The sequence below is a fragment of the Antechinus flavipes genome, chromosome 2, assembly GCF_016432865.1.
Source record: "Antechinus flavipes isolate AdamAnt ecotype Samford, QLD, Australia chromosome 2, AdamAnt_v2, whole genome shotgun sequence".
Taxonomy (NCBI): domain Eukaryota; kingdom Metazoa; phylum Chordata; class Mammalia; order Dasyuromorphia; family Dasyuridae; genus Antechinus; species Antechinus flavipes.
In genome coordinates this window covers 681,434,480-681,578,658 of record NC_067399.1, presented here as the reverse complement: position 1 = coordinate 681,578,658, position 144,179 = coordinate 681,434,480, and the positions used below count along the sequence as shown (strand labels likewise).

Below are 144,179 nucleotides of genomic sequence, written 5' to 3'. Positions count from 1 at the left end.
ACCTAGGAACATTTAGAGTTACTTGAGATCACCCCAGTAAGGAGTGGAAGAAGGATTTGAACCTAGATCTTTTGACTTCTAAGCCAGAGATTCTTCCACTGTGAGTGAGTTAGGGCACATTTCCTAAATACCCACTATGTGCCAGGTACTGTGTTAAGCACTGTTTTGTGGCTAGGGAAAAGGTATGGCCAGACAGAGACAGTGAGTTTGAATTCTTAGCAGTCCCTCTTCAAGCAGAAGTCCCCCTTCAGAACTCTGGAAAGGAGAGTTTTCCTTGAGTGTTACATCAAGTAGGCCTGCAGATCCAAGAGGGATCTTGGAAGAGCCAGCTCCTCTTCAGGTGCTGAACAGTAACACTCTGGAAAGACATTAGAAGGGAGTAACCGCTCTTATACCCTTATCCCCAGCTTATCTTCTAAAGGCTTTGAGGAGCTTCTTCTTGGGTGAGATCTAAGACATTCCCTAGCTCATTCCCAAGAGGAGTTTTCCTTCATTGTGTATTATCTAGTACATATTACCCCTGTATAACTTCTCTGATTTCTGTTTTGCTATGATTTGGATAAAGGGGTTTCTTTAGTATTCTCTGTGTGTGCTCATTCTAGTACTGATATTAAATGGAAAATGGGCTAAGCCTTGGATATAGAATATGGGATTTCTTTTTCTCCCAAATGACAAAACAATTAAAAGTTAGATGGAACCAATTTTTCCCACTAGAATAATAATAATTAAGAGGAGCAGATAGGTATACACATTTCCCTTATTCAATTAATCTGAGGATCATCTGAGATCAGAGTGATAGCCGCCAATCTCAACTTTCTGCTTTTCCTCCTGAAAGGAATAAAGGTCACCCTAGAAGATGGATTGAGAAAGAAGAGAAATGAGATATCTATTTAAACCACACACAAAAACAGGATCTTACCTCTAGAGGTGGATCCCTCTATTCACGAGGCTCATTTCATTCCATATCACGACATAAGGGGATTCAATTATTCTGATGACAAAGGAGAAGAGAGACAAAGATTTACGGACAGAGAGACAGAGATAGACAGAGAAACAGAAAAAGAATCAGAGAGACAGAGAGAGACAGAGAGACTGACAGACAGATAGAGACAGAGAAAAAGAGAGATGGAGAAAGAGATGAATTTGAACAAGCAAATAGATATGGAAAATGACAAAACAACAACTATACATAGCATGCATGTAGCACACCTAACTTTGCAAATCAGGCTATTGACAATTCCTTACTTAATCATCAAAACATCCCTGAAATATATGTCCAGAAGATGTAATCATTCCCCTTTTACAGATGAAAAAATGAAGGCCCAGGAAGGATTAGCCACTTAGATCATGTGGTGGAAGGTGAAACTAGGGAAATGTGTTTTGACCCAGGCCGGATTAGTATGTCCAAACACTATGCTCTTTCTTTGAGGTTTATGATAAAGATGAATCAATGCTGCAGGATAAAATAGAATCATTAATTACCTAGTTACTGAATTGCCCCAACAATGCTCATTTCTGTGGCCCAGATGCCCTTGCTGCTTTCGTTTCTCTAGCATACATTAGCGCTCCAGTTGCCATAGCGGAATTTCAATATTGATTGACAAAATGATCCCTCAGAATGCTATAGCAAACATATCTTAAAGTATTATGCCTATTCTCCTCCAGTGGGATCAAAAAGACATATTTTTCTCCCAACAAAAAACAGAGGTGAAATGAAAGTGAAAATCAGGAAGCAAAATAACTTGTAATTTTAATGAGTTTTCCACTTTGAAACAAGTGTGAGACCTTTCCCTGCCCTAGAAGCAGCCTGTGCTGTTTGAAATCAGTTATGTGCTCAGAACATTGGGGGAGGATGATAGATAATCAGACTGTAGGCCCTTTTTTAACTGACAGGCTCCTTAGTGATTAGCACATGCACATCTCATTTTACCCCCTGTTCCAGATGAGTGGAAGCCAAGGGAGGGCAGGCTTAAATATTATAATATCAAGGAGTAATAGCATGAGTAACCACTAGAGTCACAACAGGTTTGTCTAATAACCAGACAAGATGGATTTAAATGCTCAGCTTTATAGTAATTCTGGCCTTGAGAATGCAGGCATGAAACATATGAATGACCCATGCTAAAGCCTCTGGTTAGAGGGGAAAGAGTTTATTCCCAAGAGGACTGGAGCATAGGGGGTTGAGCTTCCAGCCCTTGGCTTTTCTGTGTGACTCCCAAAGCCGTCATATCATAACATGGACAAGGGACAAGAAGAAATGAACAGGAGAGGGTCAACCACAAATTTGGTGGGAAATAAGATGAGGTCCATCAGAGGTTCTCTTTTTTGGATGGATTGGTTTAGAAAAGGGTGCCAATTGTATTCAACTTCATAAGATGAAGAAAGAGCACAAGGTTTAATGATTCCTATGTATCAGGTTTTGTTTTGTTTTGTTTTTATTTTTAATTTTCATTTAACTGTCAAGCCACTAAATAAAATAATAAAAAGAGACTCAAACCCTCCCACTTTGGTTTTTGCCTCTCTCGTCTCCCAGGAGAAAGCATAAGTGAAGTTACTGGGAGTGTTGGCACAGGGTCTCCTATTCATGTACTTGAGATGCTCTGTCATCTCTCTACATTCTCTCTCCTCTCTTAAGATAAGTCTTTCAGATTCCTTCAAGAGGGGAAAAATAAAAATATAATAACCATTAATCCCTTTTCAGGTTACTTTTTCCCTTCCCATTCAAGGAAGAAATTCAGCTTCTAGCACCTTAAATCTTCTTAGAAAATACCCAGTCCAAGCCATGCCTGAAGGACTGATACCCAGAAGAAAAGGTTTAGACTTGAAAGGTCAAATCCTAGCTCTTCCCCTTATTCACTCAGTGACTGTGAACAAGTCACTTAACCTTCCAATTATTCTGTTCTCTTGTCAGGAAAATACAACATTGGTAGAGGGAATCTTTGAAAACATTAAAGTACTATAGAAATATGAGCTATTTCTATAAATGATGATGTTATGTTGTGTCATAGAAACATAGGACTCACACAAACCAAATTCAATCTTGGGGGCATCTCAATATCTCCCATTCATATTCATTCCCCTCTTAAGCTTTTTCCAGAGAAACATAAGAAATGGCATAACTGGGGATTTAAGAAAAAGAAAAAAAAAACAAAGGAATGAACCAATAAATAAACAATAAGTGGAGAGAGAGAAATAATCTTTTATGCAAGCACACAGTGAGATAAAACAATATATTTAACTCCACCCCCCAAAAAAAAAGTCTTTCAAAGAACTTTTCTTATTCTTATTCTTTTCTCTCTGATGAGCTGCTGCCTGCTCTAATGGATTTTTGGTCCTTTAGATTGATCATATATAGAGAATCAGCAAAGAAAATATGTAGGAAAAAGCTGTATTACCCAGATTTTTTTCCCAACTACAACACAGACCTAAGGAGACTGCTACATCAGGACTTCTTAAACAACTTCCATTCACAACCCCTTTTTCCATAAGAAAATTTTGCATGACTCCATCTTTAGTCTGAGCCAAGGTTTTTCTGACAGTTTTTATGCATGCTCAGTACAAAGTGGGCAAACTTTGTATTCAGAGCCGAGGTTGAAGTGAAGTCACTTCATGCAACATGGGCAAATGCTACTAGAAATACATTGGATTCATCATGTGTTTGAGTTTGAATTAATATTCGATCATTTATGTTTAGAATCTATTTATTTTTGCCAAAATTTTCATATTCACTTGCCCCTTTCGGTTACAAGACCCCATATGGGGCACAACTCAAAATGGTGAAATCTAAGGCAAAAACTGCAATGGACCATTTTTGTATCCCCAAACTATAAATTTCACTTCTGGGCAAAAGAAAAAAAAGTGAAACAGAAGATGGATCGCTCTTTTTTCTGATTGTGAACTCAGAACATGTTTTGATCTATATAACATTTTTGTCCTATTTCTGTCTCTCTGTTTTTGTCTCTATCCATCAATTTATCTCTGTCTCTGTCTCTCTGTGTGTCTCTCTGTTTATGTCTCTTTCCCTCTGTGCCTCTGTCTCTGTCTGTCTGTCTCCTTTCCTCCCTCCATTCTTCCTTCAGTCTTTTTTTTTCTCTCTTTATATACAGCCTTCTTGCTAGCATACAATGGTTTGGACCAACAATCCTCTACTGGAGCTCCAGCCAGGGGTAAATCTGCAGTTATGTGTTTTTAAAACAAAACTAGTTTCTGTATTTTGGAAATTCCAGAGGTCAAAAGATCTGAAAGAAGTTTGTGACCACCTGGACAGAGCCATTCCTATGATTCTTGACTCAACATGCATTGACCAGAGAATTTAGTGTCAAGATCGTGGCCAATACAAACAAGGGCCAATCAAACCCCTAGCAATCCTTCCAGAAGGAAGATGACAATATGGGGACTTAGACTGAAAGAAAGAGTAATTTTTAAAGCAAGTTCCTGTAATGGGCTGAAGCTCGAGTTGATGCACTGAGGTCCCAAGCACATGAGGCTAAATAGTAATTGGACCATACTCTATTAATATATATGCTTGGAGAAAGAAGAGCCCCCACCCACTCTTTGTGCAAGTCCTCATGTGTTTTATAGGAAATGATGTAGGGACGATTTTGGTGAGTGGAGGTGGAGGGGCAGGAAGAGAGGGGAGAGAAATACTGCTGGCCAGGTTCTTGTCATGGCTTCTCACAGTCCTATTGCCATCCCCCTTCACCTCCACAAAGAACAAAGATCAAAGATTTTCCCTTAACCTGAATTCCTGACTCCAGCTGATTTTCAAATATTCAGTCATCACAAGTTCCCTTACACACACACAAAAGAGCCTTTTTTGGTAACAAGGATGCCCAACACTCAAACCCAGAAAGAGTGAATATTTCCCAAACATCTGTAAAATAAAATTCAAGGAAAAATATAGCTTGTTTACAAGGTCAATTAGAATTCCTGAAAGAAATAAAGTATAATTTAAAACATGAAGTGATAAATCCAAAAGGAGTGCTAAAGGAAAGAATTGAGGTTAGTTTGGGATTCAAGACCTGAAAGGAAAACTAACAGCTCAACCAAACAGGTTTAAAGTATCATTTAAGTCTCTTTAAAAAAATTAGTCTCTTTAAAATATAAATATATAAATATAAAATTTTTTTAAAAGTCTCTTTAAAAATTAGAACAAATGAACCAGAAATTACTCAATGAACAAAGAAAAAAATATTAAAACAAATTCAAAGATTAAAACACAGAAGAAAACTTAAGGTATATCATCTTATTTTTATTATACTACTTGAATATGCTTGCCCTCTCCACCAAGATTATCTTCAGGAGCCTATAAAGAGCATATATAACAAGAAGAAAAGTAACCAAACCAAGAGTGGTGACTAGTGTTAAAGTCCAGAAAATCCACATTTCTTAACTTGCACAGTTCTAATAAGGTAGCAATTCTTTATGGTAACAATAAAGGACAAAGTGTTGGTCTGATCATCTTCTAGTCCTTTGAATTCATTGACTACTGATTCTGACTTTGCAACAATGAGAAAAAAAATTTTTTTGACTTGTCCTAGAATTTTTACATTATTCTTTAGCTATAGACTCATATTGCTGTGGTTTTCTGCTTAAGGTAGCAACTCCTCATCATTCCACAATTGTTTTCTTCCCTAGCAATCTCTGACCCAGGGTTTTTATACAAAATTGCTCTGTGTGCAAAGAAAAAGAAAAAGGAAGAGAGGGAGGAACACAATCTATCTGTAGAATACCCTTTAACTTTACTTTTTTATATGAAATTTTAATGAAGAGAATGAAGAATATGAGTAAGACAGCAGGGATAGATCATATGGAAAGAATTTTAGATACCTTTGCAGCAGAAAATATTTAAAATTCCCTTCAGATAGCTTCCATCTGCTACCTTCTATTTAACTAATCAAGGAAATTTTTTTTAAGCTGGAAAACACTGGGGCATTGAAGCAAAGGAATTGTATGATGTTCTGAAAAAATCTTAGTAAATTTAGGAGACAATCTCTTTGGTACAATGCAGCCTCCATAGTGTTTTATAACAGGTAGTTGGACTAGATGACTATTTTATATCTCTCTCTTCCTGATCTTTGATTTGAATGCTTAAGAATGACATGTCTAAAGTATTTTAGGATTTGTCTTTCTTTATATCAGCTCTTTGAAGTAGTTAGCTCAAGAAATGATTTCCCCACTTTGCATATGACAAAACTGAGGCTCAGAGAGATCACCAGACTTGCCTAGGGCCTCACATCTTATAAAGGGTATAACCTCTGCCATAAAGAAGCATCATTTTTTTTTTAAATGGAAATAAATTTTCTAGCAAACTCATTTTCTTTAACTTGGTAAATCATAAAATTCCATCTGTTTGAAGTCCATCTTAAAATTGAATATTTTCTTGAATTATAAGATTTAGAACTAAAAGGAACCTGTAAAACCATATTATCCAAATCCCCTCATTTAATAGAAGAGGAAACAGCCCCAGAGTAGTTTAGTCCCTCTTCAAGGAAATTCAGGTAGTAAGAAAAAGAACCAAGTGTGTTCTCCATTAAACTGGAATGGATTCTGGAGATTTTGCAAAGAGAGGACAGGTTCTCAAGCCTCGTGGGACAATCCAGATGGATGCAGTTGAGAAGGCAACCTCAGTGCTCGTTTGGAAGAATTATTTTGAGTTTATTTTTTTGAGTTGTATTTTGAGTTCAGACAGCCAGTGAACAGGCTGAAACTACCTTTCAATTAGAAATAGCACTCCAGCACTTGGCTAGATATTTGTCAGTGAGTGCTCACCAAGCACTGGCTGTACCTAACCCCAACAATTTTAATGAGATGGCAGATCTAAGAAATACTTGAAAATGTATGTACATGGTAAGTTTGGATGTTTTAAAATTTTATTCATTTTTTTATATTGCATATTTACAGATTATTCTCATTTCATAAAATATCTTTTAAAACACAGTAAAACTAATGATGTAGGGTTCCTGAAAGTGTTTGTAACATTTCACACCTATACTTACTCCCATCCATTCTCTATTTTTTAATTAACAGAAATCTATTTTCTCTTCCTTCTATCCTATTCTTATTTTTTTAAATAGTCATTTTCTTAAAACAAATATACATAGTTAAGCAAAACAAATTCCTTCAATAAATGTATATAATATACATATATACAAATGTATATAATATATACATAGACATACACATACATAAATGTATGTGACATATATGTGTGTGTATATATATATATATATATATATATATATATATATATATATATATATATATATATATATATATATATATATATTTCATTCTGCACTCTAAATCCTCTGTCAAGGACAGCATGTTTGATTATTGGTACTCTGAAGCCATAAATGGTCTGTGCATTGATCATAGTTCTTAGAGCTTTCAAAATTGTTTGTTTTTGCTGTTTTGCTACTATTATGTAAATTATTGAGGTAACTGTCACATAGCACTCTCAGCTGTGGCTCCTCTGACTAAAATCCAGAATGTCATTTTCTCATGCAATCCTGGGTAGAATGGAAGAGTCTATCAATGTTCTTCTTTGAGTTTCATGATTAGGTTTCTATTTGGTGGCTTAAATCATTTGTTGGTTTACTATATGAAAATTGGGCTTCTCGTAGATTATTCCTTGTTTCCTTCTAGCTAGAAATCCCAAAGACACTTGTTTTCCCTATATTTTTTTTCAAATTGTCAAAGTTCTGTGAGTCATGGAACATTCCTACTTGTAGAAAAAGTGAAATCAAGAACACCCAAAGATTAAATGGACAGCTAAGGAGTACAATAAATAGAATGCCAGGCCTGGAGCCAGGAAGACTCTTTTTCCTGAGTTCCAATCTGGCCTCAGATATAAAAAGTCAGACACTTACTAGTTTTATGATCCTGGCTAAGTCACTTCACTCATTTAATATATCTACTTTTCTGCTTGCGGTTGTAGGTTTTTATACACTAATAGATGGTCAATTTTTGTGAAGGTTCCATGTCCAGCAGAAAAAAAAAAAAGCATCCTTTATTTTTTTCTATTTCTGTTCAATTTTTTCCAGAGGTCTAGCATAGCTAATTTTTCTAAAATTCTATTCACCACCTAAATTTTTTTCTTATTTATTTTTGGTTAGATTTGTCAAATTCTGAAAGGGAAAACTTAAGGTCCCACATTAGGATATTTTTATTGATTATTTCCTCTTGTAACTCATCTAATTATTCCTTTAAGAATTTATCTGCTATGCTATTTTTGCATATGTGTATAGTGTTCATCCCATTCACACTCATAGTTATTATTACTAAGTGTGTAAGTGTGTATTTTCCAATGTTTCCATTTTTCTCTTTGTGTGTGTGTGTGTGTGTGTGTGTGTGTGTCTGTCTCTCTCTGTCTCTGTCCCTTTCTGTGTGTGTGTCTGTCTCTGTCTCTGTCTCTCCCTGTCTCTCTCTCTCTTTCTCTCTCTCTCTCTCTCTCTCCTGAAAAAATTTATTTATCTCCTTACTTCTCCCTCTCCCAATTAGCCCTCTCTTCTATCATTCTATCATTCCCCCTTTTTTTTTCTTCCCTGCTAATAGCTCTCTTCTATACCAAACTTAGTATGGCTGTTATTCATACTTTGGGCCAATTCTAATAGAAGTACATTTTAAAAATTGCCCAGAACTCCCTATTTTCTTCACCAAAGTAAATATTTTTCTTGAAATGCCTCTTTTATGTAAGACTTTTTTTCCTCATTTTCCCATTCCCTTCCATTTTTCTATGCTACCCCTTAATATTTTTTGAAATCATTCCATTACACTCCACTTATACACATGTCCTCTGTCTGTATATACTTTCTTTATCTGCCCCAATAATTGTAGTGTTCTTAGGAATTACAAGTATAGAAATATAAAAATATAAACAGTTTAAAATGTTGGGTCCTTTATGCTTTCTCTTTCTCATTTATCTTTCTATGCTTCCTTCAAATCTTATATTTGAAAGTCAAGTTTTCTATTCAACTCTAATCTATTCATTAGAAATTCTTTAAATTTCATTAAATATCCATTTTTAATTATAGCTTTTTTATTTACGAGTTACATGCATAGGTAATTTTACAGCATTGATAATTGCAAAACCTTTTGTTCCAATTTTTCCCCTCCTTCTGCCCTTCCCCCACATGGCAGGTTGACCAATACATGTTAAATATGTTAAAGTATAAATTAAATACAATATTAGTTAAATATCCATTTTTAACACTGAAGGATTTTATTCAGTTTTGCTAGGTAGGTTATACTTGGTTGTAATTCTAGTTATCTCTTCTCAATCTATTTCCCAGATCAATTGTTTTTTCTGCTGAGATAATTTCATATTTTCTTTTATTTTTTTCATTAAAAAAATTTGGAGAAAGCTAAGATGGTGGAATAAAGACAGAGACTCACCAAGCTTCCCCAAAGCCCTCCAAATTTCTTTATATAATGACTCTAAATAAATTTTAGCATGCCATAACTCACAAAAAATGGAGCAGAACAATTTTCCAGTCAAAGACAATTAGGAGAAAAGGAGAAGCGGTCTGTTATACCAGGCTGGGACAGTGCATCCTTGCATAGGTCATGCCAGCATAACCCCACCCCAGTCCCAGCCCTAGTCACCAGCAAACCAGAAGCAGGCATTAGGGTCTCTAACTCAATAGTGGTAGTGGTGTTTTCCAGGACTCCCAGCCCAGAGATATCAAGTATTATTTGGAAACCTGCCAACTGGCAGAAAATATTGGTCAGTGAAGTGAGAGGGCAAATCAGCAAACCAGCAGTGGTTATTGGCAGTGGTGGCAGTGGCAGTTTCCAGAACCCTCAGCACAAAGGAGATGTCTTTACTAACACTAAGGAAGGACTATGTTGCTTTAGCACACTAGAATTTACAGCCACAGTGAAGCAGGTAACTTCCTCACAGATACAGAGCAGAAAAGAGTGCTTGTGGCCAAGTTTCTAGAATGATTTCTGAAAACAGTTGTACAAAACTTCTGAAACTTGTGTCTTTACTCCCTCCACCCTGAAAAGAGAGCCCGTTTTTAACAAAGAAGTAAAATTCAAGTATAGATTGGAAAAATTAGCAAAAAAAAAAAAAAAAAAAAAAAACAGAAAAAGATTCCGACCATAGAAAATTAGTATGGTGGCAAGGAAGTTCAAAACACACACTCAGAAATATATAAGAGAATCAAAGCTCCTACATCTAAAACCTCCAAGAAAATAAGATTGCTCTCAGGCTATGACAGTAGAGATAGAGATAGAGGAAAAAATTAGGAAAAGAAATGAGTGATTCAAAAGGTAATACAAAAGGCTAATGAGAAGAATGTCTTTAAAAAGTAAAATTGGTGAGATGGGAAAGTAGATACAAAAGCTCACTGAGGAAAATAATTCCTTAAAAATAAGAATTGAGTAAATAAAAGCTAATAATTTTATGAGAAATCAACAAACAATGAAACAAATCCAAATGAATGGAAAAAAAAAATAAAAAGTATTGTGAAACATCTCACTGGAAAAACAACTGGCCTAGGAAATAAATCCAGGAGATATAATTTGAAGATCATTGGTCTACCTGAAAGCCATAATTAAAAAAAAATCATAAACATCATCTTTCAAGAAATTATCAAGAAAAACTGTCCTGATATTCTAGAACCAGAAAGTGAAATAGAAATTCATAGAATCCACAAATCATCTCCTAAAAAGAAATCCCAAGATGAAAACTCTCAAGAAAATTACAGCCAAATTCTGGAACTTCATGGTCAAGAAGAAAATATTGCAAGCACCCAGAAAGACACAATTCAACTATGATGGAACCAGAGATTTAACAGATCAATACAAGATTTTTCATTAACGGATCAAAGGACTTGGAATGTTTTTATTTTTTTGTATTGCTATTTTCAGAGCTAGATCTTGGAGTTAATAAGTTTTTAGTGTTTCCAAGGTTGTATGGTCCAAGGAGAGAGCTGGTTCCTGCCTTTCTCATCTGTGCTCAGGTCTTTACCCAGGACATAAGTTTGTCCCACTCTCCAAATGACAAAGTAGTGTTACGATAATCTCCACTGAGTATCACTATGGTGCCATAGATTTTGTGTATGTTGTTCCTATGTTCCTAAATTGTCTTGGGCTGCAAAAAAATATCTCATACAGACTTTTCTTTGGTTTTTCCTCTCCAGAACTCAATTTGAGGTGCTATTTTAGAGATGTTTGGATGGGAATATTGGTAGACTTTTGTAATGGGCCATAATTCTGGAGATGTGTACTTGAAACAAGGATTCTTACAAGGTGTTAACTCAGTGGGATTGATAAGACAATGGTTATCTAGTTTAGCATGTGAGTTCTCTAGTTCAGTATGATTGATTTAATCTTACAACAAACAATGGTCCCCTAGTGACATAATGATTGGCTTATACTCAATATACTGTAATGATGTAATTGTAATAGAGCACATAAACTGGGACAAATTCAGCCAGAGACAGACTCAGGAAAGACAGAAAACTGGAGAGTGGAGCTCAAGCTCTTTGACACAGAGACATATTCCATCTCCCAACTTCATGGTGGTTGGCCTGTCCTCTTTCATTTCTCCACTGAGACCAAGGCCCACCTGAAGGCCCTCCAGAAAGCTAGTTGGGTCCAAGATGAAGGAGACAATAAAGACTTTGGACTTTATCCCTGACTGTTCTTATGGTGATTATTCTGCTGAAACTAAGGCTGGTCATAAGACTTCCAGAAAGCTAACCAGAATATTACAGAGTTTAGCTGAGTTGCTACCTGTACTCCATCTTGGCTCTCAATTTCCATGAGTATCTGTTCTTAATATTAAATTATTCTCCTCTTTTCCTGATATGTTCTTTGGCTAATGTCTATCTTCCTAGAACATTTGGATGAGATCTAAATTACGACACATTGTAATTTTTGTCTACTGTCTCTGTTCACTCCAATTTTCATACATTGTCTTCTTTAAGAATGTTTGATCTACCATCTAATTAAGCCTTAATTAATCTCCTACATTAATTGCTACTCCTGAAAATTCACTGACATGAATGCACTATTCATTTTCCAAGGTAAACTCAGTGAACCACTGCCTCTGAAAGCTGACACTAATATTGGGAAGACTTTTGATTTGGGCTGAATGATGTCCACTATCTATGTTAACTTAAGAACAGGCTGGAAGACTGATGAGCCAACTACCACCAAATTGACTGCTAAATGAAGCCTCTTTCTTTTTTCCTTTTTTCTACTACTTTTTTACTTTTATATTTCTTTTCTATTCTACTTCTTACAGGACATCTACTAGGTTTGGGGGAAAGGCATGCTCCCGTGTTGCTTTAATGTGCTTGCATGAGTTAGCTTAAGACATTAAAAGAAGATTTCTTAGTACCTTATATAGTTTCTTTGAATATTTTGGTTTGGATGGGTGGTAGGGTCAGACTTGAGGATGTCACTAGTGAGAAATTTCCTAAATAAGCAACAGCAAAAAAGTCATCTCTCTCTATTAATGCAAATCAGTAAATGTCTGCAACTTATGCCATTAGAGAGTAGGAGGTTGGAAGATCAGCAGCTTCTTCAAGGTCACAGAGCCAGGATATAATAGATGCAAGATTTGAATGCAGCTATTCTTGACTCCATGACTGAGCCCCTAGCTTTTATGACAGCATGTAATTTTCCCTCCTTGAGCATAGTAGGTATTTAATAAATGTGTTCAATTTTATTGGATTGAAAAATGAAAATATATTTCAGGCAGTGTCAGCACTGAGAGTAATACATCACTAAAAAATATTGACTAATCTGATGGAAGTCAATTTAATTTCATACCTTGTTTTCACTCAGACATGAAATGGGGTATTTTAAATTGGGGGCCATCATGAGGTTTCTCATTTTAATCTTTGAGAAAATGGTATTTCATGATCGCACATGATTTGCAGAGGCCACAATCACATAAAGGAAAGTCTTCATTAGAAGAAGTGTGGCGATAGTTAACAATAAAAGCAGAATCACTGAAAATAACAAGAGCCCTCAAAAGGCATGTTTTTGTTCATGTCCCCAAACCTGGCTTCCTGATAGACATTTTAGTGCGGGTGCTGATGAGCTAGAAAATCAGAGTCTAACTCTCTGACCTGCATCTGGAACAAGCATAAACATGAGTAACGATGACTGGGTTGTTCATCTATACTCCATTTTAATTGAAAATTATGTCTGAAATTCCTGCCGATCCAGGCTGTGCCTGTCTCTCCTTTCCCATTGCTTGGATTTATGCACTTCCTCATACTTAAGGACTGGCCATTTCCCATAAATATGAACAGATTTCTATTTGTGCATTCAATAAATACTATAAAGATCACAAGGAAATTAACATGGTGCCTGAAGCTGTCTGTCTTTGGTGATATATGACATATGAATCATGTCCTAAGCACTATTATCCCCAAACACCATGATTCTTATATAAATAATTTGCTTCTTACAAGTTCTGAATTATTTGGAGAAACACTATTCTAATGGATTTCAGGTTTATCAGTTAGTTTCAGCAGTTGTAGATGGATATTGTCCATCCTCTACCATATTCATTCAAAAACAATTGACTGCAGCACAATTGCATGGTCTATTTATTTTGGGAAACAGAAACAGTAAATATCATTCATATGATTTCTTGTCTTTTTTAAAAGGAGAAACAAAATTTGCATGATCATGAGTATACCTATTCTTATGAGGTTTTAGAGGCATTCTGAAGGTAAAAACCATATGTTTTAATTAACTAGACAGTCTCCCTAAAGATTGAGGGTCCATACATTTAAATATGCAAGTGTAAAACTGGTTCACATTAAAAAGTCAATGCACTTGGAGTAAAAATATCACTCAGGGTTTGGTTTCTGGAAGAAGGGATTACAGTTGATTGTTGTCCTTCAATCTTGAAGAGAACCAAAATGGTATCACCATGGTAGAGTCAAGTTGTAACTTGCACCCAACTGTGTTTGGCAGATCAATACAAGCTCAGAATACTCCACCATAGGTCGGACACAAATAGCCCACGTTACTACTTGGAGTGGATTCTCTTAATTTGTCTATTTTGTGTTTCTTTTGAGCTATTTCAATTCTGCTTTACTCACAGAGCACGTCATCTTAGCTGAGGGGGAACATATCAGGCTAGGTGGTTCCATGCCAGTGTCTCCCATAGTTATACAATCAAACCAAAAGTTCTTAAGATAGACATTGAGAATATCTTCATATCTCTTTTTTTCTGAACTTGTCCTGTATCAGTCATCCACAAAATAGTTTTTTAGCAAACATATGTTTGACATCTACACCACATGTTTAGCCCATAAGAATCATGTTCTCTACAGTAGAGTTGTAATGCTTGGTAGTGTAGTTCAAGACACATCATTGTTGGGTATCTTATTATGCCAAGTGGTCTTCAGAATCTTCCTGAGACACTTCAAATGGAATCAATTCAGTCTCCTGGCATGGTGTTGAAAGACTTTCCATGTTTCACAGGTGTGCAATAATGATGTCAACACAATGATCCTGTAGACATTCAATTTGGTAGTCAGTCTAATACCTTTTCTTTTCCCACACTCTCCTTCAGAGCCTCTCAAATACTGAGCCAGGTCTGTCAATATGTATGTCAACCTCATTATCAATGATTACATCCTGTAAAATATACTGCCAAAATAAGTGAATTTATCCACACTGTTCAAAACTTCAACTTTGGTTGTAGCTGTAATGACCACGTATTTAAAATCAGCTGGAGTCAGGAATTCAGGTTAAGGGAAAAATCTTCAATCTTTATTGAAGTAAAGAGGTGAAAAAGGATTGCAATAGCAATATGGGCAAGAAAGATTGTGATAGCACTATGGGCAGCTGCGACAGGAAGCCAGCTAGCAGAGGGGGATTGGAGATGAAGAGCCATCTCAATGGCAATGTGAGCAGCTGTGTCAAAATGCCAGCCAGCACCACTTCCCTTCCCACTCCCCTGCCTCCACACACCAAAAACATCATTTCCTATACAACACATCAGGACTTGCACAAAGAGTGGGTGGGGGCCATTCTTTCTCCAAGCATATATATTAATAGAGTATGGTCCAATTACTATTTAACCTCACGTGCTTGGGACCTCAGTGCATCAACTCAAGCCTCAGCCCATTACATTAAACCATTGGTTCCACATATGGATGGTGTGGGGTTGGCTGAAGGAATATTTGTGTTTTTTGGGTATTAATTGTTAGATCAAAATTAACACAAACAACAAAGAATTGATCCATATTTTGTTGCATTCCAGATTCAGAGGTTGCATTGTGTGTACAATCATCTGTAAACAAAAAGTCATGCAACAATTCTCCTTCTACTTTAGCCATGGCTTATGGAATTGTCAAATTGTAACTGACCTTGACACTATGTTCATTTTCTTTGAAGGCATTTGACAATATGACTGAAAATATCTTGCTTAAAAGCATGGAAGCAAGGACATAACCTTTTTATTCCATTGATGACCAGGAAAGTGCTAGAGTATTGTCTATTATCCAGACTCTGGGCAAGCATGCCATTTTGAATTTGACATACAATATCAATGAACTTCTCTGAGCAACAAAACATTGATATAATTTTTCATAAGCTCTGATGACTGACTGTACTAAAGGCCTTGGTCGAATCTACAAATTTATGTTCAGACCTCTCTTCTGCTCCTGGCATTTCTCTTAGAGTTGCTGGGCAACAAACACCACATAGACAATTTCTTGGCCCTTTCTAAAGCCACACTGGATCTCAGGTAGATGATCATTCTTCAGTTGAAGTAACAGTTCATTAAGTAGGATGTTAGCAAGAACCAGCAATGACTAAGAAATATAGATCTTGCCCCTCCACCGTCATTATTACAGAACAATATATTTTTGTTATCTTTGTAGAGATGAACATCGTGGGTGTTCTTGAACTCTTGGGAGATATCTTCTATTGTCATATAATCCAGAAAATTTCAGTCAGCTTTTATATCATCAATGGACCTCCCATATTATAAATCTCAATAGGAATAGAATGAGCACCAGATGTTTTGCCACATTAAAGAAACCTAATGTATTCAAAACCTCTGGTTCAGTTGGAACTTCAATTAGGGAGGAATTGACCTCAACATGAGGTAAAACAAATGACTTCAGCATTGATTAGTGATGGTCTGATGAGAAGACAATAGTCATGTTCAGCAATCCCTCTAGGATCATGTTCTTATCACTAATCAATATGCCTATATCATTGCTGAGTAGTTGAGATGAACAAATACCCCATAAATAGACTTCAGAGCACCATAAAAGTGCTTTGGATTGTTATGTTCAGCATAAAACTGAATTTCATATGTCTTTCTCCTGAATCAAGAATCCTGCACCTCTCTAAGCTTCACTTGTATTTTACTTTTGATGGGATTAAATTCTGTTTTCTTATGGATGGATGAACTATCCTGCTGCTACAACCTGTGGAGTTCTTCATTTTTATTTAGCAGCTTTTGAATTCCCCCATCATTTTTCTCAAAGCAGTCTTGATGTTTATGAGTTTTCTGATCCAAATGAGCAAATGCAATCCTGTATACCAAATCTCTAAAAGCTGGCCAGATCTTTTCTTCTCCATTGTCCCCACTTTTGTGTTGACCCAACTTTCTTTCAAGTCAACAATAAAATGTTCCCAAAGAAACATTCTAATTTGTTGGTATTATTCTTGTGATATTTTGCTTTAGGGCTACCACTTTTGTTGAGTGGAAAGATTTAGCTTGGAGAGGATAACTATGATCAATCCATCAATCTGTGCTACATATTGTCTTCATCAGTTTCACATCCTATTCTTATAATAACATTTCATTAAATGACAAAGGTTTATGTTGATGTGGATCCACAAAGTTTTATTGCATTTACTTATTATTAGTGATGAGAAGGTCATGAGATACACAAGTCTTCAATAGTAAGTGACCACTGTTGTCTCTGTTTCCTACTCCATTTCTTCCAAAGAATCATCACCATGTCTGTTAGTCTGAAACTACTCTAGCATGAAAGACATCCAGAGTTATAAGCTTTTCCTCTACAGCACCTTGATGGTAATGGTTCCTCTAATTCATTGAGAGGTTTGAGACCGCTTGGTTATTCTCAATCTGATTTAGTCCATCTGCCAATACAGATTATCAGGATATGGTCACTGCTCATGATATACAACTTCTTAGAGCCACAGAGAAGAAGTAGGTGGAATAGATATACACCAAAGATGGAAAGCAGTTTTGAAAATGTCCTTGCAGCCCTCATAGCAGGGATACTTATCTTTCCTGAACACACCCTATACCTCTTTCTTAGGCAAACTGGGTTAAGTGATTTGCCCAAGGTGACTAGTAAGCATTTGAAGTTGGATTTGAACTCAGGAACATAAATCTTCCTGACTTTAGGTCTAGCACTCTATCAATTGTACCATTTACCTGCCCTAAAACTTGTTTCATATTACAAACAATTCACATGAAATAGGAATATCCCTCAGGGATTTGTATCTGGGAAGAAAGATGACAGCAGAAAATATAAGTGATATAAAACCAAAATAAATGAATGAAATATGTTTCAAATTCTTCAAATTTAAGAAAAAAAAATTCTGATATGTAACCTTGCAAAGAAGTGTTACTACCATTTGACATTAATACATCATTTTGTTTAAGAAACAGAATAATGTTGTAAAAGTCAGTCTATTCTCCTTCCTCAGGGGAGATTGCCTTCATGTTTTTCTTTAAGGTTTCATGGAACATCTGTTCTTCACTCACTAATTAGGAGTACAGAGCAGTTTCACATTGCCTCTCCTCCCCACCCCCCACTCAAGTAATAAATGGCAACTTGGAAAGAGTCAGGTATCAGCTTCTCATTTTATCCAGCAGAAGTGCAACTACAAAGTTTGGTACTAAAGAGAAAGTAAAGATGACATTTTCAAAGTAGCCATAAGGGAATACAGACAGAAGTGATTGCAAATAAATATACCTTTTACTATCCTTTTGTTTCTCTCCATGATTTTTCTGTATTTCATTCAATAAATAAATTTTTAAAATTTTGTTTATTTTAACCCCATATTCACACACTGAGCTATCTAAATCCATGGTATGCCTCCCTTCTAACAAAGAGAAATACTGACAAAAATGAGTTAGGAGTGACTGTATCCAACCATATATAAAATGTTTTACACCCATAGTTGCTTTACCTCTCTAACAAGAGGAAGAAGATGTGATTCATTTTCTATTCTTTAAAGTCAAGTGTTTTTATATAAGCAAAAGATGTAGAATTAGGAGCATCACACTATCAATCTATTCCAACCCAGACCTTTGCACTAATAGATCATCTAAATCCTCATTTATACCTCTTCTCAAAGAACTGCAGTTAAGGAGAAGTCACCAAAGCCCCAAATATCCCATTTTACTTTGGGACACTTTGTTTTTTCATGACATTCAGCCCAAATCTGCCTCTTTCTCTCATCCTATTTATTGCTCCTGATTCTTTCCTCTAGAGATAATCAGTTTTAGCCTAATAATTCTTCCACAGAACAATTCTTCAAATGCTTGAATATGAGCCTCTTCTTGTTGAGTCTTATCTTCTCTAGGTTAATCATCCTGAGTTGATTCAATTACCCATTCCACTTAATATAAATTTGACTTCCTGTACAGTTTCTTCAATTCTCCTAATATTTTTAAACAAGGAAGAATATGTGGTAAATATATCTAATTTTATCCATAAATTTTTCACATTCTAATAGGGAAGATGACAGGTAAACAAAATACAAACAAAGTATATACAGGATGAGTAGGAAAGAAAATTTATTAAGAGTGGTTCAGAAAAGTTTCCTCTATAAAAGATAACATTTTGGTTGGGAAGAGAAATAAAGGCTTTTAAGAAAGCCAGAGAAGGCAGGTGGCAGACATAATAGGGAAAAGCATTCCAAACATGGGGGCCAGAAAAAGAAAATGTCCAGAGCTTAGAAATGAAATGTCTTGCTTGTGGAACAAGGTAGGAGGCCAGTGTCACTGCATTGAAGAATATGTGATAGGGAGTAAGATGTAAGAAAAATGGAAACATAGGAGAAGGTTAGGTTTTGAAAGGCTTTGAAATCACTCAAAGCAGAAGATTTGGGTTTTAATTCTGTAAGTGATAGAGAGCCTTTGAAGTTTATTAAATAGAAAAGGTAACAAGATTAGACTTGCACTTTATAGGAAAATTATTTTGGTGACTGAATGAAGGGTAGACTGGAATGGGAAGAGACTTGAGGCTTGCAGTCCCATAAACAGCTATTGCAATAGTTCATGTGTGAGATATGAGGATAATCACTGGGGATGTAGGAGTGCTGTGTCAGAAGAACAAAGGAAGAATATTTGATAGATGTTACAAAGGTGAAATTTACCTTTAATAAAAAAAAATTGGAAATGAAGGGTAGGGAAGTATAAAGAGGTAAAGATATCATCTTGACTGTTAGCCTGAATTACCGATAAGATGGTTTTGCTTTTTATTGTAATAATGAAGCAGTATGGGTAGAGGGTTGAGGAGAAAAGATAATCTATCTGGCTTATAAAGAGTATTAATGCCAAATATATGATTTTAATTATTGTGGTGAAATAAATTTGCTATAGTAAATTGAGTAGGGGGATTATCTGGTCAGATCTGCACTTCAGGCAGATTACTTTGCTGATTGGAAGGTAAATTGGATTGCGTTGGAGGTGGGATGATTTGAGGAAGGGAAATCAACCAGAAGACTACTATAATTGTCTTTGCCTGAAGTAATGAAGGAAAAGGATAGGATATTAGCAGTGTCAAAGAAGAGAAGGGAACATATATGTGACAGATGTCATGGAGGTAAAATTGTCAAGAGTAGGCAACAGATTTGAGCATTGAGGAAGTAGAGGGATAAGAGTGTCAGGAGTCAAAGATGATACCCAAATTCTGAGGCTTAGGACCAAGATGATAGTTATATCCATGAGAGTAAGAGGAAAGTCAGAAAAAAGGCTAAGACTTAGAAAAAAAAAATGAGTTCAGATTTAAAAATGTTGAGTTAAAGATGTCTCCAGGATATCTGGTTTGAGATGTTTAAATGAAATTGTAAGTGAATGTCTCTAAATCCAAGAATAGATGAAAAGTTGACACTGGATAAATAGATCCAAGTACCATCAACTAACATATAAAAATTGAATCCATAAAATTGGTGTTATCATGAATGAATTATTACAGAGGAAGGAGAAAAGACTCTATGACATGCTTTAAAATAGCAGCATTGAGCAGGTCTAAAGTATAGTAATGGAGACTGAAAAGGAATGATCAGGATAGGAGAACTAGGATAGAGCTGTGTCACAGAAACACAGAAAGAAGAAAAAAAACAAGTTGAAGAAGTTGTTGTTGTCCAAAGCTACATAGATGTCAAAAAAGAACAAGAATTGAGAAAAGCCTGGATTTGAATTTCTTCATCATCAAGGTCTTACTTATCTTGCCAGTTGTCCTATACTTTATAGTTCTACATTTGCTCTCTGGCATGTTGATTTCTTTGTCTTTCCTCACACACAGTAGCACTCTCACCTATATTGAAGCCTTTTTTCTGACTGGCATCTATTCTTAGAGAATTACGTGGATCAGTATTTTTAAAGTCTTCAAAATGACATTACAGTGTTGTTAATATTTAAGATTTTCTTTTTGTCTTATTCATTTTGTTCATCATTATTATAAAATTTATTTAAAATGTTCATATTTAGAATATTGATATAATAAAATATTATTTTCATTCTGCTTATTTCATGTTGCATCAGATCATATGAAATTTTCCATATCTTTTTTTTTAATCTATTTCCTTATTTCTTACAATAAAAGAGAATTTCATTACATCCATATGATATCATTGTCAGACATTACTCAATTGATGGGTATCCCCTTAAGCTTCCATGTTTTGCCACCACTAAAAGGACTGCTATAAATATTTTTGTACATTTGCAGATAGCTGGAGATAATGTGGGAACTCTGGGTAAAGTATAAGACCCTTCAGCCCAGAGTGAATCTGCTAACAATATCTGGTTTGGTTTCCCACCTCCCTTTGGTGCTCTCACCCTTCCTGAGAAGTCAAGGAGGGTGTGACCACCTATGTTCCACTTGAAGCAAAGGACACTTACAGTAAAGAGAGACATTTATATATCAATAACAAGGTGCTTATAGTTAGCACTTGAGCAATGTGCTGTGGTGATATAATCTTACTAAGGTATTTAAAGCCTGAGAGGACTTGAAATAAACAGATTCCATCTTTGACCATCATCATGGGGCTTCTGCTTTCTTCATTCCTCCACTAAGACCAAGGACTTGGGCTGGTCCCGAGATCCTCCAGAGAGCTAGTCTAGATGGTATATTTTGGCACCCCAGTGCAGGGGCTCTAGAAACCATAGCATATTTTGGCACTCCAATTTGGAAGCTCTAGAAAGCACACTACATTTGCAATAAATACCCTTTTCCTATTTCTTTGATCCCTTTGCGGTATAAGTCTAGCAGTGATATAGCTGGTTAAAAGGGCATATACACTTCAAAAAGTTTTTTTCATTTATAATTGCAATTTGAATTTCAGAATTCATTCCTTTCTAGATTCATTCACACATTCACAAAAAAGTGCGCCTTTTTAACCACAAACCTTTCAATAATTTTCATCTTTTTTTAACCTAGTTGTTGATGTTTTTGTGTTTATCAAATCCTAGCGTACTAAATATAGTAACTTCTTATATTTTATAGCTAATCTCATTCACCCATTAGTTTCTCTTTTGTAAACTTTCAAAATATTTTAAGCATGACTTTATAGTATAGTTTTAGATATGGTGCTGCAAGCCCTCTTTCATTCCACTTATAATAATAATAATAATATTTGTCATAATCTACATATTATTTCTATTTTACAGAATAATTATTAAAGCTCTGATTGATTGTCAGAATACAGTAGGGAGAATTCATCTGCCAAAGGATGATGGTGACAGAATGGGCATATGAAATGTAATCATGTGTCTTATCTGCAGTCACTAGAAAATATTCTTCTTTCTGATCACCAAATATGATAAAACCTGAGAATGTTATATACATTAATATAAAAGGTGATACTTTATAATTAAGTCTTGTTTGTGACACGTCCTTTTTAAATAGTGTTTAGATATCAAATGTAAAATTATATTATAAAGCAGCAGTAATCAAAATCATTTGGTACTGGCTAAGAAATAGCATGGTAGATTAGTGGAATAGATTAATTACGCACAGCACAATATTCAAGGCCTATAGCAATTTAGTATTTGATAAATTCCCAAACTCTGACCTATGGAATAAGAACTCACTATTTAAGAAAAATTTCTGGGAAAACTGGAAAATAATATTTCAGAAACTCAGCATAGACATACATCTCACACACTGTACCAAAATAAGGTCAAAATAGATATATTATTTGAACATAAAATATGATACCATAAACAAATTAGAGGAACAAGAGATAGTTCCTATAAGATCTTTGGAAAAGGGAAGAATTTATGAACAAAAAAGAATTAGAGAAAATGATGAAAGGCAAAATAGACAATGATTGGTGTATTTCATCAAAAGCACTCATGGATATAATTATATGATTTTTGCTAATTTTCTTATTAATATGGATAGTTGTTTAACATTTTCGTAATATTCAACCAACTCTGCATATTTAATATAACTTGGACTTGGGTGTGTCTAATCTTTGTGATATGTTGCTAAAGCAAATCTTTGTTCTTTATTAATGTTTAATTGTTTTACTCTTACTATCAATACCAATGTTAATCTATATTTTCTTTTGGGGGAGCTTTTAATTCTTCCTGGTCTTGTATTAAGACAATATTTGTGTTATAGATATAATTTAGTAGGATTGCTACTTTTACCATTTAAAAAAAAATTTCTGTAATATTTAGTGGAGTGAACAGAACCAGGAGAATGTTGTACACAATGTCAGCAACATTTTCCCATGAGAACTACGAATGACTTAACTATTCTCAGCAATGCAATGATCCAAGACAATCTCAAAGAAATAATGATGAAGCATACTGTGTGCCTTCAGAGAAAAAAATTGATATTGATTGAATACAGATTGAAGCATGCCATTTTTCACTTTTTTCTTTCTTTTTCTTTTATTTGAGTCTTCATGTACAAAATGGCTTATATGGAAATGTTTTATGTAATTACACCAGTATAACCTGTATCTGCTTTCTATCTCAGGAAGTGGGGAGGGGAGCGAGAGAGGAAGGGATATAATTTATCTCTTAAACTCTTAAAATTTAAATTAATTTTTTAATTGGGAAAAAAGGAAACAAATCTACTTAAACCATAAAAATGTTCTTTGGAACGATCTTGGATCAGAGTAATCAAGTCTTTGACAGTTGATGGCCATTACAAAATTACTGCTACTGTATGCAAAGATCACATTTTTTTTCTTATTTCATTTGCATCAGTTCATAAAGCTATTGCCATGGTTTTTCAGAAACCATTCCCTTCATCACTTCCTACAGCACAGTAGGACATCATAATTAGGTAATTATTAAATACCTTTTTTGTGATTCTCCAATTGATGAGCATCCCCTAGAATTCCAATGCTTTGTTACCACAAAGGAGCTGCTATAAATATTTTTATACACATAAGTCCTTTTCTTTATTCTCTTTGGGCTATATAACTAGTCATGGTATTGCAGATTCAAATGTTATATACAGTTTTCCAGCATTTTGTGTATAGCTGCAAATTGTTTTCTAAAATTATTGGACTAGTTCACAATTCTACCAACAGTTCATTAGTATATCTCTTTTCCCACATCCATTATAGCATTTGACATTTCTCATAGGAATAAGGTGGCACCTCAGAGTTGTTTTAATTTGTCCTTTTCCAATCAATTAGAGGATTTTATCCTATAACTATAGATAGTTTTTGTCCTTCAGAAGGTCTGTTCATATTAGTCAACCATTTATCAATGGAAGAATAGCTCTTTTTCAATAAAATTGACAGTTTTTTGCTCATATATTTGAGAATGGAGGTCTTTATGAGAGAATGTTGCTACATTTTTCTACATAACTTCATTGTTTTTGATGTCTTTTAGAATAATATAGTTTCCTTGATTATCTCTTTTAATTTAACCTAATTTTGTTTTTGCTTGAACTGAAATCATGATTGTGAGCTCCCTTGTCTTTCTTTTTACTTCAGATGTAGTATACTAGATTCTGTTCCAGTTTAGTTTAATACTATGTGTTTTTGTTCCATGCATGTATATTAAAAAAAAAAAAAAAAGCATATTGTTAGATACCTGCTCTTATCCATTTTGCTGTCTCTTCCAATTTATGGGTGAGATGATCCCCATTCATATTCACATTTATGATTAATAACTATATATTTCCCTTTATCCCCTTATCTTCTGGTCATTCCTCTTTTGCTTTTTATTCTATTTCTCTTCAAAAGTCTATTTTGCTTCTAGTCACGGTCTCTTAGTCTTCCCTCCTCTTTTTCATCATTTCTTCCTTTCTCTCATTTACTTCCATTCCTATTTACCTATTGGGCAAGTTACATTTCTATACAAAACTGAGAGTGGTTGTGGGGTATGACTGTTCTTTCCTTTATGGAACCAATTGAGTTGTGATTGGAATTCAAGGATTAGCTGCCACCAACATCTCAGTTTCCCCCTCCCCCCCATAATGAAAGTTCTTTCTTATACATCTACTTTATGTGAGAAAAATGTCCCTATTCTATCTCTTCCTCCCTTTCCCCCTTCACCCTATGCATTTCTTTCTCTCACCCTCATTTTTTAGGCTATTTCAGATAATTGATTTATACCCATGGTCTTTGTTCATGTAAACTCTTTTTAACTGTCCTGAAAATTATAAAAAACCTTAGGAGCCACATCTATCATCTTCCATATGCAAATGTAAATCTTTTTATTTTATTGAGTCCCTTATGACTAATATTTCATGTTTACCTCTTTATACTTCTCTTGAGTCTTGTATCTGGTCTTTTCATCTGGAATATTTGAAGTTCCTTATTTCATTAAATATCTATTTTTCCCAAAGGACTGCACTCAATTTTACTGGCTAGGTGATTCTACGTTGTAATATTAGTTACTTTGCACTGTTAAGTAAGTGTGAACCAAAACATAGTATTCCCACTCTCTCTGTTATTGTTTACTTGCATTTTTGTTTTTTCTTCTCAGATTATTTTTTTTTTACTTTTTTTCTAAATCTGATCTTTCTTGTACAGCAAAATATATAAATATGTATACATATATTGTATTTAACATATACTTTTAACATATTTAACATATATGGAACTACCTGCCATCTAGGGGAGAGGTGGAAGGAAGCAGGGGAAAAGTTGAAACAGAAGTTTTTGCAAGGATCATTGTTGAAAAATTACCCAGGCATATGTTTTGTATATAAAAAGCTATAATAAAAAAATACTAGTTACTTTGTCTTCAGAATATCATTTTTCAAACTCTCCACTCCTTTATTATAGAGGCTGCTAAATCTTGTGTCATTATTATAGTGGTCCCATGGCATTTAGATTTATTTTGGGATGCCTGAAGTATTTACTCCTTGAATTGACAGTTCTAATATTTATCTATTATATGTCCAAGATTTTTCAATTTTGAATTCTTTTAAAGGAGGTTACTGGCAGATCATTTCAATTTCCATTTTACTTTTTGGAATCTAAGATATTGGGACAGTTTTTCTTGAAAAAAATTCTTGAAATATGATGTGTAGGTTCTTTGATATGGCTTTTAATAGTCAAATAGTCCTTAATTAGTCTCTTGATCTGTTTTCCAGGAGAGCTATTTTTTGATGATGTTTCAGAGTTATTTAATCTGTTTTTTAATTCTTTTAACTGTTTTTGTTCCTTCATATTTCATAGTCATTAGCTCTAATTTGCCCAATTTTAATTTTTAAGGAATTATTTTTCTTCAGTGAGATTTTATAACTCTTTTTTTCTGTTTAGTCAATTCTAGAGGCAGAGCCAAGATGGTGGAGCAAAGGGAGGAACTCGCCTAACTTCTCCAAATTCCTTAAAATAATGACTCTAAACAAATTTTATAGCATCAGGGGTGGAGCCAAAATGGCAGAGAAGAGACATGTCTTTTTCTGCTCTCCCTATGACCCTAAAACCAATGGCAAATCCAGCCTCCAAACTAATTTTGGAGTGACAGAATCCACAAATATTGGAAGTGTAACAAATTACCAGCAGAAGATCATTTCAAAGATCTCATGAAAAGGTATCTTTCAATTGGGCATGGGGGGAGGTGGGTCATGAATGGGCAGGCTGAGCACAGACACTGACTGCAGACAGTTCACAGTTCCAAGGTGGTGTGGGCTCCATGCTTGAGAATCTATTAGAAGTAATTTACAACACTGGGAGATGAATATAAACTGCTTGCATTTTTGTTTTTCTTCCCAGATTATTTATACCTTCTGAATTCAATTCTCCCTGTGCAACAAGAAAACTGTTTGGTTCTGCACACATATATTGTATCCAGGATATACTGTAACCTATTCAACATGTAAAGAATTGCTTGCCATCTGGGGGAGGGGGTGGAGGGAGGGAGGGAAAAATCGGAACAGAAGTGAATGCAAGGGATAATGCTGTAAAAAATTACTCTGGCATGAGTTCTATCAATAAAAAGTTATTAAAAAAAAAAAAAGAAGTAACCTACAGCAGTGTTGTCTACTCTGTCCTGTTTGCAAACCAGTAGATCAGCAGACTAATTATAAGGCATCCAACACAAATACAAAAGGCAAATAGTGGGCCCCCTAAATACCAGAATTTCACAGGACCTGGCCACGCCCATCCAGCACCAGAAGTTAGTCAGCACTAACTCAGGGCAACCATTGCTACTTGTAGAAGAAGCTTGACAATTTCCCCTTTGCCCTAAAAGTAGACCTCAACTTTTTAAAAGAAAAATGAACAAAAAGGCAAAAAAGAACTCTGACCATAGATAGCTTTTATCTATGAAAGATATAAAGTGTAAAAGTGTGAAAGAATAAAACAGATTTCAAACCCTAAAGTCACTATGAAGCTCCAAAGGGTGATATAAATTGGTCCCCATCTCACAAGGCTCTCTTAGAAGAAATTAAAAAGAATCTTAAAAGAGATCTAGAAGAAAGATAGAGAAAGGAAATGAGAACATCACAAGAGGGTTTGGGAAAGGAAATGTAGAAATTATCCGAAGAAAATTCCTTACAAAATTTTATAGCAGCAGAACAACCAAAAAGATAGAGTTGAACATTTTCCATCTGAAGGCATCTAAGAAGATCACAAAAAAGATCTGTGACATCAGGATGGGAATCCAGCATGGAGTCCAATGTGCTGTCCAGGTGCTGCTTGGCCCAGCACAGCTGGGCCCAGTCCTAGCTCAACTTCTGAATCAGTAGCAGTGCTGGTGGCTTCCAGACCTCTCAGTCCAGAGAAATCAGAGGACTTCTAAGCTCATCAGAAAAGGTCAGGTGGGAGCCCAATATGCAATTCCAGAGCAGGTCAAATCAGCACAGCCACAGCCACAGCCCTGGCATCAGTAGAGTAAAACTCTTTTGCTTTAGGACACTAGCTCTTAAAGCTCCAGTAGGGCATGAACACTGTTAATAGCTTCAGGGCAGAAAAAAAAGTGCTTATGGTCAGTTTCCTAGAAGGGTCTCTAAAACTAGCTGAACAAAACTCCTGATGCTTGGGAAAGTACACTTTCCACCCTAGAAGCAGAGTCCTACTTTAATAAAGGGTTGAAAGCTGAATGATATGCTAGGGAAATGAGCAGACAACAAAGTTTCTAACCATTGAAAGTTATTATGGTAACAAGGAAAATCAAAATACATACTCAGAATATGATAACAAAATCAAAACTTCTACATTCAAAGCCTCCAAGAAAAATAAGAATTAAACTCAGACCATGCAAGGGCTCAAAAAGGATTTTTAAAATCAAGTGAGAGAAATAAAGGAAAAATTAGGAAAAGAACTGGAAGTTATGAAAAAGGAAATACAAAAGCCTGATTAGGAGAATGCCTTAAAAAGCAAAATTGGCCATTTGGGAAAGGAGGTACAAAAGCTCACTGAGGAAAATAATTCTTTAAAAAATAGAATTAAGCAAATGGAAGCTAATGAATTTATGAGAAATCAAAATTTAACAAAGCAAAATAAAAAAAAATGTATCAAAAATATGTGGAATATCTCCTTGGCAAAACAACTGACCAGGAAAATAAATCTAGGAGAGATAATTATTGGTTTACCTGAAAGTCATGATAAAAACAAAACAAACAAACAAACAAAAACCCTGGACATCATCTTTCAAGAACTTATTAAGGAAAACTGTCCTGATATTCTAGAACCAGAAAGCAAAGTAAAAATTGAAACAATTCACTAATCGCCTTTTGAAAGATATTCCAAAATGAAAACTCTGAGAAATATTATAGGTAAATTCCAGACCACTCAAGTCAAAGAGAAAATATTACAAGCATCCAGAAAGAAACAACTGAAATATGATGGAGCTGCAGTAATGATAACACAAAATTTAGTGGCTTTAATATTAAAGGATCAATGGGCTTGGGATATGATATTCCATTGGAGCTAGAATTACAACCAAGAATCATCTACTCAGCAAAACTGAACAAAAAACTTCAAGGGAAGCTGGTCATTCAATGAAATAGAGGATTTTCAAGAATCCATGATGAAAAAAGCATAGCTGAATGGAAATTTTGATTTTCAAATACAAGACTCTAAAAAAGCATAAGAAGGTCTTCAGGAAAGTGATACCATAAGAGATTTAATATGGTATATTTGTTTACATCCCTATATGGCAAAATGATACTTGTAACTCATGATAATTTTCTCAGTATTATGACAGTTAGAAGTAGTGTTGAATATGAAGGTATAATTATTTATTTTAAAATGATCAAACTAAGGCTTGAGAGAGCAATATTCCAGGAGAGATGAAAAAGGAAAAATAGAATGACAAAATTTGTCTGCTGTGAAAAAGAGAACGAACTTTTGCAGTGCATGAGAAGAGGGGGGAAGAGAGGGAGAGTGAATGAGCTTTAATCTCCTTAGAATTGGTATAAAGAGGAAATAATATACATTTGCAATATGAATATAGAAATCTATTTTACCCTGAAGGAAAATAGGAGGGGAATAGAAGACAAAAAGGGGGGAGGGTGATAAAAGAAAAAAAACATATCAGGGGAAAGAGTAGTAAATAGCAAAACACTTTTTAGGAGGGATAGTGTAAAAAGAGAGATAATAGTATAAATGGGAAGAAATATAGTTAGCAGTAGTAATTGTAAAAATAATTTTGAAGTCATTTTCTCTAATAAGGAGTCATTTCTCAGACATAGAGGGAACTGAGTCAAATTTATAAAAAAAAAAGTGCCATTCCCTAATTCATAAATGATCAAAAGACATGATCTATGCCCAAAGGATTATAAATGCATGCATATCCTTTGACCTAACAACATCATTATTAGGCATTAATGCCAAAAAAGATTCAAAAAATGAAAGGAAAATGACCTATATGTACAAAAAAATATTCATAGCAGCTCTCTTCTCAGGCAAAAAAAAAAAAAAAAAACAAATAAATTAGAAATTGAGGGGACACCAATCAACTGGAGACTGGCTCAATAAAATTTAGTATATGTGTCTGTTGAAAAAAAACCCACCTGATCATAGTATATTTTCCTAGTGCTAGATTTCTGAAGTCTTTATGGTAATATTTTCTTTAAAATTTTGCTTCACATGTAAAATCTATTTTGGATTACTTGCTCTCCAGGGGAGGGAGTAAATGAGATGGGTGAAAGAAAATTTTGGAACATAAGATTTTGCAAGAGTAGATGTTGAAAACTATCTTTGTGTGTATTTCAAAAAATAAAAGCTATTATTATTAAAATAAAAAATTTAAAGAGTCCTTCAATGACTTTTTGTGCCTCTTTTACCATTAAGCAAGTTGGTTTTTAAGGTGTTATTTTCTTTAGTATCTTTTTTGCTTCTTTTACTGAACTTTGAATTGGCTTTTCATAATTCTCTGTCTTTTTGTCTCTTTCTCTTTCTCTTTCTCTCTCTCTCTTCCTCCATCTCTCTCTCTCTTTCTCTCCCTCTCTCTTTCTCCCTGCTCTCTCTAAATTCTTATTTAGTTTGGTTCCAATGCACATTTTATTTTTAAGGCTCTTTTGTAGATATTATTACATTATTATCTTCTTCTGACTTTATGTCTTGGCCTTTCCTGCCATCATTGTAGCCTTTTATGGTTAAACTGTTTTGTTGTAGCAGTGTTTATTCAGTTTTCAAATCTATTTCTTGATTTTGAACTTTATGTTAAAATTGGGTTTATGGAGGCACTATACCAAAATTCAGAATTTTTGCATGTGCTGCTGTCTTTAGAGTTAGTTCTGGGGCTCTACAAGCTTTTGATGTTTCCAAAAGTGGTAGGATCCTAGGGGAGGTATGGTCACTGGTCTCCTATTCTGTAATCTAGTCTTTACCAAAGAAGGACCCCTGGACCTCTGCAGCTACATAGCCTTGTGTTCCCCTCCACCACTGAACTGTGTCACAGAACTTTGTATGGGCAGTAGAGTTGTCAATTAGTTCCACCTGTACCAAATGCCAATTAAAGTGTCCCTTATAATCTCTTTCTCAGCAGTTGTCTGATTTTTTCACCATGTCTTGGCTGAGATATACTAGAACTGCTGCAGCTATAGCTACTTGGCTATAGGATCCAAAGAAGCTTTCACCAGACCTTCACCCAAGACTTATAGACTGCTTCTGTCTAACTATTAAGTTTTCTTAGGCCAGAAAAATGTCTCATCAAAAATTTTTATTGGACTTCCCACTATAAAAGTTAATTTGAGATATTTCTTTAAGTTGTTTGGAGAGATATTTTGGGAAAATTCAGCTGTGTGGCTGCCTATAGCCTACCATTTTGATTTTGCTCCACCCCCTTTTGTTCATTTTTTCATAATAGCAATTTAGTTTTTGTCTTCTTTTTATTCAGATTAATTTATGGTTTATATTTTTTAAAAAACACCTAATTGTATTTATTAATTCAATATGTTTTATTGTGGTGTTCATCTTTGTTCAACTCTTCTTTAATGTTCTAGGTTTTTATTTTGTCATTTTTTTTTAATTTCTTGGGTTTTCTGGTTGTGTCTGAATACAGATTGAAGCATATTCTTTTTTTTTTTTTTTTTTTGCTTTATTTTTCTTCAGTGCTTTTTTTGGGGGGAGTAGATCTAAGTTTTCTTTCACAACATGACATTTCTGGAAATGTTTTACATAACTTCACATGGTGGAGAGGTAGTGGAGGTGGGGAGAAAGAGAGAGAATCTGGAACTCAAAGTTTTAAAAAGAAATATAACAAATTATTATACATGTAAGTAGGAAAAATACAAATATTAAATATTTTAATATTCCCTAGTTTTGCTGCATCCCAAGACTCTTATTATCATTCTTGTTATTATTATTAATGAAGTTTTCAATTATTTATATTTGTTCTTTGAACAACTTATTTAAGTTTTATTTTTTATAGTTATGTTTTTTTTTTATTTAGGATAAAGTTATTTTGTCTCTAGTTGGTTTTAATATTGCTTTTCTGTATCTGTTTTTGAGGTTTTCATACCACATCATAATTGGTTTTTCAATTAGTGCCATGAATAACTTAGGAATATATAATACACACATATCTATGTCTACTAAAAGTCTATTGTTAGTTAGATTTACCTAGGACTCATATCAATAAATTAAGGTCCCTTACTGTTGTTGTTTTACTGTATATTTTTCCTTAGAATTAATTTAGCTTTTCCTTAAAGTATTTAGAAGGCATATCATTAAGATATCTTTCTTAAGCATAGAAATCAATTTATTGTTTTATGTTATCTTTTGGCAAAATGTATTTTATCTGTATTTATTTATATGTATATATTTTAATCATATTTATCTTTTTGAAATGAAAATTGTTACCAGAATAAATTTTGTTGCACCCTTTATTTTAACTTTATGTTTTAAGTGTTTTTGTTTCTTTATTAACAGATATCTTGCATCCTACAACAGGCCACAGACAACTGAATTTGAAATTAGGAACACAAGTTCAAATCCAGACTGAGAAACTTACTAGCTCTGTAACCCTGAGTAAGTCAATTTATATTTGTTCTCCTCATCAATTGCATCCTACCTCCCAAAGTGTGAGATGGTATTTGTAAAATGTTTTGAAATATTAAAGCAGTTTTTGAATGTTAATTGTTAAACATGGTGACAGAATAGAAAGAAATAATGCAGGCCAACAAGATCCGAGGACTTAAAAAGAAAGGAAGGAAGGAAGGAAGGAAGGAAGGAAGGAAGGAAGGAAGGAAGGAAGAAGGAAGGAAGGAAGGAAGAAAGAAAGAAAGAAAGAAAGAAAGAAAGAAAGAAAGAAAGTTCTAAAAGAGAAAGTAAAAATATTTGGAATCAAAAGTTTTGCATACATGGGGGAAAAAAATCCCCTGAAGAACTAAACAGAATATGAAAGAATGGAGTGCTAAAGAGTGTGGCTGTGAAGAAAGAGTCTTCAATGTGAATTAAAAAGTTATCGTATAAGTTTTTTTTTCTTTTAAAAGATGTGGGTTAAAAAAAATGAAATGGGTAAAAAAAGGTAGACCTTGGTTTGTGATGGAAGAAAAATCCTCAATGAAGTAAGGTAAATGAAAATGGGGCAGCTAGATGACAGACTGAGGAAACTTCTGGTCTCAGGCACTTACTAGCCATGTGACCCTGAACAAGTCACTCGATCCTATTTGATTTAATTTCCCCATCTGTAAAATGAACTGAAGAAGGAAAAAACAAATATCTTTGCCAAGAAAACCCCAAATGATATTGAAGAGGTAAATATGAAATAGATTTCAGAGAACAATAGATTATAAAAGAAGAGTATATGAAAATAGTGTAATGGTGATTCAGTTGCAGTTCAGTCACAATCAACTCAATGAAATCAAATCAGCCATTCATCACAGGTTATAAAGATTGGTATTTATTATATGAATTAATAAAGGGGAAGAGAAGTTCCCTAGTGGAACTTAAAATTAATCAGGAGGAATTAAAGAGATGCCATTAAAGAGAAGATGTCATGAGGTGGAGAGAGTGTGGGCTACTCCTGAAAAGGAATAGTAAGGGTCTACATTTCGAACAGATCTTTTATAGGAGAAATATAACCTTGGAGATTTCACACCATTAACGTTGAAAATCTCAGAGGAAGAGGGGAAATAAAGGATGAGAATCAGGATGTGTATTGATATGTTTGGACTATCTTGAAGATGCTAACAAGACAATCTGGGAAAGCCTGAATTTCTATCATAGTTATCTTAAGATGTTAACAAGGCAGCCTGGGCATAATATGGCTGCCTCAACTATGGTAAGCAGACAGTCCAGGAGGCTAAATTCCTATTAAGATTTTACTAACAAGGCAGTTTTGGAAAACTGACCTAATCAGAGTTGACAAAGAAACAGGATGGGATTCATATTAGAGTCACTAAGAGAAGAACATGACTGAACAGCAAAAAAATGAGTCTTTAAGTGAAATTTTAAAAGGCTCTTCAAGTATTCTAATATCACAGGTTATCATACTGGTAGTCAAGTGAGATAAAAGATGAAGTTTTTATTTTTTTAAGTGCTTTAAGGGAGATACATGGAGAGAAAATGAGTGGAAAGAGATGAGGACTTTTAATACACATAATTGGATTATCCAAGCAGAGCTATAGGCAGACTTAGAGGAAATAGTCATCACTAGAATTTTACTTTCATCTAAAATGGTCAAAAGATTTCAGAGTCCAAGAACACATGCATGCATGTGTACACACATGCATGTACACACAAACACATGCATATACACACATGCATGGATTAGCTCAACAGTGAACTTGGGAAGGGAGGAGGAGGAGGAGGAGGAGGAGGAGGAGAGAGAGAGAGAGAGAGAGAGAGAGAGAGAAGAAAACTCACCATAGCTGAGAGAGGAAGAAGAAGAGGGAAAGGAAGAGAAAAAGCACAACTCCATTGGACTAGCCATATTATTTGAAAACTTAATGCATGCTTGTCAAAAATACTATTTTATGGCAAACTCACACAGGGTAAGTTCTCATAAGGTGATCAGAAAAACTTCAACAAGACCTTGACAGTGTCTCTCTCTTAAGAACTTTAGAAGTCACATGTATCACATAGGAGATACTGACACAGGACTGCTCAGTAAGGCATGCCCTCATCAGAGAAGGGGCTGTCCTCTATGAACAAAGCAGAAATGAAATAGCTCAGAATAAATGCAAGATGTGTGATGGGAGAGAATCCATCCTAAATGTTCTTAGAGACTATTTGTGCCTGATCTGTGGCAGAACATTTCAAGTTCATGTTGGTCTGCTCAATCATAGTTGGACACACTGTAACTCGATTCTTACATAGTAGCATCATTTGGATCCTCTTTGAGAATGAAGACAATAACCAACCAACCAACCCACTCAACAGGGATATAGGTATAAACAAGAAAAGACAAGAAATAAGGATGGTAGATTTAGGGAGGGATTAGTCTAAAGCTAAACAAACCATACGTTTGAGGAGAGGATAGTAAAGAAAAGATTAAAAGGAAAAAGAAAAAAGAAAATAAAACCAAAATCTGTGGTTAGCACTATACAGAAGAAAAATAAGAAAAATGGGCAAAGGGAAGTAATTAATTATATAAAGATGAGTATGAGTGAGATGCACTCACCTATGAAACAGAAGATGTAAGAAATCAATATTATACACACATATACATACATTTATTTATATATGCATACATATGAATATATTTATTTATATATGAATGCATATGCATATATATATATATATATATATATTTAAACATATAAAAAATAAATAATTTGCTTATTCTTTAGTAAGAGACTCCAAGGCCAAGACAATTGATTGTCAAGTCTTTGTTCTACTATCTTCTGCATAAGCCTGAGGATAGCATTTAACTTCTCTGTTCTATAGGTAGTTCTCTAAGAACAGAAATTGAATCCAAGGTCTCAATCAGCATCATGAAAGTGAATACACTCACCTTGGAACTCCCAATTGCAGTGAAATAACTGTTTTCTCATCTGATCTCATCTCAACTGATGTTTCTCATCCTATGCCTAGAACATGTGCTTAACAATGTTTATTGATTGATTAGAGATGGAGTCAACAGGACCTCAGTTTGAATCCTTTCCAAATTTAAAATTCTTGAATTCAGGGAATCATTTATGGGCTATATGGCCATGAGCCGGTCACATAATCACTTAATTGATAAATGGATATAATACCACCTGTAGGTAGGACTCACCTCACAGGTTTAATGTGAGACACAAACAAGATAATATCTATGATATACTTTTGAAAACTTTAAAGTATTGTATACATTTCCATTCTGGATACATAAGAAATATATAATGAAAGTCACATTATAATTAGTCTGTTAAATGTCAACTGTTTGTAAATATTTAGGAATTTCTAACTGTTGTTAGGGAAGGAAAGTTATTCTTTTTTATCCTAAATAAGGACGTATTCCCTGACTCTGCCTTACCCTGTTAGCACTAAGATCTGTGTGTGTGTGTGTGTGTGTGCACACATATATTCATGCATGCACATCTGGATATGTCTTCAAATGTCTGTTTATGGGGGTTCTGTTTCCTTGTGAACTCTACTGGTCTAGCCTGAATGAGATATCACTGTTTTGTGCTTTCCTAAAGCTGAGCCAAGTTGCAGAGCTTATTTTCAAGGCATCTGCTGACAATCAAAGGGTGATCTTAATGCTATTTATTAGTTGGCAAGATGGTTTCCTGAACCTTTCAGGTAGAACATAGTACTTGCAGTGGATGGTATCATGACAGTATCTGGTGTGTCTTTAGCTCTGACACAGCAGGTGTGAAATAGCAGTTAGTGGTCAATTGTATTGATGCTCACTCAGCAGCAGGTAGTAATGGCCCACAATTGGTACTGTGAGCTTAAATGATTGTTCGTACCTCTGCAAGAGGGATTTTCCTCATACACATTAAGGTGCTGTCAATAGCCAATGAAGCAATCTTCGTCAGATTCGGGAGAGCTTCAGGAGAAACAATTATAAAACTACTTGAAAAGCTGCACATTTTTCTGAAAAAAAAAAAAAAAAGCCCTGGATTTAGTCAGGAAGCCCTGGGTACCAGTTCCATCGCAGAAACAGTCAATATGTGACTATAGACAAAGTAGTCCATGAAACAGGAACTTAGTTTCTTCCTCTTCAGAGTGAGGACAGTGATACTTATATCACTGGCTTATACACTTATAAATGAGTGGTGCTATTGTCAAGGAAATCTCTATTTTTTTATTATAGTTTTTTTATTGACAAAACATATGCATTAATTTTTCAACATTGACCCTTGCAAAACCTTCTGTTCCAACTTTTCCCCTCTTTCCCTTCATCCCCTCCCCTAGATGGCAGGTAGTCCCAGACATGTTAAATATGTTAAAATATATTTTGAATACAATGTATGTATACATATTTATACAATTATCTTGTTGCACAAGAAAAATCGGGAAATCTTTAAATCTTAAAAGACTTTAACTATTAGGGAGTGGTCTTGTACACTGAGGCCAGGGTGATAACTTCTTTATGCTCTCACTGTTTTGAGTTTCAGCCCTAATTACCCTCTTGGTAAGCAAGTGAGACTTTCATTTTTGTTCCTGTTCACTTGCTATCAAATTGATAGGGAGAAGATTAAAAAAAAAAAAAAAAAAACCTGTCCTTGCCAGATCTGCTGCAAATATGTTTATAATCTTATTTGGGTCCTCCCTGCTATAAGAAAATTCTTTATACCTCTCTGGTGGACTTATTCCAGTCATCACAGCAGCTTTTCCATATCCTTTTATCTCTCCTCCCAGATCCAGGGGTTCTCATCCCCTTCTCTCTTCAGCTGAAAACCTGGACTTATATTTTATCGAAAAAAATTAAGGTAATTTACCTAGAATTTGCTTCCTCTTCCCCCTTCTCCTCAATTTGCTTTTCCTATATGTCTTCTGCCACTGTTACCACCTTGTTTCCTTTTTCCTATGAGGGAATCCTTCTCTTTCCAAAGGAAAACCCTTCTATATATGCAAATTACCCTATTTCCTACCATGTCTCCATGAGATTGACCTATCATCCCCACACACTTATTTTCATTCTCTCCATATTTATTGCCTCTAGCCCCTTACCTTTATTCTGTGTGTCTTTCTATTTCAAATACATTTTTATTAACAATATATTGTAGATTCTCTCAGCTTTCAATTTTTGGGAAAGTTCATCCCATTCACATTCAGTTATGATTACTATGTGTATCTCTCTCTTCTATTTTTCCTTTCTTTTCTCTCTCTCCTTTCACCCTTTTCTTTTTAAACAGTGTTTTCCTTCTGTCCACTACCTCCCACAGTCTGCCCTCTCTTCTGTCAGTCCCCCACAACACACTCACATTTTAGTTAATTTTACTGCCCTCCTGCATTTTTGTCAAATAAGATAGATTTCTATATTCAATCAGTTGTTATTCCCTCTTTGAGCCAATACTGATAAGAGTGAGGCTGAAGTGATGTCCATTGCCCAGCCTACCACCTTTTCCTCCACTGTAATTTCACATGAAATAATATATCCATTCTACCTCTCTCTTCCTTCTGCAGCCAGTGTAATCCTCTTTCTCATCCATTAATTGTTTTTTAATGTCATTCCCTTAAATTCACCTCAAACCTACACTCTCTACCTATGTATATTCCTTCTAACTGTACTATTAGTGGTATAATTTTCAAGTATTACAATTATCATCTTTCCATGTAGGAAAGAATTCTGCTCCACTGAATCCCTTATGTTTCATTCTCCCTTTTACTCTTTTATATTTCTTTTGGGTTGATATTGGAGATAATTTTTGTTCAATTCTCTTCTTTTTATGAAAGCTTGAAATTCTTCCATTTCTTTGATGATTTCTGTCTTTGATGTATTATACTTAATATGTAGGTGATTCTAGCTCCATTGTCTTCTAGATCATGTTCCTCCATTCCTATGTAGTTGCTAAATCCTGGTCCATCCTGATTGTGAGTCCCCAAAATTTCAATTCCACCTAACCATTGGCAATATTTTTTTCTTTATTTGATATTTATGTAATTTGACTATAATGCTTCTTAGATCGTTTTTGAGGGAATTTCTATTTCCTGAGGTGATCGGTAGGTTCTCTCAGTAACTATTTGCTCTCTTCTTCCAAGATATCAGGGTAGCTTTCCTAAAACTTTCTTGAAATATGCTGTCTAGGTCCTTCTTTTGATTCAGATTTTCAGTTAGTCCAATCATTCTGACATTGTCTTTCCTGGATATATATTGCAGGTCAGTTTTTCCAATGAGTTATTTTCCATTTTCTTTTTATTTTTGTCATTCTTTTGAATTTGCTTGATAGATTCTTGATATCTCATAGAATTACTAGTTTCTTCTTGCCTAATTTTTAGGAAGTTGCTTTCCTCAGTTGGTTTTTGTATTTCTTTTTCCATTTGTTCAATTGCACTTTATAAAGAGTTGCTTTATTTTTTTCCAAACTATTGATTCTTTTTTTTAAATGTAATTTTCTTTTATCACTTTCATTTCTTTTCCCAGTTTTTTTTTTACCTTCTCCATATGATTTCCAAGCATCCTTTTTAACTCTTTCATGAATTCTTTCTGAGACTGATATCATTCACCATTTTTCTTCAAATTTTACCAATAGATGCTGACATTGTTGTATTCTTGAATTAATGTCTTGATCTTCCCTCTCACTATTTATGCCAGATTGTTTTGCTCATCTATTTTGGCCTTTTTCATTTCTTTCAAATTTGGGCTCTGCTTCTAGAGTAAAAAGAGCACTGTCTCAAGCTTCTTGTGCCAGGGAATATAAGCTCTGGTTATTTACCTGGTGTTGTACTTATGTTGCCCCTGAGGCCCATAGAGGACTTTCATATTTGGTGCTGCATTGAGGGAGTGGGATGAGGGTTTTTAGTATTGCTGGTAGATGTAGGGGGGAGGTAATAGCTTACCACATGCTGAGCTGGGGTCCTAGTAATGGTGCCTGGCATGTGCTAAGGAGTTCTGGCTCTTGGATGCTGCCTATTGCCCCGGGTTATTCTGAAGCATGGGCATGCCATGTGGGGGAGAAGAGCTCTGCAGAATGGCTGCCATTCTGCTTAGATATTTGTAAGGTTGGAGTCTGCTTGTTTGCCTGGGGCTTTACTAAAGCATGTGAGGTTCTCTAAACTAGAGTCTATCCATCCCCGTAATTATGCTGAGACATGTAAAAAGTCCTGGTGTTGGTACTTGCCTATTCCATTCCATGGGAGTTTAGGATATCCAGCTGGTTTGCTGAGGTAGGGTTTACTATTGCCTTTCTGGGATGCTTCCTTTCTTGGAGTGCACTCTATTTTTATATGAGTGAGACAGAGCTTTCTTGTCAATCTTCCAAATTTGCTGGATTAAAAGATAATTTCATTCCATCTTTTTTGCTTGTTCTGCAGCACCAGGATTTGTTTGGGGGCACTATTTTATGGTTATTTGGAAGTGACTATGGGAGAGTTATTACAATTTACTGCTCATTCAACTATCTTGGCTATTGGAAAATATTTTTATTTTTATGATCCCAGAATTCTCTGTTTCCTCTTCACTGCCTCCTGATTTCTCTCAGTTTTTGAAGAAAGCCTCATCTTTGAAGGGTAGCCTTTCCTTGCCCCCTCTCTTTACTTTTAATCCTTTTCCTTTGTTGATTATCTCTAAATTATTCCACTCATGGCTTATTTGTACAAAGTTGCTTATATAATGTTTCCCCATTAGCCTGTGAGTTTTTTTTGAGAAGAAGAATATGTGCCTTTTTTTTTTTTTTCTTTTATATCTCCAATGTATAAGACAGTGCCTGACACATAGAGGGCACTTAATCTTTATTGACAGACTGCCTTAACAGAGCAAGGTTCTGTCCTTGGTGCTGAGAAGCCCATTACTGAAATAAACAATCCTGAATCTTTGAGGCAATTATATTCTTCAGGAAAGAAACAAGTGGGCATTTGAATGTCTGCATGACATCAACCCAGCCAGATGTTCCACCTCATAGAGGCCTAAAGAAATCTACCTTTCACCTCTTCCTTTTCTATGTGTTTCCATGTGCCATGTAGACCCATAATGGGCTTGCATAACCTGAGTTTGTTGACTAATGTGCTTGGTTTGCAATCAGCCCCATTCTGTGTCTGTGGGGCCTCATTACCACCTGCAGAGCCATGGGCCTCAGCACTTATGCTTTCAGCCCCTTTTCACACACATTCAGAGATTTGTGTTAAGAACAGCTAATTTCTTCTAATGCTTTTCCCAAGTTGCCTGTCTCTACCAAGCTTCCTGCTGGGCCCATAGCACTTAGCAATGATGCTGTCTGCTCCCACCCGCCTGTGCTGCACTCCGGAGACTCAGACAAGTATTGTCAACAAGAGGCCTTGGTGAATCGGTAATGTCAAACATTTTAATGTAGCAGGAAATAAAGGAATGTAAAGGAAAACAAGATAGAAAGTCAACCAGTATCCCAGATAGGCAACAGAGCATGGGTCCATGCAATTAGAGAGAGCATTCTGTATTATCCAGGAATGCTAGTAAATAGTAAAATATAACCGGCCACGTTCTAATAATCCTGGGTGTGCTGAATAGATGGATGGTGGGGAATAAATACACTGGGATGTGTCTCTTAAACACAACATTGAGAGCAGTGTGGCCTAAGTTGTTCCAAAGTTTTTTAACATCCCTATAGAAAAAAAGAAACTAGATATCATATAGAAGTAGTTTGTGTTTCAATTTCCTCTTACCTTGGGGGAAGGAGGTGTGATTGCCATGTTTACATATTCTTTGCACTTTTATAATTGCATTCATAATAGAATTATGCTTATTTCAGCTTAATAGAAATAGCAAAAGAAACCTACTGAGAGAAAATGATGGGCTCTTTTGATAGATCAAGTTTGTCATGGCAGCATGCATATAAACAGAACAGGGAGACCCAAGAATAAAAAGGAAAAGGGGTCAGATTTGCAACCACACCATGGTGAAACCATCTTAACGTTCACCTAAATCAGAGTGAAAGGAGTCAATTGGCCTCAAACCTGTTGGTGAGATTGGAGAATGTTTACACTGGGCTTGTGAAGACTTCTTCCAGTAGAATAGAAAAATGACAATATTTTCCCCCAACTGCCATGAAGGCAGTTTAAATAGGTGCAGGAGCTTGGTTACACATCAAAAATGCAAGATCACCCATTGCATCCTGGGCTCTCACCAGTCATCTGGACTTTGTCTAGTTACTGGATTTCAATGACATTGGTCCACTTAAATGTATTTCATTTGCAAGTCAAGATATACTCCCATGATGTCCTTGGTCCTCTTCAAAAATGAAAGACCCATGACAACAATAAACAGTAACAGTTCATTGAGGGTGAGAATGATTCTGGGAGTTTCTTTTCTTATTATTGGGTGTGAATGGGTCAGTTTTTACTTCTGTGGTCCAGAACCTTTAGATTTTGTATATCAAAGGACATCTTTAATGGCTGGAGATGGGAATCTTTCCCTTTCCAGAAGAAAGATGATAAGAAGACTGAAGATCCAAAAGCAGAGTAAACTGGATGCCAGGTATACATACACCATCCTCCCCAGAAACCCCTAAATAATGTCACATGGCAGATATACCAAGCAGAGGTCAAAAAGGCATTAAGAAACAGAGCTAGAATCTGGCTACCAAAAAATACTTTTCCTCCCTCTCTTCCTTCTTTTCTTCCTTCCTTCCTTCCTTCCTTTTTTCCTTTTCCTCTTTCTATCTTCTCCTCCTTCCTTTTATTTCTTTCTTTTTTAACCTGGCATTTCTTTTGTTGCAATGAATTAATTCTACCTAGAGGATTGGTCATAATAAAATTATATGACAACTGCATCCAAAGACAAACATATATAAATAAAACTCAGATTATGCTTGGTTGTGAGTGGAGATATACCCTAATTCTATTGTGGTTCTGTGGCTATGTTGGGGAAGAAAAGAAAAATGGGGGAAAGAATCAAGCCAATAATCCTCATTCTAAGCACTCACAACCAAACATAAAGAAGAAAAATATAGCTCCTAAAATGCCCTATCACAGGCCTGGGACACAGGCTCAGTTTATACGCTGTTATGTATGTGAGAAATAATGATAGATGGGAATAAAACTAATAGAAGAGCTGAGTTTTGCGTCATTCCTCACCTGGCTATGTCTGTACTTACAACTTGTTCTTGACCTATTCCTGTCCTATCATTGACAAGTTTCTTTGTATATTTGGACCTAAGGCATGATCTGTACCCTCCCCAGCAGTTCCTTTTTGTAATACCTGGGCTAGCTTTCCAAAGTCTTTATCGTCTCCTTCATAGTCTGTGAATGTCATAGTCTGATCCAGTCTCAGTCTGAGCCAGTCTCCTCCAACAGTTGGACAATTTCAGCCAGTCTCCCTCTGAGTCTGACTTTGTCCCCAGTTTAAATACCCTATTACAATTATATCATTACACTATAATGAGTATGTGTGAACTAGCCAACCATTACATCACCATGCTAAATACTAAGTATTTATGGGAACTAGAGAACCACCATCTCATCAATTCCACTGAGTTAACACCTTGTTTCAAGTATACTTCTCCAAAGTTCTGGCCCTCTATACCCTCTAGTCTTTTTTTTCTTTCTTTTTTTTTTTTTTTTTTGCTGCTGCTGCTGCTGCTGCTCTAAGATATATATGTATGAAATTATGAAGACATGGGAATATCCTCTCCTAATTTCTCTCTCAAACAACTTTTCTTCTTTCATACACATTAATCTTCCTTGGCCTACCCCTTGCTGCATTCAAAACATATTCTTGCATGAAAGACACAGCTATATTTCAATAGTTCTGCTGTTGCTGCCATTAATGGGGAATAATCATTTTGGGGATAAATACATTATTAAGTTTCTTTTACGAAGAAGAAAAATGAAGCCCCCAAAGTATATGTCACTGTGCCTCTTGATGCAATGTAGGTTTTAGGGAAGATTTTTGAGGCTTTCAAAGTATCAGTATACAGGCAGCATTGTTGGTTAGCTGAGGGACTAATCAGAGCAGCTAAGTCTCAGAGTGGACATAGTCAACCTGGAAAATATAAAAGTTACCACCATTGGAAGACTAAAAAGGATATTTAGGACAACTTGCAGATGAAAGAAGTATAAAAAGGCCTCCTCTCGAAAGAGTAATATTGGAGACTAAATCGCCACACACTATGATTTATAATTGTTAAGCTAGTCAGTGGTTGGTTGCTCACTTCATTATAATTAAGGGCAATTTGAAATCAAATAAAATATAGCATAATAAGAAATTATTGTCATAAAGGAAATGAGAAAAGGAAGGGGAAAAGGAAGAAAAGGAGGAGGAAGTGAGGGAGAAAAAGAGGAAGAGGAAAAGGAAGATGAAGGAGAAAGTTAAAGTGAAGTGAATTATTGAGAACAAAAGCTCCCTGAATAGGATAAGGAAGCATAGGACACATTAAATCATACATAGATTATCTTTAACAAGGAGAAAAGCCATGTTTTCATTAGAGTCTAAAACAAAGGAATAGAGATGAGGACTTGATAGAAAGAAGTTTTGAGATATGGGAAAAATCAAAAGGGGGAAATCAAATAAGTGATATTTTCTAAATTATTTAGGAAGCAAAGTCTTCAACTGAGAGGGCAGAATAAGAGGGAGTGAGTAAGAGGTTCCTTAGTTCTTAAGTCTGAAATGTCTTTTTCCTCATAGCCCTGCCATCTAAAATGCTTTCTTTCCTGCAGGATTCTACTTAAATGTCACTTTTTTCATTAATCTTTTCTTCAAGAAATAGTTCCTTCCTTCTTCAGATTTTCATAGCAATTCATCCTCAGGCAATACTTATATGGGGTGTTAAAGAAAGACTAGCAGCTCTGGCGGGAAGAATAACAAGCTCTTTTCAGTGTTCCTCTTTCATGTCTGGTGACCACCTGATTCACTAACTCTCACCTGTGGCTCCAAGAAGCTGTAGCATGTATAGTGGTCACAGTCAAGTAAAACTAACTGCCTTGATAGATGGACTAAATCATATTGAGACTAACTAATAGTTCTTAAGCACATCAGAGAGTTAGAGAGATATTTACTTCTACCATGTGAAGACATTCCCCCAGAAGAATGGGAAGATGAGAACAATTTGTCCAATGACCATGAAGGTGACTGAAGCAGGAACTGTGCAACATTTAGAGCTTGGTCAAACAGCAAAGGTGCTAAAAATGTCCACTGCTTCCCAGGCCACTGCCAGTCATCCTGACTTTTGTCTTAAAGTTGAACTTCAATGACGCTAGTAGAGAGAATAATGTGGATGACTTTGTGAAGCTCTGCTTCATTTAAATCGATAATTCAAGGCATTATTCCATCATGTCATGGGTTCTCTCAGAAATTGAAAAAACATCAACATTCTTGTATCGTAGTTTCTTTGGATTTACAGCAATTTATATAAATATCTCAGCTCCCAAGAAAATTACAGATTCTTTGATGACAGGGATCATGGGAAATCTATCTTTCCCTTAGCAGCTAGCATGGTTTTTCCACATGCTAGTTGTGCAATGAAGCTTGGTAGATTTTTCTCTTTTTTCATAGATTTGTGAAAATAATGTGCAATTGAAGCAAAATTTAAAGAACTAAAAGTAACAATAGATGTCGAATTTGTGAACTTTAAACTGTTTATAGCCATTGCTTAGTTTATATTGAGATTTTTTTACATTTAGTAAAGATTTTCATCTTAACCCTTCCTTGGATTAATTTTCAAGTGTATAGAATGGTTCAGAATTTACAACAGCATGCTATCAAAAGCCTTTATGGCTATGCTTCTCTTCCCATTAACTATCTCTTCCTATGGGTAGAACTGTTTACCTGACTAAAATTTCTTCATAATATATCCCAAAGAGATCCTTGAATAAATGTTCCCTTTTTAATATTAAAAGCAAAGAGAAAAGAAAATACCCTATGAAATGGTACATGTATGAAAAGGTTCTGAAGAATTGTTGACAAAGGAAGTCACCCATAAAGAAGTGGTCAAGGGCCATTCCCCTGCTTTTAAGTAACCTGTTACTGTTCATTATCTTACCTATAATAATGGAGGAGAATAAAGTGTGTATTAAATATTAGGATAAGTGTGAATTTCTAAAGTTAATTGGGGGATAGTGGTTGTTAAATGCAATCATCCAAGGTAAGTTATCAAGAAGAATATGAAAGCAATTTCAAAACAGCAATTCTGTGTCCCTATTAGATATGCTTAGAGTTAACCATTAAGACAAGAGGAGTCTTTGAGACATAGCACTTTCCCCAGGACGCTGGTCTAATATTATTAGACTAATATTTTGTTGAATCACATATGTGGCGGAGTATAAGAAAAAAATTCTAATAATATAATGCTGAATGCCTCTATATCCCTCATGCACATTTCTTGCCCCCCCATTTCCTCTCCTTTACAAGAGTTGTACTCCATATCTGAACATTCTCCATTTGTCATCTCCATGCAATAATATCCCTAGCTTCCTTGAAAACATATCTCCATTGACAGTCCCTATAAGAGACTTCCTGATTCCTTCCCTTTTCCCCCTCTTCTTGTCATTTTCTTCATCTTAAAATTGTTTTGGATTTATTCCATTTGTGTTTCACATATACTTAGAATTAACTAGGAGATGCAGTGAATAAAGTGTTGAAATTGGAATCAGAAAGGTAGGGATTAGAATCTTGCTTCCCAGCTAGGTGACTCTGAACAAATCATTTACTCTCTTTAGCCTGTTTTCTTGTATATAAAATAGGAAAACCAATAAAAAACATCCCAAGGTTGTTGTAAGGCTCAAATGAGAACACATATGTACATAAACACTTTGCTACATTTAAAATGTGACAGAGAAGTACAAGTGTGAAAAATCAAACCTATTAAGGTGTATATTCTTTCTCCTATGGAGAATCAATTCTCTTAAGAGCAAGGCACTGTTCCCCTTTTTGTCTTTGTATCCCCAGTACCTGACAATGTGCCTGGTACAACATACTTTCCAGAAATGCTTCTTGAATTGGCATCTTAAAAGTTATATATGGAAAGCAGTCTTAACACAAAACATACAGAAAAGAGAAAGGATTTTTGAGCCCACGTTAATTTCTAACTAAAAGTTACCTCCTATGCCCCCTCCCAATTTTTCTCTTGAAACCAATGCCCATTCTGTATATATAGAACAATAAAGTGTTCAGGGTAGCACTTAAAATGATTTTCCTTTGTTCTGGCTCTGAAACCTTTCTATTCCTCTCCCAAGCATCGACCGAAGAAATTCTCCCCAAAAGTCATTTTTAAATCGGTTTTGATTGCCACTTCTATCTGAAACCCATTTTCTTTCAGCTCGTAGAAGAAAACTAACCTTTAAAAAAGAAAAGACAAAAAAAAGAATCTGTGTCGGGCTGTGGTGGGGGTTCTGTTGGCAGAGCCCTGTCTCTTTTTTTATTTATTAGATGTCTTATAAACTGATCAAAATAAATGAATCAATCATTCAATCAATATAATTTCCCCATTTTCCTTCGAATTCCCTCTTAAGCCACAGGAATTTATGATAGCAAAGGAGAGAAGAAATATAAAAACTTTCAATTTTCATCTCAATCATTTTGTTTCTGTCTTTCAGATACCCTCACAGCTATAGCAGGGAAGTTTTTTTCTCAGAACATTATTTTTGAAATCAACTCTTATTTCTGAAGGCAACATCAGCTCATCTCTCAAATTTTCTGTCTTCCATGAACTTAGGCTGTGGTTCTGGTCATTGATGATGGGACATTTGTGGACTTAATGACTCCAGTTCCATCACATGCAAAGTGGAGGCCATAGGAAAACGGAGTCCTAGTGAAAGCAAGTAGATGGTAGAGATCCTGAAACTTGAATGATTAAGATAATTAATGGTTTCCCTGGTCTGAGACTCCTCAGGTTTGGATGTAAGAATTTATTACCTCTCATTTTTAGGACACTGGCACCTTATAGAGCCTGACTTGAAGCTTGTCATTCATTTTCAATCAGACGCCTTGTGGTACTGGAGATTTGCAGATTTCTGGAATCACCTAGTCAGTCAGTTCAGAATACAAACTTTCCTATGACAGTGAAGTGCCTCATCTGCTCTTCCTTTGGCTTCAAAGTTTCTCTCTTCCTAAGCTGGATTGATTTTTTAGAAGGAGCACAAACTGAAAATGAGAGAAGGCTGGCTTTGAATTGTGGCTCTGATGCTAACTAACTAGGCAACCTTGAACAAATCACTTAGTTTCTCTCACTGAATTTTTCCTTCTATAAAATGAGAACAATAATATCTATTCCTTACCTCACAAAGTTGCTAGAATCAAAGAAAACAATGAAAATAAATTATTTTACAGACTCCAAAGAACTACAAAAGCATATACATCTATGTAATATATGTGTGTGTGTATGTATATACATATATACATATATATACACACACACATATATTACATAGATGCAAAATTATTCTGATATCAATGCTATAAAGTAGGCAGCTAAAGACAGGATGTTAAAATCCATTTGGCAACTTCAATCAAGTATCTCTGACTTTTTTAACTGCCTTAAATAATCAAAAGACAATGTACCATCCCATTGTTTTAGATTTTTGGTCATACCCCATAACAATAATAACTAAAAGTTATAGTGTATTTAATGGGTTAAGTATTGTACGTATTTTTTTTGTTATTCTGACAACATTTTGAAATAGACACTTTTGTATAATTCCCATTTTGCAAATGGAGAAACTCAATCTCACATAGAACTTCTCTAAGCTCTCATAGCTACTAAGTGTTTGAAACAGGATTCAAACTCACTCAGCAAACTTTCTATCTACTATCCAGCTTCATTATCTATAACCAAAAGCCCAATAAACAGCACTTATGAAAGCTCTTGAAAATTTCTAGACCACAGATATACACTGATTGGCAATTGTCAATGTGTTGTACACATGAATGTAATGGAATATTCTCTTCTCTAAGAAACAAGAAAGGTGATGGATACAGAGAAGCCTGGGAAGGTTTCTATGGATGGATGAGGAGTGATGTAAACAAACCTGGAAAACAATGTCCATGATAAATGTGACAATATTAATGATTAGAAGAGAAACAATAACAACAATCCAAACTGAATAGTATATAACTGGAGTGACCAAGTTTGGCCTTAAATCAAAGATAATAAAAGGGATCGTTCCCCCGTATATGTGTGTAAGTGGTGGATTATGGGAATAAAACAATATATATAATGCCAGATTTGATGGATGTTTTGGTTGCTTTGATTAAACTGATTTTTTGGCTTCTTTAATACTTTGTTATAAAGGATGTCTCTCTTTGAGGGGAGGAGGTTTTTATTGGGAAAGTAAATAATATGGAAACAAAAATCATTCATCAAGATTATTTAAAAAAAATAATATCCTGCTGTATTCCTCCCTCTCAGAATTAGCCCTTAAAGCAATATATCCCAAGCAGTATCCAGAAACCTATAGGGATTCTCCTTGATTGTTGTCCCAGACAATATGTTGTTCTTGGTGTAGATGAGTAAATATAATGTAACTGAGCTTAAAAGGGGAAACAGGGGCAAACTCTCTGCCTGAATTGTAGGTAACCTTCCTAGTCTATTTTCTCTCATAGTGTAACCTGACCCCAGTTGTGTTTTGGCTAGAATTGAAATGTAATTTGCTGTTTGTTTCCAGTATGTTGAAAATGATGGGTTTTCAGAATCTAAAAGATTCCCAATCATAGGGCTTGATCATTGATTTCCTCTTAAACACTACAGAAAATTGGTATCTACAGACTGGGTGGACCACATGGGCCCTTCAGTGAATCACTGGGAGAGATATGAGGGTGTCTCAGTGAGACTCTTACTCAGAGAAAGGAAGAATGCAAGGATAGAGGACTATGTACTCCAAATAACTTTACTACTGGAAATAAATCAAGTTTTCAGTCTTGATTGTTGCTAAGAAAAAAATAGATCCTTTACTATAGAAGCTAAGATTTTGTCCATTCAGTCTTCATGTAGGGAGATGACACTCTAGCCTCCCCTCATAGCATGAGCCTAGATTTTCTTTTGAGTAGAAGTAGTTTTTGGCTGTTCCATCCACTTGTGTGGCCCTTAGAACACTAAGGCACAGGACAAAAAGTATGTATAGGGAAGGGGAGAGTAAAATATCTTGTCTGGAAAATTAAGTATATTATAGGGTATGTAATCAGCTAAAAAGATGAGGACACTAAGGGTCTCTTAGACATCCATCAGACTCTGGGACAGTTGCTCTGCCTCAAAGTTGCAGTTAAACCAGATCCCCTTAATATCCCATTTTGGGAAGACTGCTATACAGATTGGAATCGAACAGATTAGAATCTCTCCTTTTAAATATATGCCCAGTGTCTCATTGAGGTAAGATGGAATTTCAGATTATGATAGGAACCAAGGAACACCCAGTTACAATTCCAAGAGCCACATTTGTGGTATGTGACAGAAAAAAAAATTTTTTTCATGGTTATTGTACCACACGTGGCTAAGATCATCAATAGGAGTAAACAGAATTACTCCTGAAGGGATTCACATCGAACAGAGAAACCTAATCTTTTCTTCAGACATTCTCTCTTTCCTTTCTTCTCTTTTTTATCTCTATAATTACTTTTTTTCTCAAACTCTTTTATTAAGCTAACATTCCTCTTGTGCCAATAAGTGTAACTAAACCCTCTTTCCTCCTTTTCTTTCTTTTCCTCTCCTCTCCTTTATTTTCTTCTCCTCTCAACTCCTCTTTTCTCTTCCACTCTCTTCCCTTTTCTTCTCTTTGCTTTCTCCCTTGTTGATCTCATTAGGTGTAATCCAAAGGATTCAATTTTAGTCATTATGAAGATGGCACCTAAATTTACATATATAGCCATGTTCTACCTTTTGTGATTTTCTCCGGGATGATGTATTTAACTTCTCAAATTCAAACTGCCCCAAGCAAAGTTCATTATAGCAATCTTAAGTCTACCCTCAACTTTGAGCTTTCATATTTTTATTGAAGGTATGACAAATCAAACAGACTAAACCCAAAATTCTAGAGGTTTTGTTATATTCCTGCAAACACTAGCTGTGGGACTTGGATGAGTTATTTAACTCCAGTTATCTTGGAGAAGATAATATTGTGACAAACAGCCATGAGTCAATAGGTGTTCCTTAAATAACTGCAAGAAATTAGAGTAATAATTTCTATTTTATTAGCTCTTAATACTTTATTAAATTCCTTTTGAGTCTTCAGTGAGGTAGGTAATATGGATTTATTTATTTTACTCAGGATAAAACTGCAGCCTAGAAAAGTGGAGGAATTTCTCCTGAGTCACACAGATAAAGACTTTCAGAGCCAGTATCTGGATCCTAGCATCTTGACCCAAAACAAGTGATCCTCCCACAGCCAGTAGAGTTGTATACCAACTTATTTAACCCTAATCACTTTGTGCTCACTAAATTTATTTCAGTTAGCTTATCATTGAGGGATATAAAGGGGATGCGATTTAAGTTTCTGCCCTGAATAAAAGCTTTATAAAAAATAAATAAAATGAACAGCAACAATAGATTATGTAGTGTTTCTTTTGTTGTCCTTTAGTCATATTCAACCCTTGATGATGACCCCATTTGGGGTTTTCTTGGCAAAGATATTGGAGTGATTTACCATCTCCTTCTTCAGCTCATTTTATATATAGGAACTGAGGCAAAGAGAGTTAAGTGACATGTCTGAGGTCAGATTTGAACTCATGTCTTCTTGATTTCAGACCAGGTGCTCTATCTATTGTGCCACCTAACTGGCTCTAATTCTAGGTCTTCCTTTAAGGAAGAGTAAATGATTTATAACATTCAGAATTAAACAAGATCCTAGAGTCCAGTTCAGTGACACCAAGATATGATTTCTCAATGATTGGTTGATGAATAAAGATGGCTGCAAATGAATTCCTTTCTGAGATACTTTTCCATAGATGAGCGCTAAGTAAACTCTTCAGCTTTCTGCTGAAGAATGAAAGTAATCCAAAGAATGTATATGAGGCAGGCACTGAGAAACTGAGCTCAAATCCCCATTCTGGTAATGAATAGTTATAGGATTCTGGACAAATCTCCTCCTTCCTCTGGCATAGATCTTCCTTGATACATAGGAGTATATGCATATATTGAGAGATGGGGTAGAAGAATTTCTAAATTTCCTTCCAGATCGCAAATATTACACGTCATTGGAATTACACTTAAGTTTTGTCTTTGTCACTAACATGCTCCACTGAAAAATTAGAAGGTTGGATGAAACCATTTCCAAATCTCCTTCTAGTCATTATTCACATGTGATCCCAGTGCCTGAGTTAGATGAAGAATACTCCAGCCAAATAGCTTCATTTCTTCCCACCTGGTTTTACAACAGGAGGTGCCATTTTATCCAAACGACAGCAATAACCTTAATATAAACTTGACATTGAATGGTTTGCTTTTCTAACATCAAGAAAAGATTTGGAGAGTCAGTTTCCTCACTTATAAAATAAGAAGGTTGGACTAGATGATTAATTTCAAAAACAAATCTTATCGCTTAACCTTGGGGACATCAACTGTCCATTCCCAGATTAATATTCTGATGTCCCCAAAACATTTAGAAGAAGATTAGAAGAGCCATTGGCTTTTCCAAGGTTCAAAAATCCTCAAACAACAAAATTTGCCTTTGTCTTCTCATGCATGATTCATTGGGCTCCTTCTATACTCCAGTCATGTTTGAAGAGACTTTATGTGTGAGTGTAAAAGCTAATTGATTTTATATTTTGAGAAACCGGCATGGCTCTGATGGGCTTGAAAGAGAGGATAGTAATGACCGTGTCCGTGCCAAGTTCAAATGCCCATTTTCCTTGAAAATCCAAAGCATGAATTTCTGAGCATCCGCCTGTCAGAACTGAGAGGAAGAGCCAAGTGAATATTTACATCTCCCTTGGTGAGATCATTTGTATATTTATTGCTGGAACTCAAACCCATGTCGGCTGTTTTGTAAGTGTTTGAAACTTGAAAAGTCAACTGTTTTCCACAGATTTCCTTTTATTGTTTGTAGAAGTAAAGTGTGTCCTTAGAGATAACGGAAGTTCTGAAGAGCAACACGCTACCATATGTCAGCTTCCTCCCTGAGAATCCTGAAGCCAAGTGAGCTTTGTTTATGAGCTGTCCAGAAATGCAGTGAGCTTCCTGCTGACACACCACGGGGATGAACTGCCTTTGTTTAAGGATCCAAATCCAAATATCATTTGAGGAGAAACTTCAGAAGTTGCCAACAGAAATGAAAAGAAGATGGAGGGTAGTGGCCAAGCCTAGACAGCTAGCTTAGGGATACTAGGGAGGAAGGGCCCTCTCTGGGGCTGTTGTTGGGGAAGCATCCAACTCTAACTCAAACACTGCTACAGGCTTTCCCTTCACAGTGCCTTGGGCTGAGTAGGACAACTAGCCTTATTGTGCAGAGACGTACACTTCTTTTCCTCCCAGCAAAATAGAATTCCAAGCAGGTGCTTTCAAACAGCATGACAGGGGTATTTCTAGGAACAGAAAGCCATTCGAATGCCCTGTAGATTTAAAAGCAGATGTAGTTTTCCTTTTGAGACTCAGTTTTGTTCTAGCCACGTAAAGGTGAATGAGCAGCTGCTGGGAGAAATGAGGTGGTTTGGGAGACAGAAGCCAGCCAATCATCCCAGGCCTTTCACTGCCAATGAGATGACTGCCCCTTACCGCACTGGCTACAGTAGAAAGAATATGGGCTTCATTCCTCTCTCTTATGCTTACTGTCTGAGGGAACTGAAGTCGATTCACCTCCTTGGACCTCAGTTTATGCATCTTTCAAATAAGGAAGATGAAGCTAGATGGTATTCAGGGCCTAATCACTTCTAGGTTTGAGACCCTATGAGACCTCCCTCTTTGTGAATGGGGACAAATGACTGTTAGAGGGTCATGATAAAGCACCAAGCACTTTAGAAAATTAGTCTCCATCCAGTCTTATTTCACCCTGCTGCCTGGGCTTTCCTGCCCTGCATTGCCAGGTGTTTCCTAATCTCCTAAATCCCTGTTCTTTCACAGGTCCTCTCCCATGCCTGCAATCCATTACCATCTGCTCTTTGCTTGAATTAAACATTCTGGGTCAACTAAAAATACGTTTTTCTTTTCCTTGAAGGCCCAGAACAGATAAGGTCTTCTTCAGGATCCTTTACTAATCCATTAGCATTCTTTCCCTTTTCAGATTGCTCTAGAACCCTGTCTGGATTTCTCCTTTACCCTGTAACATCTAACTTTGCATTATATATCCTGCACACAGAAGACAATCCTTCCCCCACCGTGGACTGTAACCTCTCTGAGATCAGGATCTTGGTCCCAGTATAGAGCAGAAAAGAACATTTAGGAAATGTTGGCTGAAATCACAACCAGTTTATTTAAACTCCCTAAGAGTGAGCTCAGGTTTCCCAGCGTCTTGCACTCAGATCACATATGAATTTGAACATCCTTGCTAAAGCATGACACAGCTTGGGCTCAATTCAACAAGAATAATACCAATAATTTTTGCTTTTGCATTTCCACCTAGAGTTATGTGTACAAAGATCAAGTTATGGCACAGATTATGTCTTTAAAACTGTGTAAAGGAAAGAGCTTTCAAGCCAACAATTTTCATCAGGTGGAGAGAAATCTTTATCCCTACTTCAAATACAGTGAAAGCAAAAACAAAATGAAGCAGCAGCAGCAGCAGCAGCAGCAACAAAATTCATTTTTTTGTTTTTAAATTTTCTAGGGACTTTTGGGAGGTAGAATAAAAATTGTTGCTTCGAGGAAGAATTAGCACCCCCATAGTTGACCATATGGAGACTAATGACAAGATATTGGTCTATCTTGGCAAAAGAATGGCTAAGCAATAGTTATTAGGGTCTCCTAGGGACCAAGTGGGATTTAGGAATTATACTGAAATAAGAAGATTGCCACCATGCCTTTAAAACAATACTAATACTAATAATAAAGATTCCTAGAAGCCCATAAATAAGCAAGGCAGTTTTTTTGTCTCCCTCCAATTGAATTTTGTGAGGGGCCCTTCTAACCCTCCCCCAGGTATCTAATAGACTCCCAGACTTGTGGTGCCATCTGGTGGGGCAACCTGCCCAGGAGAGTCAGTGCACTTGATTGATTGACTATAGAGAGGCATCCTCACACTCAGTTGAGCTAGCTACTTTTCCTTAGATAGTCAGAGTCATCAGATTTAATATGAAATCCTGAAATTTGGAGTTCCCTGAAAATTATTATACTTTTAAAAATACACTTTGTAATAAAAAGATTCAATTCTCTTCCCAGTCTAAAGCTTCAGATTCTACACATTAGTAAGGATGATGGCAGGCTCGAAGTTTGCTCATGCTCATCATGGTTCAGTCCCTTGATATACCTTTAGCTCTGGGACCTCCTTTTTCTATGGAAAGCTGGGACCCAAACAGCATTGTCCAGGACAGATCTCTAGTCATCAAAGCGGTCTGTCATCATAATGCCACAAGGCAGTGAAGAAGAGAAGTTGTCTCCTCATGCAACTGAGTCAGGACACCAACCTTCAGGTACCTCCAACGCAGTTCAGGTATTATGTTTGGTCTCTAGGGGTTTCAGTTATCACTGCTCAGTGATTCCTTCTCCAAGAAAGGAGACGTGTTCTCCAACATCTTGGTATTACTCATCAAATCTGTGAGAAATGAATAGTCTTCCTTTAGAAAAAAAAAAAGAACTCTCCTTTCTCTATCATTCCCAGATCCCTAGGATCCTGGGGAATATTATTGTTGTTTTGGTTTGGTTTGTTTTTCTTTGTTTTTAAGAGACAGTATTGCAGGGCAAATAGGGAGGATAAGCTTAAAAACAAGGAAAATCCACATTTCAATCCAGTTACTAGCTCTGCTCACAGCTTAGAATGGCAAGTTTTCAAAATTTCTGTAAAGAAGGGTTCAAGCTGTTCAAAACCCACCTGGCATCTTATGAGTATGGATCAAGGGGATGGCAACTCATCGACGTGATAATTTGGGGATACTCCTGAACTTTGCTATAATTGGCTGGTTGGTGAATGATAAAAGATTAAGCCTAGAAGAGATATTAAAGGTCAAATTGAAACCAGATTGTCAATTGCTGGAGTGTGTATGTGGTGTGGTGGTGGTGGTGGTGTGTGTGTGAGTGTGAGTGTGAGTGTGTGTGTGTATGTGTATGAGTGTGTGTGAGTGTGTGTGTGTGACTGAGTGTGTGTGTGTTTTTGAGTGTTTGAGTGTGTGTGTGTGTGTGAGTGAGTGTGTGTATGTGTATGAGTGTGTGTGAGTGTGTGTGTGTGTGATGTGTGACTGAGTGTGTGTGTTTTTGAGTGTTTGAGTGTGTGTGTGTGTGAGTGTGTGTGTGTGTGTGTGTGTGTGTGTGTTGGGGGAGTATTTCCTTTTCCTTCTCTTTTCTTCCAACCAGTGCTCTATATAGAGCTCAGCACTAGTATATCTTTGCTAAATATTTATTGATTTGAATCTCAGCACAAATCCCACATTTTAAAGATGAAGAAAGTGACACAAGAAACAGGGAAATGGCAGCCCCAATCCTGGAGCTAGAAGCAGAGACAGAACTCGACCCCAGCTCTTCTGATGCACTGCCTAGCATTCTTTCCACTCTATTGTGGACAAGTGGGTAAAGGATTATGTAGCCAATACATATAACTACATAATATGCTAATTTGGAATATCTAGAAGGGCCTCAGAGAGAATAGATTTTAATTTCCCTATTATAGATATGGGAAGTAAGATGCAACTTAGGAAAGTAATTAATCTGTGGTTAGAGAAAAGTAGTTTGAGAACTATGACTTTGACTCAGATCTCCTAGCCAAGTCCTTCACTCTATTTAGCCATTTTAACACCTAGGTTTGAAGTATATCCCATTCTATTAGATAAGGTTCATCAGTTGAGTTTCTCTAGTTAGGACTTAGCCATTATTCTCCTTGTCACCAGGAACAGGCCACAAGCCCTAAGTCAGGAAACTGAATTTAAATACTTAATAGCTGTGAGACTCTAGACAAATAATTTAATTTTTGTCTACCTTAGTTTGCCTAGAAGGGAAACTTCTTCCCTTTTCTTCTGTCCTCTGCTCTTTTGAAATGAGTCTTTAAAAGAATCCAGAATAATTACTAGGCCACGTTCACTATATTTAAGGTGAGAACTTTGGCAAAAAACAAAGAGAAGTGGGAGAAATAAGCTCCCCGAGCTTACTAATTTATAGCCCTATGTAGCACATTTTAAAATTCAATAAATATTTAATCAGAGACTTTATTCTATTGCAGCGATGATTGATACATTACACTGTAAAATAGAGGACAAAGCCATAAATACTATGTTTAATCTATTGGTTTGTAAGCTATGAAGCAAGCCAAAATGGGATAAATAGAATAATCTCTTGGACAATAAAGCAGAGGGCATCTGGGTAAACCTTTCAAATATCACTAAGATGAAAATACAAGAATTCAGAAAGGTGGTTTATAAACCAACTTGTTGGTGGATTCCCTAAGTCATCCCATATAATAATATCATTGCTGTAGGTAACTGGGAGGTCATCCTCCCATCCCACCTCACTAGTGAAACCTCTAAATGTAGATGACCCTAAAGTCATCTGATGGCAAAACGGCCAGAGAGCATTGTAGAGAAGCTATTATTCAGATGTGAGAGCTAAGAGGAAGTTGCAGTAGACAATGATAAGACCATGGTGGAGGGGATGAAAAGAGGGATAAGTATCGATTAAGTAACTACTTATGATAAGTCACCATGATAAGCCTTTTATAGACATTATCTCATTCAGTCTTCCCAACAACCCTGTGAAGTATGGGCTGTTATTACCTCCACTTTACAGAGGAGGAAACTGAAGTAGAAAGAGTTCAAATGATTTGTCTAGAGTAACCTAGCTATTGTGTTTGAGGTTGAATTTAAATTCAAGTCTTCTTAATGAATACGCCTACATCTATGTCATGGAACTGAACTTCAGATAAGAAGTCTACTGAATTTTGTGCCAAATGCTGTTTACTTGAAGAACTGAATATGCAAAGATCAATAAAGTAAACTGTGCTTTTTTCCTTCCATGGAATTCATGGATTTGCTGTATAGCCTTTTTACCATTAAAGTTGACCTTGGTCTAGGATAATCTCGGGGTATGTCAAATTTTCTAGGATGTATTTCTTCTTTTTGTTGATTCAATGCAAAACAAACAAATTGTTATATGGTACTGAACATACTTATCTGAAAGATGCATTATATTGACATCAATATTATCTGGTTTGGAGTGGCTTTGGTAGCTGGGGGCTCAGAGCTATTCTGATTGTATAAATCTATCATCACCATGCCACTCAGATGAATAATATAGACAGCACCAGAGAGGTGGAGATGAGGAATAGAAAATGTCCTACTGTCTGAAAATCATAGCAAGTTTAGCATTCACAGTGGCAAATTACATAATTGCCAAGGGAAGCATGGAACTTTCTGGTACAAAGTGAGGTCATTGAATAGAAACAACTTGTGTTTGTATAAAATAAGTATGTCACTCAATTAGAGAAATGAAGGCCCTCCAAATATTCTATACAGTGACAAATGTGATTCTGCATACGTGGGTTTTTAATGAGTGCCTCTCAATTATGTGGTTGATGTGACAGATACCATCCAAGAGCTCAGCATTTTCTGTCACTTCTGCTGTCACCAGCCACAGGAAAGATCTGTTCATAAGTGCAGGAAAACACTCCCATTTTGTCCATCTTTTGCTTCCATACTCCTTCTCTATAATATCACTGAGCCAAAAGCATTCTCATGGGCTACCTGTTTTGAGATCAAAAATCATCTTACCTTTGGAGTGATGATTGATCAGGAACTCTCAATACTGGATTATGATTGCAGGAGCAATGATTTCATAGAGTCTGGGTATATCCATCTTAATGAAGCTATTCCTATACTATCCCTTATATTTCCATGTCAATGGGAATATCATTGGGTCTTGGGACCCAATGTCAATGGGTCTTGGGACAGCAGGACTTTCCTGGCAATCCTAAGGAAGAGTTCTGTCTATACTTTAAGATGGCACTGCCTAGAATAGCTGTTCAAAATGTCACATTCTAGGTCAGATTATTTGGAAAGTTAAGTAAAATCATTTTTATCCAGTTCTTGTTCTCATGGTGGTGTTTATCACCCTGAATATCCCCACAAATCTCATTCTCCACTCTGTAGCCGCTGATATCATCAGATGCTGGTTACCTGAATTCTCTAATAAACAGATCTCCTGACATGACTCTTATTGATGGATGAATGTTCAACAAATGGGTAATCAGAGTTGCATGGCAGATAGAGCTCCATGAACAGCACTTTTAGGGCCAGGTAGAATCTTGTTAAAGAGCCACTGATAGGTTCATTAAGTCATGTTTTTCTCCAAATAACCATATAATCACATCAATCTTAATGCATCAAAGCTGGGCAGAATGTTAAAAAGAATCGATGCTTATGACATTTGGGAAGTTGGCCCTTTCAAGAGTTAAAAAAGCCCTGATACTGAATGCTCATGCCCATGCCCATGTCTGTCTGTCTGTCTCTGACTCTGTCTGTCTCTCTCTCTCCCTATGCTTTTTATAACATGTCTGCTATTGTTATTTAAAGAGACAGAACAGCTGTTTATCCACAGACAGATACAAGGTAGGTTACATGTTAGGATAGAAATGTAGTCCTCCTCAAATAAATTAATTTATTATAGGAGGAAGAAAAATAGCATTGCTGACAATTTAGCACAAAAGTACCCATTAAGTCTTATTGGGGCTGAGGGTGTCCCCTCTAGCAAGCAGATGTTATTAGTTTGACAAATGTCAAGTGCTAATCTAGAACTAATGGGATTTAATTTTATGAATTGTTTTCATAAATATTCCAAAATGTCTGGAGAAAGACATACTGTATTCCATATTCTGACACTTGGGAGTGCATTCAAAAATACTGTTCTTGCATATGAATAATTCATCAGCATCATTTTATTTACATAGTGAAATGATGCTTGATTTCCTTGGATGATCTTAAGCCATTGGATCTGCTAAAGGAGAGCAGCAAAGAGTTCAGGCTTGTGGGAGGTGGCATTTGGAATCAATGGAGACCCAGCTTCCCATCTCCTGGAATTCCTTTGATACTTCAGAATATATGATTGATTGTTTGATCTGGGGTCTCTTCTTCCAAAATATCTTAACTTGGCAAAGCTGCTTTCATAACTGTTTTCAAACTGCATTTCCCCTGTAATTGCAGCTTTCATTTTATTTATGAGAAACCTCAAAAACTTATCTATTTTTCATTTTCCTCCTATTCTTCTTCATTCCATCAGAGATGGTGAGAAAGAATGCCAAGTTAAAAATATGACTAGAAAAATATTTTCTGCCTCTAACATAGATTTTGAGAATCCCCCAAACTTTTGGTTTTTTCATAGACTTCTACCCCTCTTTCCCTGATGACCTCTCTGGTGATAGGTAAAGAAAAGATGGGGACATTCAGTGACAAATATGCTTTTCCACTCAACCTAATCATTATTTTATTCATTATATTAAAAAGAAAATGATTTTTCAAAAACTTTGATGTCTAATGGTTGCTCTTCATGCCCATGGATTTGAAGAAGTATCCTTATGACTCTGAAGAAACGCACAAATTCTCTGTCAGTAAGACTTCCAATAGCTTTCAGCTCCTGTGACTTTACTTGGAGGCATCATACTAAGAGCTGATCATCATCAAGCAGTAAGAGTCAATCTGCCATGATCATTGTGCGTGAATGTAGAGATTTTCTACAAGTAGTGGTTTGAAGAGGAGATGACAGTTTGAGGAATAATGCAGCTTTTCCAGATTTCATTGTGATATATGGCCTTGAGCCTTAAATAATTACCAAGAAATCCGAATTCTGGATGCATTGAATTTATCACTAAGAAAACACACACGCACGCATGCACACACACCACACACACACACACACACACACCTTCAGAATAGAGGCCTAGATGTCCAAATGTGGCCAATGGGATCATACTTATCATACTTATATGCTCTGAATACTTTGGAATCTCTGCTTCTGATACAAAAGATATCTGTTAGATTGTTCTTCACTTTATTCCCTTTCCTCATAATAAACTCTAAAAGAGACCAGTCATATCACCTGAGATTGTCAAAATGTCTAACTCAAACAGTCTGGCTGTGTTAATAAATATCATATCCAATATAGAATGTGTAACTTTTGACTCCTCGAAGTTTTGAAGATTGAACTAAGCATTAATTTATTTTTTTTAATTATTAGCTTCTCTGCTTTTTAAAGATGGTGATTGATAGTCATATTTGAATAATTAAAGTTGTCCATCCCTGCTTATTCATACTTCTGGGCTTGATCTATTAGTTATTTTTTGAAAATTCTTCCACTTCTTTTTTTCTGTCCAGGGGTTCTAAAATATTCTTGGAAAACATAATTTGCTTCTCTTCCTCTCTTGTTTGATCTTCAACAACATTCTTCACTGTGTTTTCCTTTTCTGGATCTTATTTATTTTCCCTCACATGAATATATCTTCTCAGTACACAATTCTTTTTCCACCCCACCGCTTTGTTCTTTCTTCTGACAGGTACTATTTGGTGGAATTCTACCCAGGAAAGTCATGTAAGTCACAGAGACTGCAGAGATTTCAGAGGATTGAGGTGAGAAAAGGATGCTCATTGGTTTGTAATACTACTCTTCATGAACTATGTGATTATTTTCTATTGCAAATACAATTATTTGTATCTGGGCCTTTTTGAGGCAATGTCTGTGACATTGAGAACTAGTGACAATCCTGTTCTTAGGACAATCTACTCAAGTTCTCCAATCATCTAGATGGGAACAATGAGCAAAATAATTAAACAAAGGACCACCATCACCCCAACATCTTTCTGTGTGCTTTGTGTCTCAAAGAGAACTTTAGTCACAAAAGTATCAGAAACTGACTTCTACAACCCAAGATAGTAATAATTTCAATAGATTTGTTCAGACAGAAGTAATACTATAAGAGTCAAGAAGGGAAATGGACATGAACAGGTGGAGACATAAGATAATGGTTATATTGTCAAATTTGGCAGTAACTGATTAGACAGAAGCATATTGGATAGAAGGATATTGGGATGAGGTAAATAGAAAATAAGAGGACTGTTTAACTTTATGATCTTATTTTTAGATAGATAAGGAAAGAAGAGATTGGAAACATTAAAGAAAGGAAACTACTACCAGCACAGGGGCCTGGAAGAACTAGAAAGAGATGATTTCAAGGACACAGGTAGAATGATCTGTCTTATTGAAGAACAGAAAAAACTTACAAAACATAGATGAGGAGGAAAAATTGATGACTATGGTTAAAAAAATATTGAGAAATAGAGAAGAGAAGATAAAGGAACCTTAAAACTTTTCAATGCAATAGCAGACCAAATAATCTGCTATTAATCTTTGCTATGGGATTTCACTGGTGTCTGAGAAGAGACAAAATGTTTAAGACAAAATCTATGAAAGGAATTTGCTCCACCTTTTCTTGGAGTCTCACTGTATCTAGTTAGGGTTAAGATTTCGGGGAGACTCAATGATTTTTTTTTCATTTTATTAGATATAAAAATGACTTTTTCTAAGGAGATTTCAAGAAAATATCAAATCAAATTATTATAAATTTTGAGGTAGAAGAGAAATGAAAGGCCATCTAAATCAGTGTTTGAACTTTATAAATGGGAAGCTGAATCTCAGAAGTGAAATGACTTGTCCCTGATCACAGAGTGAACTAGTACATAGCTAGTTCATAGAGTCTCTTACTCCAAAACCATTGTGCTGTTCTTGGCACTATGTTCTTTGTTGTTCTCATTCTTCACTTTAATTGCATTTGACTTCAAAACACATCAAGCCATTGTATTCGTCATTATTTCTTAATGTCTTTCCAAGTATTTCATACTACAATGTGAGAGCACCTAATCAGAAAGCACTTAATTGACTATAGAGTCATCAAGAAATCTATGTTTTAAGAGCTTTTTAAAGAATGATGTTCATTAGAGTCACCATCACCATCACCATTATTATCATTTTTTTTTCAAATATGGATCATTTCCTTAAATGTCACACACATATACACACACATACAAATGGTCATTCTGATTGATATGTAGTCCAATTTCGGTTTTATTCAACTCAACATTAATTTTGAACCAATAATGGATGAGGTTCAATACCCACCAATAGAGGCATATTAGGAGTCCTGGTCATATAATTTTGGCTCACTACAGAATGGTAGCTATGCTATATCAATTGATGATATCCTCAAGAAATGTGGCAGATTTGGGGGGAAAGAGTTAATTTTGACAAAGGGAACCAACAGTTAAATGGAGACAAGTTCCTCCTGACAAATTTCTGCAACTTTCTATGACTTTGAGTTCATTCAGGCTCTAAATCTCTGATCCCTGTCTGCAAAACCAGATGTTTTCTACTCGAGTCACTTCTAGTTGATGTCACAGAAACCATCAGGCATCTGCAAAAATATTTTGAAGTCTTTGACAGGAAAAGCCCTCTGGGAAAACACAGTGTGGTTATAATCCTCTCCCTAGGAGGATCCAGGATGGTTTTTCTCCCAAGCCACTCAGATGAAAATGAGCTTCCAACAAGATAGTTTTTCTCCTCAGACTCTCAGATGAAAATGAGTTACCAACAGTATCATAATCATTACAGTAATCTAATAACCAGGCTTCCATCCATCCCAGGGGAGAGACCACTCCAATGGCAAATGTTGTCATATTTTTCCCTCAGGAAATCAAGTCAGGAAAAGATGAGCAAATAATTATAGAAAAAAGGAAGTAGTAAAAAAAAAAATGTGCCTCTACTATGTTTAAAAATCCAGCTAGCTTTTAATGAAAATGACTATGTCAGCTCCAGGAGATGTGAAATACTTCTCCCTTCTCTTTTAATACATGAAACCCTTATGCTTTCAAAGAGTAGCCTTGATAAAGACTGAAATGGTTGCGCACTCCTGCAGCTAGAGATATTGTTTCTGCCTATCACAGGAGAAGCCTGTCCAACAGAATTTCTTCTCTGTCAAATAGATGGTGGCTCAAATTGATCAGGGATGTACTGGCTATTGGCCTCTGAGGAAAAGGGAGAGCATTCACACTGGGAAATGATTTGTTTAGATTGTTGGCTTTTAATGACAAGCGTAAAGCATCATCACCTTCAGAGTAAGCCTGAAATAAATCTCCAGCATTACACAGCCCCCTCAGGAAGCAATCAAGGCTGCAATTATGTAATAGCAGGATATGTGTCCCAAAAAAGGGAGGCGATGCCATTTGTTTGTAACTACAAATATATCAATGCCCCAGTACTCTCCCTAACTCTAAAGGCAACCAGGTTGCTAAAGAAACATCTTTTTTTCTTATCTGGGGAATTTATCACAACAAAAATCTTTCTCTCCAAGTAGTTATATCGTATAAACAATAGGGATATTTCATTAGCAAGAGTAGAAGGTGGTCTTCAAAAATTATCTACTCCAAAATTCTCATTTTCAGAAAAAAATAAAATTCAGAGAGGGAAAAATAACTTATTTGAGGTCTTATGATGATATATTTTAGATTAATTTGAAATAGAAATTGATGTGTATGAATGTGTATGTGTGGTGTGTGTGTGTGTGTGTGTTTGTGTGTGTGTGTGTGTGTGTGTGTGTGTGTGTGTGTGCATAATAAAGATAATCAACCAACCATAAATGCACTGAGCTTTTGGGATAACTACATTTTTATAGTCCACTGTTTGCACATGTAAGTACTTTTCATTTTTAATAGATTCCTTGGTATATAGACCTAATGGTTGGATTTCTGGGTATTTGTAGTTTGAGTGTGTGACCTTTGAGCATAGTTCCAAAATGCTCTCCAAAATGGTGGGATCAGTTCATACCTCCACCAACAATGCATTACTATCTCAATTTTCCCAGAGGCAGTTGTTTTTTAATAACAACAAAAAGCTATCTTAAAAGTAGATTTTCCAATTTCTCTTAAAACATGTCAAAATGATGATTTGAAAGTTGTAACAACAAAGACAATGAACTCTCTCTTGGATATTTCATATTTGAGATAGCTAAATGTATTTCAAGAAGTTTTAGAAGTAGGTTGTGGTTAAAGATTAAGAGATAAATTGGGGAAGCTAGGTGGTGCAGTGGATAGAGCACCCGCCCTGAAGTCAGTAGTACCTGAGTTCAAATCTGGTTTCAGACACTTCACACTTCCTAGTTATGTGACCCTGGGCAAGTCACTTAACCCCAATTGCCTCAGCTTAAAAAAAAAAAAGAGAGAGAGAGAGAGAGATAAATTAAGGTTAGATATATCCAGCTAAGAAATATTAGCCCATAGATAATAATTGGATCTAAGGGAGCTCTACCCATCTTGTAGGAAGATCCATCAATAGACACTTAGAAAGAGTAATAAGAAGGATAGAAGAACCAGAAGAGAGTACTATCAAAAACACCCAAAAAGAGAACACTGGAGAAGAGAGTGATTGATAAGGTCAAAGGCAATATCAGAGATGAGGACTCAATAGACAATTAAAATGCTTTAAATTATTATTGATTGGAAACATGCACATTAAAGCAACTTAGTGATATTTCACACTTACCAGATTGGTTATGTTGAGGAGAATTGTTTAAGAGAATACCTTGCTACACTGAAGGCCTGATTGGTATTATACAATATATTTCAGTGGATTCCATCAGCAAAATTACCTGATTTTCCACAACCCCTTTCAGGAGCAAAGATATGAGTTACTAGAGTAACTCATGATATCTTTGACAAGGTTTTATTAACACTAGGACAAAGAGTCAAAGAATTAGTATAGCCTTTGGTTATATAATTGAATTGATTCCTTAACAGGTCAGATGGGGAATAGTCTAGGAGAGAACTAAGAAGTGGAGGAACAAGAAGTCATGGTAAGGATGAAGACCAAGATTAGCTGATGTTATGCAGAAGTAAAACTAAAATGAAATTTTTTATTTCATCATGATCTGAAAAATATGCATTTACTATTTCTGCCTTTCTGCATTTGGTTTTGAGGTTTTTATGCCCTAATACGTAGTCATTTTTTTTATAGGTTCCATGAACCACCAAGAAAAAAAAAAAGTATACTCCTTTCTGTCTCCATTTACTTTTCTCCAAAAATTTATCATACATAACTTTTCTAACATTCTGTTTACCTCTGTATTTTGCTTCTGATCATCACCTCCCTCAAACAGCCCTCCCCTTTTAAAACCCCTTCCCCTTTCTTACACCGTTCCTCTTCTACTTCTGTTTTCCCTTCTATTAGCCTTCCCCTTTCTTTTCCCCTTTCCCCTCCCACTTTCCTATAAGGTGAAATAAAAATTTTTGTGAAACCAAATATGTCTGATATTCTGTAGCCAAATCTGATGAGAGTAAAATTCCTTTCTTTCCCTCAAGATCTATTATAATTGATACATACAACTCTCTGTGAGTTGTAATTTCCCTTATTTTATCTTCTTTTTCCAATATATTCCCCTTTCTACCTATAATTCCTTTTTCATATTATCATAATAAAATCAAATTATATCAGCACTATCTAAGTATACCCATAACAAAAATATAGTTCTTGTGAGTTCTTTCCTATTTATCTTTTTTACTTCTCGAGTTCTGTAGTTGGAGATCAAATTTTTTGTTGTTGTTGTTCAACTCTGGTCTTTTCATCAGAAATAGGTGAAATTCTCCTTTCATAATATCAGATTCCAGGCCCTTGGATCCTTTAAGATAGAAGCTGCTAAAGCCTGGGTAATCCTGATTGTGGCTCTCCAATTAAACTTTTAAATGAATTGTTTTGTTCATTGGATTTTATTTTCCATTTCACCAATTCTGTTTTTTGAAGAAGTCATTTTCTTCAGTGAATGTGTGTGTGTGTGTGTGTGTGTGTGTGTATGTACATATAGATTTGCTTTTTCACCAACTGTGTTTTTTAAGACATTCTTTTCTTCAGACAATTTCTGTTTCCTTTTCCAAACTGTCCTGCAATTCTGTCATTTCTTTTTCCCATTTTTCTTCTAACTCTCTTTTAATATTTTTTTTGAAATCTTTCAAAAGATTCTTTTGAATCATCACCTTTTGAAGCTTCACCTCATCAGGTTTTCCCTGTCTCCATAATAGCCATCTATGATCTGATTCTTTTAGATTGATTTTGCTCATTGTTAAAGGTTGAGGTCAAACAGGATGATTTCAAAAGGCCTGGAGAGACTTACATGAACTGATGTTGAGTGAAATGAGCAGGACCAGAAGATCATTATATATTTCAACAACAATACTATATAATGATCAATTCTGATGGATGTGACCCTCTTCAACAATGACATGAACCAAATCAGTTCCAATAGAGCAGTAATGAACTGAACCAGCTACATTCGGAAAGAACTCTGGGAGATGACTATGAACCACTACATAGAATTCCTAATCCCTCTATTTTTATCTGCCTGTATTTTTTATTTCCTTCATAGGCTAATTGTACACTATTTCAAAGTCTGACTCTTTTTTGTACAGCAAAATAACTGTTTGGGCATGTATACATATATTGTATTTAACTTACTTTTAAACATATTTAACATGAATTGGTCAACCTACCGTCTCAGGGAAGGGATGGGGGGAAGGAGGGAAAAAGTTGGAACAAAAGGATTTGCAACTGTCAATGCTGAAAAATTACCTATGCATATGTCTTGTAAATAAAACGTTATAATGAAAAAAAAGTTGATTAAAAAAAAGGTTGAATTCAGCTCCTAGGACACAGGGAACATTGTCCCAAACTTCCTTTATAGAGTAACAGGGATTTTACACTGCCCTGGGGCTGGTACTACTGGCTTCCTTCTCATGTTGGATGGGCATGGCCAAGTTAGGCTGGGGTTTAGGAGCTGGCTATTTGCCTTCTGTAGCCATGTTGGAAGTCTCACAGCTAGTCTACTGATCTACTGGCTTTGAAACCAGGACAGAGTAGCCAATGATGATTTATTTTGGCTAATAGCCTGTCAGTAGAATTCCAGTTCATGGCACCTCTTCACCCTGGGTTTTCCTGCACTGCACCTGTACTAGGCTACATCCTTCCACCCCCTGCCTGATTGAAGTCCTTTCCAGATCTTTCCTGAAGTTCTTCCAAAGTGTCTTCTGCTGAAAATTCTTACACTTCAAATATTTGTGGGTTCTGTTCCTTCAAGCCAGTTCAGAGGCTTGATTTGATTTTGATTCTGAAGGAAGTCAGGAAGCCTTCAGACAAAGACCTGTCTACTCTCTACCATCTTGGCTCCACCTGCTTATTTGATTTTTAAAAAGAAGAAAACCAAATTACCAGTATCAAAAATGAAAAGGATTAATTCACCACCAATTAAGATGAAATGATAAAAATTATTAGGGACTATTTTATCAATTATAAGCCAATAAATTTGGCTAAATGAAATAGATGAATATTTACAAAAATATAAACTGCCTAGCTTAACAGGAGAAGAAATAGAATACTCAAATACCTCTATCTTGAGAAAAAATTGAATAAATTATCAATCATCTTCCTAAGAAAAAATTCTAAGGATTAGATGGATTCACAAGTGAATTCTACCAAAACACTTAAAGAACAATTAATTCCAAGAATATAAAATGTTGGAAAAGAAAATTGTGACACTAATACATTGTTTTGGTTGAGCTGTGAATTGATTCATCCATTCTGAAGAACAATTTAAAATTGTGCCCAAAGAGCTATCAGATTTTGCATACCCTTTGATTCAGATCTACTAGTTTTGTATTCTAAATAAATCATAAAAGAGGGGAAAGCACCCACATATACAAAAATATTTATAGCAGATTTTTTTGTGGTTGCAAAGAATTTGAAATTGAGGGACTGTCCATCAATTTGGGTAACGGCTGAACAAGTTGCATATAAATGTAATGGAATGATATCATTCTATAAAAAATGATGAGTAGGCAGATTTCAGAAAAATCTGGAAAAATTTATATGAACTGATGCTGAGTGAAGTATAGAGAACTAGAAGAACATCATACACCATGCAGCAACATTGTCCAATGATCAACTATGACAGATTTATCTCATCTCAGCGATGCACTCACCCACGACAATTGTAAAAGTCTCATAGCACAAAGTACTATCCACATTTAGAGAAAGAACTATGGAGTTTGAAAGCAGATCAAAGCATAACATTTTTATGGTTTTTAGCTTTTGGGGGCTCTTCCTTTTTGTTCCATTTCTACCTTCATAACATGACTAATGTTGAAAAAGGTTTACATGATTGCATGTATAAACTATATCAGATCACTTGCTATTGTGGAGAGAATGGAAGAAAGAAAACATTTGGAACTTAAAATTTTATTTAAAAATGAATGTTGAAAATTATCTTTAAATGAGATTATAAATAAATTAGAAGAACATAGAATAGTTTATCTCTCAGACTTGTGGAGGAGAAAGAAATTTGTGACCAAAGATGAACTAGAGACCATTACTGATCACAGAATAGAAAATTTCGATTACATCAAATTAAAAAGCCTTTGTACAAATAAAACTAATGCAAACAAGATTAGAAGGGAAGCAACAAACTGGGAAAACATTTTCACAGTTAAAGGTTCTGATAAAGGCCTCATTTCCAAAATATATAGAGAACTGACTCAAATTTATAAGAAATCAAGCCATTCTCCAATTGATAAATGGTCAAAGGATATGAACAGACAATTTTCAGAGGATGAGATTGAAACTATTACCACTCATATGAAAGAGTGTTCCAAATCATTATTGATCAGAGAAATGCAAATTAAGACAACTCTGAGATACCACTACACACCTGTCAGATTGGCTAAGATGACAGGAAAAAATAATGATGAATGTTGGAGGGGATGCGGGAAAACTGGGACACTAATGCATTGTTGGTGGAGTTGTGAACGAATCCAACCATTCTGGAGAGCAATCTGGAATTATGCCCAAAAAATTATCAAATTGTGCATACCCTTTGATCCAGCAGTGTTTCTATTGGGCTTATATCCCAAAGAAATACTAAAGAAGGGAAAGGGACCTGTATGTGCCAAAATGTTTGTAGCAGCCCTGTTTGTAGTGGCTAGAAGCTGGAAAATGAATGGATGCCCATCAATTGGAGAATGGCTGGGTAAATTGTGGTATATGAATGTTATGGAATATTATTGTTCTGTAAGAAATGACCAACAGGATGAATACAGAGAGGACTGGCGAGACTTACATGAACTGATGCTAAGTGAAATGAGCAGAACCAGGAGATCATTATACACTTTGACAACGATATTGTATGAGGACATATTTTGATGGAAGTGGATTTCTTTGACAAAGAGACCTGAGTTTCAATTGATAAATGATGGACAAAAGCAGCTACACCCAAAGAAAGAACACTGGGAAACGAATGTAAACTATCTGCATTTTTGTTTTTCTTCCCGGATTATTTATACCTTCTGAATCCAATTCTCCCTACGCAACAAGAGAACTGTTCGGTTCTGCAAACATATATTGTATCTAGGATATACTGCAACATATCCAACATATAAAGGACTGCTTGCCATCTAGGGGAGGGGGTGGAGGGAGGGAGGGGGAAAAAAATCGGAACAGAAACGAGTGTCAATATAATGTAATTGTTAAATAAAAAATTAAAAAAAAAATAAAATAAAATAAAATTCCTGTCCCAGAAAAAAAAATATATAGAGACTTTAAAAAAAAAAAAGAAAATTATCTTTATATATAATTAGAAAATCAAATTTATAAAATAACAAAAAAATCACAAAAACATTTTTACAAGAAAAAAATGAAATAGAATCTGAAATGGAAGATATAATTTCATCTTAGTTCCAGGTTGGACACTCTGTTCTGCTAGGCCCTAGGTGTATGACCATGGGGAAAAAATTACCTCACTGCCCTTGGTTTTAATTTCATCCTTTATAAAATGAGAATATCAATATTCATAGTTTCTAGTTCTTGGGTCAATATGAGGGTCAAATGTAAGGATGTATGGCAACTTGAAAGTTATCTAAATAATCCAGGTGGAAATGACTGTGGTGATTATATAAGGGGTAACTGCACAGAGGCAAGAGCATGGACCTCTAAGCCAGAAAGTCCCACTCTTGACACATGCTAATTGTGTGATCCAGAGCAAATAACTTACCCTCTTATTGCTCTAGGCATTTACATAAAAGCAAGATTAGTTACAGGGAAAGTGTCAACCTGCACTGATGGAAGAACTCCTCATTTAGGGGTGCCATCCCCTACTGAATCACAGGTCCAATCTCTGTAACAATCCTTGTAGTAGTAGTGGCAGCAGCAGCAGTATTCATGTTTTCACCCAACTCTGTTATTGCCAGATTTTTCATGGGCTTAGATGCTGCTTACCTAGTCATTGCCTTCAGACCTGTAGCTCTCCAGACTTCTGCTTCAAGCATACAGAGGATCTTAATCTCTAGCACATCAACTCCCTATTCCCAATGAATCAAAATTATCCTTTTAGCTCAAGTCCCCCCTCCTTACCAGAGGTACTACAGTTATATACATATATATATATATATATATATGTATATATATATATATATATATATATATTATATATATATATATATATATACATATACACACACACACACATACACATGAATGTGTATACTTGCTTGTGCATCCACATGTAGGCCCAGCTCTCTGTTATTTAAGACTGTATCTTCTCTCTCTAGGTTTTTGTCAACCTGTTGAACATAGAAAGAGCTTGTGCCATCAATCAAGGGTCATTGTATGCACATTTGGGTAAATTTATTTGAAATACTAATAGGCTACAATCATCTCCATTTAATCATTAAATTAAATTGATATGATTTCAGAAATAATTCCAATGTCCTTTTCTGTTGGTTTCTGTTTGACAGCTGTACAATTCTCCTCCTGCATTAGGTGACCCGCTGGCTGATGAGGTGGAAGTAAGGCCACAGCTGCCAGGCTCTGATGGATGCAAATTTTGAATCAGAATAGTGTTGGGTTTTTTTTATTATTATTTATACATGATAGTCCCTGGATGTCATGCAAAATATATCTGGCAAATTTCCCAACTGATGGCAGGTGGGAAGAAAACTTTCAAACCACACATTGGATAGGACTTGGAAGTACAGACTGAATCATGGATGATAACTCAATGTGTCTATGCTCACATATTTTTGGTCTTTCTCTTATGTTTCTTTAAGCAAATAAACATTTTAGAAGTCCCTGCTTTTTGTGACTTTCAGGAGGGCTTGCATTCACAACACAAAGGTATAAAATTCTCAAAAATGGAGTGAAATGGGCCTATGGTGCAATGTATTCAATAACAATCCAAGATCAGACATCTTCAGAATTCCTCTGAAATCCTGGCTTCCTTTCTTCAGTCTTTATATGTGTTGACGATAGTTAACTATCGAAGAAGATGGCTTATACATTGAGGGAAGAGGTGAAGAAAATCTCATTTATATTTATGCAAAGATGGACAAAGTTATTTTCATGACTTTGTTATATAATCCTGTCTCAGTTTTGAAGGCCGGATATTACAGCACAAGGAAAGGAACTGAGGACCAGAGAAGTGAAGGCAGTGTAAATGAATGAAAGGAGTAGCAGCCTTGCATTCAGAAAATCCATGAATTAAATTATTGGTTCCAAATTTATTAACTGTCTGATATCCCATCCTCTATGAACTGTTTTCCTCAATTATAAGATTTTGGGTAGGTAAAAGTACATGACCTATGAAAATACTGCTTCCAAAGTTCATCATGATGTAAAGGCAATTATGGAAACTTTGATGAAAATGCCAACAAAAAATATAAGGTTTGGCAGGTCTGAAATTCTTGACAATCTTTCAGTCTGAATCTCTAGGCAGTTCCTCAAAAGTCAATATGATTGATAGATTTTCAATGTGTGAGAGAGAAGGGAGAGCTCTTCTGTTTGCTTCTTAGGATCTCTTGTCTCAAGAATCAGGCCAAATGGATCTTATTCTGATTCCCCAAGATTCCCCAAGAGATGGCAAGGCCCTGTTCACACTCAAATTGCATGTAGATATTTCTCATATCTTTTTGTATGTAATGATCAAGCCAAATCCCCCATCACAACCTTCATTTTGACATTCACTTAACTGAGTTAATAGGCTTTAAGCTAAATGAAAACAGTCTCTTTTAACTGGAGTGATATTGCACAAAATTGTATTTATATAGAAAGGAGAAGTTTGATGACACCTTAGTGATCACCTATGAATTATCAATTAAATTAGAAATGGATCATTTTATGGCTGAATAAGTTATGGTATGTGAATGTTATGGAAGATTATTGTTCTGTAAGAAACAACCAACGGGATAATTTCAGAGAGGACTGGAGAGCCCTACATGAAGTGATGTAAAGTGAGATGAGCAGAACCAGGAGATCATTGTACACAGCAACAGCAAGATTATACGATGATGAATTCTGATGGACCTGGCTCTCTTCAACAATGAGATGATTCAGGCCAGTTCCAATAGATCTGTGAAAGAGAGAGCTATCTACAGCCAGAGAGAAGATTGTGAGAACTGAGGGTGGATGATAACTGTATTTTCACTCTTTTTGTTGTGGTTTGTTTGAATTTTATTTCCTTTGTCATTTTTTTTTATTTTTTGATCTTATTTTTCTTATGCAGCAAGACAAGTGTCTAAATATGTAAGCCTATATTGGATTTAACATTTTTTTTTACATTCAACATATATTGGATTATATCTCATCTAGGGGAGGGGGTGAGGGGAAGGAAGGAAAATAGGAAACAGTTTAAAAGATTGAAGTCATCGTAGTACTTAAATAACACACACACACACACACACACACACACACACACACACACACACACTTTAGTCAAAGAAGGACCTTTTAGTGTTTTAGTGGGTTGAGAGAATTGTGGACTTTCCTAGACTAGCTGATGATAATGTAAACTTCAGGAGAGAAGGATAGATGGACAGAGATTTACTGTGCTCAAGAAGAACTTCTTAAGCTCAGCATAACTGGAAGACAGGGACTTTTGAAACCATGATTTGTGTTTTATCCCTTTGGTGCATGTGCTTTCTAGGTCTAGAGGTGCCTGTGGAAGAGTATGTCTCAGACAACTGGGAGAATATTTCATATCAAAATTTTTCCTTGAACTTTATTAAATAAACTATAATCTAATAGAGCCTCAAAATTGACTGACAAAATGATTATACAAGAGGGAAAGAATACCAATGGGGTTTCAAGAAAATGACATTAGAAAACGATCTCTGAATCTGCAGGAATACTTGCAGAATCCTGAGAGAGATGCAGATTGTTCTCTTAAAAGTTGTTCACTGTAGGTGTAGACCATGTCAAAGCTTTCCCCCTCTTCAATGTGCTAAGGCTCTTTGCAAGGAATTCTCCTTTAAACTTAGTACTGTGTTTTGTATCTGCATTTTGGGAAAGTAAAGGAGAGGAAGCTTTGACATTCTCCCAATTAAAATGAAAAATTCTTGACTCAGTATCAAGAGATTTGCATGAACTGTTGCAGAGTGGAGTTAACAGAATACAGAAAACAACTCATTCATGTGACTGGAAATAACTTTGCAAGACTTTAGAATGTTGACTAAATCAAAGACCATTTATGCCTTCAAAAGGCTAAAGGTGAAAGAGACCTGGTCTCTTTTGGCCAAAAAGTGTAGAAAAAGCATGTGTGCATTTTCCCATAAGGCCAAAATATGGATTTACTTTGCTGAGTGCATATCGACATGGGTCAAGGCTGAAATGTAACTTTATATCCCAAGAGGCTGCAGGAAGTCTTCCCATTTGGGGCACCTGATTAAATTAAATAGAATTGATTGATTGCATGATGTAGTAAAAAGAAGGCAGTCACGGTATCAAAGGAACAACGAGTAGAATTTGGTAGATTGTCTATTCTACTTATTTTTATTTTATTTTTTATTTTTTTACAAATTAGAAGACTGAGACCTAGGGAACTTTGGGTGCCATTAAAGTATTTTGGATTTAGAATTGTAAGATCTAGGTTCAAGTCCTCACCCTACAACTTGTGGAATCATGGCAAATTGCCATCTCTGGTGTCCTCAGTTTCTTCATCAATAAAATGAGAGAGTTGAACAAATCAAACCTTCTCAAAGATTTCTTTCAGCTGTAAATCCTACTTGTAAAGGTTATAGTTTTTGTTGTGTATTGTTTTGTTTTTTAAAGCATCAGGATGTTTACACTCTTCCTGGTTTTCTAAAATTAAGCATTTTATTAAAAAATGCATCAATACCCCTTCAATTTGTTTGAAAAACATTTACATTGATTGAATTAATTTCAAAGAATAAACTATCATAACTTTTATCTACCCCATTTCTAAGTATATTACTATCTATAAAAGCACAGTCTTTAGCCACAACAATGTGCAACTAGTAAAACAAATCATCATCTTGTTGTTGTTATTTTTTACATTTCTGGGTCAAAAGTGGACAAATCTGTGTCAATCTTTTGAAGTCCTAGCTAGTCAATGATTCAATCAATTTTCTGAGGCCCGAGTTATTTCCTCACAATATAGTTGTATTCATTACGTAAATCATTCTTCTCATTCTGTTCACTTCATTCTATCAATTTTTGTAAGTCTCTCTGTATTTACTTGAAACTGTCAGAGTCCTCATTTCTAATGGTACAATAAAATCACCTTACATTCTAATACCACACACTGATCAGTCAATCTCCCAGCTGATAGAAACCAATTTAGTATCTATCTCTTCACTACAAGAAAAAAACGGCACTGCTGATAAAAATATTTAGATATATGCAAACGTTTTCTCTCTGTTCTTGACATCATTGGGGCCCATAGATAACAGTATTATTACTAGGTCAAAGGACATATGACATTCAGTAACTTGGGGGATTAAAATTATTTCCCTGAATTATTGAACAAATAATTAGCTCTCCCAATTGAGCACTCATCCTTCCACATCCACTGCAAAGGATACCTTTTTGGCAAGTGTGGTAATTATGAGATGAGAGCTCAAAGCACTTGTTTTTAATATGACTTTGGATCTTGAGGGGTTTTTTATTTGTTTGTTTGTTGGTTGGTTGGTTTGTTGGTTTTTTGGTTTGTTTGTTTGTTTTAGAATTTCCTGCTCATATCCTTTGGCCACTTCTTTTCTGTGAAATCTCAGGCAGGCAGTTACCAGGTATGTATTTAGGATCAGGTCTGTGCCAGATACTGTGCTAAATATAGTTATAGTTCTACTTCTCTGTCTCTATCAAGTCTTTATAAATCTTAAACAGTAGACCATTATAAGAGAAATCTCCTGTGAAGATTCTTTCCCTACAAACTAATGGTTTCTCATGTAAAAATAATGGCATTAATTTTTCTCATGCAGATTTTTAAAATGTTATATCATTGAAATTCTTCATTTTGACTTTTATAATCATCTTTCACCCATATGTAGGTTAGAATTCTCCTCCAGTTGGAAAACATCCTATGTCCACTAATTTTACATTGGCTTTTTGGATTCAGATGATAGATTCATTATTGTGTCATATAGGGCAAATTGTTGGTCTTTGCACTGCACCACAGTGGTTTTCATTTATCCCAGCAGTTTCTAATTGCTTTTATTGTTTTTTGGGAGAGAAAGTAACATAGGCAGTCTTTACTCCAATACTTATTGTCAAGTTCATAGCACATAATACTACAGCCACATTCAATTATTTCAGTCTTGTGGGGGTTTTTTAAATATTGTTCATTGATCGACTTGTTGATTTTTTTAAATTATTACTGAATGATTTTGATGACTATTGAGTTATAATATAGTTTGAAGTCTGTTATCATTAGTAACTAATTCTTCCTTTTTTATTATTTTTAAAAAGAGTTCCTCCTAGTAAATTGTTTTTTTTTCTTTTATTTAGAATTGTAAAATAATCCATTGCAATATGGTGGCTATAAACAAAATAGGTAAATTAATTTAGGTAATAGTGATCTTTTTGTATATTGCCATAGTTAATCATAAACAATTAATGGATATGTAGCTGTCATCATTTTCAGCAACAAAAGGTATTTTTATAGTTAATATATACACATCAGTCTAGAGTGTCTCAGTAGATGAATTATAGAAACCTATTTTACATTCTGTAGTTATTTTGACAACTTTTGTCTTTTTGGGGTGGATTTTGTAGTAAATCTGATGAATTATTTTATTCTACTTTTTTTCAACTTACTCCATTTAGCATTCTTAGATAATAAGTAAGAATAGAGAATATGGAGGTATCTCAAGGGTGAGATTTCACAATGTATGAATGAATAGCAATGAAGGAGAAAGAAATTAAAAGGTGATAGACAATAAACAATTGAGCTATCCAGACATAGGGTCATGTTATTTACATAAAAATCTTTCAGTAAAAAAAATCTGGAAAATTGATCATTTTTCTTCTTCTTTGCTTATACTTATATCTTCATTTTTTCTCATCGGATTGATATAACTAGTATATATGGAGCAAAATAAAATAAAATAGCCGTAGTGACAGTGGCTAATCTTGCTTTACCATTTATCTTTTTATAAAAGCTTCCAATTTTTCCACATTAATGACAATGCCGATTGTGGTGTTGTTGTTTTTGGTAGATACCATTTACTATCTTTAAGAAAAGTCTTTATTATTGATATGCTTTCTCCTGTTGTTTTAAACACCAATGATTGCTATATTTTGTCAAAAGATTTTTGTTTTCATCTATTGACACCAACAGGTAATTTTATGTTATTGTTATTAATAGGATATATTATATTTATATCATCCTAATTTTGAATTATCCCTGAAATTCTCTTTTAAATCCAATGTAATTACAGCACATAATTTTTCCAACTTATTTTCACTACACATTCCATCTTTCTTTGTGTGGTTTGTGATTTAATACTTTATATATACACATATATTTAAAATAAATACAAAATAAGAAAAAAAAAAACAAAGTGGAAAGACAAAGACATAAAAAGGAAGAAATACAAAAACACTGCCATGTCTTTAGCATAATATAAAAAAAAATTCAAAATATGTACCAATAAATTTCCATTTCAAGAAACTATAAATAAATGAAGACACTATATTCTTTGCTTTGCTTCTTTGTAGGTTTTCTTTTGTTCTCTGCTGTGTACTTTTTACTTCATTTTTTTTTCTCCTTTCACTCCTCCTCACTTCTCCCAAACAGACTACAGTTAAGCACAGGTTTATTTATATATTCTTACATACATATGCACATTTATACACAAACAAATATATACATAATGCAAACATACACACATATACATGATCATATAAACATACATAGACATACAAGTAAAATAACGTAAGATGTTGACTGAAAGACAATATAGATTTTTCTCTTGATTTAATCTTTAAATTTGACTTTGGCTGAGATCAATTACCACCTCAACTTCTTTCCTAATAAATTCTACTCTTGATCATTGTTTGTATTTGTGTATACCTTATTTCCTCTCCCTGCCAACTCTAACTACTCTTTAATTTGCTTTGCTCTTACTAAACCTCCCCCACTGGACCTCCTTTATCTTTTCTCCCTACCTTTTTTCTCCCTCTTTTTCTCTTTCTCATTTGCTCTACCCACCTTGTCCCACTACCATAAATCCACATATGCTGCTATACCCTACTTTATTCTATTTAATCTACCTTTATTTCTTTATAGATTTTAAAGGGTGCTATACCCTTTTTGGTGCATACACACAGATATAGAGATAGAAATAGATAAGTTTATATGTGTGCATATAAATGTATATGCATGTGCATATACACATACATGTATACATGAGATAAGAATGTACATAAGTATATATACATTGTATATGAATATATGTATATACATGTGAATGTGTTATGTGCATATATATTTGTAAGTGAGTATGTACAGTTGGTATGTGGATATATATAAGCATATATAATACATATATGTGTGTATGTGTGTAATTGTATCATTCCCTATTTAACCCATTCTTGATATAAGTAGATTTTCAAAACTGTGAGACCTCCTCCCCCAACTAATTCCACTGTGTCAGTTCTTCCTTTGCACATCATTTGTACAGCATAATTATTATTTTTATCTTTTACTAGAAAGTTTTGTTTTTCAGAATTAGATCATTCTCAGCTCTTCTTAATCTTTCTTTTGGACTATTTAATTACTAATGTCAACCTTGGACATATGTTTTACATTTCCACACATAAAATATAAACAGCTTATCTTCATTAAATCCCTTGAAATTAGTCTTTAATAATGACTATTATATATTAAATTTTCTCTTGAACTCAGGTTTGTTAAATACAAAATCCTGAAAATCTGAGTGTTTGTTGAATGTCCATTTTTTTCAATATTTTACTTAATTTTGTTGAATATATTTCTGGTCATAGGCCAAGTTGTTTAAATTGTCATTATATGATATTCCAGGACCTGTGTTCCATTATTGTAGCTACTTAGAAATCCTATGCAATTCTGATTGTAGCTCAAATATTTTAATTGGATTTTTTGTTTCTTTGTTTCTTATAATTTTTTTTTCTTTGAGATACTGATTGGTGGACATTTTTTCTATTTTTATTTTCCCATCACTTCAGTAAAATTTTCTTTGATTGTCCCTTGTCAATAAAAGGTCATTTACTTATTTGTTTATTTTTTGTCATAGCTTTGAGGTAGTCCAATTATTCATTTCCTCTTCTTGATCTGTTTTCCAGATCTGTTGTTTTTCTTATAAGATGTTTTACATTTGCTTTTTAAATTCTCTTTCTCTCTCTCTCTTTCTCTCTCTCCCCACCTCTGTAAATACACACACACACACACACACTCACACACTCACACACACACACATTTTTTTTTCCTTGTGTAGTTCTTTTTTTTTTTTCCCAATATCCCTCATCTGATTTTAAAGTCCTTTTAAAGTTCTATAAATTCTTTCTGGGCAGGTAGTCATTTAACATTAAACATTAACATTAGCCTTTGGGTTAGGAGAGGGTCTCTTCTCTGTAAATGTCTTCCCTATTGCCTTAGAAAGTTCCTATGGTTGGGTTTTTCTTCCTTGCCTGCTCTTTTTTTTTTTTTTTCTTAATGAGAACTTATTAACATAACTACATCTATTACTGGGGGAGAGGGAGGTAGAAGGAAAAGGATGGTGTCTCCAGCTTCACTTCAGCTCTCCCCTCTGCTCTGGAACCCTTAATCAAAAGTTCCTCAAATACACATGTGCCCACAGCCATCAGCATCCATACTTCGCTGCTCCTACAGTCCCCTAATATGCTAGTTACTTCTCACTCAGGAAATTATCTTAATAGCACAGCTGGTTTTGGTGTTCCTTATCAGCTGAGATTCTCTTCATCTTCTTAGATTCACACCTGATTTCTCCATGCTGATCTGGATGTGAAAGTTCCTGTAGTTTAGGGTACTCCGCCCCTCCCCCAACACCAGACTGGTTATTTATTTATTTATTTATTTTTGGAATTTACCTGGACGTATTTACACTTCAAATTGGTTAAACTTTGATCCTGGGATTTTTCTTCATGTCTCCTAGAATTGTCCCAGTAGGATCCCTTTTCTGCCCCAAAACTTATTTTTATTCACCACTCTATATTCAGAGGTACAATTTGGTTTTGTTTGTGAGGAAAATCTGGAGAAGTTGGAATTTTCTGACCTATTCCTTCTTCCCCTTAGCAAATAATTTTAATATGTTACTATAGTACTATAATCTCTTTGATTATGTTGTATTCTATTTTTTAACATTATTCATGGCTACAGTTTTTTAAAAGACATTTCTCTCCAGTTAAATGATTTGGATCACTTTGTTTTGTAAAAGGAATTTTACATTTTTTTTAAGTTTTCACTTTTATTGACATATAATTGGACAAAATGGTTTCAAACAACTTCCTATCATCTTTATTTGTTGTGACTTTTTCTTTTTATATTGCTTATACTTCTTAAATTATGTTTCCTTACACTGTTTTCTAGATTAGTGGAGACTTAATTTATATATCACTTCATTTTTTTTGTCTTTTGCCTTTTTTCCATGTCACATTGTCTCATTGGATTCTTGAGTTCTTTCAGATCTATTTACTTTCAGTATGTCAACTGCTTGGAAAAGGTTTTCCACTTTTGGCTCTGGACTATTATTATCATTCCATGTTTTCTCATTTATTTTTTCCTCATGCTAAAGCTGTTCCCTTATGTCTTCTACCCATTCTGGGAGTCCTTATGAACAGGTCATTTTTTTTTCTAATTCTTTTCTTGTAGTTATTACAGAATTAGCTTCATTTTTCTTGAGCTTCTCTTATTTATTTATTTATTTATTTTTTTGTTATGTGGGAGTTGTCTGCTTTTTCTATTTGCTTGTATTGATAACTTGAATTCTTGAAATAAAAAGTTATGCCACGGCTATGTTCTGACTTTTACTGCCATTATGAATTCAGGAGAGGGCCTGGTTTTTTGTTTTTTTTTTTTTTTTTTTTTTTTTCAGTTATAGTACGATGAGGTTGCACATGGGCTGGATCCCTCCTCTGCTACAGACACAAAATTGTGGCTCTGGAGTTTCAGGGGTAGAGTAAAAAGGCTGCCTGGGTGAAGTCTAAAAGTTATAACCCATGGGTTACCAAGCTCTTTTCCCTCCCTTAATCCTTAGCATCAGTTTAGCTGCTGGCCCAACCTGTATTAAATTGGCCTCACGTTCCCTGGCCAGAGTAAAAGATAATCCTGCTATTAAGGAGGGCAGAGTCTAATTGAAAAGACAATATACAAATGACTATGTACAAACAAGACTTATGTAGAATAAATTGAGGGTAATCAACTAATGAAAGGCATTAACAATAAGGGAGTCCAGAAAAGGCTTTATGAAGAAGGTGGGGTTTTCAGTGAGATTTGAAAAAAAGGGAGGAAAGTGAAAATGAATTAGTAGGGATTAAGAGAATTTCATGCATAGGAAACAGGAAATTAAAATGCCCAGAAAATGGAAATAAAGTTATTTGTTTGAGAAAAAACAAGGAGATTCAATGGTTATGTGGCATTAATCATATAGGATGGAAGAGAAGAAATATGTCTTGACTGGATCAGAATAAAATGTAAGAAGACTAGAAAATGGCAGGTTAAAGGGCTTGAGCAACAATAGAGAAATGTATATTTAATTTCAAAGGTGATAGTGAATCCCTAGATTATATTAAATAGAACAATGACATTGTCAAACTCAAGCTTTAGAACACTTTGGCAACTGAATGGTGGATGAGAAATGTAATTCTGACAAAAAGACCAACTGGCAGGATACTGAAATTGTTCAAGTGTGACAAGATGTCAGAGGATGGTAATGTCAAAGGACAGAAGATGATTATTCTAGAGATGTTACAAAGGTAAAATTAACAGGCCAATAAATTGGATATGGAAGGAGAGAGAGTGAAGAGTGAAGGAGGTCATCTAGGTTGTGAGGTAGTATGATTGGAAGAAAGGAAGTGCCCTCACCAGCATTAGGAAAGCTGGGAATAGGGGAAGAAGGGAAAATATGATGAGTTCAGTTTTAAATGTGTTAAATTTAAGATGGTTATAGGATATATAGTTCAAAATTGCCATTAGGTATTTGGGTATTTGAAACTGGAAGTTTGAAGAGAGATTAAGAATCATCTGCATAAAGGTGATAAATAAGAAGGGAAAGAAGTTGGAGGATAGTTGAAAATTTGGAATAGAAAATAGTTTTTTTTTTCATAAAATAAGATGGAATCTATAGGAATTGATGCAACAGTAGGTTGCAAAAGTATAGAAGATAAAGAGAAAAGGGCCCAAAACAGAGTCCTATGGGACACTCATGATTAGCAGGCATGATCTGAATGAAGAACCAGCAAAAAAAGAAAAAGCCCAAAAAGGTGATATCAGAGAAGCAGGAGATCCAGGGGAGTGGTATCCTGAAAACCACTAGAGAAATGAGTATGAAGGATAAGATGATCAACTACATCAAAGGCTGCACAGAGGTCAAAAGGATGAGAGTTGAAACAAGGCTGTTAGATTTGGCAATAAAGGGACTGTTGGTAACTTTGGGGAGAACATTTTGTTGTTGTTGTTGTTGAATGATGAGGTGAGAATAAATTTATGAAAGGTGAGGAAGATAAATAAATTAAAGGCTCAAAGGGTATGAGCAAGGAAAGGCACCTCAGAGTTCTGAATAGGAAAGTAGAAGACAGATCAGGTTGATGACCATCCCTATTGTTGACTGAGTAAGGATGAATATAGAATTATGGACTTTCAAGAGGACACATAGCTCAGAACAAAGCATATAGGTGAGACAATAATATTTATATCAAATTCACCAAATGTTAGGGCAAGATTAGAATTGGAGTGGGAAGGAAGACTGAATCAAATATGGAATTCCTTGGAAAAGAGGGAGAATGATATAAATTTCAGTTGATAGTAATGAGATAGGTGGTTTGTGACAGAAAAAGATAGGTGTGCGTGTTAGCAAAGATGTAATAATATCAGAATTATTATGGAAATTGTTAGTGAGCTGAGAAATGGTGTGAGTATTTTGGGAAGATTTTTGAAAATTTGCAAAAAAAAAATAAGATTCCTATACACTTTGACTTAGCTATTTCATTGTTTGGATTATACCCCAAAGAGACCACTGATAAGAAGAAAACATTTATACATACCAAAATATTCATAGCGGGTTTTCCTGTGATACCAAAGACTTAGAAACAAAGTAAGCATTTACCCTTCTGTTGGGAAATGGTTAAAACAAATAATGATTTGGCTATAGATACAATTTGTATCATAATAAACATTGAATATGAGGAATACAAAGAAGCATGGATGTAGAGTAAAGTAAGCAGATCCAAGGAAATTATATCTAATATCTACAACAATGTAAATAAAAAGAAGAACCATAAACAGATCAAAGGAAAATATTAAATCATAAAAAGGAATATATGCATATTGCAACAAGAGTTACGGAAAGACATTGTCACTCCACACTTTTGCACAAGTGGGATGCTTACAAGGGTTGCACATGGTATACATTTTCAGACTTTTGAAATTTTAGTGAAGATTTATGCTGCCTTTCCCAATTACTTTGTCTTTTTCATAATTAAAAATAATATTTCTTATATGGCAGAGCTTTCTGAAGGGAGATGGAGAAAGATATGGGGAGTTACTATTGATGCGAAAAAATTGGTCAATATATTTTTTAATTAAAATATAATCACTTTCAAGAAAAAGTGCTGCCAAGTGATGATGGCAAAGCTGCAATTTGAAAATGGAATCATGAAACCTGAAGAAATTGATCTATTTGTGGCCCAATTCTTTGATGGCGATGAAAGAAGATGTACCTGGCACTGGGAATATCAATAAGGGATGCCGTGCCTTCTGGGGAGAACTAGGTTCCCAATAAATAGAGTGAGAAAATGAAATGGGCATGAAGTAGAGTGATCCAAAATCAATGGGACTTTGTAAAAACACAAGCAAGGATTATAGAATGCCAGCCCTCCCTTCTTACATTATTTTACTTACACTGTTTAGACGGTTGTCTAACAATTGATGTTATCTAGCCAAATTCCTAAATGACAGTCAATAGATCTCATTTTTTGGAATACAAAATCATAGTGGTTGGTTTGGAATCTCTGAATTTGTGAAGGATAGCAGCGCTAATGGAACTGAAATCCTTTCTTTTTATTGATATATTTATTGAAAGTATTTTATGTTCACCCTTGTCACATGAAATAAAACTTTAAAGTTTATGGCAGGCCCACTATCATCTATTAACCAGAAAGCCACATGTTCAGTGATGTGTTATTAAGTTGTAAGTCTCAGAACTCAAACTAAGAAAATGATAAGAGCTATCATAAAGACCAGGCATAAGATTTGGAGCAGAGTATTGACAGATGGGCTGTTTCAGAATGTAATGTATTCACTTTGGAATATCTAGAGTAATGTATCTATCAGCTGCATAGAGTTCTGTACCAAGTACTGTTAAATCAGAGACATTAAGATAAGCTGTAAAGGCAGATTATTAACAAAGCAAAATGCCCTGGAGGTACTAGCTGGTGCACAATGGGGCCCAGGGAAAGGCTTGAAAATGAAACATCTCCATTAACTTACTAAGATCACTGTGATTTAGTTGACTCACAGATCACCTCGGGATTCATTTTTAGTCTTGAAATAAATAGAAAGCAAGGAAATGAAAGAGAATATTTTGACTTCATCGATCTTAGAAGAACATGCATCAGTTGTCCTAGAGTTACCTGTCTAATGGATAATAACAACTCTTATTTTTTGTAGAGTTTTACAGTTTAGGAAGTACTTTTAACCCAATAGCTCTGGGATGTAAACGATACAAGTATTAATGCCCCATTTTTGCAGAGGAAGAAACTGAGGCTTAAATGGGAAATGACTCAATGTATACCTGACATGGCAGGGAAGTGAAATACTCAGGATATCAAACCAGAATTGCTGAAATCAGTTCTAGGTCCAATTTTCACAATTTATAATGCCTTATATGATTTGTTATAATTGTGACATTGTGTTGTGCCTTTTTTGTATTCCTAATTATTCAAAACACTGCAACTATTACTTTCTTCTCCTTTCCAGTGTTATAAGGTCATTTGGACAGAAACTATGTCACAAATAAATTATATATACATATACATACAGAGAGTATATAAATAAGTATAGTAATTAAATGATGTAAATTATGTACACATATAGTTATTACATATATAAATTGTATATTTATAATATATACATCCTATAAATATTACACATGCATATGTGTGTTTATATAGACATAAAGATATATCTCCCTCTAATTCCCAAAAGAATGCTCTCATACAGCACAGTTATTACAAAACAATACAATAACAATTAAATCTGTTAAAATTCCTATAGTTCTTTATTTCATGTTCTTTTTTAAATTTCTTTCTTCTTTCTTTCTATTGCTATATTCCTGTATTCTTTATAAATCTTTTCCATTCTTCTTTTCAAATTCTCTCTCCTCCTTATCACTTGTACTCTTTATTTCTTTCTCTTTCTCAAATTATTAATTTTTGCTTCATTTATTAATCTATTAATTTCTTTCTTCCCTACTTCCTTATCTTCTATGGAGCCTATCATTTTAACGATGCTTTCTGGATCATGCTATGCCTACATTCTCATCTTCTGTTACCTTCTCTCTGTCTGTCTGTCTGTCTCTTCTCTCTCTTTCTCGCTCTCCTCTCCTCTCCCAACTCTTTCTATCTTTATCTACATCTATAGTTTAAGATGGTTGATGAGTTTCATATGGATGAGTGTTTATGTAACACTCCTTTTCTTCCTCATTGCTACTGTTTCTCTTTGTACTTTTCTTCATATTTTCAATTTTCTTCTTGCTCCAGCTTTCCATCCCTGAAATGATGACCCCTTTAAAATTTTAATTCATAGGATTTTGTATTGTCCCCCTCCCCTGCCCCCTGCCCCTGAGCCCTTTGAAATGTGATCTCTTCTAATCTAAAGCACATTCAGCTAAGTCCAACTTGACTTTCTTGAATCCAAACTTGAGGATTGTATGATATATCTTTCATATATCTTCCAATCATTTCCACCAATGAAATGGTAGATACTTTCTTCTTGTTATTTAGAATCACATATAAATATGAATAAAATTTTTCTTGCTACTTTCCTCACCTTTTATGAGTGACATTAATATGAAAGCAAAATAAGAAGCCATTTTATATTCTGATTTTGCCAGAGAAAAGCACCAGTAAACACCAAGATAACTGAAGATCTTATTTCTACTTATCCATGCCTTTTTTTTTTTTTTTTGCTAGCCCAACAAAGTAGACAGGTCCTGCCCAAGTGGAGTCAACCATTTTCCATTAATTGCATGACCTGGGGAGAAGATGTAGAGAACTGTGCTGAATTAATTAGTATATCACTATTACTAATATAATATGTCATGGGGTGAGAGAAAGGAGCACAGATGAATTACAAAATTGCACAACTTTATGGAAGTCAGAAAACATAAATCCAATGCCAGTGATAGACAAGTGTCATCAATTATTAATGTCAGTGTAAGCTAGACACAACTAAACTGGCGAGGCAGGGGAAGCAAAAATTGGAAATAGAAATATCTACATGAAAATCATGATGATGGCAAATGATGACTATGAGTATGACAATAGTTCACCAACAACATGAGTCAGAGCAACGAGTCTAAATGTTTGTGTGGCTTTGGAGTTTATTTTACCATGCTGACTATGATTCTCTGCCTAGATCCTGACCTCATTTTAAGCCTCAAAAATTAAAATTGTTCCATTTTCTGTTCACTATAGTAAGAAGTAAGTTAATACCTCCATTTTGTAGTATTAGATGGAGCTGTACTTTCAACAGGAGACATGTGCCAAACATGATACTAGACATCTTTCATAGGGAAGTAGGGAGTTGTTCTGAAAGTTACCACTACAATGTTTTGTTTTTGTTTTTCAAAGAGGGCAGAAGCTGACACGATTCATTTAACTTATTTAAAAATGTATTAATTTTTCCTCTGCATCTGGAGCCATTATTTCTACTTGTTCGGTATTTTTGTTGAGGGATCATCATCTCATGGTTTTTGACTGGGAATGGTTCTGAAAATTCCATATTTATAGCTAGAAAGTTCCTTAAAGAGCATATACTCCATCACTTTCATTTTATAGATGTGGAAACTGACTCTATGAAATATGAAGTAACTTTCAAGAACATATAAGAAGCAAATGATGAAGATGAGATTAGAACGGAGTTCCTCTGAATTCTGATTCATTGTTCTATCTGGCAAACTAAATGTACTATTTGGTTTCATCTTCATCATAAGCATTACATGCTATTCTTATGCCAAAACAAAATTCTGGAGGATGCTTCACTACTACACCATTGCAATTAATACAATTAAAAATGAGTACATAGGTTTTAAAATCTGGCAAATTTCTTTACAATTCTGTGGAAAAGTGAGTATAAGCACCAACATTTCCACTTTTCTAATGAGAAAGAAAGGTCACAGAAAATTTAAGTAACTTATCCAGAGTTATACAACCTAACTTAAATAATTATTTTCTGACTAGCAGACTGATATTTATTCTTTGTTAACCATCATGATTTTAAAGAAAATACAATTCTTTTCTGGAAAAGATGATGATTAAAAGATGGCTATCTGGCTAAATCTCCAACATTTAGCACAATACCTGACAAATAGTAATGCTTTTTGCTTTTTAACTTGACTTATTGGTTTTCTGCTTAAATTATTCCCAAATAAGTTTTGTTTTGGTCCTTCATTTGTTCTTTAAATAACATAGAAGAATGTTGACACATAGTAAGTGGGTAGTAAAAGTTTAACAATTGACTGACTTAAAGGTCACCATACAGAAAATCTACACCTAAGATGATCTCTATCTACTTGAGATAATCTACTAGATAAGCCATTTCTCTCTTTGGGACTGTTATAGCTAAGGCCAATACAGATCCATTTTGATATGGTAGAGTTCCAACTTCTAGTTTTTCAGAGCAAAAGTGATGCACAATATATCATGCTCTTGGGCAATATACTTGATAATGGCAACTTGCTCCAAGACTAAAAATAATACTATTTTGTGGGAAATTTGATTTGGGATGTCAGCGTGTAAAGTTCCAAGAAAAAACTTGCTTGGGTCTTCAAAAATAGAAGTATGTAGTGTAATTTTAAGGGAGGACAGAAAGTCGATGTATATAGCTCTTCAAAAGTATAAAAAATTTGTTTAATTTTTTTTTTCAGGATTTGAATATGGGTTGTCTGACTTTCAGATTTTTTTTCTTCAATAGTATTATATATATATATTTTTTCCAAATACACATAAAGATAGCTTCCAACATCCATTTTGTTTCATATTTCACTTCAATTAAGTACATTTATTAAATGCCTATCATGTGCCAAGAACTGTGGTAGGTGTTGAGAATATAAAAAGACACAAGACAGTCTCTGCATAAAGAAGCTTATAATCTAATTAGATTAGATTGCAAGCAAACACATATATAATAATATATTAAAAAGCAAGCTAATACAAGGTAAATGAAATTTATGTGGAAAAAATTAAAGGAGGGAAAGCACTGAAATGAAGAAGGGTCAGGAAAGGCTTCCTGCAGAAGCTGGGATTTTAGTTTCTTAAAGGAAGTAATGGAGGTCAGTGGTTAGTTTGTAACAGGACCAGAAGGTCAGGTCTTGGGGGCCATCAAGCTAAAATATTTGGAACTGAGAGACACAATGTCCTAAAATAGCCAATAGGCCAGTGTCATGGTCAAAGAGCCCATATTAGGGAATAAGACTTAGAAGACTGGAAAGGTAGGAAGGAATTAGTCTATGAAGGGTTTTTAATGATAAGAGCATTTTTTTATTGTTTGTTTCCAGGAGGCAATGGGGAATCTTTGGAGTTTATTGAATTGGAGAGGGGTTGGGGACATGATCAGACCTACTTGGGAAAATTACTTCATTAGCTAAATGGAAAATGAATTGAAGTGGGGAGAGACTGAGACAGGTCTCCCATTAGCTATTGCAACAATCCCGACCTCAGGTAATGGGATCTAACACCAAGGTTGGGGATAGTGGCAGAGGAGAAAAGGAAACATAATGGAGAGATGCTACAAAGGTGAAGTCATCAGCCTTTAGCAACAGATTGACTGTGGTGGATATGGGGCTGGGGGAGGGGGGTGGAGAGGAGAGGGAGTGCTAGTGAGGAATTTAGCATGATTCCTTGTTTGTAAGCCTGAGGAACTGGGACTATTACCTGTACAGTAATAGGAAAGGCAGGAGGAGAAGGAGGGTTTGGGGGGAAAGAGCAAGTTCTCTTTGAAACATATGGAATTAAGTTGTCCACTGTACTTCTGGTTCAAGATGTTTGAAAGGCATTTGGATATATAAAATTGGAAGTTTGATGAGAGATTAAGGCAGGAAAGCTAGATTTAAAAATCATCTTATTTTCTATTTCTCTGGTGAACTAAGGAAATTTCATTAGATGAACAATTTATGACCCTCTACATCTACAAATCCTGTTCTAAGATTTTCTGATTCTCTTCTGTATATTCTGTCTATTAAATGTCTACCCAACCATCCAACTTATGAGACAAGCACATTTCCCAATGGAACAATTTTGAGAAACTCAGATTCTACAAAGAATTATGAAATATTTTAAAGGCCATATGATATAATAGAACACTAGACTTAGAGTTGGAATGATCTGGCTTTAAAATCTAGATAAAATAAGTGAGCTAGGAGAATAATTTATATAATAATAAAAACAATGTTAATACAAATTTGGAAATCTGTAGGAACTTTGATCAATACAATGATGGCTTAGGATTCCACAAGACCAAAGATGGAAGCTGCTATCTATTACACAGAAGTAACTGATTTAAAGGACAAAAGGAAAAATATGTATTTTGTATTTTAAAAATTGAGCAGATTCATTTTATTACTCTCTTAACAAGTGTTATAATGAATTTTTGTTGTTATTCTTAGTCCAATGGAATGGGAAAGGGGATAAATAGATGTTGTTGTTACTGTTGTTTTATAGAGAATTGGGTATATGCGGGTGAGGGTGCTATAGATGCACACTATTGCATGCACTTTCATTTGAGGTCACTGGATTGTTGGCTTTATTTATCATATATTGTTATTAAAGGCCTCTTAATGTGGGGATAATACATAAATTTTGGTAGTATAAACAAAATCCACAATTTTTTTTTAATCTTACTTTCTATAATTACCAACTTGTAAATCTTTGCACTTATATGAACTTTCCTCATCTGGAAAATGAAAGGACTGGACTCTATGCCCTCAAAGTGTCCTTGACCTACATATGATCCACAATATTAGTCCATAAGTCCATATATCCATATAATCCATAAGTAGCAGAGCCCATGTAGAACTGAGGAAAACCTCTTAAGCATCTACATTGCTTCTGTGTGATCTTAAGCAAATCACAGGGTCCTTAGCATCCTTCTTATCTTTAAATTAGCCTCTGAAGTCCCTTCTAACATGCTATCGATAAGATTATGTTTCAATGAACTCATGTCTCACCATGTAGGTGTAAGGGAAAATGACTGAGTCAGGCAAGCAAAACTTATATCTAAGCATAGTTTTCAACAGCTTCATTAGGATAGAAATCTCATAAATCTCATTTGTGGATCTAGGTTCTGGATTTTGACTTATTGTCATTGAATAAATCATTATGTTGAGTCACCCCCAGTGAATGAATCTGGTGAAATATGGGCCATAAAAAGTAAGAAATTCCCAGAATGCTTACGGTCACTTTAAAGGCTCAGGAGAAGTCAAGTCCCCAAGGACCATATGCATTGGTGTTTTCCAGGATGGACTTTTCTGGAATCAGAATATGCATAAATGGATATAGAGATCAACCTGAAAACAGTGTCTTGGCCATAGCTTGTAAAGCAGGTCTGGGCTGTTGGCCCTGTCGGCTGTTATTCCCTAACTGTGCAGACTGATGGCACGCAGAAGCTGGGTATGTGGCTCTTGTTTATGGGCTTCAGAAAGGATTGTTTTCCATAAGCAGGCTGACTGGATTTGGGTCCCTTTTCTCATCTGTCTCTTATCTTTTTGTTTCATTTTTTTTTCCATTTACAGTCTGCTGGATAGGATGTCTCACCCTGAGTCCTCAAATGTGTTTTCTGTGTTTATGGAAAGGGGAAAGAACATGTTGACTATAAAATTCTGACTTAGCATAAATATTGGTTTGTTAAATCAAGTACACAGTCATTCTAGAAGCTGTAGAATAAAGAAGAAAAGCCCAGATAGCTTTACTGAAAGGGGGGGCGGGGGAATTGAGTTGTAGCTTGGGATGCCCTTAGGGCAGCATCCAATCAGAAAGAATATTTCCATTGAAGATGATAAGGAAACAGAGTTCAAAAATTCATCTTTAAGAGAGGAGGGGAAAAAAAATCCCTAGTCAGATAGCAATCTCCAATATACAATTCAGATAACATGTCCAAGGAGGGATGAGCACAAAGGAAAAGCACAATAATGGCTTGTTTTTGCCACAAAAATCCCACTCAGCTTTCAAGTTCCTTTTAAGTGGAGAATTTTGAGTGGGCCAGGCTTCCTTTTGGCAGCATAATGTGCCCGCTAGCCCTGCAACCTTTGCCTACTTTAACTTCCACAGATGCGGGGTGAACTCTTCATCTCTCTGAGCTTGCCCATGGAGACTTTGCCCCCATCACAAACTGTGTCAAAAGGCACACCATCCAGGCAACAGCCACACTTTGTTCTTTCTTTCCCCTTCAAATCATCCTCTAAGCAAATTCTATTTGTATTGTTTTTTTGTGCAATTTCATCAACAAATATTTACTGAGTGTAGTATACTATGTACGAGACATTGCGGTAGGCTCCAGAAATGCCAAGTCAAATAGGAGAGCATTCTTGTAATCCCAGGCTTTGAATCCTATTTGGAAGAATTAAACGTGGAATCCAAAAAGATCTCCAAGCCCATTAAAGCCAACTCCTTTATTTTGCAGATGAGGAAACTGAGTTCTCAGGTGAAATTACCCAAAACATCAAGTTCAAGAACTTGTTTCAGGTTTTTAAAATACAAAAAAGCATTTTTTTTTCACTGTTTAAATATAAAATCACCAATCAACAAAAAGGTATTGACTTTTTAACCTAGATTGGATAAGCACTAGGAATATAGAGACAATCTTTATTTTTCAAAAAGAGATTTCCAAAATTCACAACAGCAACCTCAGCCCCCTCATCAGTACAGAGTATGGAACAGAGTTACAGATGCAGAGTTGCTAAAAGCCAGGCAATGACAGGACAGAGAGCTCTGGTGGTGACCATTGCAATTGGTGAGCACTGACTGAACAGTTCTACCCTCAAATGCAGTTCCTTATGTGGACAGTTGTCAGGGAGGTGGTGAAATGGTGGAGATGTTTGTCCCCCAAACCCTTCCTATATTCAGAAACAAGGACCAAATGTCTTTGCTCCCCTGAAAGTAATGAGTGTTGTGAAAGGAAGTCATTGAAAGAATACCTACACACATGCAAGCATCCATGGGTGTGCACAACACATGAACATACACACATGTATATGCTCATGAAACGTCCACTGTCTGGACAAAGTTGCTATTTACAGAATAGTCTGGTGTTTAACTAAGCACAAGACAGTTGCAGGGTCATGGTCATTGTGATTGGTCATTCTTCACTATTACAGCTCCTAGGGAATAGGTTTTCACCTTGAGGGGAATTCAAGGATCAGCTAATGGGGGGAATCTGCTGCTCAGCCATCCCTGAAAATTTCAAAATGATCAATTGATGTTTCCCTGGAGCTCATTGGAATGGGAAGGGTGGGGAGGAGGAGGGCTAATAATGGTACATAAAGTCTTGTCCTTCATGCAGTCACAGGTCACAGAATGGAGAGGACAGCTTTTTTTGGATGGATGGTTTAAGACTGTTTTGATTCAAAATGGAATTGGCCTTTTAAAAAATGAGAAAGGGAGAGGATTTTGAGAAGATGGTGGGGTAGATCATAAAATTGCAAGCTTTCCAAAATGAGTAGAAAAATATTCTCTGCCTCGATCATACATTCTGAGAATTCCCCAAACTTTTGGTGTCTTATTTTTCATAGAACTCCACCCTTTTCCCTGCTGGCCTCTCTGGTGACATGACTATGGGTAAGGGGAAAGCTCATCTGCTTTGCCACTCATCTAACCAGAATTACATTTATCAGATAAAGAAGAAAATTACTTTTCAAATTTTGGTCTTCTGTAGCTGCTCTCTTCATGCTGATATATTTGAGGAATGGAAGTATTCTCATGTTTTTGAGAAGATACCACATTATACTGTAAGACTTTCAATAACTTCCAGTTCCTGTCACTGTATTTTAGCCATCGTCTCTGGAGCTGATTTTCATAATGCAGTAAGAGCTGGCTAAGGGAACTTCTACTGATTACAAACTCCAGACCCAGCTGTACTGCTGAGAAACTGTCCTGGGGGAGATAGAATCAGCACATGCCCCTTAAGTTGGGAAGGGAAGCTGCTGGCTGCAGGCATTTATGGAGGGCAGAGTTCTTAGTTTCAGGTACTGGCCCAAGGGGAGAACTGAAGGTGGACTTCAGGCCAGAGGCAATATCTCCAGTACTTGACTAGAGGTGAGTATACCAACAATCTGCTCAAAATTGTGAAGACCAAATTAGCACCCTGGATACCTTAGAATTAGCTGGAGTCAAGATAACCAAAAGTCCTTGGTTTTTATTCTTGGTCTTTAGAGGTAGAAGTGAAGGGAATGGACACAAGCTCTCCACGACCTCTCTTCTCCTTGTCTACCACCAAAGTGACTCTGGTTTATTTTGTTCCACCCCCTAATCTCTCCTACAATTATCTGTATACACCAAAAGATTGAGCCAGCACAGAATAGTGGGAAGGGCCATTTTCCAAGCATATGCTAATAGAATATTGTCCAATTGGTAATTAGTCTTAAGTGCTTGGTTGTCTGATTCCAGTGCATCTACTCAGAGTTTCAGCTCTTTTCAAAAATGAGCAAGCAAAAGAGAGAATCCAACCACAGAAAATTACAATGGAAATAGGGAAGACTAGGGTTCATCTTCAGCACAGGAAATTAAAATTAAAAAAAAATCTCTTGTATCCCAAATAGTAATATCAAATGGTTATCTGCTCCAAAAGAATTCATAGAATTTAAATGAGACTTAAAAAAATCAAATGGAAAGATTGACAGAAAACTGAAAAAAGAGAAAAATACAAGAAAAACAAGATTGTGTAAAAAAAGTCAACCAACTAGAACAGGTCATCCAAAATCTTAAGAAAATGACTCTTTGAAAAGCAGAAATAAACAAGTGGAAACCAGAAAAGTTAAAAGATACTACAGAATAATAAAACAAAAGAGATAATGAAAAATGGAAGAAAATGTGAAACATCTCCTGAAAAAACAATAGATCAACCACTTGAAAGAGATCCTATGAAGAAATGCTATAAGAACATTATTGCCCAATTCTGAAACCACAGAGAAAATATTACAAGCAACAAGAAAAAGTCAATTCAAATACAGGTCAGTCACAATTAGAAAGATACAAGATCCAGCAGTGGCTACATTAAAAAAATAAACTTCTGGACTTGGAACACTATATTTTGTTTTGTTTCTGGCTAAAAATATCATTCCTAGCAAAGTTAAGCATAATGTGAATGGAAAAAAAAAGACATTCAATGAATTGCCAGATTTTCAGGATTTTGTTGCAAAAAGACCTAAACTTAACAGGAAATTTGACATATAAAAATCAAGAGAAAATATCAAAGATTAATTTCAAGGAACTCAATGAGGAACATTTATTTATTTATTTATTTATTTGTTTTTAAAACAACTTTTTATTGACAGAACCCATGCCAGGGTAGTTTTTTTACAACATCATCCCTTGTACTCACTTCTGTTCTGATTTTTCCCCTCCCTCTCTTTACCCTCTGTCCCAGATGGCAAGTAGTCCTATACATGTTAAATAGGTGACAGTATATCCTAGATACAATATATGTGTGCAGAACCAAACAGTTCAATGAAAAACATTTAATACATGGAAATGTAAATATATATTTAAGATTGTCATTAGTAGTTGGATAGTTCACAATATTGGGGTAGAACCGAGTGTGATGTTATTCTAAAAAGCAAGCATGTGGCAAAAGATAAAAAAGAATAATTTATTCTGGAATCCTAGAGAATAAAGCATTTCATGTGTGTGTGTGTGTATGTGTGTGTACAGTCACCCATACATACATAGATATAAGTTTATCTAGGATGGTATAAACGTTTTCTAAATTTATAAAGAAATAATTGGGGAAGTGAATAAGATAAGAGTGGAATACAAAAGGGTGTATAAATTAATGAGAAGGAGACATGTTATGTAGAATAATAGGGGAAGGGAAAGGCTATCAGAGTCAATAAGGGACAGTTAGAGGTTGGATAGGTTAATAGAAACAAGGCAGGATAGTGGTTGGAAATATAGCAGAGGAATCAGCAAGAATAGGAAATAAAAGATATACACAAGCATAATAATAATGTTCAGAAGTAGAATTTATTAGAAAAAATCAGGGATAATAATAATCTCAGACAGAATTAAAGCTAAAATATAATCAAAAGAGAAAAATGAGAAATTACTCTGTCAACTATATTAATTAATATATTGTTTTAGACTACTTAAAGAAACTAGATAAAATAAGGTTGGAATATTGGTGTGGTATAGGAAATGATAAGTTGGTGGACTTAGAAAAATATGACAAAATTTAGATTTATGAAGGATAATGTTATCTCCCTTCAGAGAAATATTTTATGTTTATATGTAAATATATCCACACTTAATTGTAGCTTTCTCCAGAGATGTGACAGAGAGGAAAGGGGGGGGGGGGGGCAGAAAGAATAAAGTAAAAAAAAAAAAGCATTGCAGAGAACAAAAGAAAACATACAATGAAGCAAAGAAAAGAACAGCTCTTAATACAATGCATAGTATGTATTATAATACATATACTACATAATAGGCTTTCCTGAGATGTAAATTTATTGTCTCATATTTTGAATTCTCTTTTATGTTCTGCTGTGTATGTGGCATTGTTTTTTCTTTTTCCATTTTGTATTTAGGTTTTAAATAAATAAAAAGAAAAGAAAAGGAAAGGTGAGAAAGGGTACCTCCATGGAAGATGAGATCTGAAGGATCTTCATGTTCTGTTCTAATCAACTGGACATTTTATAGGCAGCTGTTAAATGCAAGTCAATAAATTAGGCCCTGGTTTAAAAAAAAAAATGAAAAGACTGGGATGGATTTCTTTTCTTTTTTTTTTTTTTTAAATAACTTTTCATTGATAGAACTCATGCCAGGGTAATTTTTTACAGCATTATCCCTTGCATTCACTTCGTTCCGATTTTTCCCCTCCCTCCCTTCACCCCTTCCCCCAGATGGCAAGCAGTCCTTTACATGTTGAATAGGTTACGGTATATCCTGGATACAATATATGTGTGCAGAACCAAACAGTTCTCTTGTTGCACAGGGAGAATCGGATTCAGAAGGTAGAAATAATCTGGGAAGAAAAACAAAAATGCAAGCAGTTTATATTCATCTCCCAGTGTTCTTTCTTTGGGTGTAGCTACTTCTGCCCATCTTTGATCAATTAAAACTGAATTAGCTCTCTTTATCGAAGAGATCCACTTCCATCAGAATATATCCTCAAACAGTATCATTGTTGAGGTATATAATGATCTCCTGGTTCTGCTCATTTCACTCAGCATCAGTTCATGTAAGTCTCACCAGCCCTCTCTGTATTCATCCTGCTGGTCATTCCTTACAGAACAATAATATTCCATAACATTCATATACCACAATTTACTCAACCATTCTCCAATTGATGGGCATCCATTCATTTTCCAACTTCTAGCCACTACAAACAGGGCTGCCACAAACATTTTGGCACATACAGGTCCCTTTCCCTTCTTTAGTATCTCTTTGGGGTATAAGCGACTAGGATGGATTTCAGAGGGAGGGAGAGAAAAGAGTCAAAGCTTGGGAAGCCAGGTTCAATGAAGAACTGTGGACCATTAGAACAGATTCCAACTTTGGAATACCAATATTAATGACAATAATTACAATGATAAGCATGATGAGGATGTTGCTGTTATTTTTGATGATGATTTTAGCCTTAGCAAGGAACATAGTTTTGTGATGTATTAGTTTTTTATATACCCAGAATCCTTTTCCTTCTCTCTTCTAGAGTACCATCCCACATAACAAATAATAGATCAAACAAAAGATACATATAAATATATGTACATATGTTAGTACATATTCATTGATAGCATAGTTTATAAATGTACTATATGATGCACATGTGTTTAGTTCTTTATGTATTTTTGGATATCTTATCTCAGAAGTTTGATACAAAGATTTTCCCCCATTCAATCACTTTCTTTTTTTATCCTAGATACATTCATATGTGTGTATAACATCTTTTCAATGTCATGTAATTGAGATTATCTATTTTTTATTTTGTAATTGCCTCCATTTCTTCTTTCATTAAGGATCTATCTCCTACCCATCACTATGAAAGATGTATGATTTGATTTTCTTTTAATAATTTTAATAATAAGCTTTAGTATTAAAGTCACATATTCATCTAGAATGCATTGTGAAACACGGCATAAGGTGTTGGTCTAAGCCTAATTTCTGCCAGATTGTCTTTCAGTTTTCTCAGCAGTTTTTTTTTTTAATCAAATAGGAAGTTATTTCCTAAGTTATTTACATTTTCCTTTCCACTTATCAAACACTAAATTTTTGAGTTCTATTGTTTCTGACAATGAAAATATTAAGGAGAATAAATGAATGTGAATGAGTGAAAAAAAAAAAAAAAAAAAAAAAAAAGCTCAAGTAAGCACTCCTGAGAGTGAAATAGGAATTCACATGTTAATAGGAGAGCATAGAGAGGCTGGTTCACCTGCAGGGACAGTCTAGGGGAAGTTCCAATAATCCAATGGAGACAGAAGTATGGCATATGAAGACACTGGCGGCAAGGTGAAAGAGAAGAACAGAGCTCTTTAAATTTCTCAGAATGTGTTACTTTCATTATCATAGAAAACATCACAATACCTCAGTGAAAAGGTATTATACAGATATTAGAGCTCCAAGTTTACAATTTAGGAAATTTGGCTTTAGAAATGTTACGCATATATTGGATTACTTGCCAACTAGAGGAGGGGGTGGAGGAAAGGGAGGGAGGAAAAATTTGGAGCACAAGGTTTTGCAAGGGTGAATGTTGAAAACTAGCTATGCATGTTTTGAAAATAAAAAGCTTTACATTTAAAAGAAGAGTAACGGTATAAAGATGAAAGAATTTTTTAAAACAAGTGTTACATAATTTGCCCCTGAGACCAAGGATCTGAAATTTAGAAGTAGAAGGACATTCAGTGTTCTCTAGTTTATTCCACTCATTTGACAGATGAGTGAGCTGAAACACAAGCAGGTTAATTAACTTGCCTAAGGTCATGTAGACAGTAAATGTCAGAGTCCAGATTTGAATCTAGTTTCTAGATAGATTGATTCTTAATCTTAATCTCAATCTAGATGGTTTTACTGCTTCAGAACAAGTACAAATGTCAGAGATAAGATTTAAATTCAACTCTTTTTAGTTCCCCATGCATCTATCTCAGATAAGATGGGATTCCCTTCCCTCTTAAGGATAAACAGCAGAAAATACTCAGGAACCACATGCAGCAAATCTAGAATAGGAATGATTTCAAGATACATCTCTTCTCTTACATCAATCTCCCTCTTCCTTCTTGTTTGAGTTGGGGAAGAATATTCACATCTGTCACATGTCTTTTCTGGAGTATGGAGCAGTGGTAAGCCATGTGGTTCCTCCACTTTTCTGTGTCAGTGATGGATAATGGGTCATGATGTAATTGTCTCTTTTTTCTATCTTTTCTAGGAGATCAGAAGTCAACATAACCCTCAGAGGAGTGTTCATTGCTTTCAAACAACTATGTCATTTTAAAGGATTTTTATTAATGGCTTTATAATTTTTGAATTTTTAAAATGTATTTGTTATTCCATTTAATGACATAATTCTCACAACAATTCTTGTGCTTGGTGGCACCCATTAGTGCTCCCTCTCAATCTTATTTAACTGATTCTTAGGCAGCTGAAGGCACGGAAGTGATTAATTGCCTCCCTCTCTTCCAATATCTGTAATGTATCTTGGGTGAAATAGTTTGGTGCTCTTTTGTCCAAAATTTTTGTTCTTCAATGTTCATAAAATTTATGCAATCTGTTGCATGTGTTTTTTTACAGTGGTAGAAATTAAAGGCTAGAGAAAGAATATAACTTAAATAAGATTATACCATAACTGATATTTGAAGCCAAATTTCCTGGTTCCAGTGCTGATACCTTTTTCAATATATAATTTCTTTTAAAAATTCCACTTTTGACTATAACCCAAGCCATCATTGTGTAATGTAGAGAGATGATGCTCTTTCTGCTCCGGGAAAGGTTTGACTTAGTCATTTTCTTTTGGATAGTGCTACCGAGGAAAGCACCTGAACACTAGCAAAGAACCTTGTTACCCATGAAGAAGGGACTAACTCATTCTCATGATGGTGCTAACCTAAAGGGCACATGGATAGAAAGTGGAACACAGGGTTTCCTAGAGAATAGGCCTGAGGAGAGTCATGGGATAAGAAAAACAAGATAACCACAGAATCCCAAGCAAGGCATTAAAGCATAAACAGTCAAGCTAGGGATTTAGAAGTCCTAAGACCTGGAAATGCTTTTCAGATAAAGAGCCATAGAGCTAAGGGACCCCAGAACTCAGAAACTAAATGGACATCATAGACATTGCAGCCATGGTGCTAGAGAACCCGCTTCCATCAGCCCTAAGGAGCAAGTCATGGATGTGCCAATTGGGGCTTTACTGATCTCCTCATCTTTTCTTATGCTATTAGAGTTGAGAGTGTATATGATTCCTTACCTCTAATTCACAAGGCAATTCTTTGGACTTTGACATGCAAGAGTAAGAAAAGAAACAATACTTTTCCCCCAACTAAATGGGCCAGTCTCTCAATTCTTTGTTATTTACATACATTTTAATAAAACAATTTCTTTGTCTCATCCTAATTAGCTGGCACTTTGCAAGAGAAGAGAAAATTCCTAATGGAGAGCTCAGAATGAGCCATAGTCATATGTTCCCCTGGAACTTTTGGCTAGGGGCAAAATGAGCTATTGTTATAATTAAGAATCCTCCCAGACTGAAACTTGGCTGCAAGAGCTTTGCTAATGGGCCTCAGGTTACAATAGCTTCTATAGGGACTCAGAGCAATAAGCTCAGGGACCAATCATTAAATTAGAGTTCAGTTTCTCTAGTGAAAATGTTCATTTCCATCTCATTCCACCATGACTGGGAAATTGGAGAAGGTCTAGATTTTCTATTAAATCAGGTGCTCAGCTATCTAGAATGGTTTGATTTGAGGCACACTGGGGAAAAAAAAATCCAAACCCAACTATCTTCTGTAAGAATCAATATTCCTCTATAAAATAAAGGTGATAATTGAAATACATAATCTCTTAGTTCTCTGCTATCTCTAAAAAGTCAATTATCTGTGATCCTAAATTGTAACCCTTGGGAAATTTGGGATGGTAGCTCTCATGAGACAATCTTCAATGGCCTTTCCATGAATGCTTCTGGTGATTGTTGTAATAGCTCTGTTTAATTTTAAAAAGTTTATATTTTCCTCCTTAACCAAATTATGAATTGATTTTATTTACCACTCCCTAGTAATTATATATGTACCTTTCAAGTTTTGGCCTTTCTTAGAAAGTATTAGCATGAAGAGCAAATCTGAGCAATTAGCAAGGAGCTCTACTATGCACTGTATAATATCTTTGACTCTAGGTACATCACTATAAAGGTTGCTTTGGCTATGAATACCATATGAAATTGGGTTGGAAAAGGGCTAGAGAATTGTGATCAGAGCAACATGAAGACGTCTAGCACTGGCAAGCCACCGTTCACTATTCTTGCCCTCTCCCTTTAGCCATAGAGTGCAGAGTTCCTTCTAGAATGAGATTACTGCCCACGCCTTGTGGTCTCCAAGTATCGTTGCTATTGACCCAACCAGAAAGCAGCTGTGCCCCAGACAATGAGACCCCAGAGGTTTCCAGCCCCAATATGCTAGCTTCCATAGCTCTGTTTAATGACAACATTAGGCAGGATGGCTTTTATGAGTGGTGGCTGCACATTTTGTCTCTTGTCTTTATCTCCCCTTGAAGTATAATAATCCTCCCAGTGATTTCTTTACAAATAGATTCTAAGATTTTGTTGGCAGAGTGAGAACCCATCTTCCCAAGCAGTAGGGGTTCCCAAACCAATTAAATCTGTTTACTGTCTGATCATAATAAAACAACCTGAAGATCAAGGAGTCAGTCACCCTCAAAGAGGCTCATTACAGTTCCTTCCTAGAATAAGGGCAAATATAGAGGCATTCTTCCTATGGACCTGAACATCTCCATAGACATCCTTGACAGAGATGTGTGACTGCAGGGAAATGGAATGGAATCATTCCAAATCATCATTCATGGAATGATGGATTGGAAAATGACTCAATGTGCCTGCATGTTTGGGTGATGACTACATTTTCAAAGAATAGTATCCCCTCTGTGATATCTTCTTCCAAGTCAATATTAAAACTATTGAATTGTAGCTATTGCCCCTACTATGTTGAGTTACATGAGAACTCATGGTCTGCCCAGCAAACACATGGGCTGAAGAGCAGCAAGAGGATTATTTTAGGTTGTGCTGCCCAATAAGAGCTGAATTCTGGAATACCAGCTGGAAGATGGATTGAAGCCCTGCCACACTACCAAAGAAAAATCTTTGCTGACTTTGGAGTCCAAAGATTTGTAGCTCAGCTTGGTTGTATCCAAGCTGTATGGTCTTATACAAGTCATTTCTGCTGTCAGGGCCTCAGTTTCCCTTCCTATTAAAGAAAGATGATTGAATTAATTGTTTGCCCAAAAAGAACCCCTATCATTTCTGTCGCTATCATAAAATGTCAGAAGAATAAAGGACTTAGAAACCACTTGATCTGATTTATACTTGGGAGCTCAACCTTTGCCCTCTGATTATAAAATAAGAATTTTACTGAAAACAAAGACTTAGCATTTTCCATACTGTTCAAAGAACTCACCCTGAAAAGAACTCATCTGGAGGCAAAAGTGGAACAAATTAATAATATACTTGAAAATGAGACATATGTCTCTCCACTAAAAAAAAAAAAAATACATGGTTGTTTAAATGATCTTGAATCTGGTTGGTTGCATATACCAGTGCGGAGGATTGTACATTTCCCAATTTTTTAGATGTTTGATCATTTCCCCCAATCTTTCTGGAAAAGAAATCATGTCCTAGTTTTGCATTATATAAATTGGTCAGCCTGGTCAAGAAATTCATGTAGTGTAGCTTTAGAATATTGTTTTAATGACCTTTCCCCTCTTCATCACCAATGAAGGTAGGGTACATTAAAACACTAACAGTCATGCTTAGGTTAGCAATGATGCTAGTAATAATTGATCAAACAGTCCTGAAGCAGGACAATGAAGACCAGAACACTAGAAATCATACTCACAGAACTGTTGTCTTTTTTAGAACTTTGTTTCCATCTTTTTTTTCAGAGTCTTTTAAAAAGAAGATGACTAGTTAAGAGATGGGAGCCTAAGGGGACGAACTGAGCAAGCACTAGAATGCACAGATAGTCATGGCACTAGTGCAGCATGGCTGCTAATTGGACCCCAGTCACTGGTGCAATAAATTGGGCTCAGCTTTCAGTTCTCTCCCAGGAGAGTCTTGTAAAGATTCCTGGGCTTGTTTCAATGCAAAAAGAACTTTCCCTTCAGTACTTGGCTTAAGACTATCTCAAAGAGGTTTCAATTCCACTGAAAGTTCTCAGGTTAACAAGATGAGGTGAAAGAATTTTTTCATGTAGTCAGAAATATATATATATATATATATATATATATATATATATATATATATATATATATATATATAGGAAATCTAAGTCCATTGGCAGTCAGCGAAATGATGCTTTTTTTCTTGATGACATCAAACAGCACTTCCCTCTAAATTCCCCTTGCTCCTGCTAGATTTTGAAATTTTGCATGATTAAAAGTATCAGCAAAGAAATATGTTTTTCTTGTTTCTCAGAGCATGTGGCTCTCTGACATGATTTTTCTTTCCCCTTTTAAGTTATAAAGGTGGTATGGACTGAAAGACCCTTAGAATCTTATCTCTCATCTTTTTTCAATTATTAATTTTTTTATCTCTTGAGATTACTTTCTGTGCTCCTCTCTCCCTTTCTTTGTCTCTTTCTTCTTTCCCTTCCTCATCTTCTATTTCTCTTTTTAAATCTCTTTTTCTTCCTCTCTCTCTGTCTCTCCCCTTCTCTCTCTCCCTCCACCTCCTTCTCTCTTTCTTACCCTCTTTCTTCCACTCTTTCTTTTTCTCTCTCCCTTACCCTGTTTCCCTCTCCTTTCCTTTCTTCCCCTCTCCCTTCCTCTTTTCCCCTCCTCTCTCTCTCTCGTTATTTGCTTACCATAGTGCTAAGCATAAAGTAATTTCTTAATTTGTTCATTTCAGCTCAACAACTGATTAATGAATCTATTCCAGACTACATATTATAGGGTTAAATCATATTGGACCATTCTCTATATGTTACCTACTCTGAACAGTATCTGCATGTTCAGGTTTCTCCCTAGATTCACATGCTGCCCAATATCTTTGTGTTCTTTTTTCCTTCTAAGTTTCTGTAGCTTTCTCTTCACTGTGAATGCATATGAGTGTGTGTGTATGTCTGTGTGTGTGTGTGTTCTTCCAATTTCTCATCTCCTTTTTAAGTACCAAGATCAAGGGCCAGTTCAATTTTGTGAGCTCTAAGATCACTTGATGATTCCCTCTGCTATAGACTTTATAAAATCTGTGAGAACCTAGGGTTAGGGGGGCCTTCTCTTTTTTAGAAGACAGTAACATAGAAAATAATTTATCATTGGTCATGTCCAGAGAAATTTTGAAGTAATTCCATGGGCAACCAAATAGAATAATAGAATTATAGTTTACTTACTAGAAATTAAAAGGGAAGATTGGAAAATGATATTCCAAGAAGCAAAGCTTTGCTATTGAACTTCTCCCCTAAAATCACATATCTTGCAAAGCTTACTCTAAGTATCAAAGAAAATAGCTGGATATTCAGCAAAAGGCAACAATTCAAGTTTCATCTTCAGGAGAACACAAAGCTACACATTATGTTCAACATGCAAAATGACCAAACAGGAAAATGTTAAACAACTTAAAGTGGCAATCAAAGACTAAGAAACAAAGTGTTTCCATGTGCCTACGGCTAGAGAGCAGCATGTGTGTGAGGGAGAGTTCTTTTTTTTTTTTTTTTTTTTTTTTGATAGGTTTTTTTCCTATTAAACTGAAAGACATTGAAAAAGTAAAGAAAGCATTACTAGATTCAAAAATTGAAGGCAAAAAGATGCACAAATAGGCACTCCTGAAGGGGCTATAGCATTTCCTTGATCTGAGCATTCTTTCCAATGCTGCTTGTCATAACCTATCCATCTCAGCCCACCCTGTATGCTGTCTCTATGTGAGCTACCTCCACCCCCTGAGGAAACCATTCAACCCTCTAGACTCCCCCTTGTTTTCTCCCAACATCCACAGGGCACTCCTGGAGAGCAAGAACCATACTTCTATCAGTCTTGCCTTAATCTTTTCTATGACATCATACATTTTCCATGTGATATATTTGACTCCTTTTGTTCTTTCAATCCTTCTTTTTTATTTCATTTGCTGTAGCCTGTTCCCAGGAACAGTGGATATAATAACTAGAAGAAAAAAAAAAAAAAACAGGTGAATTATAGAAAGAAAAAAGTGAAAGCATATTGCATTAGGAAATGAAAGTCATTAAAAGTGGCAAGAAGGGACTAAGAAAAGAGCTGGTTAAGATTTTAAGAGGAGATGTGTCCAGAAAGCTTTCCATGTCTCCCTCTGATTTTTTAAGAGATGGTAACATCACTGGGGTTTATGGGGTGGATCATAGGGACAGCTCACAGAGAAAGAGCAGGAGATGTGATACGCCTCTTTTTTCTACTGCAAAAAATGAAAGAAGCTTCTGGTAGACACATGGTAGCTTCATGAAACAATCCCACAGAAGCATAAGAAAGAAAGGCAAGAGTCTTGGACAGCTTCTCCAAACTAGGGCTGTGCTTCTCAAGACTAACATATTAGGGATAGGAAGAGTGATTTTCTTCTATTTTCTCTAACAAAAGGTATGACCACTACACTGAAAATGACTGACTAAATATAGCCAAGAGGGAGGCAATTTCCAAGAGAAATAAGGAGATAGTAAGAGAACTTCTAACTATCCTTAATAAATTGAAAAAATCAGGGATATTCTGAGTTGAACAGTAGGTACTGAAAATACCTGAGAAGGTAACTGAAGCTGAGAGAAGATAAGTGACTTTATAGCCCAGGCTCACACAGATCTTCATTGTCAAAGGCAGGTCTGGATTGATATCTTCTTGTCTCCATGTTTTATTCCTTACCTCCTACACTATTATTATACTATATGTCTCCCACACTATTATTATACTATATCCACCCCATTATTCTGTGTCTTCATTTTACTAAATACTTCGTGGTATTCAATTGTCGGATATATTTCCCCTTCATGGAAGTATTGCAGATCAAGTCTTTGTCCACATGAAAGATTTCCATTCAAGATGCCAAAAGTGATGCAATATAAATTTTCTTCCCCAACTTCACCTATTTAAGATCTTCCACATCAGGAAAAAAGGTAGTGCTGAATGGTTTGGTGGGCATAGAATTCTAGAGCTTCAAGTCCCTGAGATCACTTTATAGTCCAAGTTGTCAGAAATAAAAGGTCTTGGCCAAAGCAGGTCAAAGTTGAGTTTTCTTCTAGTGCTTGACCTGGTGATATTTTCACTAAACCAACACTGAGTCTGCCTCCCAGAGAGAAAAGTTATTGTCTGATTGGAGAAATCCCAGTACCTTCTCTGGTCTAAGGGGGAAAGGAAGTCTGGAGCAAACAACACTTGGTATTTGAGTAGTTAGTATTGAACCAAGACTCAAATGATACAGATTCTGTGGCTTGAACGCTATGTCGTCTTGGACAATTTGTGTCTTCCTTCTAAGTGCTGACTTTTACAGCTGTCAAATGTCAGCAATGACTTCTGATGTACCACCCCCTTTAAGTTTGAAGGTGACCAAAAGGGCTGGGTTCGTGTTCCCATATAATAACAGCCCCCAGAATCTGATTGCCAAATAATTTTCCCAACACTCTCTGAATTCATTAGACCTTGTCTACATTCAAAGTCATAAATATAAATAAATGTTTGCATGTTCAAGACTGCCTATCCTTAGCAAATACCCCAGTAAACTCCTGCTGAAACTAGGTGCCCCCAGTCCTGCTGGCATTTTTTAGGGCAAACAGGAAAATTATAGGAAAGAATTATAAGGGACTATCCAATGCTTGAGATTGGGTCACATAAATATAACAACAATTGTGATAGATCAGAAATTAATGAATTTGATATCAAACTATTCAAATTACCACAAAGACATTTCCCAAAACTGAATGAAATATTAATAAAATTTACATTGGGGAGCAAAAAGTGTAGATTTTCAAGGAAATATTGGGAAAAAGTATGAATTATGAGGCATAGCGGTCCTGGATCTCAGACTTTATCAAAGTATCAAAGTAGTCATCACAAAGTAAACTGGAACAGTGGAATAGATGAGGTAATCAAAATTAGAAGGCATTAAACATCTCCCTGTGGTTTCCCTCCCAACATTCCTTATATTAGAATTTCTAGAGAGAATTTTTTTTTTTTAAATCTTGGAGGTTTATTCCCAGCAACTAATGACAGTTGAGTTTAATATGGTGCCTGGCATATGGTTTGTACTTAATTAATGCATATTGATTATTAAGAGAGAAATAGTCAATGGATATGAATAGTTTTCAAAAGAACCACAAAATAGTCAAAATTACATGAAAGAATGTTCCAAATCATAAATAATTAGAGAAATGCTGACCAAAAAGCCCTGAGTTTGGGCTAAAAAGTTGCAAATTTGCAATAAAAATTATAAAAGGCAATAACTATTAAAGGATACAAGTGACTAAAATGATCTTACCAAGTCAGCAGTGAGTCCCTGGACCAGCAAGCCAGAGTAGGCTTTGGGGACAGCTGAATATGCATCAGAAATTTTCAGAGTTCCCATCCCAAAGATGGAAAGGAAGATAGGACAATTGGTCAGGAGATAACAGGAAACACTTTGCTGGCACTGGGTGTGTAACTCTGTTGCATTATTCAAACACATATCTAAATGAGGAAAAACTCTAGCACAAAAGAGAATATGTCTACAGAAAGGTAGAGATCTTGGTCACAGTTCCAGAACCAAAAACTGTGTGGTCACTCACAGTTGAGATCACAGGCCAGGAAAATAGTAAATACACCTCTCCTTAGATCATACCAACTTGGAAGAACTGAAAACTTACAGGTTTCCAGAATTAACTCTGAAAATAGTACCGCCCCTCCCCCATACACACACACAAAGCCTGAAGCCTGAACTAATTTTGTCTCCACTCTAGAAGTAGAGTTGAACTTTAACATAAAATTTAAAATTATAAAATAAGCCAAAGAAATGATGGAAAAAATGACCATAGAAAATTACTCTAGTGACAGAGAAGATCAAAATACAATCTTAGAAAAGAATAATAGTGTGAAAACATCTACAGGCAATGCCTCAAAGAAATACATTAATAAGTTTCAGACCCCAAAAGCATTCCTAAAAATTTTGGAAAGAATTTTAAAAATCAAATAAGAGAAGTAGAGGAAAAACGGGGGAAATGATAGTGATGCAAAATAGTTGTGAAAAAAGATTCAGCAGTTTGGTAAAGGAAGGACAAAAGTGGGAAAAGACATATAAAAATTCACTGAGGAGAACAACTTCTTTAAAAGTACAATTGCCCAAATAGAAAAGGAGATGCTTTAAAAGCTCAATGAAAGTAATTAATTTCATAAAAATTTGGATTAGACAAATGAATACATTAAAAGTATTTTTTTGAAATGGAAAAAGGAGAAAATGAGATATTTCATTGGAAAAAGAACTGATCCTTGAAAATAGACTGGGGAGAACTCATTTAAGAATTATTTGACTACCTGAAAGTAAATATTAAAAAAAAAATCTAATAATCACATTTCAAGAAATAAGAAGGAAAATTGACTTCATATACTAGAGCCAGAAGGCAAAATAGAAATTGAAAGAAAAAACTGAAAGAGATCCCAAAATGGAAACTTCCAGGAATATTAGAGCCAAATTCCAAAGCACCCACATCAAGGATGAATTATTGCAAAGAGCCAGTAAGAAATAATTGAAATATACGGGAATTACAATCAGGATAACACCAGATTTTCAATTTCTGTATTAAAGGATAGGAGAACTTCAAATATGATATTCTAGAAAGCAAAAAGCTAGCTTTACAATCATGAATTGCTTATCCAGTTAATACTTTAAAATGGCAAATGGACATTAAATAGAGAACTATCAAGCACTCCTGATGAAAAGACCAGTGCTGAAAAGATTTTTTTTTTGCTCAAATATGACTCAAGAAAAGCATAAAAAGGTGAACAAGAAGAAATCATAAGGGATTCAATAGGGTTAAATTATTCACATTCATATACAGAAAGATGATACTTGTAGCTCAAGAACTTTATCAGTATTTGGGACAATTAGGAGTATACAGTGGATATGAATTGATGATGATGGGATGATTTAAAAGGTGAGAAAGAGGGACACAGTGGGAAAAGAAGGAAGGGAGAGGTACAATGGAGTAAATTATATATAAAAGAAGAACCAAAAAGCTTTTTAAAAGAATAGAAATATGGCAGTGGGTGGGCAATGCTTAAATTTTACTCTTAATGGAATTGGTTCAAAGAGGTAATAATAAAGTACTGTTTGGTATAGAAATGTTTCTTAACCAACAAAGAAGGAAGAGAGGATAGGGATGAAAAAGGGGGAGATAATATAAGGAAGGGGAAATTTGACGAAGTACTGATTAGAAAGAAAATGCTTGTGAAAATAGACATGGTAAAAGATAAGGGAGAAATAAAGCAGAAATAAGATGGAGGGAAAAATATATGTAAGCAATCATAATTGTGAAAGTGAATGGGATGAACTCATCCATAAAAAGGTGTGGATAGCAGAGTGGATTAAAAAACAGAATCCTACAATGTATTGTTTACAAGAAACACACTTGAATCAATAAGACATGCAAAATAAAAGGGACTGGAGCAATCAAGTAAACTTTAGTGAAGTTTAAAAAAAGCATATATAGCAATCATGATCTCAGACAAAAAAGCAAAATATATCTGATCAAAAGCTATAGATACATACATATGTGTGTGTGTGCGTGTGTGTATAAATATTTATACACACACGCACACACACACAGATAGCATCCAAATTTTCAAAGACATGAAATGAGTTACAGGAAGAAATAGAGAGTAAAATTATATTAGTAGGGGATGTCAATTTTCCCTTTTCAAAAATAGAAAAAGCTAAGCAACAAAAATAAACAACAACAACAAAAAAAAGGAAAGGAGTTGAATAGAATTTTAGAAAATTAGATATGATAGACTTCTGAAGATAATTGGAAATAGGAAAGAACACATTTTGTCCTTTGTAGTATATGGCATTTTCACCAAATCTAATTATTTATTAGAGCACAACAAATCAACAACCAAAAGCAAAACCATTATATACATCTTCTAGACAGATAGATATGGATATAAATAGATATACACACATACACACATATATACATGCATACATATATATACTTCTACACATATATGTAAATAATAAAAATATAGATTGACAATTTTCAACTTAAATAATCATTCTAAAGAATGAGTAGCTCAAAGAATAATTCATAGAAACAATGAATAATTTCATTAATGGTAACAATGAGAAAAAATGTATCAAAATGCATGGAATAAGCTGAAGTTTTACTTAGGGGGAATTTTTTTTATTGTAATAAGTTCATTTATTTTTAATATACATTGCTTTATATGTTGATTTAAATTCATTCTCCTTAGCTCTGGGAGTTCATTAATGTCTTATTCAAGTACTTTTTCTAAAATGGGATTATTTAAGTTTTGTTTGTTTGTTTGTTTTTAATTTCCTGTTGTGTTAATCTGGGCAATTTATATTTTTGTAAATATTTATCCATTTTAGTTAGATTATCAGATTTGCTATCATAGAGTTAGGCAAAATAGCTCCTAATTATTGTTTTAATTTCTTTTTCCTTGGTAGTAAGTTTACCCCTTTCATTTTTAATGCTGGTGATTTGGTTTTTCTTTCTTTTTCTGATCAAATTAACTGAAGGTTTATCTATTTTGTTAGTTTTTTTCCCCCATAAAACTAATTCTTAGTTTTGTTTATTAGTTCATTAGTTTTCTTAGTTTCTATTTTATTAATCTCTCTTTTGACCTTCAGAATTTCTAATTTGGTATTTAATTGGTGTTGTTTAATTTTGTTCTTTTTCTAGCTTTTATATATAATATATATATGCCTATAAATTCATTGATCTCTTTTTCTACTTTATTTATGTACTATTTAGATAAAATTTGTTTTAAGAGAAATTCTTTATCTCTAAATGTTTACACTAATTTTAAAAAAAACAGATCAATGAATTTGCCATATAACTTTAAAAAATAAAAACAACAAATTAAAACCTCTAGTTAAACACTAAATTGAAAATACTGAAAATGAATGAGACTAATAAAATTGGAAGTAAGAAAACCATTGAACTAATTAAATGAGTTGGTTTTATGAGAAAATGGATAAAACATTGGTTAATTTGATATTTAAAAAAAGAAAAAAATCAAATTACTGGTATAAAATTAAAAGAAATAATTTACCACCAATCAAGTGAAAATGAAAGCAATATTAGAAATTATTCTGTCAATTTATATGCCAAAAATCTATCAATCTAAGTGAAATGTTCAAATTTAACAAAAAATTTAGTTTTGGGGTGTATAGGTGGGATAGAATACTACGTGGGAAAGGTATGGAGGAAGAAAGGAGAAAGGAGAAAGGAGAAATCTCAAAAAATAAAGTAAAAAGTGCACAGCAAAGAACAAAAGACAGCCTACAAGGAAACAAACAAACAATAACAACAACAAAAAAAGATGTATGTTTCTAAATACAATATATTCTTATTCTATATGCTTTCTTGAAATGGAACTTTATTGCTACACAGTTTGGATCCTTTCTTATGTTCTGCTATGCATGACAATGTTTTCTCTCTTTTTCTTTTTTTTTTTCTATTTTTGTTTTAAATAAATAAATGCATTAAAAATTAAAAATAAAAATAAATAAATAAAATAAATCAAAATAGAAATGGGAAACTATTAAAATACCTGGGGTGATGAGTGGGGAATTTTTTCATCAAATATCATTGATAGAAATCTATTATCAAGCTATATAGTAAAGTGACACAAATGTATCACCTACAAAAACTAAAACAATATTACTCCTTCTATATAGTATTTTTTGTTCTGCTCACCTTGATTTTTATCATTTCATGCAAGTTTTTCATTGTCTTTCTAAGATTATTAAGCTCATTGTTTTTACAGCACAATAGTATCCTATCACATCTGTACACCCTAACTTGTTCAGCCATTCCCCAGTTGATGAGTATCCTTACAATTTTCAGTTGTTTGTATTACAAAAACAGCTGTTATAAACATCCCATCCACATTCAATGTTATAGTTACTACTTGTTAATTTCCTCACATCTTAAAATCTTTCAACATACCAAATATCCCTTTTTTTTTTTCATTCAGGATTATACTTAATGTTTCAGGATAAGATACTTTTGGATGCAGCCTCAACTGCCTTGCTCTTCAAAACATAATATGGGTTGCATTTCAGTTTCCATACACTGCTTAGAGTCCTTTCTGTGGCTAGAAAGAACAACTCTATTCTCTCTTTCCCATGAATGCTAAGTCATTCAACATAGCTTTAATACCTTCCTGAATATCTCGAGATTAACATGCCCAATTAAAAAAAATCTTCACAATACATGAACTTTAGGTTCTTTACTCTGTTTTCCATTGCCTGGATTCTTTCTAGATTCCTAATCCTTTTTGAAACATGGTTATCAAGAGCTGAAAACAATTCTCTACATGAAGTCTCATTTCTGCAAACTAAAACTACCCATCCAAAGATTACATTAGTTCTTTTAAGTGTAGGATAACAATTTGAAAAGGCATAGACTTCTTTGGATTTGTGGGTTCCAACAGGCAAGAATTTTGTTTCATCCCCAAGAATGATTTCAGATGATCACAGTTTTTAAGCGAGAAGGTAGACCTGAGTTTGACCCAAGGTTATTAAAAAACCAGTTACAGTCTGAAAGGAAACAGACTGACAGAAGGGAGTGTGGTAACACAAGAGCTGAGACAATGAAATAACCCTGGAGAAAATCCTCAGAGCCTCATCAGAATTAACAAACAGGAATGGAAAGAATTGGAGAGGCAAGAACATTGGGTAAAAAGAGGAAGGAAGAGGAAGATGGAGATATGATAAAGAAGGCAAAGACTAAGGATTTAGACTGCAGTTATAGAGTGTAATCACTTTGTCAATTACTGAGAGAAGTTCCTGAAAATTTCCAATCTTTCCTCAACTTTTCTCCATCCCTGATTAATAAGAGCCACTGTGATATATGTTGCTTTTTTATTTTATAAAAACAGTCCCACTCCTATCACGTTTTACTTTGAACATACAAAGTCAAGGCAAAGTCAGAGACTAGGCAAACCATCAATAATATTTACAAAGTATCTACTATTTGTCAGGCACTATGCCAAGCAGTGGGCATTGTGATATGTTGGCAATAAACAAATATAAAATAATTATCATATATAATATATAAATAAACATTTTGTTTATATATTTTTTTCTAAGTAATAAATCTAAATAAGTTCTCAAGCACTGAGCTATGTTAAACATATGATAAACATATTTTATTTTGGGGAAAAGTGGAAAACCTTTGTCTAGATGGTTAGAAATTTTCTCACCTGGAAGCACTGGGATATGATGATTAAACTTATAATTTTTCTTTTAATATAGATGTCATAAAAAGAAAAGGATATCATGTGGTCCTGAAAGCCATTGCATTGAAAATGAGTTTAAAAGTGAGCTAGTTTTTGTAACAAAGTGTGATTGACTAAATCTCCACATTGATTGCTTAGTTGTTATCCCTCATTTTCAAAGAGCACCAAAATGACCTCACTGTATTAGTTGAGTTACACCTTCCAACATTGGCTCATCATACTAATACAAGCTCAGAGTGCTCTGCCACAGATCAGACACACATAGTCCCCATGAACATTTTGGGTGGCTTGTCTAATTTTAAACATCTCTCTCTCTCTCTTTCTTTCTTTTTCCTGGGCCAATTCAATTGTGCTTTGCTTATAGAGCACTTTGTTAATGAGGACATATCATGCTAAGTAGTCCTGTTCCATTGTCTCCCATGTCAATATAATTAATTCTAAAGTTTTTAAGAGAGATATTGAGAGTGTCTTGTATTGTTTTGTTTTGTTTTGTTTTTTTTCTGAATGTCTTGTGAGCACTTGCCCTGTGTGAATTCTTCATTTTTTTTTTTTTTGGCAAGCATACATTTGGCACTTGAACAATGTATTCAACTCAATTGAATTGGGCTCTCTTCAGTAGAGTTGGAATGCTTGGCAGTTTAGTTCTACAAAGAAACTCAATGTCTACTGAGTGTCTATCTGGCCAGGTGATCTTCAGAATATTCCAAAGACAATTCAAATGAAAGTAATTTAATTTCTTGACATGGCACTGGTAGACTGATCAGGTTTCATGGGTTTGTCCAGGTTTGCTGTTGTATAAATCTCCAAAAAGAAAAGGTATAGGAAGGAGAAAATGTGGACTACAGAAGATAGTATAAGCTATCTCTCATGAAGGAATAAGAAAAATCTGGGAAGGATTCAGCTGTGAATTTATTCTTTAGAAAGCAGAAAAATTGAGAAGCAACTAGTCAACTCTGTCATCCATGGTGACATAATTGCTTTTATCTCAAATATTGTAATGCTGGAGAAACTGAGCAAGATAAGAGATTAAAGAGTATTTAATAATTTATTAAATGGGAGAGATTTACTGGGACCAAATGGATCCATGGTTTGGTCCCAGGGCTGAATGAGATATCATCTCAAAGAATCCAGCAGTGAATGTCAGATACAAGATTCTTTTACAGGGTTACAAGAAAGATGACATAATGGGGGAAGTACCTAGATGGAGATGACCTAGTTGGGGAAGATACCTAGATGAGGATGACATAATAGAGGCAGGCACCTAGGATGACATAATGAAGGGAGGTTCTGGAGAGGCTCCTAATATTCTAATGATGTCTAAAATGGATAAAGATCTTTATCCCATCAAACATTAAAGGGAATGATTATAGCCTAAAGCATAAGATATAAGATTTCTTTATCCTAACTTTAAGAGGGAATGGTTAAAACCTGAGGCAGATTAAATGAATAGGACAATTAGGGAAATTGGGTCAGGACATTAGAAGGGAACTGTGGCAAGACAATATAATGTATTTTCATCAATCCAAGATTTATCAAAGAATTCTCTTTGAAAATAGTTAATACAATATCTCTATCTTTGGGAATTAGTTCTACAATTCACCTTTTGTTTCCTTTTTTATTTTTCATTTCTGACCACAGCACAATTTTACAGTTTATATTTGCAGTGAAAAAAAGATGTGTATATCACAATCTTCTTTTTACAATCTTACATTTCTTCTTGCTGACTATAAGTGATAATCAATCCTCACCTTACTGACAACACACGTAAAAAGTCCAAAAATTTTTTTTTTCATCTTTCTAAAACATCCTCTTATCTTTCAGTTAGCTTTTGATTTTATTGAAACCAGATGTGTAAATGACCTGTTTTCTTTCTCCGATGTGTTAGCAGAGATTACTCATTGAATAAGGTAGATGGATTTCTCTAGCTCTCTAATTATTTTGTCATTCCTAAGTATTGATCCCACTGGACAGTATTCCCCATATAACCATGTTCTTTCAAAAAGTCTCGTCTTTGTCCATGTTACAAAAACAGTAGTTTTTAGTGAATTCTGTCTGCTAGTATCTGGACATTAATCACAAAAACAGTTTCAACCCAGTGAGCATGTAATCAATTTTCTCTTAGAATTTAGTAAATATTTAGGAGACTATCAATCAGTTCTTTTATCCCATCTACTACTATTTCACTGAATATCATTTCTCCCATGAAATCAAAAATATTTATTGAGTTATTGAGCACTGTGCTTGGCAGTTCAAGAGACCCAAAGTTTAGTTGGAAAAAGGACTCTTTTCTCCTGGATCTTCGAAAGTTTTGTAGGCAAATGAGCTATTTCCTCAAAATAACAAATGGTGCCCAGGGAAAAGTCAAAGGACCTTATTTCTAATCCTCTTAACCTGACTATCTTTTTTCATGACATCACCTCTCCTATGTCATGGTTCTCTTTGAGAATCAAGGACAAGGGGACGGAGCCAATATGGCAGAGAACAGGCATGACTTTTAGTGACTTTCTGTGACCTTTCATTCAAACTATCAGTAGATCAAGTCTCTAAACTGGTTTTGTAGTGATAGAACCCACAAATATTTGGAGCACAACACATTTTCAGAAGATACCTTGGAAGAACTTCAGAACAGGTCTGTTTCAAACAGGCAGGGAACTTCTGTGAGTCTCTTAGGTTACTCTGCCCTGTTTGCAGATGGGCACTTTATTAGATTTGCTTCAAGACACCCAAAAGCCAACACAAAAGACAAAGTGTAAGGCATTAAGCCACGGAAGAACTAGCCACCTGGTAACAATTATTCAGTACTGGAAGTCAGTCAGAAACACAGGCCCCAGGGAAACTAAAGCAGCTGTCACTCCTTTGCTTTAAGAGCAGACTTCAACTTTAAAAAATAATAAAAATAAAAAATAAATTTTAAAAAATGAGCAAAAAAGTAAAAAGAACTCTGATCATAGACAACTTTTATGGAGAAAGAGAACAGACCTCAAACCCTGAGGTTCCCAAAGGCAAATCAACTCTAGATGAAGCCCCAAAAGCAAAGCTAGATAAATCGAACCTTAAAATAAATAAGAAAAACATTAAGGAGGTAAGCAGAATTTTGGAAAAGTTAGGTATGAGAGCACTTTGGAAAAAAACTGAATGGAGATAGAAAAGAGTACACTTTCTTCTTGGCAGTTCATAGAACCTATACAAAAATTTGTTATATGTTAGAACATATAGACCTCAAAATCAAATGCAGAAAGGCAGAAGTAGTAAATGCATTTTTTTTCAGATCACAATGAAATAAAAATTACATTCAATAAAAGACCAGAGGAAAATAGACCAAAAAAGAAATTGGAAACTAAATAATATCATCCTAAAGAATGAATGGGTGAAACAACAAAACATAGACACAATCAATAACTTCATCCAAGAGAAGGACAATAAAGAGATAGCATACCAGAATTTGTGGGATGCAGCCAAAGTGGTAATAAGGAGAAATATAAAATTTCTAGATGCTTACTTGCATAAAATAGAGAAAGAGAAGATCAATGAATTGGGCTTACTACTAAAAAAGCTAGAAAAAGAACACATTAAAAACCCTCAATTAAATACCAAATTTGAAATTCTGAAAATAAAAGGGGAGATTAATAAAATTGGAAGTGAGAAAGCTATTGAATTAATAAATAAAACTGAGCTGGTTTTTTGAAAAAAAAAACAATAAAATAGATAAATCTTTAGTTAATTTGATTAGAAAAAGGAAAGAAGAAAATAAAATTGTTAGCCTCAAAGAATGAAAAGGGAGAACTTTCCACTAATGAAGAGGAAATTAGAGCAATAATTAAGAGTTATTTTGCTCAACCATATGTCAATAAATTTCATAATCTAAGTTAAATGGAGGAATATCTACAAAAATATAGGTTGTCAAGGTTAACAGAAGAGGAAATAAATTATTTAAATAGTCCCATTTTAGAAAAAGAAATAGAATAAGGTATTAATCAACTCCCTAAGAAATAATCTCCAGGACCATATGGATTTATATGTGAATTTTATCAAACATTTAAAGAACAATTAATTCCTATACTACATAAAATATTTGAAAAAAATAGGGAATGAAGTACTTCTACCAAATTCCTTTTATGATACAGAAATGATACTGATACCTAAGCCAGGTAGGTTGTAAACAGAGAAAGAAAATTATAGACCAGTCTCCCTAATGAATATTGATGTAAAAATCTCAAATAAAATATTAGCAAAGAGATGAAAGAAAACCATCCCCAGGATAATACATGATGACCAAGTAGGATTTATACCAGGAATGCAGGGCTGGTTCAATATTAGGAAAACTATTAGCATAATTGACTATATCAATAGCCAAATTAACAAAAACCATATGATCATCTCAATAGATGCAGAAAAACATTTGATAAAATCCAACACCCATTCCTATTAAAACAAAACTCTGAGAGCATAGGAATAAATGGACTTGTCCTTAAAATGATCAATAGTATCTATTTAAAACCATCAGCAAACATATGTAATGGGGATAAACTAGAACCATTCCCAATAAGATTGGGTTGAAACAACATTGCTCACTGTCACCATTACTATTCAATATTACATTAGAAATGTTAGTTTTGGCATTAAGAGATGAAAAAGAGATTAAAGTAATTAGAATAGGTAATGAGGAAACCAAAATATCACTCTTTGCAGATGATATGATGATATACTTAAAAAACTCTAGAGATCAACTAAAAAACTACTAGAAACAATACACAACTTTAGCAAAGTTGCAGGATACAAAATAAATCCACAGAAATAATTAGCATTTTCATATATTATCAACAAATTCTAGCAGCAAGAATACAACACTTTCTACACAAATAAAGTCAGATCTAAACAATTGGGGAAATATCAAGTGCTCATGGGTAAACCAAGCAGATATAATAAAAATGACAGTACTACCTAAATTAATCTACTTATTTAGTACTATGCCAATCTTTAAGAAATGATCAGCAGGATGATTTCAGAGAAGCCTGGGGAGATTTACATGAACTGATGCTAAGTGAAGTGAGTATAACCAGGAAATCATTGTACATGGCAACAACAAGATTATATGATGATCAGTTCTGATGGACATGGTTCTTTCCAAAAATGTGATGATTCAGATGAGTTCCAATAATCTTGTGATAAAGAGAGCCATCTGCACCCAAAAAGAGGACTGTGGGAACTGAATGTGGACCACAACATAGCATTTTCAATCTATCTGTTGTTGTTTGCTTGAATTTTATTTTTTTCCCATTTATTTTTCCTTTTTGATTTGATTTTTCTTATGCAGCTAGATAATTGTATAATTATGTATTCCTATATTGGATTTACATATATTTTAACTTATTTAACATATATTGGTTTACCTGCCATCTAGGGAAGAGCAGGGGGAGGAGGGGAATATTTGGAATACAAGATTTAGCAAGAGTCAGTGTTGAAAAATTACCCAAGCATATATTTTGTAAATAAAAAGCTTTAATAAAAATATTTTTAAAAGAGAGAATGAAGGACAAAAACCAACCTCTATGAGTAGGAAAGAGAGCTGCCACTCTGGGGATCCAAGTAGAATTGGACATTGGGACAATAAAGGTCACTACCCTTGCCTTCCCTTGCCATTCTTTGCATTTCCTTCCCTTGCCTTTCCCTGCCTTGCCTTCCCTTGCCTTGGCCTGACTTCCCTTTCCTTCCTTTGTCTTCCCTTACTTTCTCTTGCCTTCCCTTTCTTTGTCTTCCCTTGCCTTCCCTTCCCTTCCTTTTTCTCTCTCTTTGCTTCTCTCACTAAAACCTCAGAAGATATCTTGAATTTTATCAACTTGATTTCTTTCTAAAGGATCATGTCTTAAATCCAAATCACTCCAGCTTTCATTGACTGACCAACAAAGGTATCTGGTCAAGCTCCACTTAGTCATTGCTTGGGCTCAGAGTGAATGCAAATAGTAATTGTTTCTGTTTTGACCAGAAACTCCAGGGGTCTTCTTCTCCCAGACTGATATTTTTTGGACTAGGTTAAAGATACATTCTCTTTACCACTTGTTACTATTATTTACTTAGCTCACTAATTTGTTCCTTCTCCATTTGTATCTCTTTCTTCCAGCCCTGCTTCTCCTCCTCCATTTATTTTTTGATCTAAGTTAAAGATACATTTTCTTTATCACTTGTTACTACTATTTATTTAGCTCATTAACTTGTTCCTTCTCCATCTATATATCTTTCTTCTAGCCCTCCTTCTCTTCCTTCATTTATTTTTTGGACTAAGTTAAACATACATTCTTTTTATCACTTGTTACTACTATTTACTTAGCTTGCTAACTTGTTCCTTCCCCATCTGCATTTCTTTCTTCCAGCCCTCTGTCTCCTTTTTCATTTCTCCTGAGAGAAGCTTTTCTGTTCCTCCTCCTTCTGGGCATGCTGCCAAATGAGTAAATGTGCAGACTTGGCCCAGACCCCGGTACAGAGTGAGTGGTATCAGTACCAAACAATGTACCACAACCTCAGCCATGGGTATTTGCCATTAAAACCCAACATCCACTGACCTTGATCATGTAAGCACCCTTGTTGCTACTGGGACTTTAATTACATAGTGTTTGATGAATTTTAAGAAGTCTTTCAGAGTCCTCCCCCTTTTGAGCAGTCTGGTGTGCTCTTGCTGACCTGAGTAAAGCAAAGGCCTCCAGCCAGGAGAAAAAGGATTGCTCCAAGCTGAAAGCTTTATAGGAAGATGGTCACCAGCCTGGTCAGGATTCCCAAAATGACCTCAGAGAAGCAACCAGCCTACAGCTCTCCTGGAGGCACAGAAAGTGTATGATGTAGTACAAGCCCATCCTTGCACTTTTATTTCTTAAGGGTGATGCTTGAGGGATTAGCGTACCACTTTGAAGTTGTCCCTTCCCAAAAAATTTAAAAATGATGTCTGGCTGCTGATTGGTCCTCCAGGATATGGGAAAAGTAAAATGCATTCCCTGTACAATCCTGATTCCACCTACTGGAAATGTGAATGTAGAGTGGGATGAATAAACTAATGAAGAAGTTTTTGTCCTGGATGGTTATTGTTTGGCTGCCCTTGGATAATATGCTGGGGCTCTGTGACCACCATCCTATGAAAGTGAGGTGAAAGGTAGTTTCTGTAAGTTTAATGTCATGAAGGTAATGATCAACAAGGAACAATTCACAAATCATTGTGTCAGTCATACTGAGACCTCTTAAAGATATTTGTTTTAAAAGACCAATATCTTCCACTGTATCCAGAGCTATTCCAGTCATCTTTATCTACATTTTCAGTCTACTAGACCCAAATGACTCTGAATGAGAGTGAGTGAAGCTGATGACTTTGCACAATCTTCCATTACTCATGCCAATTTACTTGCATGTGATGGTTTCACCTACCTGATATCATGGTTCTCTTCAAGAATGAAGGACAAACTAAATCAACATGGAGACATTGACTAAACGTTTAATTTCTCTGGGACTGGGTTTTCTCAACTCTAAAATGAGGAAGGCTGACTAAATTGCCTGGAAGGCATTTTGAATCCCTAATTAAATGATCCTGTGAATTATAATGCCCAATATTATGGGATAAGATAATTAGAAAATTGAAAAATGTAGTGAATTATGAGGTCACAGGAAGAACATGAAAATAAGAGCAGGTTTCCTGAAGGAGATAGCATTTGAATAGATCTTTAGTTTAACAATCAAAGAGAAGGAAATAAACTATCTCAGGCCTAGGAAACAAAATGAGCCAAGTTAGAATCAAGAAAAGACAGTGCATTTGGAGAGTATCAAAGGACAGAAAAGTTCAATATATCATAACATTGACAAGCTGTATGATAATGCTAGATTTAAAAGGGCTTGAAATGCCAGGAAGGGGGAAAAAAATGTCTCTACTAGGTTAAAAGGAGAGTCTGAAAAATTTTAGAACAAAGGGAGAGATGACCAGATCTATTCTTTTTATAATTATTCAACAATATTTTATTTTCTTAAATTATTAGTAAATATAGTCTTCAACATTCATTTTTCAAAATTAATTTTATTTATTCCAAACACATGCAAAGATAGTTTTTGACTTTTACTTTTGCAAAACCTTGTGTTCCTATTTTTTCTCCCTTTCTCCATCTTCCTCTTCCCCTAGACAGAAAGCAATCTGATATAATTTAAATGTGTAATTCTTCTAAACCTATATCCATATTCCTCATATTAAAAAATAAGAATTAGATCAAAGGGGGAAAAAACACAAGAAAAAAAAGTAAAAAAACAACAACAAAGATGACAATACTATACTGTGATCCACAGTCAGTCTTGATAGTTCTCTTCTTGGATGCAAAAGGCTTTTTCCATCACAAGTCTATTGGAATTTCCTTGAATCATCTCATTATTGAAAAGAGACAAGTTCCTCACAGCTGATCATCACATAATCTTGTTACTGTTCTGTGCAGCCTGACACAGGTTCCTTCTGCTCAATTCATTTAACATTAGTTCATCAGGCTTTTCTGAAATCATTTCTGAAATTGTCATTTTTTATAGGATAATAATATCACATTACATTCATATACCATTCCTTAACTGAGGGGCATTCATTCATCCAATTTACAGTTTCTTGCCTCTACAAAAAGGACTGTTACATACATTTTTGTGCAAATAGGTCCTTTTTCCTCCTTCATGATCTCTTTGGGATACAGATCCAGTAGAGACACTGCTGGATGAAAGGGTATGCTTAGTTTGATAGCCCTTTGGATATAGTTACAAATTCTTCTCCAGAATGGTTGAATCAGTTCACAACTTTACAAACAATTAGTTGTTCCAGTTTTCCTCACATCCCCTCTAACATTTATCATTATTTTTTCCTATCATTTTAGCCTGAGAGATATGAAATGGTACCTCAGAATTATCTTAATTTGCATTTCTCTAATCAATAGTGATTTAAAACATTTTTTTCCATATGACTAAAATTGCTTTTATTCTCTTCACTGAAAAGTCTCTGTTCATATCTTTTCACCATTTCAGAACTATACCTAATAAGAATTATTCTGGCTGAAATTTTGAAGGCTTCTGAGTTTAAAGTGGCCCAATATCTTCATCATCTTTATTTAGATCAAAGAATTTAAGAGTTTAAAGAGAACTGAGCAGCATCTTTCTTGATCCATGCCTAGTAGGAATCACAATTTTATCAAATTCAACAATTGGCCTTTCAGGATGTGCTTGATGATATCCTAGAAGAGGAATCCAGTTTCTTGAGAGACAAAATTTTCCATTGAGATAGGTCTATTAGAATATTATTTGAGTTCTTTTTCTGACCTAGAGTCCAAAGTTGCCACTTTCCCACTTATTCCGATTTCTTAGTTCAGCCCATTGGGACCAAAGGAAATGAGCCTAACCTCTTTTCTCTTTGAAATAATTGAAAACTATTGGCACACACTTCCTTATTCTAGTAAGCAACATGAATTTCCTATTGTCATTGGTGAATCCCTTCTCAGGATCACCATTTTTGGAAGTACCACTTCAGTCTTGCTTTTCTTTGATTTCACCCTTTCTCTTTTTTTGTCCCTGTGGTCTAAAAATTCTATAAATGTTATCTTTCTGAGTGCAAGCTCCTTGAGGAGAGGAACTGTCTTATTGCATTTGTTATTTCTAGGGCCACGCATAGTGCTTGTAGCATGTAGCTACACACACGTAGCAAATACATTTTTGATCTCCTCATTTATCAATGCTTCCTTAATTCATCATAATTTCTCATTAACTTTTTTGGATGCCACATAAAACTATTGGTTCATATTGACTTGTGGTCCACTAAAAAATCCAAATTTCTTTTTTCCCCCTTAGAACAACTGCTAAAAAAGTATGATTCTTCTTTTGATGACTCCATTTTGCCTGTTACTATGTTTTTATTCAAAGGAGAACTAACATTTACTCTTTTGGTATTTTCTAACTACATGCAGTCCAATGGCTGCCTTCTTAAGAATTTTTTTGGATCCTAACTCTTTTATCTATTGTGTTAGCTATCTTGCCCAACTTCATTTTATCTTTGAATTTGAGGAATATGTTAAATATCCATTCATCTAAGTATCATAAAATATCACAAATCCAAGCACAAATTGTTGAAGTATCGCACAAGAGTCTTCTGCCAATGAGACATTGAATCATTGGCAGTTACAATTTGATTTGATCACAAAAACTCTGGAGCTATTAAATGGCTTTATTGTCTAGCTTAGAAAAGCTCTGTTTTCTATCATAATAGAGACCATTATATCTAAAAATAAAGTATTAGATACTATGTCAAAAGCTTTGTTAAAACCTAGGAAAACTAAATCCACACTATCCACATATTTATTAGTTTACTAATGCTTGTTGACTAATGGATAGATATCCATGAATAGTCTGTGTTTGGGATTGTTTACCATCTGAATACTGCAAGAAAACTTTTATGGTCCAAGCCTCCTTCTTATACTCTCTGGAATACTGATAGCTTTTTAAAGTCCTAATAAGAACAGGCCCCAAAGTCAAAAAGTAGATAGTCTTGAGCATCTGTCTGCACTAGACATCTTCTCAGAATATCTTCCTTTTTCTACCTATTCACTGGTTTAGCATCATTTTATTGTTCTCCCACTAGGAGAAATGTGGCAGTGAAATGAATTGTGTCAGAAAGAAAATTAATTAGGGTTCACTTCCTAGTCTGCAGCCCACTGTATTACAGTCACAACGCATGACAATGCTACTGGCTCTGATGTGCAAGGCTGTGTTCTCCTTTGAAGCTGCTGAGCAGCAATTAATTGTCAAGGAGGAATCGTGTAGATTAGATCCTGTGCAAGTCTGTGCTTTATTGAAGATGTGCACCTCACCAATATGAGACAGCTTCTTCTTGAGTCAGCCCCTTGCCCTCTCAAGAAGCTGTGAGAATTGTGTGCTTATAATTTTCTGCAGCAAGTCTATGTGGGGAAAAGGCTTGTTGGATGTCAGCCTGCTTAGCCATCCTTGGAAATGCTAGAAGAAATCAGCTGACACCTAGGGAACTTGGAAATCTTTCAACCCGAGAGAGAGAGTGAAATAATGAGAAGACTAATGCAGCCTATACTTACCTAGCTTAAGCTCAGAAAGTAGACCCCAAGAAACCCTGGTGACAACAGGGAGGAAGCAGCTTTCTGTTTAGTAACCAAAATCCAAGGATTTTGTCCCATAGCCAAGGAGTGAGAGTGAAATATTCACTGACCTGCCATTAGGTGGGGCAAAAAAGGGAACAATTCAGCTTGCCCACCCATCTCAGGGGATGGTATGCCTGCCTATTGGGCTCTGAACATAGAATAACTAGAGAACAACACTCTCCTCTAAGCAATAATTATGCAGAATAGAATGTAAATTCCCTGAGGCTAGGGACTTGTAATCTCAGCATTAGACATAGAGCTTAACATAGAAGAAATATTTAATTAATGTTCATTTGTTGGATGCTTATATTATTTTGGGGTAAACTAAATGAAGATAGCTTTATTTGCCTCATAACCTAATTTCTTGCTATCTTTCTAGTCTTCTTCTATGATTCCTTGTTACACACATTCTGTGATCCCGTAACACTGAGCAAATGAAAGCTTATGACTTTATAAAAAATCAAGATACAATAAAGCAAAAAAAAAAGGGGGGGACTATAAAAAAAGGTTAATTTCATTGGGAAAACACCTAATCTGAAAAATAGATTCAGGAGAGATAATTTTAAAATATTGGGTAACCTGAAAGCCGTGATTAAAAAAAAATAGTCTACAAAGCATCTTTTAAGGAATCATCAAGGAAAACTGTCTTGATATCCTAGAACCAGAGAACAAAGAATCATTGAAAGAATTTATCAATCACTTCCTAAAAGAAATCTCACAATGGAAACTTCAAGGAATATTGTGACCATATTCTAGAATAACAAGATAAAGAAGAAAACAATGCAGGCAACCAGAAAGACATAATTCAAATAATGAGGGGTCACAATCAGGATTACCCAGTAAATATAGGTCTCCACATTAAAGGATTGGAGGGCCTGGAATATGATATTCTATGAAGCAGAGGCACTTGGATTAAAATCAAAACTGAAATACCTAACAAAATTGAATATAATCTTTCAGGGGGAAAGACAAGATGATCAATGAAATAGGGGGCTTTCAGTTTTGTTTTGTTTTGTTTTTTTTATGAAAAGACCAAAATTAAACATAAAATTGATCTTCAAATATAAGCTTCAAGAAAAGAATAAAAATAAAAACAGGAAAGAAAAAAAAGAAAATGTTATTTAAAGGTTAAACTGTTTACATCTCTACATAGGAAGATGATACTTGTAGCTCTAGAGAGCTATATCTTTATTAGTTCAATTAGAATGGGATATATATATATAATATATATATATATATATATATATAGAGAGAGAGAGAGAGAGAGAGAGAGAGAGAGAGAGAGAGAAATGAAAGGTGTAATTAAGTTGATTTTGATGTGATAATATTTAAAACTATTAAGAGATTGTACTGGGAAAAAAGGAAGGGGAAACAGAATAGATTAAATTATATCACATGAAAAGGCACAAGACCTATTACAATAAAAGAGGCATTGTTTGAACTTTAATCTCATTGGATTTGTTCAAAGAGGTAATAATATATACACTAAGATAAGTATAGAACTTTATTGTAGTCTATATGGAAGTAGAAAGAGAAAGGGGAAAAGAGATAGGAAGAAGGGTAATAGAAGGGAAGGCAAATTGAGGGCAGGGTAGGTCAGAAACAAAACATTGGTGAGAAAGAACAGGGTAAAAAAGAAAAAGATGTATGAACATGGAAGAAAAAAGGATAGATGGAAATACACAGCTGGTAATCATAACTGTGAATGTGAATGGGATGAACTTTCCCATAAAATGAAAACAGATATCAGAATGGATTTAAAAAGTAGAATCCTACAATATGTTGTTTAGTAGAAACATATTTGAAGCAAAGAGATTCACAGAGAGTAAAGATAAAAAGCTAGAACAGAATCTATTATTCTTCAGCTGAAATAACAAAAGCAGGGACAACAATCTTGATCTCAGACAAAGCAAATACAAAAAAAAAATAGATCTAATTAAAAGAGATAAGGAAGGAAACTACATCTCGCTAAAAATAACATGAAATGAAGCAATATCAGTACTAAACACATATGCACCAAGTAGAATGGTGTCCAAATTCTCAAAGAAGAAATTAAGTGAGTTAGAGGAAGAAATAAACAGCAAAATTATAATGATGGGAGATGTCAACCTACTTTTGTCAGAATTATGTAACTATAACCACAAAATAAATAAGAAAGAAGTTAAGAAAGTGAACAGAATTTGAGAAAAGTTAGATATGATAGTCATCTGAAGAAATTAAATGGAGATAGGAATATGACTTTTAAAAAATTTATTTTGTTATAAGAAAAAAGAAAAAAAATTTCCTCAGGGGTACATGCATCTACACAAAACCTGATGATGTGTTAGGGTAAAAAAATCTTACTATCCAATACATAAAGGGAGAATAGTAAATGCACCATTTTCAGATCATGATGCAATAATGGGCCATGGAAAGATAGATTAAATACTAAATGGAAACTAAACAAACTAATCTTAAAGAATGATTGTGTCAAAAACCACATCTTCAAAACAACCAATAAGTTCATCCAAGAGAACGAAAATAGTTATTTTTTTAATTAATTTGATTTTTTAAACACAAAGAAAAAAACAAATTCTCAGCATCAAAATTCAATATCAATGAAAAGGAAACTAAAAGAATAATTAGAAGCTATTTGGCTCAACTGTATGCCAATGAACCTAGCAATACAAGTGAACTGAATGAATATTTACCAAAAAAAAAAAAAAATACCCCAGATTAACAAAAGAAAAGGAAATAAAATACTTAACCCCATTTTAGAAAAAATTGAACAAGACATCAAGGAACACCCTAAAAAAAATCTCCAGGCCAGATGCATTTACAAGTGAATTTTACCAAACATTTAAAAAAACAATAAATTCCAATACTATAAAACGATGTATGTGTATATATATGTATATGTATATATACATATATGTGTGTGTATCTAAAATCATCATGCCTCATGAGAAAAATCAACAAAAAAGGAAAAAATGAGAAATAAAACAAAAAGCAAGCAACAACAACAAAAAAGATGAAAATACTATGTTGGTATGCACACTCAGTCCCCACAGTCCTTTCTGGGTGCAGATGGCTCCTTCATCACAAGTCCATTGAAACTGTCCTGAATCACCTCATTGTTGAAAAGAGCCACATTTGTCAGAACTTATTATTGCATAATCTTGTTGCTGTGCACAATGTTCTCTCTGTTCTACTCACTTCACTTATTATCAGTTCCTGTAAGTCTCTTCAGGCCCTCTCTGAAATCATACTACTGATAATTTCTTGTAGAATAATAATATTTCATAATATTCACACACCATAACTTATCCAGCCATTCCCCAACTAATGGACATCCACTTGGTTTCCAGTTTCTAGCCACTACAAAAAGTGCTGCTACAAACATTTTTGCACATGTGGGTTCTTTCATCTTTTTTATGATCTCTTTGGGATGAAGTCCCAGTGCAGACACTGCACAATCAAAGGGTATGCAAAACTTGATAGCTTTTTAGGCATAGTTCCAAATTGCTCTTCAGAATAGTTGGATCACTTCACAACTGCATCAGCAGTGTATCACTGTCCCACTTTTCTCACATCTCCTCCAACATTTATCATTATGTTTTCCTAGCCAATCTGAGAGATGTGTAGTGGTACGTCAGAGTTGTCTTAATTTGCTTTTCTCTGATGAATAATGCTTTAGAGGCAAGGGTCCTCAAACTACGGCCCACGGACCAGATGCAGCAGCTGAGGACATTATCCCCCTTACCCAGGGCTATGAAGTTTCTTTATTTAAAGGCCCACAAAACAAAGTTTTTGTTTTTACTATAGTCCAGCCTTCCAACAGTTTGAGGGACAGTGAACTGGCCCCCTATTAAAAAGTTTGATGACCTCTGATTTAGAAAATTTTTTTTATGTGACTAAAAGTGGTTTTAATTTCTTCATCTGAAAAGTCTTCTTATTCTTTGATCATTTATCATTTGGAGAATGGCTTCAATTCTTATACATTTGAGTCAATTCTCAATATATTTTAGAAACATGACATTTATCAGAAACCTTGGGTAAAAATGTTTTCCTAGTTTGTTGCTTCCCTTCTAATCTTGTCTGCATTGGTTTTGTTTGAAGAAAAAAAAAAACTTTTAACTTTGACATAATCAAAATTATCATTTTGCATTCTATATTGTATTCTAATTCTTCTTTGAGCAGAAATTCCTTCCTTCTCTATAGATCTAAGAAGTAGACTGTCCTTTATTCTTCTACTTTGCTTATATTATCACTCTTTAAGTCTAAATTATGATCTCATTTCAACCTTACTTTGATATAGGTTAAATAGGGATCAACTCTGATTGGGCTCTTTTCAATAATGAGGTGATTCAGAACAATTGCAATAGACTTGTGATGTAGAGAGCCATCTGCTTTCAGAGAGAGGACTATGGAAACTTAATGTGGATCACAACAAAGCATTTTCATCTTTTCTGTTGCTGTCTGCTTGCTTTGTTTTACTTTCTCATTTTTTTTCCATTTTGAGCTTATTTTTCTTGTGCAGCATGATAAATGTGGAAATATGTTTAGAAGAATTGCACATGTTTAACATATATTAGATTACTTGCTGTTTTCTAATGCCTTGAAATGATAGAATTTGTGTTTGATATGTACACTGTAATATATTTTGTTGAAGATAAGATTTTATGAAATTTCATTTTACTTGGAATTCTTTATTAAAAAGAAGTTTCTTACTAGGTTCAAATTATTGCACTGTTTTCAACTTTACATTTATTTCAAGCCTTGAATTCTAAGGATTTTTGAAAAAAAAGTTCAGAAGTATAGCTTTCAAGTTTCCATGTGATGTCTATGTTTTCACCCCAAATTGTACTGTTTTCAAAATTAATTGATTCTTTCTATACTCCTTAAACTTTAATTTGCTTCTATTCCTAATATTCTTTCTAATTTGCAATATATGTAAAGTATAGTATCTAATCTTTCCCCCAATATGATTAACTCCAAACAATAATAAATATATAAAGATGATTGAATTCCACTTAAGAAAAACAAAACTTTAACTATTGCAACAATTTCATTTTTAAAGTGTTGGGGGGGAGGATAGTCAGAGTTAACTAGTTGGACAGAAAAAGCCAAAGTTCAGCTAATGCTTCCCAGAGGAAAAGCATGTAAGGGTCAATTAAATTACATAATTTATTTTTAATTTAACTAACTTATCTTAAATGTAAGTACATATGTTAAAAAGTGTAAGCTTTGCTACAGGTGTGTGATTACAATATTAATGCCAAGCTTATAATACTTGTAAATTAGAAAAAAAAAGATTTAGGGTTATAGGTTAAATTTATTTCAGTTTTTCTCCTTTTTTTAATCCCATGTATTGTTTATCTTTCTAAATGACACAGCTGAATTTTGGATACATATTTTTTTTAAGAAAAAAGAAAAGACATATTATTATAAACATTGCATTTTTAGGAAAATACACTTGGATATAATTTTCTTTAGGTTTTCAAATAATAGAGTATCTTAAGTTTATAAGTCAAAAGAGAAAAAAGAATTTGGAAAGATCTTAGCCATTCCTAAATCACTTCTGTTAACTTATTTTAAAGGGAACTTCATTGTACAGTACCTTAAAGATAAAAATGTTCAAGAATAGACATTCTATGAATGTTAAAATAAAAACAAAAGTTCAGCATTATAAACAATGAGATCCCTTGACAAAAATTACTATTTTTTAAGTCAAAAACTAATGGAGGATGAGTGTGTGACTCACTTAAATTAGGTGTTTTAGGCTACTTTGTTAAAGACTTGTTTTGACAAAACAAAGCAATTTGTGTGATTGTTGCTTTTGTCTTTCTGTTTTAATATTTAAGCACCATTTAATCAGCAAACCCATAATTTATAGTCTAGTGATAAGATGTTAGTAAATTTATAAAGTAAATATTCAAAGCAAACAATTATAAAGTGCAATAGGCACTCATGCTTATTATTAGAATAAGTGTAAAATGGCACTCAATTTGAATCACTTATTTTGTTGTTATAACAACTTTGATTTTTTTTTTTTTTTGGTATTTAACTTTATTGGTAACTAGCATTTTGTAAGGTGTCAAGTCATTACTTTTTGACTGGATTTTTATTGTTTTTTGTAGAGGCTGTAGATAGTGGGACAACTCTGGGTAAGGTATAAGACCCTTCAGTCCAGAGGGAACCTGTTGATAATGTCTGGTTTGGCTCCCTACCTCCCCTAAGCGCTCTCAACCTTCCTGAGAAGTCAATGAGGGTGTGACCACCTGTGTTCTACTTGAAGCAAGAGATGTTTACAATTTGAGGTATTTATATATCATTAGCAGGGTGCTTACAGTTAGCACTTGTGCAGTGTGCTGTGGTGATGTAATGGTTCTCTAGGTGGCACATGCTTAGTGTGCTGTAATGATGTAATCATATCTTAATTAATATTTAAGGGCTAAGAAGACTTGAAATAAATGGACTCCTTCATTACTCCTCCACTAAGACCAAGGACTCAGGCTGGTCCCAAAATCCTCCAGAGAACTAGGCTGGATGGTATATTTTGGCATCTCAGGGTGGGAGCTATAGAAAGCACACTACAGTTTTTGATGTTTAAACTTCAAGGATTTGTTACACAAACATTGACAATTTAATATAGTACAAGAAATGTTATTTGGAGGGACATGATTTTGGCCAGTTTTCAGAAATTAAAATAATTTAATTTAATATTTTAATATTTAATATTTTTAAAAGAAAGAATAAGAAAAGGGATATTCCTTGCAATACCTCTCCATCTTTTTTCATAGTGTTTCAAAATATGTTTGTTGTATAAACTGATATTGCCTGTGTCTACCATCTCTCTCCCCTTGACAAGATCAAGGATTTTCTGGTTCCAGTGATTCCAGAACCCTCATTTTCCACAACAAAGCCATCTCTCTGTTTCTCTGTCTTTGTCTCCACCTCAGTCTCTGTTTCTTTTGGTCTCTCGGTCTCTCTCTCCTCATTGTTGGTTCACATGAATTATCAATTTAAAGGTAATGATTGTAATTGCTTATGGTAATTTCACTATTTCTTGCACCTTTCTTTTAATTTGATACTGATTTTGATTTTTATTCTAGATATTCTCATTTAGCTACAAAGAGATAGTAGTATTTGACATGACTTCCACATCAGTAATCAGTTGGTACTGCCCTGCTAGCACATTCCTACTTTTCAACTTTTCTGTAATATTAATTAATGCTTGACTTGTCCAAAATCTTCCCCCTCTCTAATGGAATAAATTATTCCTATTACATAAGAATAACTCTCATACACAATATACACATCTTTGCCTTTCTATCAGTTATTATGTTTGTGACATTGTCTTTTTCTTTCAGTCTTTTTTTTTAACCACCTTTCACACTCAAATCTCAAAGTATCAAAGTTTACAATGGAAAATTGGAAGGATTTTGTTCAATTATTCAGAGCATTTCTTAACATCACCATGGTTTGCGAAAGAACAGCACCACAATGATTAGCTCTCCATGGAATAATGTTTCTTCTTGTCTTTGGACATAAAATAAAATCTAAACTTTCAGCTTCCTTATTTGCCTTTCCAAGGACCCATGACCTCTTCTTTTATTTATCTGCAACCTGCCTCTCACTATTTCAAATTATTACAAGAATATTTTTATGTGGTTTGGTAAACTCAATAGTACTTCAATTTGTAGATTATTTGACAGAGAAATAACTTCTAGTTTTCTTAGTTGGCTATATAAAAACATTGTATTTCTCAGGAGCCTCTGCCTATCTTTATAGAACTCTAAAATTATCATGGTGAAAGCAGAAGGGAAAGACCAGGACTAAGGATTATTCACCTAAGATTAGTATTTTTTCCTTTGTTTCATTGGTTGTGGCTAAATCATTCTTTACTCAGTAGTGACTCAACTCACTTGTTTCTTCTTTCCCTTTAGACAAGTGGGTTCGCAGTTAGCAGTCTGAGCCACATGCTCCCAGTCTTTGAGCTTTGCAGTTTCTATAAAATATTATATTCCACTGGCATAAACTTGATATCCATGGGTCAATTCCAAGCCAAGATAAGGCGCTAGAATAAAACTGGTTAATATAGACCATTACATCCATTAAACAAAAATCTTTTTAGAAAATAAGTTTACTGTTTATTCAGTGTAATCATGTGAGCATTTGTTCAGAGATTTAGAACTGAAAGGGATTTTTGAAGCCAATGAGTCTCATCATTCACTTTAGAAATGAGGAAATAAAGGGCCAAAGAAATCCAAATGCTCAAGGACATGAAGTCCCAAGGGCAATGAAGATGTGAATTCATGTGATCTTACTACAGATTCATAGTTTTTTCCATGCACTAGGTTCAAGCATATTGCACTGCTGCCTGAGGTTCACTTGGTTAATGACAAGCAAATTCCTTGAATTCAGGCATTTTTGTTGTTGTTTTAGTTTTCATGTGTCTTGTGTGTCTATGTAGTTGAATAAGTGAATGAAAGACCATTCCCTGGAACATCTCAAAAATTATTGCCTCCCCAATTCCAATAGACTTGTGATAGAGAGAGCCATCTGCACCCAGAGAGAAGACTATGGGGACTGATTATGGCTCACAACATAGCATTTCCATCTTTTTTGTTGTTATTTGTTTGTTTTTTTTTTTCTTTCTCATTTTTTCCCTTTTTGATCTGATTTTACTTGTGCAGCATGATAATTGTGGAAACGTGTTTAGAAGAATGGCACATGTTTACTCTATATCGGATTACTTGTTGTCTAAGCGGGAAGGTGGGAAGAAAGGGAGAAAAATTTGGAAAACAAGGTTTTGAAAGGTGAATGTTGACAACTATCTTTGAGTGTATTTAGGAAATAAAAAGTTATTGTTAATTTTTTTCTAAAAATTAGAAATTAAAGAATTCTTGACTTAATGGTTGAAAATAACATGTAACTATAGAGAAGAGAGTAGCTCTGAAATTTAAACAAGTCAAAATTAAGAAGGGAATATAATTAGCAAATGTTATACTAGGCATTGCCTTCAATTCCTGGAAGAACTTTCCAACTTATATTACAGTGATAACTGATAAATCTCTTGAAAAAGAAGTGGGAATCACAAAAAACAACTATTGACATAATCCCACAATGCATATTTTTCTTCCTGACCACATATATTAGAGGATACTTTCTGCATGTGTCCAACATTCTATGACACTACAAACTCACAAACTAAAATTGTCAGAAAAATTGCTATATAGTAAAATCCCCTCTAACAGAAAATCATGAATTTGAGTTTTTAACTGTCAAAGGGTTTAGCAAAATTACCCCAAAAAAAGAAAAAGAAAGAAATTACTAGCCAATTTTCAAAATCCAACAGTTAGAATTCAGATGATATGAATATCTATGGTAAACTGTGGGGCTCAAATTCTCTACACCCTGATATCTGACAGGAGAGACAAATCCTGGGCAAACTTTCCATCCCTAACACTTAAAAGTCAGGCTTTCTCAATGTTTCTCCTGACAGAGGGGTGCCACCCACGCTCTATTACAGTACCATGAAATATTAATTCTTAAGAGGAAATTTGATCACAGAAACAGAGCTATAAAAAAGCCTGGCTTCTACAGCCATCTAAACCAGGACTTACCTGCACAGAAATTCTTTTGCAACATATCAAAGAGATGGTCATCCATAATGATAGTGTTCATTTTTCAGTCACTCTAGCCTCACTTTGGATATTTCTAGTTTCTAGGATTCCTCCTTTCCTCTCACATCAAGCTTAAGCTCACCTCTGTAACTTCCCCTCCTCCCCACCCAGAGCTCCTAGTGCTAGTCTCTGGTTCCTAACCAAACCTGTCTAATTCCCCTCTCATTTTCAATGGCTCTCATGATTCCACTGAGATGTCTTTTCTCCAGGCTAAAGATTTTCATCTTCTTCAACCGATCCCCATGTGTGACAAATCTGATGCCCTTTACCATCCTGGTTTCCTTCTCAAAGACCAGGTCCAACTCATCAATAGCCTTTTAAAAATGCAAATGAACACAACATTCCAAGTGTGACCTCATCAGGACAGACCACACACATCACAATGATCCTCTTCTTTTTCCTGACCATTGTCTTCATGGCAAATAAGTTTGCATTTGGTTTCTTGAAAGTTAAACTAAAAACCTGGTGGTTAAAACTTGCTATTCAGGAGGTCATGAAATTTCTCAGATCGTTTTCTCAGACAAACTGTTGTCCAGTTGTGTGTGTTTCTACCCACTTTTGTGGGTTTGATCTTTCAAACTAAAGCATAAGCCTTCATACTTGGTCCCAAGACAATCCACGGTAAATTCCAGTCTATGAATCTTTAAAAAAACACTCTGATTCTGTCAGCCAGGATGAGTTCTTCCTCCTACCTTTGACTCATCTGCATATTTGATAAACGGGCCTTTACTGCCTTCATCAAAGGATTTGATGAATGTTAAGCAAAACAAGACCCAGCAAGGCTATTAAACCACAATACTAGTGCCTCCTTCAAGTGAACATCAATCATTAATGACAAATCTTTGAAATGACCCATTCTACCAGCTCCAAAAGTATTTCTAGCTAATGCTTCTTTAGATCTTACATAAAAATAATGTATTTAATGTTTAATCATTATTATTACTTGTTCTAGAATAATAATTAAAATAACAATGTGATTATAATATAAAAATAATGATTTACACAAAAAATAATGTAAAAATAAACATGGAAGGCTTTATGAAATGTCTCCCTAAAATCATATATCTACAATATTGACTCAAACTATCAGTTTAATTAGTCAGAAAGGAATAAAAAAGCCAGGTATCACATATTGATTATGCCAATAGTTGTTTTTTGTCATCTCCACTTCCTTTTCTAGAGGTTTATTAATTATCACTGTAATATCAGTTTTAAAATTCCTCCCCCCCCCAGGAATTGAAGGCAATTCCTGATTTAACAGTTGTTGATTATATTCTCTTCCTGATTTTGAAAATTAATACATCAACTGTCCTTTTTCAGTCCTATGATATCCCCCAGTGTTTGTATTTTGAAAATATTACTAATAATACCTCAGCATTCACATCTATTATTTCTTTTAAAACACAGTGATGTAATTCATTGAGGCTATATGTCTTAAACTCATCAAACTAAATTCTGCCTTATTATGTCATTACTTATTTTGTGTATCAGTTCACTATTGGCCATTATGTTCTGTCCTTTCCAATTCCAACATCATCCCCCTTAGGTGATAAAATAGAAGTAAAATAAACATTAATCAGCTCTGCCTTCTCTCTCTTGCCAGTTCTTATCACTCCAGTTCTCAGTAGTAGCCTTCACTCTTCTTCAATCTTCTTGATTCTAACATGGTTTTAAACACCTTTTTGCTATTTTATTCATTTCAGCACTGGAGCAAGGCTGACACCATTTTTATGGTGCTACTTGATGCTATTCATTTGCTATTTGTTCTCCTGAAACCAGTCCTTGCTTCCATCCTTTAAATATATGGTATAAAATCAAACTTTCTTAGTGAGTCCATTCATTAAACTAAATTTTCCTTAAATAAGCAATGTGTAAGTTTCAAGAGTTGCAAAAAATTATTTGAACCTATATCCCAAGTACTTAATACCTTGTATCTAGCATATATGTTGTACTTAAGAAGAGCAGCTAATGGTATAGTGGAGAGAGTATCAAGCCTGAAGTCAGGAAATCTCATCCTCTTGAGTTCAAATCTAGCCTCAGAACTTATTAGGTATACAATCCTGGACAAATCATTTAATCCTGTTTGCCCAGCTTCTCATGTGTAAAATGAACTGGAGAAAGAAATGGCAAAAAACTGGAGTATCTTTACCAAGAAAATTCAAAATGACATCAAAAAAAGTGGACAAAACCAAACATCAACATAAATTAAGAAATACTTGCTTACTGATGGATTTCTCTGAGTGTGCTCAGAGGGATCCTTCACAGTATCAGTCAGTGCTCTGATATGGCTAATATTCAGTGTCTTTGAAGTTGAAGCAGTCCAACTTCAGGAGCAGCCCTGCAAATCCTACCTCAGCTTCTCATAGCTGGTGTGGCCTTAGGCAAGGGATTCTGCCTTTGGGGGCACATTACCACTTATGGAAAATGAGAAAGTTCAACTAGATGATTTCTAATTTTCTACTAGCTTAAAATTCCATGCATCTAGTGACAAGTGCAAAAGAAGCAATCATTTCACTGTCTCTTGGATCTTTACATCTGGCTTACTCAGAGGACAAAGCAGCATCTATAGGTGATTATTTCATAGATGTACTCCCATCACATCCCTGTGCAATCATATATCCTTCAGCACCTGTATATCAGTACCCTAGCTCCATTAGATTTATTCAATTAATATTATTCATCTTTCTCCTGAAAAGTAAATTTAAATATATGAAATAAACCACTCAATAAGTCTTTAATAAGTTCCTACTATGTCACAGAGACTGTGTTATAAGTTGAGAAAAGAAAGGAGAAAAAAGATCTTACTGAATTTAAATTCTGTCAGAGTCCAAAACAAAATATTTAGCCATCACTGCTGAGGAGTCTTCCCCCACTATCATGCATATGTTGTAAGAGTCCATATGTCTTTTAAAGTGAAATGATAATATCCATCAATCCCTTAATGCTTCATCAGCATACGAATTCCCTCCAGAAAGGGAGATCACAACCCCTCCCATACCTTAGTAAAGAACATACACGCAAACACACACACTCATATATAGGAGACACAAATGTCACAAAGACAACTTGACTTACAAATGGTTCCTTATACTATATCTTTAGGTGTCATTTACCCACACTGAGAATTTTGCTGATACATGGGCCCTTTGGCTCATAAGTCAGTTTTCCAAGGAAACTTATCTTTTGGAAAAAAAGAAATACAACTTGATACAAATTGCCATTTTCTACACAGAGAATATCAGTTCTTTCCCTGTCTTACTATATTACCGGCTTGTATTTCATCAATTTTAAAATTTGACCCTGGTATTGACAATCCTTGTTTATTGTTTATTCTCTTTCCCTTAATCTCAAGATATGGATGCATTGATTTAATGAAAAGAGTGATGAATTTAGAATTGGAAAGCAAAGATTCCAATCTTATGTCCTTTATGTACTGTGAGAAACTCAGATGATTGCTTTAAATTGTCATGGAATAACTTCTTCTGGAAAATGTTGTCTTTAAGATCCCTCCCAATTCTAGACCCTATGATACTACAAAATTCTCTGTTAAGATATCTGAGCTATGAGTACAAGGGGAATGTGCTCAGTTATCAAAGCTGGCTTAGCTGAGTATAACTATGAATATGAGTATATATCCACATACATGTATGTACCTATACGTATATATGTGCAATATGCTATGCATCTTTACGTGTCCCATTTTACCTAATAGGTTTTAGCTAGTCATTCAATCAATAAACATTCTTAGGGGCCTACTATGTGCCAGGAACTGTGCTTCAAATTTTGGAATCAGGAATCTCCCATCTGCTAAATGTGAAACCTTAGAGAAATGGCCCCATTTCTAAGAGCCTCAGTTTACTCATTTGTATAAATGCAAAAAAACTAAACCAAAACAAAACAAAACTGAGCACCTAACTCAGAGGCCTGTGGTAAGGATCAAATGTGGTAAGGGATGAATATCTCTTTGTACACCTTAGAATATTTTATAAAACAAACTTATTCTAAACAGTTTTATAGTATTTCTTCTGTTTTTATATTCCCAATGCTAATCACGATGCTTGTCAAGTAGTAATTGCTTACTAAATGTTTGTTGATTGATTGTTCTCTCCACTAAGAAGTATTTTCATCTTGGGCCATCTCAATGTCAATTTTTGCCATTCACAGAGCTGATCAAGCCTTTGACATTTCATATGTAAAAGTAACTAAAAAGCAATATGGAACATATTAAACCCCATTTCCTCATTCTAAAGCCATATGTTTGGTTGAATTTATCTTATTCACATGATATGACTAGAGGTCAAAAAAGAAATGGAAGAAAGAACAATGAACAATGTTACAATGCATTTTACATGTTGTTCGGTCATTTCTGTCATGTCTGACTGTAATCCCATTTGGGGGGTTTCTTGGCAAAGATACCAGAGTGATTTCTTATTTCCTTTTCCAGCTCCTTTTAAAGGAAGAAACAGGCAAGTAGGGTTAAGTGACTTGCTCAGGGTCATACTGTCTGAAACTAGATTTGAGTTGAGTAAGAATATAGTTTTCCTGATTCCAAGTCCAGTGCACTATCTACCTTGATCCATTGCCTGACATGCCTTTAAAATAATCTCAGAATAGAGCCAACCCCTAAGTATTCCAGAAGTTTCAAAGGCAGTGTAGAAGAGGAGTTAGTACTGAAGTGCAGAGCACACAAATAGCAGACTCGGATTTCTCACTGTTTAATGCATTTGCCATCCCACCAACACACAATACGGTGTATTATCATGCTGATGAATGATACAGGCAGATTATGCCTTTTGTGGGAAACAATGCTGGAATGACTCACTCAGTTAATAAGCAGCCATTCATCTTCAATTACCCCAACAATGTGGTTAGGCGTGGTTACCAATGATTCAAGTCACAGCATCTCCAGGGCAAAATCACATGGTCATTCAAGGCAAGAGATGGGATGGATGGCAGACAATGCCCAGAAACAATTATGTCCCCGAGATCGTGATCCTAACCAAGTCAAATAATCAATATCACTGCCCAAATCTGATAAATCTCATTATAAAAGCATTACCAGTTGGAGCCTTTGATTAAATAAGAACTCCTCCACAATCGACAGCTGGTGATCCTGAAGATGTGGTCTACCACTGAGATTCAATTTGCATTCTGGAACATGAGGGTAAAAAGGATGGTACCAAACATCCATCAAGTTAAGGATGAAAATGAAAAGTCATTGAAAAATTAGTAACTGAGGTTTGAGATTCTGGAAACAATGAATTCTCCAGCTGAATGGAGGAGAATGATCAGAGTGGAGTCTACAAAAAATCTCACTTGTGACTCCTTGCTAGCCGGGGAAGCTCTTTGGCCATGCCAGATAGTATTGCAGACTTTCTTTGTGATCCTTTTTACCTGATGTAAAGTAAAGTTGTAGTCTTACTGGTCCATCCTAGCTAGCAAAGACATTTCTGACTATAAGGCACGCTCTCTTACTGTCAGAAACACTAGGAAATTAAACACTCCTGGTGTGACAGCCAGGATTGTCTACCAATGATAGAAAATCTTTCTAGTAGGGATGTAATCCCTGCTCTGCCAAGCAGTGAGGAGTATCCTGGAAATCGGAAGTAGTTAAGAAAGCAGTTTGCTAAAATTCCTGATTCAAGTTTTTCTTTGTCACCTGCCCTACATGTTGGATCAACTGGTTAGCTCCCACTTGCTTAAAACACCCTCTGACTCTGTCCAGCTCAAGAAATAATTCAAGTATGGGGGGAGATAAGAAGGAACACCTTGGTCCCGGTGCTGAATAGAGAACTGGTGATGCATTGTGAGTCTGATGTAGAGAGCAGCCCTACTAAGCTGAGGGAGACACACCACACTGGCCGTGAGCAAAGTACCCCACCCATCCCCACAATCCTAGGAGGAGAAGTCCATCACATAAGGGATGCATCCCACACACCATTAGGGGGAAAAGGTACACCCACGCCAATGAGATCACAGACTCTGAAAGTTTTGAAAAAGAATGAAAAAGTTGGGAAAGGAATGATCTTCTGTATCAAAGTACTTAATTTTGTTTCTTTCATGGCTATCATTTATTTCTTTTTCAGTAAAAGTTCTCCCTAGATGGAAACATTCATCTATCTGGTTGTCCAAGAAGCTATCCACCTTCTAGAGAAAGCTGCCATCCTGGGGCCATTAATCTTGGGGCTGTGCCTCATTCCCGGCTGCAGATCCGAGATGTACAAAAGGAAACCAATCATACTGACAATGTCATCACTGCTAGATTACAAGACTTTTAATTCTTCTCCCTCTTTGAAACAGTGATTAAATCAGCTTTTTTTTTTTTACCTTGCTGACCCAGTTCTTTTATTTCCATCATTTTATCATTTATAGGGAATAGTCCTATCAATATCACATGACCATCCCACTAGACACTGGCAGACTTAGATTTCTATAAATCCATTACTTGCAGGAATTTTGAGAAAGATAACTTTTTCAGAATCTAGGAAGATCAATGACTTTATTTTCTCTAATATTATGTGTAATATAGAGAATTCAGTGCCATGTTTTCTCTGTATCTCTCTGCTTCTTTATCTATTTCTGCCTCTGTTGCTCCATCTTTGTCAGTCTGTCTGTATGTATATAGATCTCTATATATGTCTGCTATTTACATATACATACCCTACTTGCATAAGGGTCTATACATGTGACTATCTGTGTGTGAATAACTATAACTGAAGATATTTTCAGCCAATTTACTCCTTCTTTTTGTCCACCTTTCTCTTATAGGTTCAACTCATTTTTTTAGTTTTAAGTACCCTTTGCATTTAGCCTATGACAACACTTGAAATAAAAATAGTTTTGGGATCCATTTTTAACAGAGCCTATGATCAAGAACAAATGAAATAATTCCCTTTCCTAGGAGGAAAGTTGTTTGCCAAATCTGAAATACAGGACTTAAAAAGCTTTCTGGCCATATAGAGAGTCTAAGGCACCGGGCTAGAATCCCACAGCCAGTAAACCAAATCAGAATTTTACTCAGATCTCCTTGACTTGAAGGCCTTTCCATTGGCCAGCACTGCCTCTTGTATCAATTAGTTGGCTCATAACTTGAAATAAATTTCAAGTTTCAAACAGATCTTTGATTGTCTTGGATCAGTCTCCTCATCCAATCATACCATTCCTAGCTCATTTATGACTGACAAAATTATCCTTCAGAAGTTTCTGAACACACAGGCTTCTGATGGGGAGCTCTCCACCCTTAGCTGCCCAGTGGACATGAACCCATGTCCACATCCTCAGAGCTTGTTGGCACTGCTGTCCAGAGCTGGAGACTGGACTTTCTACAAATGTTTGAGTTGTAAATGACCTTGTTTCACCTCTTATTTTATGGGTGAGACAGATGAAGCCCAAAGTGTAATAAAGTCATGTAGCCAGTGACTAACCTAGTCCATAATGCTCTGCTGTCACATTAAGGATTCCTTCCACTGGGCCCCAAGAAAGCAATGGGCAACCCAAGAAAAGGGATTCTAAAGAGGGGGTTAAGAATAGAGTGACTGGAGCTGTAGATCATAATTACCTTTAGACATGTCAATGGGTGGCTTTTAGCATCTCAATAAATCTCCCATTAGCCAATAACTTTCCTTACAGGTAACAGGCAAGATTTAATTATCTTCATTTCTTTAGTCTTCATTATTGGAATCTTCTGGGCAATGTTTTTGAGACAATAATGGAGTAGAAGGAAGGAAAGTCATTTATAATTTTGACTCCATGATCTACTCACTGGGATGGCAGGTTCAAGCAAATTATTCAGCTTCATGGCTCCTCAGTATCTCAGGCTGTAAATTGAGGAAAGGGTCTAAGAATACAGACTTATACTTAGAATGCACTTAGAAATCCCTTTAATTTTAAAAGTAAGGAAACTGAGGCCCACAGAAGTGAGCTCTGTTTCAGAAGTTGTGCAGGGGTTAAATGACAGAAGTGAGACATAGATCACAGAAAATGGGACAAAAGAGAGAATGTGAGTAAAAGTGAGAAAGATAGATAGACAGACAGAAAGAAAGAGAGAGAGAAGCCAGAGACAGAAAGGCAGAAATAGAGATAGAGAAAGAGACAAAGAGATAGAGGAAAACAGAGAGAGAGAGAGAGAGAGAGAGAGAGAGAGAGAGAGAAACAGAGAGACAGAGATAGAGACAGAGAAAGAGAAACAGAGAGAGAGAGACAGAGATTTAGAATTAGAGGGGAATTGAGAGATTAAGACTAACTCCCCCATTTTATAGGTAAGAAAACCAAGGCCCAGAGAAGTCAGATGTCTTGGCTAAGGGTATACATTAGCTGAGGGTAGGATTTGAACTTGGATCCTGTGACACCAAAACCAAGACCTACTCTACTGAATCACTGAGATACATGAAGTACTTCATAAGCTTCAGAGGACAGCTAGGTGATCCAGTAGGTACTAGGCCTGGAGTCAGAAAGAGTCACATTCCTAATTCAAATCCAGCCCCAGACATTTACTAGCAGGGCAATCCTGGGCAAGCACTTAATCCTATTTACCTCAGTTTCCTCATCTGTAAAATGCTTGGAGAAGGAAATGACAGAGCACTACAGTGTCCAGGTGGGGGTCACAGAGTCAGACAAGGATGGACAACCACAAAAACAATTAGGTTCTAACTGGAAGGAAGAAGACCCTCGCCCAGCGAGTCAGCCGGCCTGGCTCCAGCCGGGGTCCTGTCTGGACCAGTTTTCCAAGGCTCAACCTCAGCCAGCTGCAGTGCCTTGAGGCTTTTGATCACAACATGGTCAAGCTCCGTCTATGGACTCATCACAGGGGGATTGCATTCGGAGAGGGAGGGGAACCCATGACATCACTGGCCATGTGAAGCATGACCACCTGATTGTTCCCACCAGGCCCTCCAGGACCAAGCCCTTTGCTGTAAACAGGTAGGGCTCTGTGGGGTCTAATGAGCAACCCTTGACCATAACTTTTCATCCCAATCACAAATAGCCATTGCTGAGGCAGTAAACAATCCAGGATGTCCGGTTTCCGCTCCCACTTGGAGATAGCTGTGATCTATGTCATGAAGAAGGAACTGACCTCAGTGCCTGACCCCTGGCTTCCATCTTCCTGCCAGCCTCAGCAAATCCCTTAAGCTCCATCCATACAGCAAGGCTGCTGTCCCGGCCCACAGACCGCGGAGAAGTTGCCAGCAGGCCTTGGGAAAGGAAATGTCTCCCCGGAGCCTTCCTTCGACGTGGACTTTGGACAAGACTCTAGACCTCTGTATCCCCATGAAAACTTTCAAAGGGGTACCACAGAGCAGGTGCAGATCAGTGTTGGACTTTTTTCTTGGGGATGCCGGCACTGATAAAATGAAAAAGAGCCCCCACAGTTCAGGGCTGGCCACAGCCCCGGCTGATGCTCCTGCCTGTAGCATCGTACCCTCCCTTATTGCAACGCCATTCTCAATTCCAGTTACAGGTTTTTTTCTTTTCCGACTGCAGAAAAAGGAGAGTGGCAATTAGCCGGTGGGCCCAGGTGACCCCCAGCCAGAAGCTAACGGATCACGAGCTGAGTGAGCCTTACCTGGTGCTTTCATCACTCGGAGAAGCGGCCACTGGGAGCCAGGAAGCAGCACTGGGCTCATGCTGGGGCTGGCAAGGAGCCTGAGCTGCCCTCCTAACGAGCCCTCCGGTGACACACTCTTTGTCCGGGGGTCTAAGACTGGCAGTCAACGTCATGATAGACAGACCTGAGTTCTATACAGAGACTGTGCAGGGAACACATCCACTGCTGAGAAGAGCATCATGGGAGAGCGATAGAAGGCACTGAGCCACGAAAGGGAGTAGAATGAATGAGAAACCATCAGGAGAGGGGTGATGACTGGCAGCAAAGCCTAGGAGATGACGGGTGAATAAAAAGTAAACCTGCAAAGCTCACCCGAGTTGGCCCCTCCTGCCTCCTGCCTGCTGACTAGTCCCCTCTCGTTCTGTCTGGTTCGGTATGTCCAATAACGCCTCTGAGCCTGATGCTCCTGTGGATTTATTAGCCCACCACAGGTAGGGCGGACCAAGGTCCAGAACCGTGCTGAGCCGCGATGCCGTCATGGAAGATGGTCACGTTAAATGGGCAGGAAGTAGGAGGAAGAGACCTGACGATGGACCAGCTCTCCCTGAGTTGTCCCTTTCCTTCTTTCCATAAACACAGATCCCTGCAATAAGCAGGACAGCAATGGAGGAGACACAGAGCTTAGCTAAGACGTTTCCTGTTCTGAAGGCAGGCAAGTGCCATCTACAAGGGACACACACATACACAGAGACAGAGAGAAAGAGGCAGAGACAGAGACAGAGAGAGAAAGAGAGATGGAGAGAAAAAAAGAAAGACAGAGACAAGCCTTCCTCCATTTTCCTTTTGCTGCTTCCATCATCATGCACACTGCATGAGTATGGCGCCCACTTGGTCCCCAGATCTTCCTCAGATCCTGGCCTGGGTGAACATGGGGCCGGAGGTGTTTCCCTGCCTCAGTCCTCTGGAGCCCTCCTCCCCACATGAGCGCCTC

General features: G+C 35.3%; 1 long non-coding RNA gene across 1 annotated transcript; it reads right to left on the bottom strand.

The window, feature by feature from the left end:
• Positions 1-35,796: 35,796 nt before the first annotated feature.
• Positions 35,797-133,929, bottom strand: LOC127547218 (uncharacterized). Its single transcript, XR_007950096.1, has 3 exons — positions 133,585-133,929; positions 54,626-54,753; positions 35,797-36,105 (listed from the first exon to the last, which is right to left on the bottom strand). It is a non-coding gene; the product is annotated as an uncharacterized LOC127547218 (long non-coding RNA).
• Between the last annotated feature and the right edge of the window lie 10,250 nt (positions 133,930-144,179).